Consider the following 124644-nt stretch of genomic DNA (forward strand, 5'->3'; position numbering starts at 1 on the left):
TATAAAGAATGAAAGAAGTAATTGTATTTTTAACATATTCCTTCAGTCTTCCTTGGAAAAAAGTGGATTGTTTCAAAGGCTTTGTTACTTAATATATTGTGTAGTATGGTTACAAGTGGTAACATTGTGAAAAAAATCGTTGGAATGTTTTAATCAGTGCTATTTACAGGGAAGTAATTGTATTCAAGCGAGTATCATGATTTCTTAACCCATTTTTTAGTTGTCTGCAAACGTAGTTTTTGCAGAATTTTCATTTTCTTGCATATGAAGTTAATATTGCTTGTCTCTTAGTGTGTGAAAGAATTATTCCAATATTTTATAAGTAATTAACTTGTATTAATAAATTTTTATTACAACAAAGACAATAGTCAGTTAATGATGGTGAAGTTGGCATCTTTCAGACAAACCTCGTATGTGATTAATCTCAACTTTGTTTTATTATTAAGCGTTTCGTGCACTTTGCTTTATACAAGACTGTTGAGAACCTGAAGTTTAAAAACTAGTCGTAACTTTTACACTTCACATTAATTTTATGTTCGATCTCACTCCAAATTCATGAATGGATAATGTTATTGTATTTTTCGATAGACACACACATATGCTTTAATTAATAGGGACAAGGCTCTCCGGGTTTTGTTATATTGCAACTTAAATACATACAAAGTACTTCTTTGCTGTTAAAACTGTGGAATATTCTCTTGTACCAAGTTCAAGAAGTTGTTAAGCCTGAAAGTTTGAATTATCAAAGAGTGTTTAAAAGTATATGGAGTTGGTAGTCTTATAACCTCAAATAAATTATTTTGCTGAATATGTATAATCGTTTTCGAATAAACATCATTTCTGTTAATGAGTAATATCATTAACGTAACCTGTAGCAGAAAATAAACTACGATTAATCTGGAGTAGAATAAATTTAATTTGTAAAGTTACGATTAGATCGGAAGTTGTTATGGCTTTTTTTGTAATTAATTATGCATTTTTACTAATATCAAGTATTGATTTTAAATATATTTCATTCACGTACAAGGAATTACGTTCATTATGTGACACGTGTGTATGATATACTACAACTCTGTTGAAGTTTAACGCACATTACGAAGTATGGGTGGAAAAATACAGGTAAAATATACATTTCCCTTTTTTTATATCCTTTTATTTGTCTTGCTTTCATCTTATATAATTTAGACCCTTGTCGAGTGTACTAAATCATTCTTTAACTTTCTAAGTTTCTTGTTGTTTTCAACAAACCATGTCTTCCTTTCAGAATAAATAAAACAATTTGATTTATCGTACGCCAAGTGCCTCTAATTAACATAGAACACAGTGATGAATGATAATACGATGAACGCTAGTGTAGCGTTTTGTGTATTTGTACATATGTAGACTCGAATTACGAAGAACGAAAATAAATATTACATTATAAAATGTATTTTTATTTAAGTTTTCAATTACTTCAAAGTTGTATGTGCTTCGTTCCAAGTTTTAATTCGTCGAGTTTTCGTTATCATTACAATTTTAAAAACCGCCCAAAAAACTTAATCTTTTATGAATTAACAAAAAAATGTAACTATATCTGAAGCAAACATTAAACAACTATTACTTCACTTTATTTGTAATTTAAATTGGCCTTTATGCTCAGCTGACTACTTCGGGAGGAAAATGGAGCAAACTATTTGTATTGCCAAATGTATTTAATCACCGGCATACTTGTAATCATATCTCGCTGTTTTTTGCTAACCTTGATAATATTCTCAGCGATATATTTTCTGTTTTAAAATAAATTTTGCGAATAAGTTACTCAAAGTATAGAAAACGGGTTGGTCACGGAAAGGTGTTTCGTGAAAAGTGGAATAAAATTTGACAAATTCTAATGTGTGTATAAAATAACCGTGAATGCGTTTGTATAAGCGATATCGTACATTTAAAATAACGTATACTTTTTGTAAAAATATTGAATGGTTAAAGTAAACTTCTTTCTGTGTAAGTCTAGAAATCCCATTTTTTTTCTGAGTTTGTGTAACTTCATGTATTTGAATACCAGATACGCAAATTGAAGAAACAAATCCATTCATATTAGTTAAACATTATTTCGCTTTTGTTAGTTGATCGTAATTCTGTAATTGTGTTAATATGAAATAAATTTTGTCTCTTTAACTTTCTTTGTATTCAAATAGTTCAACTTTCCTAGTATATTATATGACTGTCTGATGGGCCTGGCATGGCCAAGCGCGTAAGGCGTGCGACTCGTAATCCGAGGGTCGCGGGTTCGCGCCCGCGTCGCACCAAATATGCTTGCCATTTCAGCCGTGGGGGCGTTATAATGAAACGGTCAATCCCACTATTCGTTGGTAAAAGAGTAGCCCAAGAGTTGGCGGTGGGTGGTGATGACTAGCTGCCTTCCCTCTAGTCTTACACTGCTAAATTAGGGACGGCTAGCACAGATAGCCCTCGTGTAGCTTTGTGCGAAATTCCAAAACAAACAAACAAAGACTGTCTGATTATTGAGATTAATATGACACGTGCAACAGCCCTAAGAATCTCTCAGCTTGCCAGTTTAATTATAGCCATGCACGTATTATGGAATTAAAGTTTCGTTTTCTTTTGGGCTCGGCATGGCTAGGTGGTTAAGGCATTCGACTCGTAATCCGAGGGTCGTGGGTTCAAATCCCCGTCACACCAAACATGCTCGCCCTTTCAGCCGTGGGGGCGTTATAATTGCGGTCAATCCCACTATTTGTTGGTAAAAAAGGTAGCCGAAGAGTTCGTAATGACTCACCGTCTCTCCACTGGTCTTACACTCCTAAATTTGGGACTGCTAGCGCTCGTTTAGCTTTAAGCGAAAATTCAAAACAAACCAAACCAATCGTTTTCGTTATCCGTGTAATAAGGCTTGCCAGATGGTGGGCACTACTTAAAGGGAAATCGTACCGTGTTTTTGGTTTAGGCTAGTGTATTTCAACAATATAATTTTGTTAAAAAGTCCAATCTAATCATTTAACCCATGCCTCCGGGAACAAGACGGGAGGGGAGTCGTTTATTCCGAATATGCCATACGCGGAACAGCTGTGGGGTGGGGTGCTCATACCGGTAACTGGTTAAAAAAATAATAATAATAACATCGTTGTTTAACTGGGTAATTTATAAACCAAACTATACTTAAAACAACTGGTAGAATAACAAAAACGGGTAGTTAAATGGCTTAATTGGTTAAAAAATTTTAAAAATGGTTAAAAGAAACAAGAGGTAATCCTCAATATCCGCGCCATGTGAAATTATTTTAGGCAGGATGACATCGAGTTCATCTGTGATCTCTCCCACCCTTTTTTTTTTTTAAACACAAAAATCATTTTATTACTCATCAAGATGTCTACCAGCCTATCCTCAAACTGAAATTTGTTTAGACAGGATTAGAGTAAATTAATATATGAGACATTGGGTATTGTTAGATACATCAGTCGAAAGGATTCGATCTTCTGAATAAAAACTAATTAGTTCTCATATCAGTCAAGAAATGATTGCGGTTTGAGCTAAATGTCTGTACTTGAAAAAAAAAAAAAGTGATTCTCTGAGTCGCTATTCCGTACGGGAAGCTCGAAGGTTTGTTTGCAAAACTCGGCTGTAAATCTTAATCGTGCAGACATCTGAAGAATAGTGTTTAAAAACACGCTTCTGAACAATAGTTCGTTTGCAAATAGTCGAAAACTGCAGTTACTTAATAAAAAGCTTTAAGTAATTCAGACAATCTTTCTTTTTAAGGGAAAGAAAGATCTCCAAAATTAATTTCTTCAATTAAATCATAAGAAACTGTTAATTGGCTCGATTTGAAGTTAGATAACTGTAACAGATTTACCGTAGTACATTTATTTTAGTGCTTACGCTTCTTTCATCACAGTTTTCTTTTTGCTGTGATACATATTCTTAACTGTGTGTTGTAGAAGTCCCGCCTGTTTTCAAAACTTGTAGAGAATGCTTGAGTAAGGATCAACAGTGTACTATTATTGTTCCAAATGGGAATTTACACTCACATTATTATGCTAATTAATTAGATGATTAGAAGTGAATGAAGTATTTCATAAAATATTATTATTGATTGTACTTGGACTGCATATAACATACAATTTTATTATTAATGATAATATTACTGATTTTTTGTTATAAGTAAGCTAACTACTATTTTCAACTTTATTTTTAGATAAATATGCTACCTATAAAAATATAAAGATGGACTATCTAAACCTAGATATTCAGAGAGAAAAGAAATGTTCCACCTAGACCACCCTATTGCCCATTTACCACAAAATAGATAGCTGACTCTAGGTTTTGACATTAGGAGATATTAATGGGTCAATTGTCATTTTCAAAATCTTAAGTACAAGTCAATCAAAGAGAAAATTTTCTGTCCACAAACACGCAATTCAAGTGGTCTGATCTGTCATGACAAAGACGGTCGTTGTGAATCAGCCATAGGCAATTCCAAGTTTTGTCTTGTAAAGGAAACTAATTATTTGGGAGTTGGCAGGCCTTGGAACAGGTTTTACTCTGCCTGAAGTAATCAGAATTAAATTTTAAATCTAATTTTTTTTTTGGAAATGAAAAAGAAGAGCAGGAGGACAGTTTAGGTGAACACCAGCCGAAACATGATAATACTTCTGTCCCACATGATGAAAATAAAAGTACTGGTGAAAGTGGCAGTTCCAATGAAAAATATCATCCTCCTGAAAAAGACAAGGAAAAAATCTAGTAATAATGATTAAAATCATTTTGGAGACTTCTATCAATCAGCTCATGGAATATGTCATCCTGATTATCACTAAGGTTGGAATCGAAGGGTGGCCTACCTTTAAACTCATAGGTACTTTCTCGGAATCCAGTGAAGTTGACATTAATAATGTCAGTCTTTCTCAGCCAAAGGTTCAAAGAAAGAAATGGGAAATTGTATAATTTGAAGCTGCATCAGAGAAAACATATTAAATTAAATTCATGTCGTTAATATTGTTTTTCACCTCGACACACAGGAGAAGAGAAAAAAATACTGTCGGTGTTTAGAGGCTTGCAGCTAGTGCCACTACTCCATTCACAGATCCACTTGATTTCATTATAGGAATCATCCAAATACCTTCTTCAGTAGGTTATGAGCAGGCAGTTAGTCTTTATAACATTCTTGAATATTATGATATCACAGATTTAGTCATGGCAGTTTCTTGCTATATCACTTCATCCAACACAGGTCAGTACAATTGAGCAATTGGCGACATGATAAGAATTTTAGAGAAACCCATACTGTGTCATCACGTTTATGAGGTACATATTTCTCATGTGATAGAAGCTTTGACAGGGCAAAAGACTGAAGGTCCAAGAAAAAAATGTACTAAGTTTTGAAACAAATTTGGCCTGAAATATGCCATGATGTAAATAATATGGAAATTCTTATCACGTTTCCTTGACACTTGAATCAAACTGGTTTGAGCTAGCACAGAAAAGTCCAAGATTTTATACCTATGCACTCAGAGAAGACATATCTCAGAGAGGAGTTTACAAGTATATTTGTCAGGTTGTAAGATGTTTCTTAGGAAGAGATGTGTCCAGTTTTAAATTTCACTAGTCTGGAGCTTATCATGAAACTAGATTTATGGCAGATTTCATATACCTGATTGTAATCTTTATGACACAGAACTTCAACAACTGCTCTTCTTCATATGATAAGAAATGGCTTACAACCATGATACTTAGAGGTTGCGTATCGTTCAAGCTTCAGCTCAAAATCTCTAGGGTTTTAAAATTTGATTTGACCTCAGACATGATCCAGTGTTTGGTGATATTGCAGTAGAAATGCTTGAAAGTTTAAGGCAGAACACATGATACCTGAATCTTCAGCTGGTTGTCTTTTCTCTAAGTGATAAAGGCTTTCTATCTGAAGATAGGTTAGCTATCTTGCAACCCCTTCTTCAATATAAAGTTCCTGATGAAGTTTCTCAGAAGAAACCTAACTCTAAAGAAATTCAAATAGAAACAGACACTAAACTGCCTGATCTGCTTTCACTTGAGTCTTCTTTTCCGTAATTTTGAAATTGAAAGGAGTCAACTAGAAACTTGGGAAGCTGGAGGCAAATCAACATTTGCAGATGAGAGGTGTGAATTTATGAAAAATTCTGCACAGACGTTAAATAGCTTAAAGTGGTAAACGACTCTGCTGAAAGGTTTATTAAGCTAGTTCATGATTATATAATGGCAATCTCTAATGAGAAAAAAGGCAAGATATTTTTCATGTGGCTTACCATCAAAGGCAGCTGCAACAATTACAAAGAATCTTGTCAGAAGAAAAAGATGAAATATATTATTTAAAATTATATTTTTTGGTATTTTTTAATTTATGATATTTTTTGTGTAAAAAATCAATAATTATATTTGTCTGATAAATAATTATAAGTGTTAAACTGCTTATTTCCTTCAATTTTAGCATTATGCGGTACGTTCGATATTTCTGAAAATACTTCATTCTGTTCTTATGGTCCTAAAACCATAACATTTTCTTAATAGTATCTTTATTCCATTATAAATGAGAATCAAAAAGTGCCCCAGCTTAATTAGAATTTTATCTAATTTGAGATACCGTAATGTACTACGTACGTACATGTATATAATAGTGATTGACAGTATCGCGCGCGAAAATATTGGTGAAGGTTCTTGAGACTTGCGTGATTTGTATGACAGTAACGCGCCAACAAAAGAGATTATTGTTCGACAGATACAGTCAGTACACTATTGACCTAAAAAGCTATAATTGTCATTAACGTCAATTAGTCGGAAAACTACAGGATTTGAACAGGAAAGTCATAGATTTTCTACACTATCAACCGTTCAACTTCAGTGAATTACTTAAGGACGTTATTATTTCTACGAGGACATTATTTATCTCCCTCGACGGAAGAAGTTGACTTGTAAAGGTGTGAAACTCGCCAAGAAATACGCTGTTAGGGAGGCCAACCGAACTAGCTACCTTAAGCAAGGTCTATGACAATATTAACTCAGAATTAATTTGCCTGCGTAGATGTGGATCGTCGATAAAATATTCAGTTCTAAAGTAGATATAAGACTCAGTACCACTTGTTTGCAAAACTGTTGTATATAAACTATCATTTGCAATAACTATTAGTAATTGTTATTTTAAATTGTATTGTTTTATGTTTGTATGTTAATTAAAATATAGTTATGTTAAAAAGGAAATTGTATATATTAATATTGTTGGCAAATAATATGTTTGATACATATTAACAGTTAATTATTTAAAATAGTAATACATTAACATACGTAATATAATAAATCGGAGATTAATAATACTTAACATAATACAAGTTGTTACAATGGCTAGCAAATGAGAAGTAAACATTCACAATTTTTAGTTTCCTTTGCAGTGTGTAACTTTGGATTATATTATTTTTTGTTCTTAACATGTGTCTTGAAATGATTTTCCATTAATGGGTGTATTTGTGATATTAGTAGATCTAAATCCCTTTAATACTTGATATATATTATTGTGATGTGCCATTTCTGTTGTTCAGTGGGTTCTTTTAGATTACTTGGTGGAAATAATGCGAAGATCTCTTTCTCTCTCAGCTTTTCTGTCATTATGCTTTTACTTGGATACAAATAATAGGCCTACATGCACAAACAATGTTTCAATATTAACTTCACAGGTAATTTAGGTAAATAGCTCAAACCAGTTATGTAACAATAAAATATGGGTTCCCTTGCATAAAAAGTAATTGGGCCCCCTATATTTATTTCCTAGAACTGTAATTACCATTCTGAGTGATTAATATCATTAAATTAAAAATAGCGCAACTGTCCTTTAGTTCAAACAAATTGTATATTTCTCCCCTTGTCGGCAATTTCTAAATTTCTCTCGAGATTTGGGTAATCATAAGTACCCTGGAGGGTCAGGTGCGCTTTGACCTCTTCCTCCTTCCTTTACTTATATGATCATGCAGTGTTGGTTGGTATGTCTACTGCCTTAGGGTCAGAGTAGGCTGAATTTCTCCGACCCTTTTCAGAGCAATGTACTGGTTTTACACATTTATAGATATTATTTGCCCTATCAGTAGAAAGTCTAGTTTGATGATGGCCTGTTGATCGGGGAAAGATGTTTAGAACCATCTTCATCATATACGAGGTACCTGTCTAGTTCGCATAATAATTCATTTTTCATCCAGTTTTCTAAGTTTGCCAGGCCCTTCGGGCCCCCTTTTCGATTTCCCATCAATTGCAGGGACGTACTACGTCACAGGATCGAATGTTACAGGAGCTACAGCAGCCGGAGGTGAACTGTATAAACTGCTAGAATAAGTGGTAAAGCCTATGTATATAGACAAAATAAATGTAAACTAATACACGTATGTGGGTCACATGCTGTAAGAATATTACATGGAGTAATTCACGAGTATTTTTAAGGTACACTATCAAAAAAAGGATATAGTAATAAATAAGAATAAAGGATTTAACCTTGATGACGTGAAACCCACTTGTAGTAAAAATGTTTTTTAGAATGGCTGGTACAGGTATTATCACTTTTGCTATCAAAGAAGAGAATAACGTTTCGATCTTCCTAGGCCATCTTCAGGTGAACAAAGATTTGACCTTCGTGTTAAGAGCTGATGAATATGAGGTTAATGGTGATGTACAACCTGAGAAGTATCACTGAAAAAGGCGATATACTTGTTACCTTCATTGATACTGAGAAAAAGCTTCATTTCTGATGTTGATATATCCTAAAGGTGGTAACTTTTTTAGTGCAAGAAACAACAGTAATAACAAAACTCAATATAGGTGAGAGACAGTGACAAAAGAGTTTTACCCAGAGCATAGTTTTACTTGGTGTTTCGTATAAGAATAGTGCAGCGATATTTTAACTTGATTAAACTGAAGTATTAGTGAGTGGGTACAACTTTTAAATCACAGAGAACTGCTTACTTATATATCATAACAAATACAGTTAATAATTATAATTGAATATTACAAATCCCTTAACTTTTGCTCTCAGCTGAATCTTTGATAAACTAGAACCCGTGCAATCTTTGAATTTGAATCCAGACTTTCGGTATTTAACAAACAGTCTCTAGTTTACCTGCAAATAGCTTTCCTGTCTTGTTCTGTTTGGAGAAGCTGTTTCATTGCTGATACTGACCCATCAACTTTTTGTAGCTGTGAATGTATCGGGTTCCTACAGGATATACAATAATTTTTCTTGAACGAGGGATCCCGTGACTCTGCTAAAAATGGTGGTCCAAGTTTGATCTGACTTACAAGATGTCTGTATCTGTAGATGAATATGCATTGCTAGTTGAGGTATTTGACATAGAAGAGCTGTACTATCCAAGGGCTATATTACTACCTTCAGTGGCAAACGATCTTACAAGTACTGTAATGAGTAGTGTTCCTGCACCCAAGGATCTAACAATGACAATGCCAGCCACAACTCTGGAAAAAGCTTTTTTGCAACTTCTAACACTGTTAAGGGTAGATGGTGTTTAATTTCTATAGAATTGGAAATCTCCCTGACTTCCAGACGGCGCCTTTATTGATTAAAATACAATATTAATGGATTCTACTTCTATTGTTAACTGCAGAGCTTCCTTTGAGGATGTACACCTGTTTTGGTTCAGCCAAAGTTTTATAACATGTTATGGCATCTATGAATTAATCATACGCCAATGAATCCATCACTTCACAAGGGGGTTTCCAGGTAAGATAATTATATAAGTCTTTCCAAACCTTCTGGAAGCTTGGCTAAGGTTTCTTCTTTCCTCTATACTCGATTTTGGAACTTTAGATACTTCTTTCTGGTACAACACTTCAAAGCTGTTCGATAAGTCAGCTACCAATGCTTGGTAGTTGTTACAGTTGTAAGCAGAAAGGTTATTTAATGTCTGTGTGTTTGTATGTGTGTTTTTCGTATAGCAAAGCCACAAAGGGCTATCTGCTCAGCCCACCGAGGGGAATCGAACCCCTGATTTTAGCGTTGTAAATCCGTAGACATACCGCTGTACTAGCGGGGGGATATTTAATGTCAAACATAGTCCTTTTAAATGAGAAACAGCTATCGATAGATAACTTGTTTATTATTCCACTCATTCACTGTTAATCATTTAAAATTGAGCTTGGTATGACTCCCATGGTAATTTTACACCATAATCTGTTGGTTTCTTTATTGGCTGATGTTGCACTGGCCAGTGTTAAGTATACAAAATTGTTTAGTGTCAGAGTTATTATTTAGTTCATTTAGTGATCTAATATCTAGTAATTGTTGAGTTTTTATAACAAGAGTGTCAAATAATTATTTTAAGGGCTATATTTATGAGAAAATTCGTTACGTAACTCGATGAGAGTCGTACATTGTCCATTACGTAATTCACTTGTAATTTGATGATACATTATTTGAACCTCCTGTACTTTTCTCGTTGACTTAAGTGACTGTTATTACATCATAGCCTTGTAATTTGTAGAAAGCTGTAGGTCTCAGATGGGCAATATGTAAAGGCGTATAAGCGAGCGCAAGTTATGTGGACGGCCCGGCATGGCCAGATGGGTTAAGGCGTTCGACTCCTAATTTGAGGTCGCGGGTTCGAATCACCGTCACACCAAATATGCTCGCCCTTTCGGCCGTGAGGGCGTTATAATGTGACGGTCAATCCCACTATTTGTTGGGAAAAGAGTAGCCCAAGAGTTGGCGGTGGGTGGTGATGACTAGCTGTCTTCCCTCTAGTCTTACACTGCTAAATTAAGGATGGTTAGCGCAGATAGTCCTCGTGTAGCTTTGCGCGAAATTCCAAAAACAAACAAACAGCAAGTTATGTGAAAATAAAAAAAGTTAATTATTGAAATAAAACATGAAGTTAGCCAGAGAGTGATCAACCTTCCTTAAAGAGTGATTTCTATGTTTCACAGCTGTATTGTAGCAACAATTAAGAAAAATAATTTATTCTGCCAGTTGGGTTCTAAAGTAACTGAACAAGCTTGTGTAGACTTTTGAAAGAAAAAGAGAGACAATTATTTAAAGTTCTGGATACAACTACGGCAAGTAGTTAAGTTAGTGAAAGTTACATTGTGATTGTTAGTTTAGTCATAACAGGCGATTTTTAAAGTTAGTTACACAGTTTAACGGAGATAAGGGAACTAATCTGTCTCGTCAAAGGGTGTTATAAAGTAATTGAATCCATGTGTGTGGACTGTGACGAAAATGGGACAATTATTAAAAGTTCTATATACAAAAGCAGCAACCCACAGGTAACGTAAGTGAATATATTGCAGACTGAATAATAAGAAACATAAAAGAAAAAAAATGTCTTGTCAGTTGCGTTCTAAAGTAACTGTACCAGTCTGTGCGGACGTTTGACAAGAAAAGAGGATTATATATAGTTTGGGATACAGTTTTGACATTCTATTGTGTAAACGATATTTGTACACACGTTTGACTTGCTTTGAATACATTATTTTAAAACAAGTGGATTGTGTGTTTTCAGTTTATTATTTGAATTTATCGCTAACAAGTCGCAGACGTCTACTGTAAGGGAATCCTAGCCCATATTTCTGAAACCCTGACACCTAGCTAAGTTCTGGAGGTGGATTTGGCAGTGTTATGGTTCGAGTAGTACAGTAACATATGGCACAACCACAATGGTAATAAGCGTACACTAAATAAGCTCTCTCATTCTATATGTTATAGTGAGGTGGTGTTTTAAGTTGGAGCTAGCTTACTGGAGCTTTTCTTTGACGAATTGGTATTGTTCTGTCAATGATGTCATTTTCTATCCCTCTGATGTCTTTCTTTACTTCATTCATATCATTTTTACTTTGCTTTTAACTTCGTCAATGTCCTCTTCTATTCATCGATCTTGTAGTTACAATCTTTTCACGCTTCTTTAATCTCATTGTATATCTTATTTATAATCTTTGTACATTTCTAATAGCCTCACCCGTCGTTTTAATTTTACCGTAAATAGTATGTCTTTATTTTGACTCCTTTCTTAAATTCTTTTCAAGTTTTTCATGTATTCTTCTGATTTTTTTTTTTTTAAATCACTTCCAATTGCTTCACCAGTGCCACAGTGGTAAACCTGTTAAGAGTATCTGCATTATTTACTCCTTTAATGTTTCTACATTGGTTTGGTTTATTTGAAATTAAGCACAAAGCTACACAATGGGTTATATGTGTTCTGCCCACCACAAACGTTTCTACAAGCTTAAATTACTTGTAAACTGTCATATGCGTACGTTACAGGTAACGTGAACTAACGTAAAATAAATATACACAGTTCTACAAAGCAGGGGCGTAGATCCTGGGGGAATGGGGGTGATACATCCCCCTTCATTTTAGGTGGGGGGTATGGTGCATACAGTTATCCCCCCCTACAGTTTGGTCTGTTGAATTGTTTTATTGCATCACAGGCCTACAAATTGTGTGTTTGTTCTTGTGATTATCGTGTTCTTACCAATCGAATTACATAATTAGGCCTAGATGTAGGCTTTTTCAGTAGCCGAAATGTACATCTTTAATATAGGCGTGCTTCTAAGCTTTTCGATCTAAGCGATAGTTCGTAAGTATCAGTCAGTAGGCCTAAGTATACATGCAAGGCTTGCAAACACTATCAAAGAATCTACCTACGTCTTGTACGTAGTATAAGATTAAGTACATTTTTCATCACAACAGATTGAACAGAGCATGAAATTCGAAAATATTAATCCCAAGTGTAAACTCCTGTGATCTAAATCTGGCAGACCATTTGTAGCTTGTAGCTGCATCAATCTTATGTGTATATTGTGCGGTTTTCCTACGCCATTTATTCTTATGCATGTCTAGCCGGTTTTATTGTCGAACGCCTTACTCTCCTCAGCTGCCGAAGCCGATGACCGTAGTGTATGTTTAGTGTACAGTTAACGACAGGTTCGGGCCGCTCGGATCCAGACGCGCTCTACATCACCCCCCTCCGCTCCCTTTAGTCTGAGCCTCGATTTTACAACAGGACTCATTAGACCTGTGTTTATGGCTCTCATTAATCCATGAAATTTCAGATTATCACCGCCCTCTAATAAAGTGCTGGTGCTTTATGGTAAAAGAACAATATATTCTCTTATCATAGATAGTAAAAATATTGTATTTTCTTGTATAATTAGAAGACAAAAGGAGCTATTTAACGGCCTGAAGCTTCTACTCGAATTGTATTGCTAGTTTTTGTTTAGGTGTTTTTATTTAATAGACGTGCTTATAGACATTATATCACAATGTGTTTGCCTTTTGATGAGCTTTATCAGGAATATAATATATTTGGGATTGTTTAACTATTTTTCGAGAAACTTGCATTTACTTGTGTTGTAACTAGCACACATTATTGTCCCAGCGATGCCCAGGCGGTCAGTCGGCTCGGTAGTCAAGGTGAGGTTCGCGCGTTCGACTTAAATACATTGTACAGTTCAGTCCTACTTCCATTCTGTTTTATCGTCGTTCGTTGTACGTTAGAGTTTTTCAATAAAAACTATTTTAGCCTGTTGAGTCATCTGGGAAACAGATTCCAATTATGACAAGCAAGCGCCTGAAACTTTCCGATATTAGACAGTTCTGCAAGCCAGTTACTAGTACTACAAGTGACAATGCACATGCAGATAATCCAACAACTTCAATAAAAGGAATAGAAACATGCCATACAGAGGAAATATCATGTTCATCAGAGAACGAGTCTGAAAATGCTTGTGCAACTATTGCACATCATGAACCACCAGACAGTTGTGAAACAAGTTTGTGCAGTAATGAAAAGTTTGACACTCCACAGATACAATGTGGAAAGCCATATCATCCAGACACACAACTAATACCACGACAGCAAGCAAAAATCTCAAAATATCAACTTCGATGGCAAGTGGTTTGATGAGTTCCCATGGCTGTACTTCGACAATCAGACTCAAAAAGTCACATGCTTTTATTGTGCAAAGGCGGAAAATAGAGGCCTTTTACAGGGAAATCGGAGAGGCCAGTGGAGTACACCTTCATATCCACCGGTTTTTGCAACTGGAAAAAGGCAAAACAGAAATTCAACAAACACCAATCCTCCTCTCAGCACAGATTCGCTATATCTCCAGAAGGTTCACTTGATGTAACTCCAGTGACTGTCCAGCTACATGATGGAAAAAAGAAGCAGCAGGAAGAATACAAAAGACGTCTAGCCAAAATATTCAGAAGTTTACGTTTCTTACTGCGTCAAGGTTTAGCATTACGTGAACACACTGATACGGAGGGGAACTTCTTGCAGTTAATGAAGCTCCTGGGAGAGGAAGATTCTGAGTTGACGGCCTACTTGTCAAAGAAAACCACATTCACACCACCCCAAGCTCAGAATGGAATAATGGAGATGTTCAGCCATCAAATACTGAGGAACACAGCACACCAAGTGCAGCAAAGTAAAATCTTTCCATTAATGGTTGATGGCAATCAAGATATTACAGGTGCCAAACAGGAAGCAATATGTGTACGATACGTAGATGAGAACTTTGACGTCCATGAGACATTTTTTGGTTTGTACAGTGTTTCCAATACAACTGGTGAAACAATATCCTCGACTATACTTGATGTACTGACTAGACGCAATTTACCACTGTCAGGATTAAAAGCACAAACTTATGATGGAGCCGCTAACATGAGTGGTGCGTACAGTGGATGCCAGGCAAAAATAAAAGAGAAGCAACCGCCAGTTTTGTTTTTTCACTGCAGAGCACACAAGGCTAATTTAATAATGCAACATGCAGTTGAAGCTTGTGAATGTGTTTGAGATTCTATCCAGTGGGTACATGAACCTGGTGTCTTGCTTCAGAGGTCAGGCAAATACAAGACAATCTTTGAAAATATTGTATCGTCAGACAGCCACAATGCACAATGGTCCAGTTAAATACATCCGCCCACTGTGTCCAACACGCTGGTTGTGCAGTCTATCTGCAATTACATATGCTAATTATCACTACAGTGACATTATTGATTCTTTGTCTGAATTAGCAAATGAAAAATCAGATGTAGCAGTGAAAGCACGAGGTCTGCTGGACAAATTTAGCAAAGGAAAGAGTTTTAGGATTGTTGATGGCTCAGCATCCATTAGCTGCATTAGAGGAACTAAACCGTGTATTACAAGCGACAGTATCTGGCATGATTGAAGAATTTGCAATGACAGTAGTTGAGCAATTGCGGGTACTGCGAACAGAAGAAAATTACAACAAAATATTTGCTGAAGCTGAGAAAAAGGTAACTTCCCTAGATCTGGTGCCTATTGAACTATCGCGCATTCGCAGAGACCCCAGAAGGATCACAGGTGATGGCTCAGCACTCGATTCTGCAACAGCTGGAGATTACTACAGAAGCCAATATTTTTAATTTGTGGACACAGTCATAGAACATCTGACCACTAGATTCAATGCAGACAACAATGACTTGAGGCAATATTTGGCACTCGAGAACATGATCACATCTGGCAAGATTGACAACTCGGTTATAAACTTCTATCCAGAAATTTCTGCACAACGACTTGAGTTTCAGTTGCCCATGTTCAAAGGAACAACAAAAGCAGTGTCTCTCAAAGGTGCGAAGGATGCTTACTGTAAAATGCATGAAACAAGGCAGCAGATGTTTTGTGAAGTGATTTTTCTCATAAAAATTTTGGTTGTATGTCCAGTATCCAGCTGCGAATGTGAACGCAGCTTTTCTGCATTAAGACGGTTGAATACATGGTTAAGGTCAACTATGTCTCAGTGCCGCCTCAACCATGTGGCAGTTTGTCACACTCACAAAGATGAGGTCGACAAGATAAATATAGAAGAGCTTATGAAAGAATTCATAAACAGATCATCACAAAGGAGGTCTACGTTTGGGAACATGTAGACTAGAGGACTAAATGAATCTTACTTCAATGAAAAGTATGAATAATTATGTGCTACATTGTATTGATGTGCAATTTTCAAGAGTTCGCAAAGACATTTTAATTATTTTTATCAAACAACATGAACAGTTTTTCAGTAGATATAAACTTATCAAGGGTAAGTACTAATTTTATTAATATTTGAAAACGTAATTCATGCAATGAAAGTTATTAGTAACCTTGTCAAGTATAATGGTCATACTGTGCAGTGTGCAGGAATAAATTCATGTAACAGTTAATTTGTGACACATTTGTCTTTATTCTATTAACATTTTGAAAACTATCCACAACACCTCACTTATACAAATCTACATGGAAACCTTGAAGTATCATGGCAACAAGATTATTCTGTGACTGCATATTTACAGCTTTCAGGTTCACGTAATCAGAGATTACCAATTTGCAAATTGAACAGGTTACATAAGTGGTTGCAAAAATCATCCCCCCCATCGGGTGTAAAAAATCTACGCCCCTGGTGCAAAGTATGTTTGTTTTACAGCAAAGCCACATTGGACTATTGCTATGTCCACTGCAGGGAGTCGAACCTCGTATTTCAGCCTTGTAAATCCTTCAACTTACCACTGACGCACTTGGGAACTCGTACAAAATCACTCGATAAGCACGATAGTAAATACAAATCTAAATACTTTACGGAAACACATTGACTAGTTCAACGTTTTATCTTGGAAAAAGTCATCTTAGTTTAGACGTTAACCATGAATTGCTGTATTTTCTTGATGCTTCATTGACCGTAATATTTATAATCTATACTTGATCTATGTATTTCTAAGACATTCCTGAACTTAACGTCATGCGCTCAGTACTAGCTGACGTCTAAAACTAGTTACAACATTGTAAATATAGCTTTTAACAATAATGTTCCCACCTATTTACTCTGGAGATTTCAAACTGAGCCTAGTGTGACTTCTGTGGTACATTTCTATCATAGTATATTAAAGTTTATAGTTTAGTATGTTAAAACTTTTAATACAGATATTTACAACACACATTTTTATGACACATGATTAAAGCCTCACGATTAACAATATTTACGGAGTTTAACCATCTTCTTGTTAATTCTAAGACTCCTAATGGTTTAGACAGAAAACAAACTTATAAACATACTCTCTCTGTGTTTCTTGGAATTTGGGTGATCTTATGTACCCTGGGGGGTCATGTTCGCTTTGACCTCTTCCTCCACTTTCATCGTCATGCAGCATTTAGGGTCAGAGTTTACTGCGACCCTTTTCAGGACAATGTCCATGTACTAGTTTCGTACATTTATCGATATGATTTGCTCCATCAGTAGGAAGTCCAGTTTGATGGTGGCCTTTTTTACTTCTCCCTTTTTAATATTTTTTTATTTTAATTTACTTTTGTGTTTAAAATATATGTTGATCGGGGAGAGATGTTTAGGACCATTTTCATCATGTATGCGGTACCTGTATAGTTCGTATAATTCATTTTTCATTCAATTTTTATCAAAATACGTTATTGTACTATGTAGGAGTCTATCTGCTATCGTTGGTGTGTTTGAATATTTGTTCTGGGAACCCTGCATGTTGTTGTGAGTGGTGTGTTTTGTATTGTTTGATTTTTATTATCTTGTCACTTACATTAATCCAAGCTGGAGCTGCATAGTTAATTCCTGATCTAATATATGTTTTGTAAATTTTAGTGTATTGTCTGTGGATGCTCCACTGTTCTTATAAACATACATTATAAGGTTTGGTTTGTTTTGAATTTCGTGCAGCTATCTGCGCTAGCCGTCCCTAATTTAGCAGTGTAAACCTAGAGGGAAGGCAGATAGTCATAAACACCCACTGCCAACTCTTTTACCAACGAATAGTGGGATTGATCATTCATTATAACGCACCACAGTTGAAAGAGCGAGCAAGTTTAGTGTGATCGAGATTCGAGTCCACGACCTTAATAAGGATTTATAAAGACTTAAGGTCTTCCCAGTCTTTTTATTTGACGATCGAAAACAAATAATAATGTCAGACGATACTCTTTAGTAGAAAGATGTTTATATTCAATACCACTTTATAAAGTCGTGTAAAGTGACAAAGGCTGTAAGATAAAACTTGTTCCTTCCTATGGCACTAAGATCATTCTACAAGTAAAGACAGTTGCTCTGGTAATGAAACACGTAAGATATTCGAGTTTATAAAAGCGCAACGCTGTGAGTGTATCTAAAGGAAGGTGTCCATCGGTGTAAGTTTTTGCCCAGATATACAAATCATGCAGCCTTATTTTCAAGACTTGGTTAATACAATATTTCTAATTCGGTTTTAATCAGCCCAGCATTGCTTTTAGTAAATTACATTTTTCACAAATTTATAGAATACTTGAAAATATATATATACATATACTTAAAAAAAAACACATTTGGACCATTAAAATAGAGAGAGACATGGAGAAGAAATACTAACAATCCCTGGGTAGGAACATTTTCTCTTCTAACGTTTGTAATTGAAATAATTTGGTAGTTTTGCTTCAATAACCTTTTCTTAGTTTACACCTTACTCAACTGACTTTAAAATTACTGCTGGTTTGGATATGTTTTACAGTGAATTTTAGAATATTAAAGGTGGGCTAGGACAGAGATGTTTGCTGAATTTTATTAACCAAGTGACTGATTCAATCTTGTAGTGTCCAACAGAATAAATGATGTCATTACTCAAATACGAAACTAGTTATACTGTTCGCATACATATAAATTCAAATACACTTTTAATGAAAAGCGAGCCCACAGAACTTCACATCGTGTTTCCAGCTCTAAAATATATGTGAATATCACCAATACCCTTAAATATAAAGCCATACCCGCAATGTCGAGAAACCTACTTGAAGTAAAAATTTTTTTCAGATGGCTGGTATGGCTATTAATACTTTTATAAAGCAGAGAACATTTGAAACTGCAAACTCTCTCTCTGTTAATCTGGTTATAGCCTAAGAAGGTCGAAACGTTCTTTTCTGCTTTATTAGTAAAAGTGTTAATACCAATACCAACCATCCTGAGATACAAAGCCCTACCCAGTTTTCAATGTTATTTTAAAACAAATAGTATCAACTTTTACATATCCTTACTTTGAAAATCACTTGCAAAGAGCAAGAACGAAGTTCCTGTTCCTTTAATGAAGAATTATATCAAATCAGTAGTGTTTCTTGGATTGAAAATATGACTAAATTAACTAATTTAGACTTTGCTCTAAGTATTCAGAAATAGTAATACTACAAACATTACAACATAAATATCCAGAACAGTAATTCTAGATAAAATGTTTTGTTTTATCCAATATCTTTATAATTGTATGGTTAGATTTTTAGGCATACCAATATTTTTCTCCTCGTATCAATTTCAAAAACACATCCATGGATACATAGAACAGTCAACACACTGGTTTTGTGTAATATATATTCTTTTTTCTTTAAATTAAGTAACGAATTTTACAAGACTGGAAAAACTTTTACTTAGATAAAATCACTATTTCGTTTAACACAATGCACATTTTTCATTATTACGTTGGGTTATAGAACAATCAATAGGACTAACATCCAGACTGGTCTAGAGAAATCTACAACCAGCAGTTGTCAACAACTTAGGCATAAGAAAATGTGACCAGATTTTAATGAAAATAATTCAGTTATGTTAAGGTATATATGAAATGTGATGACAAATCTGTGCGTGTAGGATAAAAATGGATATAACTTACAGATTCAGCATAAAGAAATTACTATATGAACACTCACTATAGAGAAATGAGCCGAAACATTAGATGAAGTCTTCCATTTTCTGTGTACAATAGAAAGGAGATTTTAACAATAATTAATGGGATAAATTACAATATTACTGTAGTATTAGTGTTAACATTTTTTGCATGAATTACCTGTATTATTAGAGATCCTTTAATCAGCATAGCCTTGAACCATTAAATATTTGGTGCATATATATTTTAAAAGAATGTATTTAAGTGGTAATTCTAGCTTGGGCACAATTGATACAATGACGTATTTATTTCTTTGTTTCAACATTATACAGTTAAACAAATGAAGCCACAAAACAAATATATCGGTCAAATGATTTTATATAAATTGAGATCATTGTTCTCTTCACTTGAATAACTTGTCATGGAATGGTAACTTTGAGGTTTTACAACACATAAAAATTCCCAAATTTGAGAGTTACTAAGCTTAGTTTATAATGTTATATGTTTAAAAACGGCTGGTATGGGTAGAGAAAGCACTAGAGGAGCGAACAACGTTTTGACCATCTTTGGTCATCGTCATGTTAACCGTTTTTAAATATATAATTTTCTCTACAAGTGGGTTTTCTCATCATCACGGATTATAAATTTATAATGATTTTCATTTGTGAAAGTGTGCATTACAAATTTATGATGTCAAACATTTCTCACAAGATTCTTAAAGTTAAGAAGTAAAAAAAGAAAATGTAATTAAAATACAACACTTACTACAGCAGGACAGTGAGCTTTATTGAGACAAAAGCACTACTGAAGTCTTGTTCATACAAGTTTTAAAACTGTACCAATTATCATTTACAAAAATAAGGCATAATTGGGGGAAAAAAAAAATGCGATACCAAAAAGTCATACTCTACATAAACAACAATAAAACAAAGTTTTTCACAGACAAAATAACAGGCTACAAGTACAGTACTTGAATATGAGAAACAATAACAATGGTGAAACTGAAATTTATTTTAAATGCAAAACAGATAAAATTTTATCAAAAAATACAACCAATCCTGATACTTCAGTTGTTGACACAGAGACGGGTTCCTTTTACAGTAATTTTCAATACCCATATGACAAGACAACATGGTCAGCATACATTTTCAAATGAACAATCTTCATAATGGAAGTTGAGGCGGTGACACTACAAAAATAAAAATGAATATATTGTAAGTCTTTTTTTGACTGACTATATGGTATTATTTAAATTGTTAACAGCATTCATTATCCTTATCATTAATAACATTCAGAATAAGTGACAAAATAAAACTTATTTTATAGTCCAAAATTTTTTTAATATATTATCAGTTAATATGAAATACCTAAAAATAAGACAAATATAACATTAGATAAATAACATAAGAGTTGGAGTTGATACACAAGTGCTGCAGTAAGAAAAATTATCTTCTAGACTTCTCTTTCATTATATTTGCTGTAACTATGAGTGTAAAAACATTTTTTGAACTAGCAATACACAATATTTTCACAACCCATAAGAAAGGTACAAAACAATGATTTAAATTTGTTTATCAAGAACTCTCTACAAAGACACTACACTTTGTGATTTTACACTTTTGCTATTTTAAAATAATACAAAACAACTCCCTGATGACTTATCTATGTAACAGAGGGTGCTTTACTGTACTTGTTTGGAGATGGAGTGATTTAATTGTGTAAAAAAATGATATTGTTTATGTCTTTGCAAAAGTCACACACGGTTGTTTTGAGTTTATAAAGATGACACTAAAGTAACATTTTTAACATCAGGGAACAGTTGCATGCGTCCCTAAATTCTGATGTAACTCAAAACACAAATACGATGAAAAACCATTATGATTCAAATATGAATATTCTTTCAGTACTCTTGTGAAATCCCATGACCTGGTGTGGTTCCACTTCTGTGTAGTACACTTTTGTAATATACTCTTTTTATTGTCCTATACATTTTTGTTAGCTTCATGAAAGGTACACTTTCACATGGAAACCTTTTTACACTTTTTTAATAACTCATGTTAAACTTGTTAATCAAATTCAAAAATCAGTTAATTTAAAACAACAAATCTGATGCACAATAAAATGTGAAACAAACAAGCTCTAACTGATAAGAGTTGTAATTACAATTTTCAAGGTGTGTATTGAGAGTAATAGATCTAACTGAATATTCAGAAGTATTCTAAATTCTAACAAATCTTATTCATTGGTTTGTTGCACATTCAAAGATTTAATCAACAATAATAATGTCAAGTTTCATTGAAAATAAAAGGTCCTTTAGTTAGAAACGTTAAAGTAGTAATGCAAATTAACACCAGAGTAACTGTGTCACCAGATTATACTTCTAAGCAAGATGCAAAATTAGGCTAAAATGACAAAGTTATCTCGAATATGATAATACACAAAAAATGATGTACTAAAAAAGATTAGTTATGTATTTAATTTATAAATTACATTAAGAAGAAATTCAACATTTAAAACAATAACTCTACAAAACTGCAATATATACATTCTTTTCTTATTTGTTCTCAATATTGGTTGCCAATAGTATTCTTTGTGAATCTTCCTTGAAATGTAATATGTCTTTGATACAGAAAATATTAATGTGAACAGCTAATCCTTCTGCTAGGGTAATGTTTTTCAAACTTTAAATCTTGACAATCCAATATCATATCAAAGTTTCTATTGCACCCCCTCTTTCACATACAAGTAATTTTTGCAAGTAATAAAAAGAAATATCAACATTTTCTTTACCCTTTTTTAACTAACTTTTTAAAGTAAAATAATACTTGTAAGGAGTGAATAAATGAAAGATCAAAAAGAAAAAAAAAAGAGAGTAAAGTGATAGTTTTGATAGATTATTATTGTCTCCAACTCTTTTGTTGGCATTTTTGGGCTCCTCTGCCAAAAGGCCATGTCCCCCTCCCCTAAGGGGCACACCCCACAGTTTGGAATCACACAAAGGAATCTGAAATATTCTTTTCAGGTTAACACTTTCACTCCTTTTATTTTTTAACATTTCTTGTTACATCTTCCCTGCAAAGCATAACAGCCCAAAATAATTAAAGTTTAACTATTATTATAATTAGTATATTTTACTGACAACTTTTCTGATATTATCATAATTTTCATTATTAATAAGTACAGAGGTTGAGTAGTTACATAAAAATTATTTTGGAGCCTTACTAAATCCTGTCATAGTCTGACAACTATGCAATAAAAGTATAATATGTACAGTAAACAGCTTCATCATAAGACTGTCATGTTTAAAAGCACACCCCTACTGTCTTCACGTTTTCTCATAAGTCAAGTTGTAATGAACAGTCTCCCAGCATCCATTTTAACAATGATCACGTAGAAATCTGTAGATGCTGTGATTAGTATGTTTTCTTACAGAATAACATAGCTGCTCATTTCATTATCCAGTTGCTTTAAATATGTGAAAGTTGAAGAGATACTTAGTGGAAGCAGCTTGCAATGCTTTTCTATACAGATATTTTTCTTAATTTTGTTGCATACTGTTATCTAAGACATGTGGATGGCTTTTGCCACTGATCTTTATGTCCACAGGTTCTCTAGTGTTACAAAATGCCATGACTGGATATGACTTGTTACAAACTAACTCCTTTGCTAAGAGTTAAAACCCATGTCATTATGTTTGTTGAGTTGCTTTCAAAATTTTATGAATTTATGTCAAGCACTTTGGTATCAAATTGTAGATTACAATTCAACTTTTAGTATTATACATGATTAAGTTTCTTAATTTAAAAAAACAAAACAAAAACACTTAAACACTAATTTTTGTATGTCACATGGCATACCAAATGCAGTATTGGTTCAAATTAGATGCTTGTAATGTCAAAATATAAAATCTATAATTTTGTATGAATTACAAACAAATTACTGATATTAGTAAGTTAGAATATAAAACAAGAACCTGCTATCTTTTCTACTTGGTGAAACGTTGATTATGTACCAAATCAAACACAATGGCTCCCCACCCACCTCTTTCCATTTTTGAAAACAGTCCTTTATATACACTTACTTGTGTATATGACAGGTGAATACCCAATCAAACGCTTAGAATATCCCCCTAGTGGCTTTCTCAGCCATTTTACTGTGTAAGGATGCCATCTCATTCTTTTGAAACAGAATTTCAAGGAGGTAGGTTGTGTCTTTAGCCTGCTTGAAACTTTATATTATTTGAGACCAAAGCACAGTTTAGTTATTAGAGTTGATAAATTATAATGAAATTCTATGGTATCAATATAGCAATTTATAATTTTTTTAGTTATTCAAATATATATTTAAAACCTAAAACAATATTATTTCATTTCACATCCTCGAAGAAGAGATAATTGTTTACTTTACTTCTTTAAAAACTAGTTTGTAAATAGTAATAATGTATATACATATACAAGTTATTATAACTGAAATATGACTCTTATACAAAGTACTAGTCCACTAAAACAGGTCACTTTGTACAGACTAAATATCATTTCTGTCGTATTGGGTGTGGTAACGCGAGTGCACATATGCCATGCCACTGTAACTTCTGTATTCTAAGCCAGGCATGACTGGAAGGTCAATATAATAAAAAAATAATAAATATATACAGATGTATAATGTTACAAGATTTAAGCTATTTAGACCAAACACTTATGTTTTCATTTTATTATCTGTAGTCATACTAGAACAAAAAAAGCATACTTTATATTAATTTCCTTATTTTTTATGGTGGTTACAAGACTGGTCAAATTAACAGACCTTGTATAGTTATGGTAGAAAACATAACAGATAAAATATAAAGTGTTACTGAAAACAAACATTTGAAATGTATTTAGGATGCATCAGAGATTACACAAATAACATCCGAGATCTCTAGGATGAATAATGGTTTTCAATCATAACATGATAAATCACTTTGCACTTAGCCTAGTAACAAAACAGATTTGATAATCTTCACAAACAAACATTTACTAAACATAATTAATTTGAAAACCTGATTTTTTGTGTAAAAGACTTGGAATTATTACTAAAAGTATACTACATTTTGTGAAGATGCACATAGTGTATTAAAAGCTATAGTATAAATATTTAACATGTGCAAATATGTATACAAACTCGTGTATTTTATATCAACCCTGTCACAAAAGGGTTAATACACATTTTTTTCTTCTCCCAATGCCACTGTGTATAAAAGATATTCTTCTCTACAAAACTTCAAACTCTTGATCAAGGTGTGTGTATATTTTGCAATAGAAATGGCTCTTTATACCAAAAACTATCAACTTTTAGTGAAATTACAGTGCTTAAAAAATCCAAACAATGTCAAAGTGTAGTTTTAATAATGCCAATCCAATATTACTTCATAGTGGCTGTCATTATCACGATTTGCTGATATGCATATTCAAGATATATTTAATATAACATACTCAAGCCTGTAGACAGTGTCCTACACATACTCTAACTTAACCTAGTGAAAAAACCTTCATGCTGCAAAATGTAACTGTTTATTTGATGGTTCATATTCTAATCAATTAAGAAAGTGATTCAATATCTTATGGATACACTGTATATATCAACTAGTTGTACAAAACAGTGTTCCTCAAACTTCAAAACACATAACCATTAATTTGGTTATAGAAATATTGTCATACATTACCTTTTTCGCAGTAAATTTTTTCAATATCTTCTCTCACCAAATACTTGAGGAGCTAGAAATAAAAGCAGACTTTTTTTTTTATTTCTAAGTATTTTATGAAACTCCAAGATAAGTCAATTTGTTTTGCTTTATTCTTACTTTTGTTATTTACATCTCTTTAGTAAAAAGATTGAAAAGTAGGCATTTATAAGTTAAGACAGTGAATGCATATAAAAATATGTAGTCAGTGAATAAAACAAATACACACAGTAAAAATTCTTCACTAATGAATCTAAAGTATTAGTAACAAACTGAAGAGGTTCTAAAATTTTACATATGTTTAGAAATTGCTCATACATTCTAGACCACCAATTCTCAATGTGTGAGCTAAGAAAAGGTTAATTACAAAAAAAGCAGTAGCTTACTGTGTATATCTTATTTGATCAGGTGCATTAAACAAAAAACAATTTAGGTGATTGGTGAACAGAAAAGTTTGAGAATAATTGTTCTAAACTATTTAGCTAGTACTTACCTCAAAGTAGTTTGGTAGCATATTCTACAAATGATTTACTTTAAGCTTAAATAATGATTTTTTTATCATATATTTCAATAACAACTCTTATGGATGTACAGGAAAAATAATTAGTGTTAATGCAATAATTTCAACTAGATTCTAAACAAATAATTACTTACACAATTTTTATTTTTCTAATTTAACTTTATGGTTGTACAAAAAATAAAATGTTCATTCAAAGAGGAAATATTTGTTCTTTATTTCTCAGTAACTGAAAATGACTTACTGTCTTAACCCATTCCTACATTTTAACAAATGTTTTAAAGATAACCAATTAAAAATTACTTAATGTAAAAATCTTTAAATTCTTAAAATGATCAACACTTCAACCATTAAAATGGTTTCAATTTAATAATAAAGGGAATAACTGATGGTTAGATTAGCTAACTCATGTGTAAATGTATTGGCCTCTACTCATTAATCTACATAATTATGGTAAGAATAAAACTTTTACCTTTTAATTGTATAGTTTTGCTATAAGTCAAAGGCAACTAAGTTAAACACAAATTTTCACTACTGTACATGGGAACTGCACATCAAAATAGTGTTCAAAATACCAATATAAAAAACTAGTAATTCTGGTAATTGCAGCAATTAAAAAACAGTACACGTATTTTTGATGCATTTCTTAAATTTTTTCAATTTAAAACCACAATCAACCTGTAGGTAGATGAAAACATGGCTGTGGGAGAACGTCTTGAATAAAGATAATCTGATGACACACGGCCATTGTACATATCTTCATCATCGAGAGGTGGAGGAGGTGGTATCCTTCTAGGATATGGATCATCCCTAGGAGGTGGTGGTGGTGGTGGCGGCAGAGATCTTCTGTACGAGCTATCTCGAGATGAAGTCAGTGAAGTCCAATGTGTCTCATCTCTATAGTCTCTATAGGGGTCATCTCTGTATGACATATGAGGTGGTGGCGGGGGCGGTGGTGGTGGACGCCTGTCATACAGAGACGAATAGGGTCGAGATCGGTAGTAAGAATCTTGTCTGTAATCTTCATAGTACCTGTCCATATAATAATCTCTTGGTATGTAACCATTTCTTGATCTTCCATACCTACAAGAAACAAAAAGGAATACATGGCTCTGATACAGAAGTTTAGTTGGCTATTGCCCAGTTGCTGCTGAACTGTAATAAGCATAAACCAAAAACTTTAAAGAAAGAACTATAATAAAATTCTGAGAGGAAATACCAGGAAAGGAAAAGGTTCAAAATTGAATAAATACTGGGAAAGTCATATTAGAATGATGAGTAGAAAATGTAAGAATCTGATGAACACAACTACCACAAAGGAAAGTCTGTAGTTAAGTGTATATCTGATATGATTTTTAGCAGTCTGAAAGAAGAAGTCATCAAGAGTGAGTCTTAAAAATTTATCTCACTTAAACTGATGCTAGGTCACACACAGTATGAACCACATGATAACACAAAATTAGCAGTGATATACATAGGTAATGGAGATACAAAATAAGTGATTTTGATTAAATTAATGAGAAGAATGACAATGATTAATGATGGTGCAGAAAAAGAATGTCTCAAAACAAGACAAACCACAGCATGCTGGGCAGATAGCTGACAATACCTCGTGGAAGGTCTCTCACTCCCAAGGATCAAACTCAGAGAGTCACAACCTTGAGAACATACAGTAGAAGAATATGAAGTGCATTAAAACAGGACTAGTTTTGGAAAGTATCTAACATCAATATCACAAGAATGTGTGAGAAATGAAAACTTAAGGAGCACATCATCTCACATGATACAAGCACTGATAGTTGTAAGAGATACAGATTTAATAGAGAAAATATATAATATGCTTGAGAGAAAGAGAAATAAAACTGGTAAAAATACCATCAAGACTAAGACTAGCACTGCAGCTTACAAATCCAGCTGAACCTGAGAAAAATATCCTTCACTACAAACAAAAGCAAATATTGTTTTGCATATTAAACATCTAAATGATTGTTGTACTTTCCAGGAATATCAGTATTCAATGACACAACTATTTTGAACCTTTAGAGCTGCCAATGCAGCTAGAAATTTATCCTGCATGCTATATAGACGCATGCATAAGTACAGATTCTAACTAATTTACAGAAATAGTTGCTTCAGAAATTACATGTAGAGAAGTTAACAGCATGAGGAAATTTAAATTGTGGTAAGAAAACAAAGTTTATGTAAGATAGTTTATGTATGCTTGCACAAGTTAAATAGACGGTGGGACAGTGGATGATTAAAAGTAACTGATGAAATGTTCTACAAAGCATAAAGGACATTTAGAAACTTTAGTTATGTTTTACTGGCAGTATGAATTGAAACTCAACAAGAAAAAGCTTTTCGGTATTTCTGATGCGAGATTACCAGAGTTGAAATAGCTATTTTAGGCTTTTTAATTAGTGTATGTTTACAGTACAAAAGCCAGCACAATTTTAGAACAATGAAATATAATTTACCCCCTTTTACAATACATAACCATTAAATAACAATTAATCACATTTCTTGACCAAATATGATAAAATGAATTCTCTGGTAACGAAAATACAAAGTTGAACATTGTAAACAGCTTATTTGTATAAAAGTAATAAGATTAAAACTAACACTAACCATGTGGATCCTTCACTCTTGGCTCGTCCAGGGGCACCAGGTTCTAGATGCAGCTTGCTTGTGGAAGGCTTAATGAAAAAAGGTAGAGAGACAAATGTATACACAATGTGAACATAAGATTATTTATTACAATCAAAGATAAAAAAGTAGGTAGTACAAATATATGAAGTTTTAAAACTTATTTGATTCATACAGGATTTAAATCTGCTAAAGTGTCATCTAATTCCATTTCCATTGTTTAATAGGGAATTCAAACAACTATGATACTAATGTTAATAGAAAGTAAGAAATTAGTATATTTTAGTTAGAATGTTAGGCACATTTTCTAAATATTCAGTGATGCATTTCAATTTTTATTACAAATATAGTGCAGACATTTTATGCTCTTAATTGACAGAATTTATAAATACTGAAAAAAGTTAAAAGTAAAAAACTGCAAAAGCAGCTTGTAATTGTAATGAGAAACTGATACTGAAAAAAAAATGAAGGCTAGTAATAAAGAGATAAGAAAATTAACTTTTCATCAATTAGATTTATATATCAGGCTATTGCATATCAAATGTCAGATTTTTAAAAGGGAAATGTGTATCTTTTTGTTGTTTAATTTATTTAATTAAAATAAGCTCCTTTAGATTCAATACACTTCTGCCAACAAGTTGTAAGTTTATAAATGCCATCTTTAAATAATTTGACATCCTTTGATGCAATGAAACCTTCAAAAGGCACTTTCAATTGACCTTTGGTTTGCAAACGTTTTTTCTTTAAAAAAAATCTCCAAATGTTTAAAAAAAAGTGATAATCTATTCAGGAAAGATGTGGTGAATATGGTGGACAAGGTAATGTTTCATACTCAAGTCTGTTTAGTTTTTGGACAGTAACTCATGAGGTATGAGGCTGGGCATTGTCATTAAGCAATATAGATCAACTGTGATTGATTATTACTGGATGTTTTTGTGACAACTTTTGAAGCATAATTTCAAGATCACAATAATATTTCTGACTGTTTCTTCTGGGATTAAGAATGAGTAATGGATCACACCTTCTGACCATTAGCTTCGTAGGGTTGATTGATTGATTGATTTAGTGTTTTATGGCACAAAGCAGCGAGGCTATCTGCGCCAGACATTCGGTAAAAAAGTAAAAAAATAAAATAAAATAAATGTAGTAATAGACACAAATGGAAATGAAGGTAAAACAAAAAAGTAAAAAACCAATGTTGACACCTAGTCTACAATGTTAAGATAGAAGGCAGACTATAAGAAGTTGTAAGGTATTTACTCTAGCAAAAAGGTAATGATCATAACCCGCCAGAAAGACTAACAGGTAAGTTCAAGAACCACCGTCAATCACCTGAAGTTGGCCTTTCCAGTCCTTGTTCCGGGTTATGTGTCATAGCAGCTATTATCAAAATGTAAAAGAATAAAAGTTTTAAAGACACTCCATAAAATCGTAATAATGAGTAGCCAAATGTCCAGTAAAAGATAAAAGTCAAGTAAATGGAGTAAAATTTGTAAAAGTAATTGAAGATAAAAGCAAAACGGCAATTAAAACAGAAAATGGCGTAAAAACCAATGTTGACATCCAGTCAACAAAGTTGTAAAGAACTACCTGTAGCAGAATGGTAATGATCATAACCCACCAGGAAGACTAACAGGTAAGTATAAAAACCACCGTCAGTCACCTGAAGTTGGTCTTTCCAGTCCTGGTTCGGGTTATGAGTCAATATGGCCAGTACTAAAAGTTAAGTAGTAAAAGTGTGAAATGATATGCAGCAAAGTATAATAACAACTCGCCAGGACGACTAGCGAGTAGTTCAAACAGTAGCGTTAGTCACCTGAAGTTGGCCTTTCCAGTCCTGGTGTCGAGTTATTTAATGTTCTGGCCATTGTCCAATGTCAAATTGAAGGAGAGAGATTAAAACTGTAAAAAAGGAACCACAATTAAAAGGTGTAATGAATAAATATGCAACACTTAAATGAGATTAAAAGATTAATGGCCATTAAAAAATTAAAAACATTATCAAGGTGGACAGAGTCACCATCACCAATAACTCTGTCCAATGTTACAGATTGACCCTGGGAAAAAATATGTTTAAAATATTGCCGTCCTTGAGAATTGTAATGATGGCAAGAAAGTAAAACGTGGCTGATAGTGATTTGAGTGTTACACAAACTACACATTGGTGCATCAGTTCCAGATAAAAGAAAATGATGAGTTAAAAACTGTGACCAATGCGTAGCCTAGTGAGAACAAGTTCCTCCTTCGAACTTTACGGAAGCTAGATGGCCAAAGTCCAATTTTGGGTTTGATTTGAAAAAGTTTGTTGTCACGTTGCTCACTCCAAGTGGACTGCCAGCTGGCACGGAGCCGAGCCTTGAAGACAACACCATAGTCCATGTACGGAATAGGCATAGGAGTAATGGTGCTGAAGCAGACATATTTAGCTGCCATGTCTGCAAGCTCGTTGCCGCGAATACCAACATGGCCTGGTATCCAGAAAAACTGGATTCAAGTAGCTGCTAATGAAAAATGGGCCAGTCGGTTTCGAATATCAGTGAGAATAGGATGTGAGCTAACGTGTAGCGATTCCAAGGCAAATATAGAACTAAGCGAATCAGTATAAATAGTGCAATTGGAGTACTGCTCAGCTGCAATATGATCCAGGGCAAGAGATATGACATACAGTTCAGCAGTGAACACAGAAGCTGTAGAAGGGATTCTGCACGCAACTACTGACCCATAGCAAAGCCCACTGAATTACCTGATTTGGAACCATCTGTATAAATGGGAACTGAAGGATTGTTTGAAAGATATTCATTGAATAAAAGACGGTACTTCCAATCTGGAGTATCTGCCTTTTTTAGGTGACTGAAAGAAAGGTCACATTTGGGGGCTGTAATAAGCCATGGTGGGATGGGCCAACCTGTGGAATCTGCAATGTTATCCAAGGACAGACCCAATTCATCCAATTGCCCGGATCACGAAGGCCAAACGGAGCAATGACAGATCGTCTGTTCTGAAAAGTACTGCCCACTGAGGAAAGAAAAACATTTCCAGGTGGGATGCTTTGGTAAGGAATGAAGTTTCAAGTATATTGTAAAGATAGTTGCAAACGGCGAAGGTGTAGAGAAGGTTCATGAGATTCAATGTACATACTTTGAACTGGAGAGGTACGGAAAGCCCCAGTGCAGAGTCGAAGTCCTTGGTGATGAATGGGGTCCAGCATCTTTAAGGCAGAGGGTCTGGCAGAGCCATAGACCATTGATCCATAGTCGAGTTTCGATCGAATAAGAGCACGATATACCTTTAACATTGAACAGTGATCTACCCCCTAACTGGTAGAAGAGAGGACACGGAGGATGTTCAGTGCTCTTGTGCATTTGACCCAAAGCTGCCTTAAGTGTGGTATAAAGGTCAGTTTATGATCAAAGATAAGCCGCAAGAACTTGGTCTCCAGGACCACTAGCAGCAAAACTTCACCGATATGAAGTTCAGGATCAGGGTGAATACCCCGTCGACGGCAAAAGTGCATGCATACGGTTTTAGAGAGAGAGAAATTAAAGCCGTTCGCCAGAGTCCACTTCCATACACGATTGAGGGCAGTTTGTAGTTGCCGCTCAATATATCTCATGTTTGACGACTGACATGAGATGTGAAAGTCGTCGACATACAGCCCATTTGCAACAGGTGACTGAAAGTCACTGCAGCAGGAAGCTAGTTGTGAACTTAATCCAAGATTCCTTCTGGCTTTGACGTCTTACCCACCTAGCATGTGCACGGGCCCGTTGGAAAGCAACCGGTTTGAAAGTGTGGGATATCTCTGAAAAGTATCCCAGGCCCGCTTTGGAGCCTTCCGTGCTAAGTGGCAAGCAGGATTCCACCACAGACGAGGATATCGTGGAAAACGTGTTGAGGTTTTAGGAATACACTGAGCAGCTGCATGTGTAATACAGTCAGTTACCGCTGCTACACAGTCGTCTATTGATGGCTGATTTATGATGGCAGGATCAAGTTCTGCGAGAGCAGTGAAAGTGGACCAGTCTGCCTGATCCAGCATTCACCGGGGCACGCAGGTAGGGTGGCATCGACCACGGCCAGTCTCTCTCAAAAGGATCGGAAAATGATCACTGCCTAATGGATTACTGTCAACCCTCCATGAAAAATGGGAGAATAATGAAGGGGAGCAAACTGAGAGATCAATAGCGGTAAAGATCTGACTAGGTGCATGAAAGTAAGTGGAAGAACCAGTATTGAAAAGAGAAAGATTGTGATCAGAGAGCATCTGCTCTAGAGATCGGGCCCCTCCCATCAATAATAGCACTTCCCCAGAGGGGATGATGTCCATTAAAATCCCCTAGGATTAGAAATGGAGATGGCAATTGTTCAACGAGAGCATCAAGATCTGATTGATCATATGTCTCTCCAGGGGTCAGATACAGAGAACAAACAGTGATGGTATGACCCAAGGAAACACGGATGGCTACAGCCTCCAAGGGTGTGTTGAATGACAAAGACAGGGTGGGCACGTGTTGATCAACCAACAGTGCCACCCCTCCATGTACTCACACAACCTGTCATTTCTGTACAGAGAAAACTGCCGAATGGGGACAGTATCAGCAGTTTTGAGAAATGTTTCTTGTAAAGAAAGACAAATAGGATGGTAGGAAGCAATCAGCGTTTTGATATCATCCAGATTAGAACGTAAACCTCGACAGTTACATTGTATCAAGGTGGCCATTTTTAAGAATGGGTAGGTGAAGTGGCTAGAGAACCCTTCGGTTTACGACCACGTCTTTTTTCTTTACTGTCTTTAGTCGGAGGAGGTCTATCAACCTCCATGGATCCTGCTCTGGGTCGGGTGGGCAGGTTTTTGTTATTGGAAGGGGAATCCAGTGACTGAGGACGCGAACGAATAATTGTTTTGTCTCTTGTGGTGGGAGAAAAAGATGTATCAGAAGAAATGCTTGTATTTGAAACTGAAGGACGTGGATCTTGAGGTTTGTTAGAAGGTACGGGAGGAACAGAGATGGGTGTGGAAGTCGATTCATCAACCTTTTTAACCACGGAGGTCAAAAGGCTTTTCATTTGTTTTGAAAACGATTCTCTTGGAGGCACAGAGAGATCTGTCTGCACTCCCACTGTAGTTGTGGAATGAAGTGCAGCAGCATATGTCCAAGATGGAGTTGTGGACAGCAATTTCCGAGCCTCATTAGCCTCACTAATGTTGTGTGTCGTTTTCAAACGCTGCACCTCTTTTTCCTCCAACCATTTTGGGCAAGAATGAAAGTAAGAGGGGGTGAGAACCATTGCAGTTTACGCAATGTGGGTTCATGTCACAGTCATAGGCATCGTGGTCCTTGCCTCCACAACAAGCACATGTCAGGGAACCACAACAAGATGTCTTTGCGTGGCTGAATCTCTGACATTGGAAACATCGAAGAGGGTTTGGTATGTATGGCCGAACCCTGCAAATGAGATAACCTGCCTTGATGGTGGCAGGTGCACGTGGTGAAGTAAATGTTAAAACGAGGGTATTTGTTGGCATTGTAACTCCATCTTTGCGAGTGGAGATGCACCTCACTGCAGAAACTCCTTGAGTGGAGAGACCAGCGAGAATCTCTAACTCGGGAACGTTCTTCAAATCCCTTTCAACAATAACTCCTAGTGAAGAATTCAAGGTAGCATGGGGTGTAACCTCAATAGGTATATCCCCAATTGCCTTTGATATCAAGAGGAGTTCACTGTGTTGGGATGTGGATGTTTCAACCAATATGTCACCAGATCGAAGTTTCTTTACTGACTTTGGAGAGCCAGCAAGTCCCTCTAGTCCCTTTTGAATAAAAAAAGGGGACATTTGCCCTAAAGGTTTTTCCGAAAGAGAATGTAAGATAAGAAAATGAGGTATGTGTGTTACTGATGTTGAAGATTGCTGTTCTGAGTATTCAAGGCGTGGTCGCTACCCATTGACTGTTTTTTACAATTTTATTTAAATTTTTTAGAGGATCCATAGAAAAAGAAAAATTTCTGTACCCACTGACCCCACCCACCATGGAGCCCTACAAGGGGATGCACTACAAAGTCACGCAAGGACAATGCAGCAACGCCAGGGGTTCGTGAGCACTATACCCAAACACCAGCATCAGGCACAATGTCCACAACATCCATTGAGAACTTCCAACACTGGTACTTGGTTGACTCTAGCCCAAGTGGATCAGTTGATTGACCCAAGGGGGGCCACCCAAAGGGTGCCTGTCTACAGGAATTCGAGGCCAAAGTGGTGTGTTAGGGTTGGACCCCTCAACCACCAGGATCCTCTCCTCCCCTTCATGGGTCGCCACGCACGGAAAACACGTGGGTGGATGTTTAGATCCCAGAGAAGCTAACCAGATAAAACAGAACCTTCCCTGGGAGGTCCCCTCACCACGTACAGGAATCCACACCGAGGGGAGCTTCGTAGGGAGAAGAACTTGTTTTGACAATGTTTTGGTGCTTCTTTATAGTCAAACCCACAATCCGGATCACCATACATTGTTGCAAATCAACCATTTTTCATCACAGGCAACAATTCTGTGGAGAAATATATCATTTTTGTTGTAAGTGAAGAGTGAGGAACAAATTTCAACACGTTGTTTGATGGCTTTCAGTCAATTTGCGAGGTACACATTTACTGAGTTTATCACCTTACCAATTGCTTCAAGATATCAGGAAACTGTTGAATAATGAACATTAAGCTTGTTGGAAAGTTCTTTCATGGTTTGGCAGGTATCTGATTCAGCTAAGGCTTTCAGTTCTTTCTCATTAATGGTTGTCTGAGGGTGGCCCCGAGGATCATTTTCTAGGATTGTGACACCAGAGAAAAATGTCCTAAACCAAAACACTGTACTGTTTGTTCATTAGCTGTACCATTACCACACTGTGACTAAGCTTGATCTTGTATAAAAAAATTACACCCAAATATAAATTTTATCTATCGTGACAAAAATTAATATAAGTGATTTTTTTTCTGAAATAAGAAAAATAAAGTGAACTTGAAATGAAACAGACAATATACTATATTATTTTGACAAATTACTGATAATGCTTCTTTTCCAGACACTATAAATAGATTCAAATCTGCACGAGAAAATTCTGACATTTCTCACGCAACAGCCGGATAGTTTCAGGACTGCACTTAAACAATCATGAAATTGATCTTAATATACTGATGTTATTCTTACTATACATGTCAAAGGTTTTTTTATTATTTCATGATCAGGTATCACAAAAATTTCCAACAGTCATTGAATACCATTGTTTGTTATTACTTTTGGACTATTCATGGTCCTAAACATTTTATTCTAACAGACAACCTTGTACCATAAAGCCAGTTTAAAATGGTGTTCTATGGATGAAAATTGAAACCCAGTCAAACAAACATGTGCCCACTGCCTCCACCTTATCAAAATACTATGCAGATTGTCCTTTTTGTTGAGGCAAGAATGTAATAATTACAATTCTTCATGAAATTTCATCTCACTTCTCAAAAATGACAATTTCAATACCCAACTTTACTACTGAACAACCATAAATAAAATGCAAAAATAGAAGGACAAGACAAAAATCTGAAAATAATGAAAAAGAGAAATCAGATTAATAGAGGTAATATATGTTACTAAATCTATTTCATCTACAATGTTAAAAAAACACTGAATTATTCAGACGAAATCAAGAACAATAAAAAGATAATTAGCATGAACTATAAATAGCTTGAAAGAATCTCAACACATTTTTTAATGAAAGCAACACCTCCATCCAATGGCAAATAAAAACAAATATGAAAAAAATCAGTTATAAGACATTAATACATTACTGGAACTATATTTTTATCCTTCTAAACTGAAAACTAGAAGTTAGGTCATTTCAGACAAAAGGAAAGAGGTCTGTGCCAATAGCTTATTATAATCACTTTTCAACACAGAAAAGTCTTATTAAACATAATAAAACATCCCAAACATGCAGCTAGTAGCCTTAAGATCAAGATTTTCCAGCATTTGGAGAACCTGCACTCAAAATTAAATTCTAGGAAGAAAAAAGAATAACTTCACAACACAGTCTTCAATATTATAGATAATAAATAATAAAGAGTAACCTTGAAATTGCCTTAACATTTAAATTCTTACAAGAAAGGTTGCTTATTACACTTTTTGCACGTTTTCCTTCACAATAAAATATTTAAAAAATATACAAAAAAACCTACTTAAATTATTATATTTGCTTTACCATTAATAATATAATTTACTTAACTTTGATTCACATTTGATATTGAAATGTACTACTACATATTAGCTTCTCTTTTTAAAAACTGTCTGGAAGAAGCATCACTGATTTATAAAGTAACTATGTTACTGCTGATAGTGATATATATCACTATCATTAGAGTACATAATAATTTATTGTAATTCATGAATTATTAATTTCTTCATTTATTAGGTAGTGAGAGGTACTGCATGTTGCTGAAAGAGTAAAAATTCAATTCTGGATCTCCTTGTTAGAATGGCACGTGCTATCCATCCATCTACGTGGTTATAATTTACATCCTCAAGTTACCAACATACTTTCTCATGTTCACTTCTCTAAGTCTTACAAAAAATGGGAGGGGAAGAGGGGGGAGTTCATCACATTTTGTCAGTAGTTAAGTTTGCTACTTAGTACATGTGAAAAATTTCATTACTATAACAGTAATTATATAAGTTAACAATAAAAACTTCAAAGAAACTGTTAGTATTGTGAATCAGAACATAAATATATCAGTTGTTTAAGAACATTATAAAAAAAATACAAAATGATTAGCCAAAAGTTACAATTTTACCATGTAACAAAATGTTTACTTTTTCTTGTTCCTGGGCAGAAAGTGTTATTTCCAAATTGCTTATGTCTAAAGTAAATGGAAAAAGGCCTATTTTTCTCTTCAAACTCTGCTTTTGTGACCTGGGTAATGAAGTTTTCAAATTTACCCATTTTCCAGAACATTCCAGGTAGATGCAGTGCTGAGTAGCTGATAGAGAATTTTCTCGAACTTTCTAGAATTTTGTAGAAGAGGAGGTAGATGTGAAGATCCAGATTACAGAGGAGCAGCTGGTGAGAAACCCATACTACCCCATCCAAAGAGACCTCAATGATTTTATGAGATCTTGATCTAACAAAGTCAAATTCCAAGCTTTTGACATCTAAACTCAAGGAGTAGGATTTGTTAGATGAAAGTGTGCAAGTTGCAAGTCAGAGGAAGCATCACTGACACTTTTCAAGCTTCTTCGCTTGTCAATATGGGCTCTGCTTCTGTCACAATGTATCCGGTCTGTGCGAAGCAGCTGGAATTGCCTGTAACCCAAACAAGTGGTGCCTCTTCACTGATAGCTCATCCAGAAGCTCCAAAGCTGTGCTGCTCCATGATGGGAATAAGTATCTGTCTCTTCCCCTAACTCATTTGGTGCACCTCAAAGAGGAATACAACAGTGTCAAGACCTTGCTAGAAGTCTTGAGGTAGTCTTGAAGCTGGGAGGTTATTGCAGACTTCAAAATGGTGTCATTCCTGATTGATCTCCAAGGAGGCTTTACCAAGTTTCCCTGTTATCTTTGCCTTTGGGACAACAGGAAGCACTGGCCACAATAGACAGAGTTCTCTGTGGAATGCACAATGACAAGTGTGAGCCACTAGTGGACCTTCAGAAGGTGTTGTTCCCACCATTACACAAAAAAATTGGGTCTTACAAAACAATCTGTCACAGCTCTTGATAAGGAGTCTGCATCCTTCAAGTACCTTTGAGACTTTTTCTCTAAGCTGTCTGAGGCAAAGGTCAAAACTGGTGTCTCTGTTGGACCACAAATAAAGAAGATCCTGGAGTGCATAGAATTCCCAAAAAAGCTCAGTAGAAAGGGAAAAAGAATTTGGGACAGCTTTGTTGTAGTGGTTCAGGGCTTCTTGGGCAATCACAAGGCTGAAAATTATGTGGAACTGGTTGAGGCTCTGGTGAAGAACTATGGCGAAATGGGATGCAGGATGTTCCTGAAAGTCCATATGCTTGATGCTCATCTTGAGAAATTCAAGGATGAAATGGGAGCATACTCAGAGGAGCAAGGCAAGTTCATCCACCAAGATATACTGGACTTTGAACTCTGCTACTGAGGAATGTATAACGAAAACATGATGGGAGACTATATTTGGGGGCTGATATGTGAAAGTGATTTACATTACAGTCGCAAATCTCGAAAAACTACTCACTTCTAAACATTTCTGTGTAATATTAGTATAAATACATGTAAACCTTGATTCATATGTTGTTTTATTCAAACCTCATGTAAATGAAAATGTGCAAATTTACCCATTTTTTTCATAGAAAATAGGTTAATTTCTAAATTTCATTATCCAGGTCACAAAAACAAAGTTTGAAGGAAATAATGGCTATTTTCTGTACTTTTACAACATAAGCAATTAAAAAATAACATAATATCCAGGAACAAAATTTGTCACATAGTGTAATTGTATTTTTCTTAGAGATTAGAAATGAACTATGTGTTTCTGCTACAAACTGGAAAGGGGGAATTGTCTTTGTAATAATTATAAAAACCCTCAAAATTCAAACAAACAATTTCTTTTTTCTAAAGCCTGCATTAATTTGCCAGAAAGAACTTACCTCTACACTTATGTTTGATCCTCTTAAATTATAATTATTCAATTCTTTTATGGCTGTTTCAGCTTCTTCTGGTGAGCTCATGTGCTAACGAAAATAATATATGAAATATACTTATGTTTTAATACACATTTATCCATGAGAAATAACCACATGAATGATTTTAATTTGTTCAGTAAATCTATAAAACAATATCAAAAGACCAATTTTAGAACTTCAAGGTTTAAAAGATGACAAAAACTGTCACAATTCTGGTAGTCACTGGTTAAAAGCATTTTTAATGACTCCAAAGTAACAGTTCATAATTTTTTAACATTTACCCTGTACCATACCTTTAGTCTTTTTTTTGTAATGACTAACTTATAAAATATTGTTCAGTGACTTATAACATTAATACCTTTTGCATATTCATTAGAAGCATGTATAAAAAAATTCTGCTTTTATTCATAAAACCACTTTTATAACAATGTGTATACATGAATTTTGTAACCATGATTTTGTGACTAAACTTGTTCAAAATCACTAAAATATGGTGATAAATTTTCACATAATCAAATGTAACAAAATTCATTTTTCACTTTTGACTGCTTTGTTAGGTTTGGTTTGAAAAAGTCCAAAACCTTATATTAAACAAAGCAAGCTTATTAATCACCAACTAAGTCTATCTATATAAATACTATCAACACAAAAATTATGTTAAAAATTGATACAGTAACACTGAAATTAATAATTTATGTTAGTGTATTGTGAATATATATACAACAAGCTCACATCACTTGTTAAGATATATTTCACCATGAATGAACATTCAACACAGTTCCACCCTAAGAGTGAAGAACATGTACAATGGGTAAGAATTAACAAGCAACTTCAAACAAGTCACTTATATGTATTGTTAACTTCTTATTAGCAAAGAACACAGTTTACAGAAACATTTCAATGCAGTTGAATTATCCTGGTTTTCAGGTCCTCCAATTTCATTAAACTGTAAGTAGTATTAATCAAATAATTCTATTTCATATTATTTTAAGCTTTATTAGTCTTTCAAACTGTAGCATTGCAACTGACAGTCCAAAGTTTAACACAAATGAATAATTCTTACTACTGTTTATCATTATGGCATCAAAGAAAATACAAACTGTACATAAATGAATATAGTACTAAATTATCTCGCTTTTCTAGAATGACATACTTATTCAACTTATTAAATTTAATTATTAAATGCCACTGCTAATCTCGTAAATAAGAATGTGAACATGTTTATGCAACAATTAAGACGATTATTACTTTAAAATTTTTTATGGTCTTACATTAATTAATCAACATATTTTGCATATTTCTGCTGAGATAAGACACTATTGTTTAGTTATACAAATAAATAATAATTAAGAGCTGAAGTTTGGTATACCTGTAGACATTTTAAAACTGTAAACTTCTGAAAATAAATGGTCAATAGACTTAAGTAATTTTGCACATACAACATATGCTGTTCACTAAATGAAATCAGTGACCACAAATATGTATTCTTAAATGGTTCTATTAATTATGTACCTAAATTAAGTGTTTTGCAAAATACTATATGCAACTGCCATAAGAAGTAATCACACCCATGTAATAAGAAATGTAACAAGCATGCTCACTCACATTCCTTGTATGCTATAATTCCTGGAATCAATATAAAAAAAAATTACACTTTGCAACATGAAAACATCTAACAATTACTCATGTAATAATCAATACAGAAATATATATTACAAAATGAAATTGCACAACTGTTTAGTAAATAAAGTTATCAATTCAATTAACCCTACTTTGATAGGTCACAGTTCAAAGGTCATTTTATCACATTTGTTAACTTGCATTCAAGATTTTATTGAACTACTATTTTATGAATTAATGTCAATAGGTTTGATATCAAAATTTAGATTATAATACTAATTTTATTATTATACATTAGTTGATTTCTTAAAAGTATTAAAAGAACACACCTACATATTAATTTTTTTTAGTCGCTCGGTATGTTAAATGCAGCACTGATTCAATTTAGACGTTTGCATTGTTAAAATACTAAGTTTATAGTCTTGTATTAATTAGGAACTCAAATTACCATTCTTGGAAAGCTAAAATATAAAATAAGGATTTAATATATTTTCATTTTGCTGAGCTATGGGTTATGTACTTAATCAAACACAGTGGCACCATTCACCTCTTTCCATTTTCAGAAACAGCCCTTATATACACTTACTTCAATGTATGACATGTGAATAACCAAATGACAGCTTAGAATGTCCCCCTGATAGTTTTCTTAGTCATTTCAACCTCTTAGAAGGCCCCCTCATTCTTTCAAACCAAGATTTCAAGGAGGTAGGTTGGATCATTTGCTTGCTTTTTTTTTATTATTAAAAAAAACCAAAAACCAAAACACAGCTTAGTTACTAAGCTTGATAAATTACAGTAGAATTCTATGGTATGAATATAGTAATTTATGATTGTTTTGGCTATTCATCTGTACTATAATACCTAAAAAGAATATTTCATTTCATATCTTCCATGTGCAAAATTTTAAAAGGCTTAGCAATATATGTCAAGCAGCAAATGAGTTCAAATGTCATAGTTTTACTTTGTTTTTTACTGTTCTATATTTTAAGGAAAAAAAGTCTGATAACTTATTTCTAAATAGTAAAAAGCTATATAGATATATAATGTATTACTGAGATGTCACTGTTTGTTACAAAAGATTACTCATCCACTAAACCACTGTCAAGACAGGGTGACTTTGTAAAGATTAATGATCAGTTATATATTATTGGATATGGGAAGATGAATGTACATGCACTGTGTCATTGTAATTTGTATATTGGTAGCCAGGCACAGCTGAAGGTCAATACAATAAAAATAATATATCATTATGAAACTTATGCTAATTGACCCCACAGTTAGGGTACAGAAAATAACATGCAAAATATCATTTTACTGAAAACAAATGCTTGAAATGTATTTAAAGGGTTTTAGAGATTACACAAATAATATTTGAGATTTTTGAAATGAAGAATAGTTTTTAGTCACAGCATGGAATTCATTTTGCACTCAGACTAGTAACTAAACAGACACAATATTTTCACAAACATACTTAGTAAAAAATACTTCATTAAAAGATATGATTTCCAATATACAGACCACTTACAATCTTTACTAAAAGACTAACAAATTCTGCAAAAATATACACACTGCATTGCAAATTATAGTATAACATGTGCAAATGTGTATATAATCATGCATAGGTTATACTGAGCCCACTGCAAAAGGGTTAACTTCTACAACCATGAAGAAGTTTTTAGTAATGTGATTTGGCATCATATTCATAGATTTACTTATCATAATTTAAACAGAAAGTTAAGAGCCAGATTATTATTATTGTTTTGATTAACCAACAAAACTTCTAGTTTATGAGTGTTTTAAAAATGTGGTCTAGGTGGATTGAAGAAAACTTCTAAGGTTAGTCACTCACCACTGACAAATCATTAACTATTATTTGAAAGTACTATTACAAAGATATTCTTCCAATGTTCTCGACATTCTACTGTGACTCTTAAGATATACAATTTAACTAAAAATGTGTACGTTTTACTTAAAACCTTATAAAGAGGACTGTGATATATAAGACTTGCAAGAAGTTTTAAAAACATTCTTCAAAACAAATTTTTTAGAATTAAATTTTCAATGCTTATACTTGCACAGGGTTAAATAATATCTTACTTAGTATTTTTCATGTCTACTTGTTACTATTTTTTGATCAAAAGGTCATGAACAGCAATGTCAGAAGAACTGAAATGAGGGATGACATTTCATTGCATTTTTATGAATCGTGTTTGTTGACATCCAATCAAAGATTTATTGACTGACTATTTTATAAATTTATGTCTGCACATGTAGTATCAAATTGTAGATTATAAAAGTATATATTCAAAAAAACATCTAAATACAACGTGTGTGTGTGTCATGTGATATCTTGAATGCAGCACTTGTTCACATTAGATATTTGTGATGTCCATGTATATAGTTTTGTAGAACATAGGAACTGAAATGATTGGTATAGAGAAACTAGAATATAAAATAAAAACATCCTATCTTTTCTATTTGACAATATATCACAATATTTACTGAATCAAACTCAGTGCCACACTTTCCATTTTTGGTATCACTTTCTTAGGTATACTTGCTTTTCTCTACAATATGTAAATAAACAATTGAAAGTTAAAAATGTCCTCCTAGTACTTTCTCAGCATTGTCAAAGTATTAAGGCTTCAAAGTCATTCTTTTCATACCAGATTTGAAGCTGGTAAGTCTTTAGTAAGCTTGAAATTTCATATTTTTTAAAGACCCAAATACAGTTTAGTTACTATAGTTGATAAATTATAGCAGAATTCTATGGTACTGTCATACTAATTTATGGTTTTGTTTATTTCAAATATATAGAAAAAAACTAAAAAAATTATTTTGTTTTACATCCTTCATGTGTAAAATTTCATAAGGCTTAGCAACTTATGACAAGTGGCAAATAATTAGAGTTTATAACTAGAAGAGATAATTCTTTGCTATACCTCTTTATTTACTCTTCTATGTTTTAACAGAAGAAAGGAAGTCACAAGACTGGAAGGTATATATAATAAATATACATAAATATATAATATTATTACATTCAAGCAACTTAAACTAAACATTTGTGTTTTTGTGTTATAATATGTATCCATTCTAGAACAAAAACAGTATAATTTATATTTCCTAACATTTTATGGTAAAACAAAAGCAGTCAAATCTACAAAACCCATAAAAAGATTTGTGTGGGAAAAACAACAGATATAAATAAATTTTCTTTAAAAAAATATTTGATAACTGTCTGGACATAATACATACTTTGCATGTGAAATTAAAAAAATTCTGATGCATAAAAGTATTTTTAATGTTAAAATGAAATTTACTTTAAGATAGTCAACATACAAAAAGAAGAAATGTTTGCAAAAAATATTACTAAAAAATCTTAAAACTTAATAATAATACTAATAATAAAAAGATATTTTTCATACAAAAGCCTTGTAATGTTTACTGATAATCTGCAAAATTCTGTAAAGCTAAGCTTACTAATTAAAAAGTTATGATAAGAAAACTATAACAAGTGCAAAATGGTTCTGAGGTCAGTGTTAGGGACCTTGCCTATGCTGAAAAAAATTAAGCAAGAAAAAGATTGCACAATTTTTAAAAAGTGAAGACATCACTTATTTTACTCAGATCAGTCTTTATTCAACTCTGTCTGTGCAACAAGTGCTTCTAGCTTCAATTCTGGTTCCAAGTATGAAATTTTATTTGTTCCACACATGCAATAAATCTTAGTTAATTCAAACCAAATCTAAAATTTTATATTGTCTAAAACTAATTGCTCAAATCTAAGTTACGTCATGTCACACTCCATAAAACTGACTCAACCATTTTTATTTTCAATAGACATCGTGAATCTGTGTTTTGAAACTTAAACAGCTAAATATTCCTTACACAATAAATAACTTAAAAAGTGTGAAAAACATACCACAAACCCATATTTCTTTATTACATCACATTCCGTTACATTCCCATATTTTTCAAACAGTAACTGAAGCTCTGATGAGTCACAGTTATCAGGTAAACGTCCAACAAATATTTTTGTTCTCTGAAACATTTTGTATAAAGCATCAGCTATATGAATAGTGCAAAAACCTTAGAAAATATACTGTTTAAAAAATAAAATCATAAGTCAACTTTACATCAGTTATGAAAAAGATGAAAAAGACAAAGAATTTTTCAAAAGTATATGAAAAGGTTACAAATACACATATACTATATCATGAACAGTCACAAATAAAAAGAAAGCTCATTTTAAAAATGTAATTGAAGGTAATGAAATAAATTTAACAAAATTCATAAAAACATGTTCTTTGCAGATATAAATAACATTACATATTAGGATGCAAGACCAAAAAATGAACAAGGAAGGCGAGTGGCTCTTTGTCTAGAAGTCATTTACTGCACAAGATTTTATTGGCTTACATTCAAAATATTACTAAATTATTTTTTATTTATGTTATAACAATTAATGTAGCATAAAATCATAGATAATAATCCATATTTTAATACATATAATTTATAAGTTCTTAACTTTATAAGGCAATATCTGAAAATACCCCAGATCTTTCCTAGTTTGAGAAATGTGACATTTTATTTTCCTCAAGGAATTGTCTCTTCTCTATTTTATTCACAACACCTCCAATAATTACAAACATTTAACATAATGTACCCTATAAAATATTCATTTTTCAGACAAAGCATTGTTATTATAGCCTTGAAAATTTGTCTGAAAACATTTTGTTTGAAATGTATTTAGGAGGTTTCAGAGATTATGCAAATGAAATTTGATAAGAAGTATTTTAAATATTAACATGGAAAATATCTTTGTACTCAGGCGAGTGAAAAAATGCTCTATTTATAGATAAATTTTTTATTGGTTAATGAAAAATACTTTACAAAAAAATATTTTTTTTGTATGTGAAATACTTATAATGTTTACTTAAGGTATGCCTAATTTTGTGAAAATATACATACTATATCAAGAGTTAGTAGTATCAAAACTACAGACACTTTAAACAAGTACAAAGTGGTCAGTCAAATTGACGAAGCTGGTGTTGAGAGAATTAAAGGTCAATTAAAGTAAAGATGAGTGGCTGTACAAATACCATTTGATTTAAGCCAATTATTTTCTCCCTGTTAGTGAAAACTTGTCTCTCAAGTAATATATGAAAATGCTATGATAGGTTTTATGATGACTGTATGATAGTTTTTACTTTACAGTGGTAGCTAAAGTTTCCTGGAAAGCTTATACATATTGCTATAACAATGTCTTGAATTATAAGAATAATATCCTTTCTCTTTTTTTTCCTTAACAAGGAGAATATGAAAGAATGACAGTTAATAATTTCCTAAACTGAAAATGTGTTTCCAACATATTATTATTTCTCTCCCAAAATAGTTTTTTCATTAGTAGTGCTCTCTATCAATGCCAATTTTCAAAGCTTGCTACTAGTCTTTCACCTCCTGTTTTTGCATATCCACATGCAAAATGATTATGAAGTAGCTCTCCACCAACAGGAGCATGACACAATCCATATAGTTTCCAGAGCCCTCCCCACATTTTCACTTGTTAATTATTTTGATATTGGACATAAGACAAACCACATTTCGCTAGAAATGAGGAGGCTGGATGGGAAATGTAAGAAGAGATTATTATCTATTGGTAATGCATTTTCAGTTTAGGAAAATGTTAACTTCCAGTATGATATATTACCTCTCACAGAATAGCTAGAACCTTATAATGAACTGATGGAGGGCCTGTGAAAAAAAAATGATCACCCTTTACGAAGTGTACAAAGATAGACCATGAAGAACAGAACCAAAAATGAAAATATCACACCATAATAGAAGACTGCATCACATTTGATCCAGGTATACTCTTTGCTCTTTTATGATTATGTTGCAAATATAAAGAGGCAAAATAACAAGAAGGAATCCCATAATATGCATTAGCCATTAATGGGACAACTGGGTGTCAATTGGTTAGGGCATGTCAGACCACAGTGAGGCATGTCTGGAGAGGGTTGAGACTGCATGAAACAAAAGAATGGAAATGGATAAATGATGCTTGAAAGGTTGAGGTAAGTGTTGAAGAGTGGAGAGAAATGGCAAAGGAAGAGGAAATAACACCAAAAACCTGCGCAGAAGTGGAAACTATGTCTGAATAGGCCAAAATGGAGTCACTGTAAGTACACAATATGCAGTAGTATAAATCAATGAAATGACTGGAAGGAAGACGAATAGGATAACATACATAAGGGTAACATCCTTTCTAGTATTGGCCGAGAGTATCTACAGCTTGAGTCAAAGGATGAAGAATGAGAGACCAAAACGTTTGTGCATTGAGAATGTGTGGTAAATACATTCACATCCAGAATACCTCAATGAACACACAAGTCCAAAAACATCTTAGAAGGATCTAAGGTATCCTGAAAGAAGGAACAGTTATCAAGCAACACCCACTGAAGGTAACACACATGTGCACAGCCAAGGTGAATGAGGGCTTTCAGAAAAGTCCACATCCCAAAATGAAATAGGGTCTCTCATGTAGTAGGAGAAGAAGAGGCTAGCAGACTGAAAATGACTTGCTATATCCTGTAAATGTAGAGGAGAAGAATGGTCCCAACAGATAAGGAAATAAACACACACAGATGAATCAGATATTGTGTAGGTGTAAAAAACTACTTTTCCACCTTAATGAGCCAACCTACTGTGGCAGCCTCTGGAAGAAGAAAACAAACATGAACAACAGACCTCAGTGAAAGTCAAAAGTAGCTAACTGTCCATGTAATGGTGGAAAATAAGGCCTCTGGCATGAATCAGTTGACCAAACTACCTGATTACTAAGCAGAAGGCATAATGAACTGATGCCAGGCCAAATGATAGAGACCAAAACTAATAAACATGCTTCCTCATAACAAAATGGAAAATATCCCAAGATGTCTCAGAATGGAATGCATAGATATGCATCTGACATGTCGATCTTCATCATCCACAAGCAGGAAATAGTACAGAGACAATAAATCTACAAGTCACCAAACTCCATCTTTTCGGATATGACAACCAATCTGAAGTACAACACCAGCTGAGAATGTTCCCCAAGTTCTATGGCCTACTTCTGAAATAAGTACCTAATTGTCTCTTGCTGGTGAAAAAACATGATGCCTTGGTAGAGGGAAAGCAATGGGAAAGAAGAGACAACAATTAAGGGGAATGGAAATAAAGGGCCATACCCTAAAAAAAAACCCTGCAAGATCCATGTATCTATTTTAAATGGTGTCCACACAAAGCAAAAATAAAAAAGCCTAACTCTCACTGGTCCTGACTCACCAGCTCTATAATTCTCTGAAACAGCTTAAAGTAACAGCTATGAATGGATGAAGAACAAAAAGCCAAGACTGGCAAAGGGTTGAACAAACAACCTGATATTTATCAGAGGTTATCTGGAAGGGTGTATTGGTCATTCAAAAACAAAATTAAAAAAAACAACAGACTATTTAAAAAGATCCAATTACAGCAATATTGATGTACAAAGACTTCAAAATAAGACCAAATTACAATAATTTGATGTTCTTATATCATATTTATTCCTAAAAAGTACAATTAATATTTAGTGGGCAATTTTGCAACTATAATTAACTATTTTTTATGCCTTATTTCCTGGGAGGTTTGATAAATTGGACAAAACAAGCTCAAACCACATTAGTACTACATAATATCTTAAGAAGAAAAAAAAACAAAACTTGTAAAACTTTTAAACAGAACAACGATCTTGGTCAAATGAGCTCACAGTTTTCATTTGGGAATTTGAGCTTTCTCTGCCCTAAAACCCATGTTAAAATGTGAATTACACAACCACGTGAAATGATCATTGTGTGACAACAGTTCTCTATTAATAGGGAGTTGACAAATCTCCATATGCAATAGAAACCCTAATCACTCACACTCTAACTTTTTCTTGAATGAGGCAAGAATAATGTGCAACAGTAGTGGGTAGGAAGGGTAAGAAAGCATACAGAGAGGTATTTATCGAAAATATGTTTTGAGGCAAGGAATATGTTAAGTTACAAAATTAGACATATTTCTCTGCACACAGTAGTTATAATACCAGACTGATGTGGAAGAAGGGCCAATGCAACTGCAAAAACCTAAAAGAGTATCCTTTGAAGAAGGTAATTGAGGAGGAAGCCCATGGAGTGTGATACTCTAAAGTGGAGACTTACTAGAGTGGTAACACTTGCAGGAGACTACATAAATCTCATGCATGGTGTATTCTTCACACAGATGAAAATACGACAGGAAGAAAACAGGATGAGCTCATGTATCACAGCAATGGGTAAAAAAAACAACAAGATCAACTGAGCATTTTCACACAACAGGTTGGTTGGACTCAAGATGTAGTTTGAATAGAGCAATAATCCAACTGTTACATGAGGAGAACACTTTGCTTCCTTAACTCGCCCAACCACTGGGAAAATGCTATATTATATAATAGAGGATGACCTGCATTACACTGTAGTGGACATCTCTGTCCCACTTTCTGCCACATTGTGCTGTCTACTCAAACACTTTCCAGAGGGATAACAGAAGCAGCGAAGAACATTCCAAAATGACCACCCGGCAGCTCGGAGTTGCTATTGGTAAGGATCTTCCATGCAAAAAGACAATAGAAACCTAGAGAGGGCAAATAACTTTCTTGATAGCTTATGTTCTTAAAAAACTTAAGATTTTGTCATAAAACTGCTCATTATTTTGTGTATAGAAGCCACAAATCTTACTCAAACTCTTAAAACAAATATCAAAAGTAATAATTAATATAAACCTCCGTTCTCACTAAAACAAGCGAGAAGCAATACTTTGCTACATCTTTAAGTTTGTTTTAAATTTAATAACTAGAAAAATGTTTTACTTACAGGAGCCATCTGTGAAGGGTATGTTAATACTCGGAAGACCTATTAAAGAAAAAATAAAATAGTAAATTCTTATTTTCATACAATTATATAAACATCAGAAGAAGAACATATAATCAAATTTGATGTGAATAAGTGTCAAGTGTGTATTAGTTAAGTGAAAGACAAACATCTCCAGAATATAAATAAAATTGTTGTCACAGTGATTCAGTTTGTGTATGATTGATGACCATGTGTTGAATGGAAAAAGCAACTATAAAAGATTCATCACAATGCATATCTCTCCCTCTCTTTCTCTTTCACACACACACACACACACACACATTTATTGATAAAAGAACTCTATAAACATCAAGCTCAAAAACTGAAAAATATAAACTAAAATCTGGGAAAGGTAAAACATACACTGCTGGCATTTTTCATTGTTAGACTCAACCACTTATTAGAGTACATCTTCGAAAGATGAAAATAAGAAAATGGAAAATAAAAAAAAACTTTTTTAGCATATAATAGGGAAAATGCAAATACTAAGAAATTAGCCTAAATACTAGTTGGTCAAAAGTTTAAGACCATACTGAAACAAAGCGTTAATCGGTAAATACGCAACAAAATTTAGTTATTTGTCATTTGTGTTCAAGCATTAGCATTGTCAACATCTCCCACTGACATCTCCTGTGTTACATTGGGTAAAAACATGGCAAAGGCTAAAAAGTTGACAGAGGTTGAACGTGGCAGAATTGTCAAGCTGCAAAAGCAAGGTCTCTCTCAACTTACCATCGCTGGTGAGATTGGGTAGAGTAAAACTGCTGTTGCAAATTTTTTACAATACCCTGAGGAATACAGAACTAGAATTTTAAGTGGTTGGCCCAAAAAAATTTTGCCAGCATTGAGCAGGAGGATTCAGCGGGTTGTCCAGCAAGATACCAGTCGATCGTCGAACCAGATTAAGGCCCTTACGGATGCAGAATGCAGCTCAAGAACAATAAGACAGCATCTATGAGAGAAAGGCTTTAAAAACTGTAAACGTCTTCAAAGGTCACGCCTCCTTCCACACCATGAAACAGCTTGGTTAAACTTTGCTGAGAAGCACCAAACATGGGACATAGAAAAGTGGAAGAAGGTTTTGTTCTCTGATGAGAAAAAATTTAACCTGGATGGTCCAGTTGGCTTTCAACGTTATTGGCATGATAAGGATATCCCACCGGAGACATTTTCTATACGACACAGTAGAGGAGGTTCCATCATGATCTGGGGTGCCTTCTCCTTCCATGGAACTATGGAGCTTCAGGTTATACAGGGGCGTCAAACAGCAGCTGGCTACACTGGCATGATGGAGAGAGCATCCTTATTGGCTGAAGGCCCTCGCTTGTGTGGAAGTGACTGGATCTTTCAGTAGGACAATGCTGCAATTCATAATGCTTGCAGGACAAAACTTTTTCATGGCAAATAATGCGATTCTTTTGGATCATCCAGCGTGTTCGCCTGAACTGAACCCCACTGAAAATGTTTAGGGGTGGATGGCAAGGGAAGTCTATAGAAATTAATATCAATTCTAAACAGTGCATTATCTTCATGAAGCTATCTTCACCACTTGGAATAACATTCCAGCCAGCTTTCTGCAAACGTTTATATTGACCATGCCAAAGGGAATGTTTGCAGTTATTCGCAACGACGGCTGTACAACTCACTACTGAAACCTCTTGTTGGGTATTTCCTATCTTGTTTAGGACTTCTTTTTGGTATGTTCTTAAACTTTTGACCAGCTAGTATTTAGGCTAATTTCAGTGTTCACATTTTCCCTATTAAATGCTGAAAAAGTATTTTTAATTTTCCTTTTTTCATTTTTTGAAGCTCTACTCAAATAAGTGGTTGAATCTAACAATGCAAAATGCATATTTTTTCTTTATGTTCATTGGCCTTAAGATTTTAGCTAGCAGTGTACCTTGGTAACATATATAACTGTGGAAAAAAACCTTGCATAATGGTTGAGATATACCATCTGCCAGTTTCAGTCTCTGTTTGCAAGACCCAGATGTTTAAAAACAGAGGATACAGGTGCTTAAGCTCATGATGTTTCACATATAAAACTGCTATTCACTGTCTACAACCATATGTGGGAAGCTAACTACTATAAATGAAACCAAGTTATAAAAATAAAATCAGGTAACAATTGACAAATGAAGGTGACAATATTATATTCGTGGCATGTTAACGTGAGTTGGTAGCGTGCTACAGAAAATTCAGCTTTTCTACAGATTACTTTATAAACAAACATTTACAATAAAATTAATTATAAAAAATTTCAATGTAATGACCAGGTTATAATACAAAAGTAAACATTTTATTTACAACTATCTGGACTTATGTTGTTATGAATGCCACAATTAGTGGTATAGGTGGTATTTTGCTAGTCAATCCTTTGAGGGAAAAAGTCTGGTAGACAGTCTACCAAATAAATGAAAATTGGAATGTAGTCTCTAGATTTAAAAAAAACATAGCAATAAAAACTTACTGAATCACTAACTTTGAACACTGTGCTGTTAAACTACATGATTGAGATGAATGAACCAAAATATCTGTCTGGTACCAAAGCTTTATCTACTCAACAGTATAATCAGCTGAATTATCCAATTTTAAAAATCTATAATAAAAGTCTTCATTAGTTTATTTACAATAAACTACTACTTTTGAACATAATGTTTAAAATTTGAGAAGTTTTCTAAGATTGTTTCATTCCGAACAGCTAATCACACTTAGTAAAGCTAAGAATTAAAACATTTATTGCTCATTCAATGTTTCTAGGGGCATGCATGCCATGGATAAGCACAAGCAAATGGATATAGTTTGATCTAGGTTTCAGATGCATGTCTAATCTATGAAAGTGGCTGCAAAACAGTTGTACAACTAAACTTAGATTTTAAGGGGTAATGTATTTGCAAGCAATATTTTATACGAATCATTAGCAAGGCAATGAACCAGCAAAATTGAGTTGCTAAACATAGTTAACAGTTATCAGTGGTACATACAGCCTCACTGTGTGTCAACGTCCCTCTATCCCAGATACATATATAAGCTCCCTATTATTCCTATTTACTTTGATATGGTTCATTTAGCAGATACAAAACCAGCCATTTCAATGAAGAGCAGGAGAGTGTCAAAAGAGATAAGTACTATATTCTTAGTATAAGAAAACTGTTACTTTCAAAACACACCTCAGAATCCTGAACAGAATAAGCAGAGGGGCCAGTGAGGCAAGATCCATAGAGAAAGAGTCTACATATAAAAGAGGTGTGAGAAAATGAGATATAGTAATAGCACACTAGTGAAGTCGGCACTACTTCTGGAACACGTATGCTCTTCACTCAGACAACCTGAAATCTACTTCCTGGGAGATAAAGGCCAACCAGCCACAGAGACAAAATCCTAACATCATTAGAAAGAACGTGAATTTGTCCAAGCCTCAACCAGGTAGATGACATCTCACATTTCACTATTGTAATTTTGAAGTTGTGAACCCAAATCTGGATTAAAGGTGCAACAGGTAGAGCATGAGAACTGCTTTGCATTTGTTCTTGTTTAGTAACATGTTATTTTTGAAATCCAACCTGAAAGTTACATGATGAGTCACCAGTATTACAAAGAGAAGCAAGAAGTACAAAAAGTGGACAAACCCTCTCCTCAATTTGAAAAAGTGCAAAATGCAACAAATTGAACATGGAATTATGGGACCTGTCATGCTACAATGAGCTTGAACAAACATATCACCCTGCCTGGGATTACAAAAGAAAACCTTAACTTCCCAACCTGAGAAGCAAAGCAACTGATGACCCATGTGCAGTATTATGAAAAGTCAAGGACACTCTTCTGTAATTATTGAAATATAAGGGCCATGCTCAACTCAACAGAATAGCAGAATCATCTCTGAACTTGAATTACAAAGATGTTGCTGCATGGGCTGATCCTGCTTCTATCATATATTTGAGAAAAAAAAAAACATCCACAGTTATTGGTAGAATGGCAACCAGCTTTGTTCTCTTCTTCTTGAGTGGAATAATGAGTTCAATACATCACTCAGGAAGAATAAACCTCTGTGTACACCTCTAGCAACCAGAAACTGAGAGTGGTAAGAACTCCCATGCTCCACTGGGAGAAATGGGAGATTGCTGATATTGGGGAGCCCTAGGAACAATGCTCTGGAAACAATGCAATAGCTGAACTGAGTTTCCTATTTTGAAAAGCAAACCAATCCCAATTTATTTAGTCTATGAGTTAGCAGGAATGGGCAAAATCCCCTTGGGTTTTACTCATGACAGTCCAGTGACATATTTGATTTTCTGTTATAACTGTTTACCACATGGAAAGAACACAAGATGGTCTTAATAAACATCCCATCTCAACAGAGACCATTGTTACCAAACATTTTTATTAGTCAACTAATGAAAATTTGAAAGGAAGCATACTTGACCAGACAACACCTGCCACTGAGTGAAATCCAAATGAAAATGATAATAGATTCCCTGAAAAACAAGAGAAATAAACATAAAATATTATTGAAATCACTTCATAAAACTTTCATTGTTGTTATTTTTTTTAAATAAAGGAAACAGACTACAGACCCAATAATACAGGTCTAATAACAAAAGGAATAATCTAAACCACAGGCATAATTAAAGTGATTCTACACTGAAGAGAAACCCGTAGCAAGCACGTAAAACTATCATCTTCATGTCCTGCTGTCAAAAAGAGTGAACAGAAAGAAATAATAGGAAGCTTATATATGGACCAGAAATAGGAAACACACTGATGCAGTTGAAAGATGGGCAGAGAAAAAAAAAGAAAAAAAAAACTTTCATTGGGAGGTAAGCGTGTTTCAGAATACTGTTTTGTCTGTTTTATCCTATCCAGTTTTATTACCCCAAATATTAAGCAAAGGGCCTTACTGGTACTGGATATAACAGTCTAAATTAGTGTGATTGACATATTATAACATACTATTTACTTTCACTCATGAGTGAAAAGAGAAATTTATCAGACTGTACAAATTTTATTAGTATCAATAGACTCATAAGGAGCCTTGTAGAAAATAACAAGTTACTTTTAATTATCTTGAGAAACCAATACCCAATCACAATGTTCAACAGTCTCATTAGGAGTCTTGTAGAAAATAACAATAAGCTGTTTTTTTATTATTTTGAGAAACCAAAACCCAATCACAATGTTTATGTGAAACTCTGTGATAACACTTCCCTCAAAACAATTGTGTACATTACTTAAGTAAAACATCCCTCATCTTATCACTGCATACAACAGATTGTTAATGCTTGAGAAATGTTTAAAATGGTATTACCTTATAGCTTGTTCGAAGCATTATGACTACACTGGACACTCAAGTAATGATTAACAAATGTAAACCTGGTATTTTAATTTCAAAATTTGGTCATAAAGGTTTATTATTGGTGCCTAAACATCATTTATTATTACCTTTTTTTCATACATGAGGTTTGCACTGTGTAGCTCTATTTCCAGAGACAATCATACCTTTTTTTCTGCAAAGTTGTATGCATTTTAGTTTTGTTTCTATTTTTTCTGTTATTTGAAAAGTTGTTTTAAGACATTATTGAGGATCAAATGAGATGTTTTTTACATTATTTTATTCATATATTAAAATTAATACATCGAAGACAAATGTAAACCTGGTACATTTAATTTCATATTTAGATATTAAAGATTTATTAGTGATGCCTAAACATTCACTATTATTACTGTAACTCAAATAGGAAATTGCAATAGAAAACAATCTTGATCAAACATTTAATGAATGAATACATCTGATGAAAATAATAAAAGATATTTCAACTGTTTTATTCAAGTTTTGTTTATAGATTCAGAGTTGAAAAATCAGGTAATATAAACAATAAAAAACTATTTTTGTCTGCAAGTGATAAACTTTTTAAATGTTAAGTTAAAACCATTTAAAATTCAAAACACCATGTATAGTATACCAGAACATGAGTCAGTTCCATGACAAAAAGTAATAATTAAAAACACAAAAACAGAATCACAGCATGCAGACTTATGGCACCACATGAAAGTAGCTCCCACAAAGCAAATGTCAAAAATACATATAAAAAGTGAAACATGTCAACGAATGTAATGATATTTTAGAGTGAGGGCTAACTTGTACCATAATAACTGAATATTGTCAGGAGTATCATGTGAATTGTAAGTTTTTCAAGGATAATGTTCAATATGCTTTCCATAATATTCATAATGGTCTATTCTGAAATAAAGATCCTGTGAGCAACATTTGTGCTGGATAATGATCACTGATCCTAACAATAACATGCAAACTGGCATAAATTTTATTCAAATCACCAATTTCATATTGTTAAAAAGCAAGAACATAAAAATAAAAACAAAACTAATATGAAAGACATGAGTCTACCATGTTATAAAGATGACTGACTAGTCACACCAATTCAGTTGCCAATAGCATTGTATTGATGGATCTACTACACTTTGAATTTTTTTAAAAAAAAAAGAGCCTACAGACAAAATATTTTGTTCAAAAATGAAATATTTTTGTAAAATTTGAAAAACATAATAAATGTAGAATTATTATATTTTCATACAATAACTAATAATGATTTTATTTAACACTCCTATGAAAAGTGGGGCCTAATAGGCCCCAGAGCAACTGGAAAGGTTATTAATATTAGGCTAATAATTTTGCATTTAAATGAAATTGCCATTTAAATCCATTAATGAATGGATTAATGAGATTCCCACTGTCCCTATCTACTATCTAGCTAAACCACAGCCAGGGAACGGGCTTGGAGAAATCAGGACTAGAAACGTCTTTTCGTAGGAGAAATATCTCAGCTTTGATTTGACAGCATTTGTATGAAAGTTGCAGGAAGGGAAATAAGAGTAAAACTGGATTAGGTTTTGGATAAGTATTTCATATTGTTATTATCTACATATATCAAGTTAAACAATTTAGCTCAGTAAAATTAACATCTCACAAGGGAGAATACACCAAAACAAAAAATGTGCATTTCAGTGTTTCACATCATATAAACTATTCATTTTTTAAAAATGTATAAATTACATCTTATTAAAATAACTTTTAAGAAACACTGCATCTGTATGCAACACTTTTCTGTTGCAACTACAAATTAATGGATTTGATAAAGATATTATAATAAACAAAACACTGCACATTTAAACATACAGAAATTATGCAAAGAAATGAGCTGCCATTGCATTTGTATTTTATTTCCTCAATCCTATACTAGTATTCTAGAATTAAATAACAGCAAAATCCTAAAGTTTTTTTTTTTTTTTTTTTTGTGTGCTTCTTGGGATGGGAGAATGACAAGTAGATTTTTCAAGCATTTTATCCCTCAGCCAAGCAGTTTTTTTTTCCAAATACATCCACTACAACCTTGACTCAAGAAAAAGATCTTGATATAGTGGTGGGTAAGTTACTCAAGCAAAGAAGGGAATGCTCAGTTGCTACAGCTGGAGCTAATAGAATTTTAAGGTGCAGTTATATACATATTAAAAGAAAAATAAGATAGTTATCTCAATAATTAGGCTTCATTTAGAATAATGTGTAAAGTTTAGTCTCCTTTTCTAAGAATGGATATCTTATTGGAGAGTATTCAGAGGAAAGCTGCTTGAATGATGTTGGGTATAGAATGATTACTTCAAATAGATACATTAAAAGATCTATTACCTCCTCTTGAAAAAGACTGATAATAAGTGATCTTAATGAAGTGTAAAATATTATCCACAGATCAATACATCCGATTTTTGTGAAGACAAAAGGATGCGAGAGCAAAACTTCAAGATTTGGAAAAAAATCTACATTGCAAACTAAGACAGTGTTAATTTCTTAACAGGAATATTAGTTTATGGAAACAGCTGCTACCACAAACAGCAGAGACCTGCACTTTATGCGACCTTAAGAGAGGGGGGAAATCAATGATTTTTCTGTCAAATAAAAAGTTTGTTGTCTGAACAATGGATACGTTAGAACAGCCTGGAAGGACCAAATGATCCTTGTTATCACTATATTATAATTTACAAACACATTCAGAGGGTTGGCACAAGTTTATGGAAAATAAATGATCAATTAAAGGATGTTTAGTGTTCCCTGTTCTCCAGTACCTGAAGCTTACTTGTATAAAAATTACTAATCCCAAAAAGATGCATGAATTATAAGGGAGCACCTCATGTCATTTCATTTAATGCCTCAAATGAAGAATACTTTGCTCAACACTGTACCTGTCCCTTTAACAAAATTGTCACAAATAAAATCTAATACTTAATGTCATCCTACTCTGTAGCAAGCCTGAGAAATCCTGAAATGTTATGTATAAAATTTCTTAAAAAGTTAAATTAAGCAAAACAATCACAATATTTATAATCTTCATCATTTACACATTCTACTGAGGAGAAGCACACAGTGTATGGGCTAGTACTGAACTGCAGGTTGTTTCTTTTAGGCTGCTAAAGTATCACTTGCAGATTTCAATAATTTCTGGTCCATGGGTTGAATCAGGACACTAATGTTAAAAGGCATAAACATGGACCCCATGTTCCTCTAAAGAGTGATGGGCAGGAGGAGCACTGTCAAGAAGAAGGATGGCCTTCACACCATTTCTCATAACACACAAGAAATCTAGCTAGTACCTGATCATGGCAGGTACAAAATGGTTGTGAAACCAATGGTGGAACAGCTCTTGAGTAAAATGGAGAGTGTTGTTCCCTTGGTAGATTACTGGTAAGTTACTCATAATGTTATTGAGCACTATTGGTTTCTTTGCCTTGCCCACAATCATTAGTTGCAGTTGGTGGATTAATCCACATTTATTCAGCAGAGAATAGAGATTCAATCCTTTGTCATCTTTCTATCAGGTATATGGGACTTGTGCCTAGCAGTTTGTGTGTTGACAGGCACAACCTTCCAGAAGAGACCCATTTCATCTTTGTTGCATATGTGGGCCATATTTTCCATGGCCTTATCTAGTCACTTTCTAAAGGATCAACTCTTTTGCGATTGTTAATTTCCTTACAACTTTTTTATTCACTAAACAGTGACGAGCGAAAATGTTGAACAGCTAGCCCCTACTTGCTGTGAAAGCCTTCAATGTTTAGGTGCTGTGCAAGATGCACTGCAGCATTTTGAACATCCAAACCTCATATGTTAACACCAGAAGCACTCTCCTGCTTGTCCCATTTACACACTGCTTGATTCAAGTTGGGATATTCAGCAGACTTCATCCTCTTTTGGGTCTTATTTGAGCTGTTTGAATCCTCCAAACTTAAAGTATGTGCATTAACCTTGTCCCTGCTCTTATTATTATAAAATGTACTTGTTTTGATGCCAAACACCCCACACACATTATACATTGATGTATTTGCATCCACCCTATCTAAAAGTTTAATACTTTCTTTACAACTTAGAAATTTTAACTTCAATATCTTTCTACAACTCCTAGATGCCATATTTGTAAGGGTTGAATAGCACTTATAACACAGTAAGTAAAGCAAAATATATAGCAACAGGTAACAAACAATGCAAAGTACACTGACCAAAACTAAGCCGAAAAAGACTGTTTGGATACTGCATGAAATTCTATCACTGTTGAGCCACTTGAAATGTAGCAAGTTATGTTTCTATTGCTTTGGGTATCATTTAATGCAACAAAAACAATATTTTAATGGTTTACATTTAAATTTTTGTTAAAACACTTTTTGTTTATGTTATAACATCTGAGCTAATAATCCATATTTTAATAGTATATACATTTTAAGTTCTTAATTCTATGATGTAAGATTTTAAAAATTTCTGAAATTCCCCTACTCTCTCATTTATATCTATCAGCCCTCTAAAAATATCAAATTTCAATGTAAATTACTTAAAATTGTCATTACTCAGTTGAAGCATAATTTTTTGCTTTAAATTCTGTTTGGTTATAGAGCTATCAAATTAGAAATCAGACCCCTCCAGTCACACCCACCTGTTACATATTCTCTTTCAGGATTCATTAATAGTTCTCTCTTACATTTAATTATACATCATCTATAACTAACAGAAAGTCAACATTTTTGTCTAACAAATCACATGATGTAATCAATTATTCTCTGAAGAATTACATGTATATTTCTCTTATTATGAAAAAAAATTATCCCATGAGAAAACTAGCCATTTTCTTATAAATCTGTAAGGACTATTCTTACATAATTAGAGAGCCTAAATATTTTTCAGGGATGCAAAGTGATATCAAATTTAGAGTTATCAATGAATTGCTATACCATCATTTTGTAGCACAAGTAAATTTGATTGCAATTTTATTTTTTGAAATGTGATTATTTAGCACATGATTATTCTTACAGTGAAGCAATGCCAGCACAAAGTCATTCCCACACTTCAGTGTTAGTAACAACTAAATGCTCACTGAATGGTTGTGGTAAAGAGCTACCTGTTTATGTCTACGCTGATGGGCCCACATAGTCTGTTTACATTGCCATTTCAAGACGGCAGCAAGTTACACGAGAAAAAAATCCATTTTTCATCCCCACCAATCATCTTGGATTCTTCACATAATGTTATAAAGATATAGATTGTTTAACATTTTCTACCTCTGATGCACTTAACATTTCATACAATATTTTGTTCACTGATTTTTTATTACTTATTTAACTATTATTCTTCATAAAAAAATTACATTTTAATAAATACTTGCATATTCTCATCAGTGCAACATGCTAAGCAATAACAAGGAAACTAACTAAGTACTTTAAGTGAAAACAACTCTTACTGAGAAATGGAATCAGTGTATCTTTTGCACCTCTAATTCCATATGTGTATTTTCTTTAAGTTATACTCTGGATTACGACAATTTGTCTTTATTTGTTTACAGTTTAAAATTTTCAATAATTATGAATTAAAATTGCATATAAAAGCATTTATTTTATGCATGATGTCAACATAAACATAAAAAACAAATGGACATCAAGACATTGTAATCAGAATTATTTGCCAACATCGACCCTTATTTATCTAAATTGACATCAAGACAATGAAACACCTTTAACTATAGTAAAGAGAATCAAGAAGCAGAAATTTATAATAGAGTTGACAAAGGTGAGATGTTAACTTAAGTGGATGTCATTGTACTGCACAGAAAGTATTACTAAATGACAGTATTAATCACCATACTTGCAGTGCTTACAAGTATTTGAAATGGTTAAAAAGACACCATTAACGACACAATAACAACATTATGAACTGTTATATAGTGCAGCAGGTTGCTTATTAATATTTAATCATTACAGTTTCTTTCATGTTGAAATGGAACTAGATTAAAATATTATACGAGGTAGCACACACTTTTGTAATAAATAATAAAACATTAAATAAACAGGTATACATGAATACTCACTTTCACAGGTACTAGTAGTAGTACTATGTATACAAAACAGTGTAGTTTTAAAATTTGGTCTCTGTTTTGTGTTGCACAAAAATAAAAAATTAATGTTATCAATCAAGGCCCAAATAAGATATATATTCTGAGTGAAACCAATCATACTTGTTTATGAATAATAAAATTTGTTTCTAAGACAATAACTCATAAGCTAAAAATTATATAAGTAAGACATGTTTACTACTATAAACACAATACTAATCACCATGAAGCCTAGGGCTAAATAATACACACCTAAACTGAACTGGTTTTTACAGATAATATACGTATATCAGTGTTAATATTACGACGTTGAATAACAAAATTTTAAGTTATACAGTGTTAACTTATACTTTATTGTTATAGTACTGAAGACTTTAAGCCTATTAACTTAAAATTTAACTTCCTTAAATTTTACTCTTAGCGCCAAAAACTGGTGAAACCTAATGACAGTAGCTCAAATATGTAATAACAAATATGAATATTACTCTCAGCCTTACGCTCTGTCCGAATATATTTTAATTCAATTATAAACATTTCTTTATGTGTAATACTAACTGGTATCATCACAACATAAAATTACTAATTTTAGAAATTATTGGTATTACTAACTTAGGCCTATCTGCGGTTCACGTTCTGAACAGAAGTACAAGAAAGGATAGCAGAGCTCTAGGGAATCTAAGATAAATAAAACAGATCATGGCTCGAAAACAAATATTTAAGCTACATTGCAAAAATTTAAATTATATAAAGTATTTATCAAATTCATTAAACATTAATAATTCACTTACAGTTACACAATGTTGAGTATACAATAGACAGGCTATCCAAGACAACGGCTGACGCTAGTTAAACTGCCATCTAGTCTTTAAGTATATTTTATTTAGAGTATGTACGTACGTTTTGCAGAAAAAGAAAAAAAGTTCTACCTTTTAGTTAATAATAATAATAAAGTATTACGTTGTCTTTGAATTTTATTGAAGAGGACATATATTAAAACCTTGTGTGTCTAAGACAGGGCAACGTCATCGTTTACCTGCCAATCTTGTTATTAATATTTTACCACACAATATATTTAAAAGCCAGTCAATTAAAACGAGGGAATGTCGTTAATTCCCAAATATCAAATATGCCTGATTTTTATGCTCAATTTTTAAATATATTTTGTGCTAAAGTATTAATTAAAAGTATCTGCCAACAAATGACGACATTGTCCAGCCTTTGTCAACCAATATTTAGATTTAAGTTATCGTTGACAAAAAATAAGAACAAAATAATTGTTAATTCTTGTTGCGTGAAAGAAAACTTTTTTTTTTTCCCGACATAAATTTCTAACCTCGATTAAGCAGAACATGTATCAAAAGTAGTTTCGGTAAACTGAATATAATAATAACTAAAAATTTAGTGAACTCATAAAACCATCTTAATCAGCTCTAAGCTCTAAAACGTGAAATTATTATTAATATTGATAAATGTATTACTCTTTAATATCATCTTGTGTTTTTGTTTGTTTGTTTGGAATTTTGCACAAAGCTACTCGAGGGCTATCTGTGCTAGCTGTCCCTAATTTAGAAGTGTAAGACTAGAAGGAAGGCAGCTAGTCATCACCACCCACCGCCATCTCTTGGGCTACTCTTTTACCAACGAATAGTGAGATTCACCGTAACATTATAGCGCTCCCACGGCTGGGAGGGCGAGCATGTTTGGCGCGACGCGGATGCGAACCCGCGACCCTCAGATTACGAGTCGCACGCCTTAACGCGCTTGGCCTTGCCGGGCCCTTAATATCATCTAGGTATGTACTTATTACTTTTACTAACTTGAAACAAAAAAAAAAAAAAATGCTTTGCACAGCCTTAATGAAAAACCGAAAGGCACTGTTGAAATATATTCTCAGGACTGTGTTCAAACTACTAAATACTAAGTCAATGTAGAATTCACTGGTTAACAAATCATATTTAAATTTTTTCTATAAACATGGATCAATATTGTCATACTAGAAATATGCAGTCGGTAATTATTACAGATATTTTTTTTCCACTCATTACTATGCAACATACTTCTGCCGCACTTAAAGGGCATTAACATTTATTCGCAGTGTGGTATGCAATATTGCAATTCGTTTTCTATCTTCTTATTTCATCATAGATTTTCAAATGATTCCGGTATATGTGCATTTCTCATATAATTAATTTTCAAGATAGTCGTTAAATTGCTTTCGCTCTAAATACCTATGTCATTTGTCACTTCCCTGTGATAACAACCTGGATTGCTTGTGGAGGATATAAATGTAAAGCTCCAAACGGAGAATGTCGACAGTAATTTCTCCAGTGGCAGATCAGATGAAGTCTCGAGGTTATAACAGTTCTCTGGGTAAGTCAGATGTTACCATTTAACTAGGTTATGTAAGATTTAGTCAGTCTGGAAGAGGATCTTAATCAAGTAAATAATAAGAAAAAATAGTTTATGATAGAAGAAACGCGACCTTTCATTGTCCATAAACAAGTACACATTTTGTGTTCATATTTGCAGCTCCCCAGTGGCTCAGCGGTATGTCTGCGGACTTACAACGCTAAAAACCGCGTTGGTTTCGATACTCGTGGTGGGCAGAGCACAGATAGCCCATTGTGGAGCTTTGTGCTTAATTCAAAACAACAGCATCATATTTGCAAGCAATTAAAATTGTTCATGATATCCCTATACGATTGTGCCTAATCTATCTCCTTTTCATTAACTCATTTATTCAGAGAACTCAGTGCTCCGTGAGAACGATCTTGTTTGAATATTCGATGATTCCGCAAACCTATCTTGTTATTCTAAAAAAAATGAGTTAGACCTAAAAATATCACAGCATAACACTTAGATTTGCAAGAACACTTTATAAACTTTTGGCACCTCTTCTCTAACACTTCTTGATATATATGATGGTATTTATCTTCGTGAATTGGCTTCGTGTGATAGATTGAAAACTTTTTTTGTTGTAACGTATGAAAAGGTATTCCTGACGAGCCTCCGATTTATGATATTATGTAGTTACGTATTACGAGCTCAAATGGCCGGAACTTTGAATTTAGAATTTAATTAAATATCGATATGTATTAAATTTATGATATTTGCCAACAACATTGATATACACAATTTTCTTTCTTTACACAAATATATTCTAACATGCATACAACAATAGAATTTATAATAACGGATATTATAAATAATGATTTACATACAAAAAGTTGTGGCCCGGCATGGCCAAGCGTGTTAAGGCGTTCGATTCGTAATCCTAGGGTCGCGGGTTCGAATCCCGGTCACACCCAACATGTTCGCCGTTTCAGCAGTGGAGCGTTATAATGTGACAGTCAATCCCACTATTCGTTGGTAAAAAAGTAACTCAAGAGTTGGCGGTGGGTGGTGATGACTAGCTGCCTTTCCTCTAGTCTTACACTGCTAAATTAGGGATGGCTAGCGCAGATAGCCCTCGAGTAGCTTTGTGCGAAATTCAAAACAAACAAAAGTTGTACAAACTCACAAACAATATTCAATTTTCTATCTGGTCTGGAACAGAGTATTTTATCGACGGTTCGGGTTTACGACTAAGTTTGTTTGGGAATTTCGCACAAAGCTACTCGAGGGCTATCTGTGCTAGCCGTCCCTAATTTAGCAGTGTAAGACTAGAGGGAAGGCAGCTAGTCATCACCACCCACCGCCAACTCTTGGGCTACTCTTTACCAACGAATAGTGGGATTGACCGTCACATTATACACCCCCACGGCTGGGAGGGCGAGCATGTTTAGCGCGACGCGGGCGCGAACCCGCGACCCTCGGATTACGAGTCGCACGCCTTACGCGCTAGGCCATGCCGGGCCAGGGTTTACGACAAAAGAATTAATTCTGAATTAATACACTATATGCTGTCTTGACTGCAAGATAGCTTGAAGCACATGCAAGTTTCTCACCCAAGACAATGTCTAATGATCTCGTAGAAATACTAACGTCAAACATCTGTAGTTTCTTGATTAATAACCGTCTGTCACAGCTATAGCTACTTATTATTAAATTGCCTCATGGAGCGTCGATTTATAAACCTTTAGTTTGTTTGTAATTAAGCGCAAAACTGCACAATGAGCTATTTCTGATCTGTCCATCACTGGTATCGCAACGCGGTGTCTGGTGGTGTGAGTCTGCAGACATACAGCTGTGCTACTGAGGAGCTAAAAACTTTTAGGAGGAGGTTCTCCAAAGCTCGATTGGCAACAGTATTTGAAGATACTCTAGTGCTTTCGTAAAACATATATTATTGATTCTTAAACCCTGCAATTATCTTCAAATTTAGAGAACAGGCGAGACTTTTTTTTAATACACATTTAACAATATAAGTTACATGCATTTCTAAATATATGTTAAACTGAAACAAACATATATATTTCAATATATATATATATATATAACATTAAATCCATTACATTGTTGTTCCAGTTTTGCAGTATTCATTGTGAAATTATTTCATATCCACATCAAGTATGTTGCAAGCTTCTGCTAAATGAACAGTATTATTAACTTCTGGAAGGTTTCCCATAAACAGATTGTTCAATTTTAGCTTGAAGTTCTAGTGTTTCTCTTGTTAATTGTTTGTTTGTTTTTGAATTTCGCGAAAGGTTACAGGAGGACTATCTGTGCTGGCCGTCCCTAGTTTTGCGGTATAAGACTAGAGAAAAGGAAGATAGTCATCATCACCCACCGTTCTGCATATTATAAAAAAAAAAGGCAGCATTTCATATCCTCACACCTAGCTTATGCCTGCTATCTTCAGTTGCAGTAATTCTTTGCACTGTGTTTCAGTGTGGAACCTAATTCCACATTACTGTAGCTGATGTTACAGTTCAAGCAACCCTCCATATTAAGTCCTCCCATCCCCAATTCTTCTAGTGGAGTATGGAAGAACCCTGCTTTCCTCAGCAGTTGGTAATATAGTAAGTTCCTGATATGATAGGTGCAATCCTTTAGGTACAATGCTGAGTGAATGCACTCCTCATTTGGGAAGAAGGAATGTGGAGTTATAAGGTAATGTAGTACAGAATAACCAAGTAAGTTGTGAACAAGGCATTCCCTGTGGTTAGGTTCAGCCAGATGGGTCTTAGGTTTGTCTTGAGACACAGTTTCAAAATATTACTTCCTGCACCTGACTGCAGTAAGTATATCATGCTTTCTCTGATATGGAATGGTCTGACTCCTGGCCCTAGACACACTACACACTCATGTTACTTACTGTAGTAAGTATATCATGCTTTCTCTAATACGGAATGGTCTGACTCCTGGCCCTAGACACACTACACACTCATGTTACTTACTGTAGTAAGTATATCATGCTTTCTCTAATATGGAATGGTCTGACTCCTGGCCCTAGACACACTACACACTCATGCTCAACTGATCCCATGTGAGATAATGACAAGTTGAACAATTTTACACTCCATCAATCTTAGCAACATTCTAGCACCAGGCTAAAGATTGTCACTTCTTTTTGCTGTGTTTCCTCCTCTCCTAAGAATGAGCACTGCATTAAAATTGGGCTCAGAGTATTCCCTGCTTGAGATGAATGCAGTCTCTTATGAGTGCTGCTCCACCAGGTCACCCTCTTCCTTGTAGATGTCATACTCAGTGGTCTTTCCTATCCTGATGTTTTTTGTTTTTCTTTTCTTTTCTGAATGAAGCTCATATTTGCTGTCTGTTTATCTGTTCTAGCCCCTCCTCCATCTGTGATTGTAGTTCTTTGTGGTGAATAGGAGTGAGTAGAATTTCTGAAGTTGACATTTTCCTTTCAGATAGATACTCACCTCTCTATTCCATCTCCCACACTTCATTCTCACTTTTGATGTATTTTGCATCCTTACCTCATCCGGAATGAGCCTTTATTCAAATGCTAATGCACATGGAATGTGTTTCACTCTTCTGTTGGAGGAAGGTGCAAAGAATGATAATTACATCAAAGGCTGGCACAAAACACATTGACATGCATGGTGGTGGAATCTTCGTTTTAGGCTTATGTCACGGCAGTGTGTTTGAAGTAGTAACTCTTTGTGATGCAGAAAGAGAGATGAATATTTTTGTAATGCATTTTCAGGTAAAGATAATGTTAATTTTGTTCAACCCACAAGAAATTCTTCTATCTATGCAGTCGGCTTTTAAGAAATGTCTGTAATTCTCTCCGGCATTACTATTGTACAAGTTTATAATCAATAGACAGAGAAAATTCTAAACTATATAAATCAGATGACTGTCTGTTTTGTTTTAGTGGTCAAAGCCAATAGCTGAAAGGGTTTGATGCATTTAGACTAAAGATGTTGTTTAAAGCAGCATTAGGCCCAGTATGGTTAGGTGGTTAGGGGGCTCTAATCATAAACTGAGGGTTGTGGGTTCAAATCGTTGTCACACCAAATATGCTTGCCCTTTCAGCCATGGGGGCATTATAATTGTGGTCAATCCCACAATTTTCTGGTAAAAGAGTAGCCCAAGATTTGGTGGTGGGTAATGATGACAAGTTGCTTTCCCTCTAGTCTTACACTGCTAAATTAGGGATGGCTGACACAGATAACCCACGTGTAGCTTTGCAAAAAATTAAAATGAAATAAACTTGGAACAGAAGTGAAGTTTCTAAACCTATTCAAAGGTTAGTTAGAAATATAGATAAATTATAGTAGTTCTGGGGCATTCTGTTCCAATGCTTGGTATATTGTTGTGTTCTAAATTATATATTTGAAAACTGAATGGATAATTTTTGAACAACCAATATAATAAGAAAATAAAATAGGCTTACTAAACCACAAAATGCAAAAGGCTGCAAGGCAAAAGTAAATGCCAAATTTGTTTTTATTTTTTATATATTTCCTAATAAAAGTAACTAAAATGAAAAAATTGGTAACCTATTAGTTCCAATAAAGTAATCTTAAACAAAAAAAAATATTGTTAATTCTCTTTTATCAAGGAATGCATGTGAGCTTCCATCAAAAGATATAGCTCCATAGTTTGTTTACAATAAGCTCTGGCTGAGTGATTTATTGCTTTGTTATACTAATTAAACACAGTTCAAAGAGCAATAAAACCATAATATTAAATGAACCATTATGGTCAGTTTAGAGTCTTCGATAAATAATTGTAATTGTCTGTTATAATCTGCAGTCATTCCATAAAAAAATGTAATTATAATTTTTGTTTCATTCTTTTGAACATTTCTTTACACATTCATGAATTTACCACAGTTAATGCTAGGTTAAAGTGTAACCAAAAACAAAACTTTTGATATTTATTTAAGAGGTCTGAAGTTATGCAAAGGAAATATGAAAAACTCAAAGATGAAAAGAATTATCATTCTTAGCATAAACAAATCGTCTTTCATTCAGTTCGTCTCTGTAAAGGCTTCCTACATTTACAAGTAAGTCTTCTGTAAAATATTGTATAAAAAAAATCTTAATTTTGTTTGTGAACAAAATATTTGTAATTTTTGCTAAAAGCTTACCAAATTTTGAGAAGTTATACTTACTATATTCATAGTTACAGTATGTATAGTTTCACAGTTACATGGTAGTTACAAGATCAGTGAATTTGACCAACCCAATGAACCCATATACATACAATTTACTTGTTAAGCTAGTTGTTATGGTTATAAAGCATTTATAAAGGGGAAGCAGATCATGAGCTTCACAAGCATTAGTATTGTTATTTGGTATTAAAAAATCATACATGGTTGTATTAATTCACTTTTGTTAAAAATTTGAATTGTTTACATGAATATGATGTTTCTGTTTCACTGTTTTTAGATATATAAATTACATTACTCTGGATTAGTGATTAATATGTTAAAGATATGTAATGTAAAACATTTATAAATTTCTTTATATACACACTTCTTAATTTCAAATATTTTTGAAAACTGGTATATCATATACTATTATTTCTTGGCTGTGTTTGTTGTACATTGGATAATAATTATGTAACTTGTTATTTAATTTCTGCACGACACAACCTGTTAGTAAGCCTGTTTGTTGATCTTAGTATTTTTGCTTATTTTTTTATAATAGGTTTTATAACAAGTGCTCTGATACTTTGATTAAGGCATATATCAGGTCATTCCTTAAGTAACATCTGATTTTAGGTTTAGAAAAAGTGAAAGGATTTCAAACATTTTTTAGTGTTATTTAATCAGTAGTGTATGTTCCATTATTATTAATTACTTCCTACCAACGATTTACAAGCTTTTGAACGCCACTTCTATAATATTCTTGGGACTCAGAATAAAAAATGTAGAGAGGGTAGTTTTGATATCTAAATGTGTTTCAAGTTCTTTTCCATCAAGATAGTCCTGCAAACTTTGGATTAGATGATAATGAAATGAAACAAGGTCAGAAGGATGTGGAAGTTTTCCCAGTCTAGCTCTTCAATCTTTGCAAATGTTGTCCTTGCTGTATGGGGCCATGCATTATCCTGGTGTAACACAATACCTTTATGATTCATCAAAGCAGGCCTCTTTTCTTTCAGTGGAACACGCTCTAACTGTTGACAATAGAAGTCTGATGTTTATATGCAGAAACGGCTCGTTTGGGTTGAGAAAATATTTTACATTCTCATTTTTTAAATATTTTACATTCGCTCTTCTATGTAAAATATTTTCTCAACCCAAACGAGCCGTTTTTGCATATAAATTTCTCAACAAGTGGGTTTCTCGACATCACTGATTAGAAGTCTGATGTAATCGTCACATTAAGTGGCAGCAACCTAAAGTGGATCACACCAACAATATCCCACCAAACACTTAATAAGACTTTCCTAGGGTGAAGGTCCATTTTGGACTGTGCTTTAGCCAGTTTACTTGCATTGAACCATTGTCTACAGCACTTAACATGTTTATAATATATTTATTTTTCATTTCCAGTCACTAACCTGTCCAAAAAAGGTGAGTTACGCTCACAAGAGTGCAGACAAGTGCAAATGTCCACTCTTGCTTTAATGTTGACATCTGTCAAATCATGAGGGACCCATTTTTCCAAGTTTTGACACCTTTTCAAACTGTTGCAGATGACGGTGAACTGTTGAATGAGTTCAATTAAACTTCATCATGTGCAGCCAGCAGCAAGTCATCATTAAACCCAACAGAACGACCCAAATGTGGCACATCACTTAAGCTGTAGTCACCTGATCTGAACTTCTGAAACCACCTTCAACATTTTCTTTCATTGTGTGTATTTTCTGCTGAACTATTGCCTTTTTAACCTCATAAAGCAGTGTATGCTTAATGTGCTCCTCACACACAACCATCTTCATAAGAGTTTATTTGATTAATGATCTGAAAAAGTGTAGTTTGGTTAGTTTCTTTATTAGTTTGAACATTTTTATACACGTCTTACTACATATTTTAGTCATTAAAGCTTTCTACAAAAACAGAAATGATGATGCACTTTCTGTACTAAATTTTCGGACATTACTTATGGGACGACCTGATAGTTGAAGTACAGTAAAAATTGTAAACTTCACAAAATGTTCAGGAATTATGGTTTTTTATCATTGAAGAACACATACAAAATACTTTGGCTTATCATTGGACAAAATCTGAGGCTTCACAGGTTTAAATAAACCTAATACTTTGAAAAATGAAAATTATACACCTACAAGTAAAACTCAAATAAATATTACACATTTCAGTTTCAGACTTATTTTTAATTTGAGCTGTCAGTCATATTTAGTAGAAGTGCTTTTTGAAGTGCACTGTCAAATGATTTATGTTTGTTTTCTTATTTCTACATTTTATGGAATATCAACAATGTCAATAGGATGCACTAAACACTTTCAGTGTTCACCAAGTAGTAGCTGGAGGTTTTCAAGGCCCAGTTAGGAATGAACACAAAAGATAACTAAATAATTTTCGTGTAACAAATCAAACTGAATGCTTTTGTCAAGTTACAGGAAAATTCTCCCCAGAATAAAGAGCTTATCAGTGGTAAACCTTTTGTTTATTTGAAAGCTCAAGAGAAGGTAACAAGTCAACTTCAAGTCTAGCTTCAAGGTTTAAAGGTAACTTAGTCTTTGCAGAATGCATAAAAAGTTAGTACTTGATATGTATAAGGATTAGGATAAATTAATTTAAATTATTCCTAAAAGAGGTAATTGTTGGAGTTGTGAAGGTTTCAGACTAAGGAAAAAGTTTCGTGATTCTGAAAAGTTTGATAAACTCAGGTTCTATAATATTAATGATCCACTTTTTTTTTCACAAAATTATACATATAATTTTGTTGATCTCCTGTAAGAGGTTTTTAAAATCTTGAATGTATTAGCACGTCTGGATTGAGGGTTTTATTGGCCCTAGGCTTTTCAACTTATAGAGGCTCCTCGCGACAGCACCTCTATGTGTAATCCATTTATAGTCATAGCTTGAGGTCCTTAATTAATGTGAGGCCCTGGGATTCAGCCTGGTAAGCCCGTGCCATAATCTGGGGTTGTGTATGAGTCTGTTGATCTCTTACTAGTGATTATGATGAATTTGTGATGCTGATAACATAATATTACAGAGGTGCAAGCACATTATATTAAAAGTGTTTTGACTTTATAGTAAATATAGTCAATGTGGAATGGTATATATTCGGACTAGGTTTTCACGTATGAAGTTTTTGTTTGGTTTTTGAAAGGATATGAAATAATAAATTTCTGATGGAAAATATTCTTACCCCCATATCATAAAGATCAGAAACTTAGACTTTCCAAAGTGGTGACATCTCTTGTAAATAATGATATTTAAAAAAACAAAAGCAAATATGGATCAATTTAAACTTTAAACTATTTGTACCCCAGCAGTGGTAGGTAAAGTATTATTACACAACAGCATGCAACATAGTCAAGAAAAATCTCTATCCAGAAAAGTGACAAAAGTCACGCGTGTACAAAATGCTTTCATGACATACTTATTCAACCACTGTATACCACAAGCTAGTGAAGAATGAAATGAATATTCATACTATTCTACACAAAGGCATTTATATATTTGTAATTGGACTATTGATACTGGCACTGTTGTCCTTATATATTGGATGGATTATGAAAAGTTAGCAGGACGTATGAATGCTTTTGATATAACAGTCCTGCAACAGAGCCTTTTTTGATTGAAATTATGATGCATAACTATCGTAAAGATGTACAGTTGTTAGGTCAAGTACGAGGATATGTGACCACATGGACTGTAATGATTTGGTATCCCCAAAATCATTTTAATCTAATATAATTAACCTCTCTAGCTTCATAAATTGTACATGTGATTCTAATTACTTATTTCTGTTGTTTTGATTTTCTGTCATCTGTGATTTTAAATTAGTTTCTGTTTGTGATTTTAATCACTTGGTGGTGTTTTTTTTTTATCTTTATACATTAGGTTCCCACTACTGTGAAGACATCACTGTCAACAGAAACATATGTAAATTATAAAGAACTTAGAATTATTAAAAATAAAGGTAAATCACACATTTTGTTTTGTTTCCATCAGTATGTTTATTTAACAACAAAAGGAAAAACTGCCTATTAAACAACAGAATTAACAAAAGAGTTAACACTGAACTCTTTGTTTTATATGTGATACACTTTTAGATTCATTAAAGGTAAGTAAAGTATGTACGATACTAGTAAAGCTTGAATCAAGCATTTTGTGTTCAGGTAGAGAAATGATAGGTACATATATCAAACTTATCAACTTTGCGATTAATTTAATTACATATTTTTTATGAATTTTAAAATATTTGAGTATTAAATAGTGACTATTATCTGTAAAAAAATGGGAAACTGGTATAATGATTCAGCTGTGCAACTGAACTCAACTTTTATTTTCAGCTCACTTAACAAATTGCTGTGTGTATTGAAATAAAAGTTTTCCAAAAAAAAATTACACATAAACATTTGAATCATTCTTTGATAATTTTTGTTCTTCAATAAAAACATAATTATAATAAATTATAAATTTTAATGTGTTGTGTTGACAAAACTTTAACCCTACAAAGCAACTTGAAAAAGTCAGTTCAATTTGTGGTAAGGATCCTATCTTTCATTATAAGTTAATGAACATTAAAGCACATCTTTAACTTGAGGAACTTGTTCCATTTAAATTTGGTTATAAAATACTTGGAAATACATTACAGCTTTATATGAGTTTACTGGTTAACCATCAACAACATGAACCAGAAAAGAAGATAGGATAATCATTAATTCTACCATGACTACTCACATTTGTCTGTGAATGTGTTTAAAATTAAAGTTTTTAAAGTACTTCAGAAAAGTTAAATTAACTACTTACACTAATAGTTGGATCATTGTAACTATATACTGTTTTATTACTGTGTTAAACCTGTTACAAGAACATGATGTCTGGGTGCAAAGAAATATTATTTATGGTAAAAAATAGGAAACTTTTAAAGTCTATACATTCTATATTTAACATTTCTTAACTTTTATTTTACCTACTGTATAAGTAAAATTGTTTTTTTTAATTTATGAAATTAATTTGATATGATTGTCTCTTTTATAATATTTTTGAAATTTGGGAGTAACATTTGATTATTTAGATTATGTAGATGCAGCCAAGTATAAAAATGTTTTGACTGTAGTTGGTGAGAATTTATAGCATTATTACATTTGTTAGGGCTATAGCAAAATGTACCTAATATAAGTTGAAAATTTTGAAATCAAGTTTTAGTATAATATTAGGGTGTTAACATAATTTCTTTAAGTCTTTTTACAATAACAGTTCATGTGCAGTAACTTATAAATGAGGGTGGAAGTTGGGGAACATCTGGGTACAATTAAAGTGATTATTGCTATGTTAGATTCAGTGCTTCAATGCATGTAGAATAATGATAATTTGGGTTCAAGTTTAAAAAACAAATTCTGAAGAAGTATTTGTTGTGAATTGGGTAGTTGAGTTATTTGAAGACTCATCACATATTAACAGTTTTTAGTTACATTTTTAAGTACTAAAGGTAAACATATTCCTTACAAGCTGAAATATGTACCAGTTGATGAATAATGTTTAAACATTATTAAAACAATGTAAGTTTAGCAGCAGTAAGACTTAAACATAAGTTTTTCTCTCAAAATTTTAAAATTATAACAAAGGTCATGCTTTTATTTAGTTACCTTTAATAAAATAATTGGAAGTTGCAAATTTTAATACACATTAGTGATTTTATTTTTATTTATTGCAAATAAATTATTATATTTACATTTGTAATTTATTACAAGGTTAAAAGGTTGATATGAAAATGACTACCTGGGTAAAGAATACTGCTTCATATGTGTTTTTCCAGAATCAGATAATTACGAGTTCGAGATATGCCAGTGTCAGTCTTGAAATTCATCAAAACATAAATCCAGGAAATATAGCACATACACAAAGTAGTAAAAGTAAATTTATAGTTTACAAACTGAAATACCCATTAACTGAAAGAGAATGTTTAAACTTAATTAAACAAAGTTAAGTTTAACAGCAATCACATATTTCAAAGTAATAACATAAACATAAACTTTACTTCAAATTATAGCAAAGCTTCTTTATAAAAAAGAAACATTTACAGTTTGCTTTTCATCTACCAACAATGAGGCCCGGCATGGCCTAGCGCGTAAGGCATGTGACTCGTAATCCGAGGGTCGCGGGTTCACGCCCGCGTCGCGCTAAACATGCTTGCCCTCCCAGCCGTGGGGGTGTATAATGTGACGGTCAATCCCACTATTCGTTGGTAAAGAGTAGCCCAAGAGTTGGCGGTGGGTGGTGATGACTAGCTGCCTTCCCTCTAGTCTTACACTGCTAAATTAGGGACGGCTAGCACAGATAGCCCTCGAGTAGCTTTGTGTGAAATTACAAAACAAACAAACAAACAATCTACCAACAAAGAAATGAGGTGATCCCATCCTTGAACATCATACATATCATTGACCATGAGAAAAAGCAGGGTTGTTTAAGAAATAATCCAGCAGCTCTCTCACTTTGACCTTTAATTTTTTTAGAATATTCAACATTGTCTAAAATATCAATCTGACAAGATTGTTTGAAATTGACTCAACAGGTTGGAAATAATTTATCAACAAGATATATAAAGTAGAAATAAGGTTATGTTCAATTTTGATCTCCTTAGGAAAAATCCCAGTAGTCCATAGTATTTACATGCAGATTTTGGTTGAGATTGGTCATATAGGTTTGGAGGTGTTAGGGTGCAAACAAACACATATTTTGTCTTTATATATACATATATAGAAAAAAAAGGTGTCAACACATGGACAAAATCAGGTTGGTTCACAAAGGACATGAGATAAAATTAAAAAAAACATCACAAATGCAAATACTAAATTTGTCATTTAATAACTAAATTAACAAATATTATGGGAGATTTAAATTGTTATAGAAGATCAAAAAGTTGGTCAAACAAGAAATTAGGACATCAAAAAAAAAAGGTATGAAAAAGGGTATTTAAATATGCTATGAGTAAACAAAAGGTTAGAATTGAGGTAGGACACTTGAAGGATGATAAAGGAAGACTGGTATCAGATGGTTATGGATGCCTGGGTTATGAAATTCTTTTTCTTCAGTTTTTACTTATGAATATTTAAGCAGTATTTCTCATCTTGAATAGTTGATACATGGAAACCAAGGCTCTTGGGTCAGGTTATATTTCTTCAAGAATTTTGAAAAAAGTTAAGAATTTGATACATGAGTGTATGCTACTATTTGTTTGTAAATCCTAGAATAATGGGGAAGTACCAATGGATTGAAAGTTAGTTAATGTCACTCCTGTTTACAAGGAAGGTAATAAAATTTTTTGTCACTTTAATTAAAGGCTATTAACCTTACGTCAGCTGTGGAAAAAATTTTGGAAAGTTTAATAAAAAATGCTTTGCAAGGTCATTTATATAATCTTATTGGTTTGTCAAGATGGTTTCAGTATGTGAAATTCTCTTTATTTTGACATTCTGTGGAAAGGTTACTGCTTATGTAGATAAGGGTAAGGATGTAGATTTTGGTTTATCTGGATTTTTTAAAGCTTTTGACAAGGTGCCTCACAAAAGGTTAATTAGGTAGAAGGTTAGGTAGACAGAAGAAAGCAGAGAGTTGTAATAAATGGAATTCAGTCAAACTGGATTAATGTTACAAATGGGGTACCTCAGGGCTCAGTTCTAGGACCTGTGCTTTTTTTGATTTAAATCAATGACATAAATGAAGGAATGGTCAATAAATTACCCAGATTTGCTGAGAGTATTAAGGTCTTGGGGTTTGCTATTTGTGAAGAGGATGCTGCTAATTTACAAAAGGATTTAGATCATTTAGTGAGTTGGACAGATAAATATCAGATGCATTTTAATTATAATAAATGCAGATTTGGGTTATCACAATTTGAAATATAATTTGAATGAGAATAATTTTAACAGTGCCATGAAAGGAAGGGATTTTGAACTAATAGTTGATCAGTCTCTTAAGCCATCCAAGCAGTGTGCTACTACTAGTGGTAGGTCATATATCATTTGGAGTTGCATCTACAGAAATACTGAATACAAGTATGAAGTGGTTATTCTTTTATTGTAAAAGTTACTTGTTATGCTGCTTTTGGAATACTGTATTCAATCTTTAGCTCTTTATCTTAGGGAGGGCATTGAATTGTTGTAAATGGTTCACAAAAGGGTTACAAGAATGGTGCCTAGGACAGAGGGATTATATAAGGAGATGTTAAGATCTCTGAAATTATATTCTATTAGAGAGGATTTGACTGAGGATGTAAAGAGAATAATTTTCTTTGAATGACTGTTTAGTCACAGCATTCATCACAAATTGTTAGTGCTGATGCATCATTTTTATTTGTACTTTATGGCAAGTATAGTAAGACTGGAGACACAAATATCAATTTTGATATGGTTCGAGTCATCTTCAACTAAGACAATTTTATTTTTGTAACAAGGTGGTTGGCCTTTGGATATTGCACAGGTAATGAATTTAAGTGAGTTTATGAGAAAGCTTGATATCTATATGAATGATAAGAGCTGGTTTTATGATTTTTAAAACAATTATTTATTTGATAGTTTTAGTTTAGATTAGAGAGTAAGACAGCTGAGGTGGGCCAGTGAGTCCCTTGTTGTCCCTATACATTACGTAATGTTGAGATAAACAAGTAGAGAGTATTTTTGCTGTTTCCCCTGATAGCAGGGGCAGTAAACTGGTGATACTTCATTTGTTATTTTCATATGCTTATCCTACATCAGCTAGGAATAACGTTAAAAGCTTCATTGCCTTTTATTTTTTTTAGCATGCATATAAACCTTTATAATCTAGATATACGCACTTAACCAGAATACTGTTGTTGAAAATTTATCGATAAATGTGCAAAATAAAACCAAGTAAAACGTTTTACTTCATTGATTTCGGTTCCTGTAAATGAAGTTAAGGCAAGAATAAAAGAAAGATATCAAAAGTTATGAATTTTAGTTTTCATACACTCTGTTTCAACACTACTGTTACTAACAGTAGTGTTAAAAGTTCTCGCACAATAATAAGAATCCGCTGAAAAAATTAAAAAAGAGATAGCGTTCAAATCTGTCCTACCTCCTATTTGAAATTACGTAAATAGTTGTATGATGTGTATGTATGCACACAGTTATAATCAGCACTCCTATCGCAAACTTTCAAGAGAATCTGCAGATGAAATCGACGATAGATGTCATGAATTTTTTAACATTTATTGACGAATGTTAACGCGTGCGAGCATTCTTCTGATTTCAATAACAGCTTTGAATTTGTCGCCGTAAGTACCAGAGGATTGTATTTGAAAATACAAACAGACCAAAACGTAGTTTCTTAAATGTTTGATTGCTTCATCGAAAAATTAATAGACCTTCCATGTAAGGTCACAGGTTTTAGATTTTACTAATATACAGTTTCATTTCAAGTAGAATTGGATATGTGCTTAGAAAAAATTAAAAAAGCCCTTTTTAAAGCATTTTTAGAAACGTCTAGACTGTTTTATTTGTTTGTAAATTTAAACAAAAGAGTTTTCAAAGAAAAATAAGTTATAATAACAAGTATAATTTTATTAACATAAATAAGTTACATAAGTACAGTTAATAGGTTTATACCTTCCAGTGTAATTGTTCGTAAATCGTACCCTATTCTACCGAAATAAATTTTCATTTTACTTAACAACAGGATGCAGATATAGTATTCCAGAGGCGTACTTATGAAAATGCTCCCTCAGTGGCTCAGCTGTATGTCTGCGGACTTACAACGCTAACATACGGGTTTCGATACCCGTGGTGGGCAGAGCACTGATAGCCCATTGTGTGGCTTTGTGCTTAATTCAAAACAACAACAACAACTTGTGAAACTACTAATAAAAAAATACATATATATATTTTTTACTGTTGTGTAATTTTACTTAAAAACGCATTTAAGGGTAATACAATATTCATGTAATTTTGTAAACCTCGTATTTTCGTTATTAAAGAATGATAGAATTTACACAAAAAATACATTCCTTTCTACTTGTCTTGTTCATTCTTGAAAAAACAAAAGTAACATAAATTCGTAATTTCTATAGTTGTAGTACAAATTCATAATAAACCTTTCAAATACGATAGGTTGTGATCTAACTTAACACAACGTAGGGTTTTAAATATCACCTCAACCAATCAAAATGATTTATAATGTGATATCGGTGGCCCTCATAAACAAATAACATTGGTAATCAACCTAGAAGCCTATAATAATAGGCTCAAAAACAAATAACATTGTTAATCAACTTAGAAGTCTATAATAATAACTTAATCTAAGTTACATTTACGAAAAGTGGATAAATTAACCATTACTTTAATCGATGGACATTCAAGGCACGTCAGTGCACATTTGTTAAAAACAAAATCTCATATTATTGTCTCGTTGAAACTTCAATAAAAATGACAATTTTTATGAAAGATCCATATATAATTGCTTCTAAAATTTTTAATATTAGAAACATGTACACAATAAATAATGCTTATTAAAAAAACTAAAGTGATATGAAAAATGGATATTTCAATTTGATTTGCAATGAAAGTTATATAACGTGTTTGTTGAGTAAAGACTCAAACTGTAGCAAATATTCTTCATGTCGAGGTCTTAAACAAAATATGAAGACGCCCGAAAAAACATGAATATGTTATAATATACATGGTGATAGAGTTAACTTACTGTTCTTGTTTACATCTTGTTTATAAATTTGTTACAGTTACCATTAAGTGTAATATAACTTACAATAGACTGAAGCTCGGATGACTTCAAAGTTGCAGACGAATTTCACGTTATCTGCAATGCGAGAGAATTCTAAAGAAATAATATTCATCTGGTTATACTTTTTGATTAATAAATTAATAAATTTAAATTAACTCTTACATAATTTTCAAGAAGTGGTACCAAATGTTAATCTTGAGCACTTACAGTCCTGAATGTATACTTACTAACAAAATGTTAATTGTTTGTTGAAAAACCAGACACACTATATATACCTTACGATATTTCAATAATCTCTATTTTTCGTGTATAAGAACACCCGTAACTGTCATCTTCACTGCATATCACATGGGTTAAAAGTTTTTAATTTTCCATCTTTTTGTTTTGTACTTCACTACCTCTATATTTTATTTTAAAATATTTCCGGCAGTGTATATGAAAATAGACTCTCACATATTTTTATCATTAAGTTTGGACCAGGTTGACAACATTTTTCATAGACAGCGGAACTCTTGTACAGGGAGGAACAGCTCTCGCACAAGTCGCCCTTGACAGTTCCTGGCATACAAACGTCATGGGACAAAGTATTGTAGCTGGATTTAGCACTTGAACGTTTCCATAACAATTGAGAAGGTGCTGCCATCGCGTGCTGAATCATAGGAATACTCAGTAAATTCCCAACGATAAGTGTGAAGAAGAAAAGTTTTCCAAATAAAGTGAAGTTCATCCTTGTTTCTAAGAAAATTAATACCTGAAGAAAGACACACACTTATATACATTAATTTGTAAATAATAATATTTATACAAATGATAAAAAAGAATCAGTTATACTTTAAATGGAACTATCCACATTAACGTATTATTTTTATATTAATTAATTCTTACTAAACAAATAATCTGCCATCAACAGAAACTTTGGAAAGTTGCCCTCTAAAGATTAAACGAAGCAATTTACTCAAAAACTCTCAACAACCAGCAGTAGGCTGTGTTAATATGATAGCTATGTAAGTAACAATGCTACCTACGAACAACCAATAAGAAAATCGAAATATTATTCATTTGGACTAATTTGTTTAGTTAGTTTGCTTGTTTTTGAATTTCGCGCAAAGCTACTCGAGGGCTATCCGCGCTAGCCGTCCCTAATTTAGCAGTGTAAGATTTGAGAGAAAGCAGCTAGTCATCATTACCCACCGCCAACTCTTGGACTACTCTTTTACCAACGAATAGTGGGATTGACTGTCACATTATAACGCCAACACGGCTGAAAGGGCGAGCATGTTTGGTGTGAAGGGGATTCGAAACCGCGAACCTCAAATTACGACTCGAATGTCTTAACCCACCTGGCCATGCCGGGGCCAACTTGTTTAGTTATGAAGACTAAGATACTATTTCAAATGTCATAACGTAAAATGTGTAAAACTATTTGAAATTCTGGGCTTATTTCAAAATACCAGTTGTTATCAGAAAGCGAAAAGTGGATTTAAGTATTGAGGCCCCTAGGGAGTTTTTTTTCTACGAGTGTCTGAAGAGATTGGATCTCATAAGTTCCTGGTTCCCCCCCCCCCCGAAAAAACCCACAAAAATGATGCAACTGAGGCAAATGTGAAAAAAACAACAATTCACATTAACACTCTGGGGAAGATAAGTGAAAGTACTGAAAGCATCCTCGGTATATTTAGCCGCGGACGAACGACTCATGGAAGAATTCCGAGTTTGTTAGTTGTTTTTTTTTTTAAAGTACAAACTTTTAGCTCATAGACTAAGGAGGTTAAACCCTTTCGATGGATGTATTTGACCACGCCCAAGGTTTGATGTATCAGTTTTCTCTAATCCTGCTTAAAATAATTTCTTTTTGAGAGTAAGCTGTTAGAGATCCTGATGCGTAATAAAATCGAATCAGGTATATGCCTGCCACAAGCTTGATATTTCTGGCGTAAAAATATAGTTAACAAAAAGGAAAGCAAAGGTTTTATACATTAATTTGCTCTAATCCTACCTAAGGGAATGTCAAGTGTCGCGGCTATTGAAAATTCCTTCTTGTTTAGAATTACCAACACTAAGATTTTTTAAACCTCTATTCCCAAGAAAATAATAAAGATAGCTTTCAAAATTGACGTGTCTTCTACTGTTCGTAAATGAAAACATTAAAAACGCCAAAAATATACATTTTCTAGCCTCTCAACATAACTCTCTCTCTCTCTATATATATATATATGACAGCATGAAAATTAATATTTATAAAACTATACTGAGTATACACTTTTTCTAAGTGTTTGCTACACGATTCACAGTCTGTCCCTGAAGAATAAAGGTCCACCTTTCAAAAGCGCTCGGATTATTGGGTTTTTATTATTTTGTATAAATATTTCTTGAACCTACGTGCTTTTCTGACCTCGCACATTAAATGGTCCAATATTTAACATATTATAAAAATTTAAAAATCCATAAACAACAGCGCTACCATTTTGAAGACTTAAAATTTTACGAATGATTCTGATGCCATAAAATAAAATTATCAACAGCCACGCATAATATTTTACGAATACAAATATCACTTTTTATTCAGCGTCAATGAATATAAACCAGTATTTTCCCCCTTTGACAAAAAAGATTATACCATCAACTGTACTTTTTGTATTAATTCTACTATTCTACAGACTGAGTGCAGAAGTTGCCTTTATTTTAAAAAGATTTAGATTTGTTTTTTTAATTTTCGCGCAAAGCTACACAAGTGCTATCCACGCTAACCCTCTCTAACTTAATAATGTAAGACTAGAGGGAAGGCAATTAGTCATCACCACCCACCGCTAACCCTAGGTTACTCTTTTACCAACGAATAGTGAGATTGACCGTAACATTATAACGCCCCCACGGCTGAAAGGGCGAGCATGTTCGGTGCGACGGAGATTCGAATACGCGATCCTCAGATTACAAGTCGGATGCCTTAACCCACCTGGCCGTACCGGGCCTTTAAATAATGTCATCATCAGCCTGTAAAAAGAGTTAGGAAAGGCTTGCATCTTCTATCTCTATATTAATATGTTAATTTTATTTTGAATTTTTCTGTTGCAATTTGTTTGGTTTCTCCTCAATAAGAGGACAAACAAATACGAATGTAAAAAAAAGAAAGCCTATCATAACGTACAGATATCATTCAAACAGGTTTTCGAGCAGGGGACATATATAAATTTATTACCAGGAAATAGTTAAATATTAAAAGAATTACCAATAACACTCAAGAGTATTTCTTGAACAGCGTTTAGAATAGTAGTAATAAAATGATAACTGGAACTACATTATACATTTCAGTTTTGTCTCGAAGTATACTGTAACATCATCACCCCAATGCAACTAGGTTTCAAAAGGGAGATTTAATGAGCTGTTGAAAGAATTACGATTAACATGAAATAAAATACTGAGAAATATATTTACCACTACCCGGTGATGGTACACTGTCGCTTTACTTATGTGTAAAGTAGAGCCCACACAAAATCACACGAATTTAAGCTCACAGCCCGTTTCGTTTGACTACTACTGAATGCAATGCCAGGACAAGGTATGTTTTAAATTTATATGAGCGTAAAGACTGTAATGACAGTAACCTTTGAATTCTTATGAAACACCCCATTTGTAGTACAAAGAAAATTTTGAAAAACACTTGACAGAATATTTAAAAAAATATAATCGTTAGCATCATATTTAATTTAATCTAGTTCGTACCATTGGTGATTGTACTACACGAAAATAATAAATGACGACATCTCTTCATTGGATCATATGTCTACTTATTATCACTATGATCTAATACCAGCTGAAATTTCGGTTTATTATCGTGACTCATTTGTGTTGATTATATTTAAAGCTTTTTTTTTTTTTATGTAAATACCACTGAAACAGAAAAGAATGGGAAAACATGGTGAAAGAACCCGCGAAAAATATTATAAAAGTTATTGGATCACAGGTTATCGGCTACAATATGATCAACTTGTATAGTAATAATATTCATATAGATATAGACAATGTCTATCTAATTTATAGGCCTATCATTTACTAACTATGTAAGGCATCATTCAGAACAAGAAAAGGATAGAAGTTTTAGACCGTGATTGTTTATACCCTGATCAAACTCGTTATTTCTTGTATCGCAACAAGTGTCGATTTCTTATTTAAATTTATAGAGGAATATTATCAAAATGCATGCTAATTTAACAATTCTTTCTAAACACGCATTTTAAAATATAAATCGACATATTTTTCACAACAAATTAGAATCTGAAAATAGAGGATGTTTTCCTGTATTTTATGTTTGTTCTCTCCACTAAATATTTCAATTTAAACCAATTTCTTTCAGCAAGGCCCCGGCATGGTCAGGTGGTTAAGACACTCGACTCGTAACCTGAGGGTCGCGGTTTCGAATCCCCGTAACACCAAACTTGCTCGCCCTTTCAGTCGTGGGGGGTTATAAGTTACGGTTGATCCCATTATTTGTTGGTAAAAGAGTAGTCCAACAGTTGGCGGTGGGTGGTGATGACTAGCTGCCTTCCCTCTAGTCTTACACCGCAAAATTAGGGACGGGTAGCGCAGATGGCCCTCGTGTAGCTTTGCACGAAATTCAAAACAAAACAAACCAAACCAAAAAAATATTTCAGCAAACGAAGCGACGCGACTGTGTTATAAGCATAGCAAAAAAACCCCCAAAAAAAGCGAATTTATCTTAACGCTTCAATAATGTTTTATTGCACAAGAAAAGATAATACTCACTATCGGTGCAAAACTCTTTTTATCACGAAAAAGTTACTGCTAGTTTGGCACAAGAGTTAATTAGGTGCTTAATGTAGTTCTTCCTTCTGAGAGACCCGGCTTGAAGAACAAAAACCTTGGATTTGAAGAACCTCAGCAGTAGTGAATATACTTTCAGTAGTGGAGTTCCTGGAAGCTAATTTCACAGACCCTGTGTCTCAGGTTATATCCGACATTTATAGTGAGCGATTGGTGTCAAAATCTCCAAACCACGTGCTACTAACGTCATAGCATAGAGAAACTATCGACCAATACTTGAGACAAGATATATAATATTACTATAGGCGGAGCTTTGGGTTGAACTCAGTTCATAGAATGATGAGATAATACGAACGATTGTATAGCAGCAAGAACGATATGATAAGCCAATTTGATTTCACTGTCTGCTGTCGTCTTGCAATTGTACTCTTATCGATAGTAGGTTGGACATCAAGCAACGAGGGCTAACATGAGATAGAAAAAGACTATGTTAATATAATAACTACAAGCTATTATTACCTGTTGAATATCTTATGTTGCTTAGCTTTTCCGTTCTTTTTAAATTTAGTTCTATTTTCAAAAGAATTATTCTAAATTATATACATTTTGTGAACGAAATCATATTTCCATATATTACAACACAAATATATACTATTTTAAAATGTTTGTTTACTGTTTTAGGCTAAAAGAGTTGAACTCAAAATCGATCCAGTAATTTAAACTCCGAGCGAAATCCTCGCGTGGAAATTGAAATATTTCGGTAAATAAAACTCACTACGGCATACTATAAACAAAACAAAAATTCAATGTGATTTCCAACGTTTCCTTTGTCAATGCAGAACTCATACGCTATATTAATGAACGATAAGTGAAATGTTAAATATCACAGTTTTGAGGTCATATCATTTCATTTATAGAGTCTGCGGTGCTTTTACGTCCGAAATATCATGTACAACAGAAAGAAGTAATAGGTTTCACTTCTTTGTCTCAGCGTTCAGAAGTTGGAAACAAAAAAATCATTGTGTTTGTTGCCACTAAAGAAATACAATATAGTTCTTTTTACGTACAATTTAATGTATAATACCATTACGTATTACTGAATATTAATTTCTGTTATACGTCTTTAAATGATTGGGTATATACATTTCCATCACAAGAGCCTCTTTTCATAAAAAAAGAAAGAAATCAAATGAAATCGCTTACATCACGAGACTGTTTTAAACTTTTTGTCAATTTAATGTAAGCTGAAAACGTCTGTGCTATCCATCAATTCAAGAAACATCTCATCAACTTAGTCCAATCATTCCAGTTTGGATAAGACTTCCTCATACTAAGCATACGAACCAGACGGGAAAATGGAATGGTTTGTTGATTAGTGGGTGGTCGTGAAATATAGGTGGTTGATAAGATAACTTCATCAATCTCACTTATACGTCAGGATTGTTGACCACGTTTCGATGATCAAGTTACTCTTACTGTGCGTATTTACAGCTGAAGCCAGTTGCATGAACCTCTTCATACTGCATCAAACACATCATCAAAATCTAGTTAAATTGATTTTTAAGGTTTCCGGTGCCCTAACAAATTGCCTGTAACGTATCTTTATAAAGGTACTTCTAATTGCAGTTTCGTCCTTTCACCAAAACAGTTATATCAGTTTAGTTAAAAATGATTCTTTGTTGTTTCGTCGGTATAACTTTAGATAATTTAGATTTAATGACCTTTGTTACTGCTTCGTGCAATATTAATATTTTGACAATATTTTTGTATGTTTAATACAATCCACTGCAAGTACAGCGGTAATTCTACGGACTTACTGTTTTATTTTATTTTTTAATTTTGCGCTAAGCTAACCATCCCCAATTTATCAATGTAAGATTCGAGAGAAAGCAGCTAGTCATCACCACCCACCGCCAACTCTTGGGCTACTCTTTTACCAACGAATAGTGGGATTGACCGTCACATTACAACGCCCCCACGGCTAAAAGGGCGAGCATATTCGGTGCGACAGGGATTCGAGCCCGTGACCCTCAGATTACGAGTCGAACGCCTTAACTCACCTGGCAATGCCGAGCCATCTACGGATTTACAACACTTAAATCAGCGGTTCAATTCTCTCGGTGGTCACAGTAGATAACCCGACGTGGCTATGCTAAAAGAAAAACACGGACATGTTAAATGCACTTCTTTATTACAGAATAAAATTTAGAAAATAAGAAAAGTTATTTATTCGGTTGAACTTTACTGTAAAAATAAATATTAAGTGTTTTTTTTTTTTTAAACTATAGAAGTATAACTATTCTTCAAATAACTGTTCTTAGCCGTCTCACATTGTAAGAAAGGCGTTTATTACCCATTTTATTTTATTTATTTTGTTATTTTAATTTAGCAGCATAATACCCTTAATAACTCTAACAATTAAAAAGTAACTTTTATGAGACACCGCTTTCACATTGAAAGAAAGATAATTTTTTTATGTTTTGTTTAATTATAGTGCAGCAGCCTAATATCACTAATTATTACAAAACGTAAAAATGCAAACTTTTAGAAGGCAGTAATTTCGCATTGGAAGGAATATTCAGTTAGTTGTTTGTTTTTTTAATTACAGTTTGGCAAAGCATCTCGCAAGTACAGCGGTAAGTCTACGGATTTACAACGCTAAAATAAGGAATTCGATTCCCCTCTGTGGGCTCAGCAGATAGCCAGATGTGGCTTTGCTATAGGAAAAACACACACGTACACACAGGTTGGCAACCTAATAGCTAAGAAACCATTGGTCACATCAAACAACCACAGCAGTCTTTTTTTTTTAAGATAATGGATAATTGTCGTCTTCGCAGAAGGGTCAAAATTACAGCATTCAAATATTAAATTCAAGCATGAATCTGTAACCCACATGATAGCATGTTTTTAAATGTTAAATATTTTGTAGATTATGAAGGTGTTCTCATATTTAACTTGAAGTTTTCTGTTTTGTTTGTTTGTTTTTGAATTTCGCGCAAAACTACACTAGGGCTATCTGCGCTAGCCGTCCCTAATTTAGCAGTGTAAGATTTGAGAGAAAGTAGCTAGTCATCACTACCCACCGACAACTCTTAGGCTATTCTTTTACTAACGAATAGTTGAATTGACCGTCACATTATAACGTTCCCATGGCTGAAAGGGCGAACGTGTTTGGTGCGACGGGGATTCGAACCCGCGACCCTCAGATTACGAGTCGAACGCCTTAACGCACCTGGCTATGCCTGGCCAACTTGAAGTATTAAAATTACAAAAAAACAACAAAATGAGCTGTCAATAATGACTTTAAATTTTGTCAAATTCTCTACAAAAGAAGAAAATAACATTTAAAGTTTATGTTAAATGACTATGTAAAACTAAGCTTGTAAAATAATGTAATTGCCATATATTTAGAAAAAAATATTTCTTTTGTTTTAGATTAAGAAATAATTTTGTAACAAGACAAAATAATTTTGTTTGTACGTCTTTTATTAGTTTGGCATGACCAGGTGGTTAAGGCACTCGACTCGTAATCCGAGGGTCATGGGCTCAAATTCCTATCGCACCAAACGTGCTCGCCTTTCAGTCAGGGGGGGTGTTATATGACACGGTCAATCACACTATTCGTTGGCAAAAGAGTAGTCCAACAGTTGGCGGTGGATGGTGATGACTAACTGCCTTCCCTCTAGTCTTACACTGCTAAATTAGGGAGGGCTAGCGCAGATAGCCTTTGTGTAGCTTTGCGCGAAATTCCAAAAAACAAAAACAAACAAACAAAAAACAACGAGTCGAGTGCCTTGACCACCTGGTTATGCCGGTCATCTTATTAGAGATAAAGGAAGAGATGGATAACTTGATAAATCACGACCCGATAACTGCAGTATCAGTACTCTGTACGAATTTGAAACAAACACGATACTTTAATTGCTCGTGGAAGTAAACAACTGGAAAGAAAATTTAATTATTTACAATGGTAATTATGCATAAATTATGATTATTTCTCCATCGTTAGTTTAAATACACATGAACACATTTCTTTTGTTTTTTATTATAAAGTGCACTATTTTTAAGTGAATGCTAAAATGGTTTTGGTATGTTTCTTTCCGCTGAAATACAGATTTCTGCAATGTCATTCAGTGACGTCACCAACCAGGAGTATCGCGTGATGAATGCAGTTCAAGGTAAAAGTTTAAGCAAAGCAGAAACTTAAGTCAAATAATAATATGAAAATTACAGTATAAAGCTATAAATACAACAGGATGAAATTCGGAATGCATGGTTGATGGTAGATTATCACAAAATATCAACCAGCGAGTCTTATGGTTTTGAAGGTATTTTTAGGATATTTATATTTTTGTATTAATGGCAAAACTACTCCGGCTATTTGTTACTATTTACTAGCTCCCAGATACCTTCCATCCAACTTAGGGGGTTGACCCACTCGTATATTTTGTGGTATCGCACCGATTCGAACCCGGATCAGCAGCTTCAAAATATAGAGCACTACCACAGAACTATCTTGCGCCTGATAAAGTAGTCACTTTTATAGGGTGTAAAAAAAGTGAACACGATTTGTTTGAGAAATTGAGGTATTTTTTCTACATTGAGCATATATAAAAAAAGCTTAACTTTTCTATATTTTTAACATCTCATAAAATGTACGTGTTGTTATAAGCTATATTTTTAATGTTGTAATTTATATTATAACTAGAGAGCGCATTAATTAAGATCTTTCAATGTAGGGCTGTAGATCACATTAGTCCAGAATATTAGGCAATATTAATTAAAGAAAAATCTCGAACAAGGAATATTATAAATAAAAAAGTCAACGAAGATTGAGAAGATAGTAAAGGGGTATTTAAGGTGTAGTGAAATAGTAAATAAACAGAGTTATTTCAAGATAGAAAGTTGCTTCAGTCATTGAGTTGTCTTAAAGTATTTGGATATGTGAGCTACCGCGCTTGTTGAGATGCTATATGCAAGTTGACTTTACATTGGTCCTGGTATTGTTTGAAAGTCATATGTGAAGTAGGCCTATAACAAGTTACTACAGTGTACAAGAGTTCAAACTATACAAACGTTAAAGGAGAAAATAAAGTAGTTTATTCAACAGGTAATGTAAAATAACCCGACAACGAAAGAACAACGTTATAATAGTACATTCCCATTGTGATAAATACAATTGTACAATAATCTTATTACTCATTTTATCAGAAGTATTTGTAACATAATTAAAACAAATATCAAAATATTAAAGTACAATACTACCGGTAACTAAGGTTAATAATAACATCTTAATTTTTAGGATAGCGTAATAATGTTATAACAGTATCTTTGATTGACGGTTCCATTAGATCGTTTGATAAAAATAGAATAATACAAAATCCTATTCACTTAATGAAACGAGAAATATTTTATTTTATTTCTTCCATAACAAGTTCTCTGTGACAAATTAACTGCTCGCTGACAGGTTTAAGTTAACAATACACACTATTACAACATTTTAATCTATTTTTTAAATTATCTCGCTCTACACAATAGACAGCGTATCTCTCATTATTTTTCTAGAACCAAAACTTTATATTTTGAAACTGAACTAACTAAGTGACCAATAAATTCGATTAAATAATGACTTGCTGCTGTGGGCTCAACGTGACTTCCTAACGAACTGAAAATCCAATTATAATTTACTTAGGAGCGATATTGACACTCAATACTATTCTAACTGTTCTAAACATTTGGAAAAAATTCAATGTTAAGCCACGTGTTCATCATACAAGCCAGACATCTTCTGTATTAAACAACAATAAAATATCTAAATTAAAAATGCAGCCTACAATGCTGCTCAGTCTCTACATTGCGAATTCCCCTTAACCATGAAGCTACATAAAATAAAACAACTGTACATGAATTTTAAACTTCTATAACTAACAGTAACTCTGTAAAACTATTATATTAATATAAACGCTGCAGCTGTTAAATAACCAATGAAATGTGTAAAACAAAGTACAATAATTGTTTAGACTCACAAACAGATAGTTTTTGTTCTCGTTTAGTGCCCCTAAACTGTTCAGTTACCAAATGTTGCAGGTCATTTTCTTTTTTCTGGCTTATGGTGCCAATATGTGATGATATCTTGCTATTTCAGGGAGACATGGCGTAAAGATGTAATTATCTCTTGATCTTTCAGGTTCCTTTCATTTTCCATGGTTTATGCCTCCATAATGTGATGATTTCTTGCTATTTCAAATCGTTTTCTTTTTCCATGGGTTTTGGTGCCATCATGTAACGATCTTTTGCTCTTTCAGGTCATTTTTTTTCTCCTGGCTAATAACATCAGTGTATGATGATCTCTTGTTTTTTCAGGTCGTTTTAATTTTTATGGCTTATGGTGCCATGGTGTGATGATCTATTACTCTTTCTGGTTATTAACGTTTTCATGGCTTATGGCATCGGTATGCGATTATTTCTTACTATTTCAGGTCATTTTCTTTTTCATGGCCTGTAGCGCCAAGATTTTTGATCTCTTGCTTTGTCAGGTGATTTTATTTCTTCATGGCTTATGGCGCCATAACGTGATGATGTCTTGCTCTATCAAGACGTTTACTTTATCATGGGTTTTGGTGCCAAGACGTGAATATATCTTGTACTTTATCATGGGTTTTGGTGCCAAGACGTGAATATATCTTGTTCTCTCAGGTCGTTTTTTTTCTCATGTTTTAAAACGCCAAAGTGTGATGATTTCTTGTTCTTTCAGGTCGTTTCATTTTTTCTTGACCTGTGGCGCCATGATTTATGATATTTTGCTTTTTTAGATGGTTTTCTTTTTTTTTTCATGGCTTTTGGCGCCATAATATGACGATGTCTTGGTCTCTCAGGACGTCTACTTCTGTCATGGCTTATGTTGTCAAGATAGATGATCTCTTAGTCTTTCAGGTCGTTTTCTTTTGTCATGGCTTAAAGCACCAAAATGTGATGATTATTTGCTCTTTCAAGTCGTTATTTTTTCTAGCTTTTTGTGTCAAGATGTGATCTCTTGTTCTTTAATGTTTTTTTTTTTTTCATTTCTTCTGCCGCCAAGATGAAATGTTCTCTTGGTGTTTCAGGTCCGTTCATTTTTTATTGATGTATGTCGTCAAGACGTGATAATTTCCTGCTCTTTCAGGTCATCTGACTTGTAGTGCCGATATGTGATGGTCTCTCGGTCTTTCAAAGGTTTTTTTATGGATTATGGCAAAATGTTGTGATCATTTCTTGCTCTTTCAAGTCATCTCCTTTTTTTCATAGCTTATGGCGTCAATAAGTAGTGATCTCTTTCTTTTTCGGGTAGTTTTGTATGGTTTATGGCGCCAAGATGCGATGATATTATGCTCTTTCATATCATTGTCTTCTTTTATGACTTATGGCGACAAGATATAATGATTTATTAATCTTTCAGGTCGGTTTGTTTTTTCATGGCTTATGGTGACAATTTGTGATGATCTTTACTCTTTATAACCACTTTCCATCTTGCCATTGAAGAGAGGTAGATTCGTTTGTCGCAAATGGTTGTGGACTACTTCCAATAGTTGTCTTACTTCTAGAAAGTCTTCTCTGAAGCCAATCAGTTTTTTGTTTTTCTGTTTATTTTCCTCCGAAGTTGATCATAGTGTATGACCTTCAGTTGGAATCACATTACTTTTCAAAGTAATTGTCGTGTAGTGGTCATAAACCGTGAAAATGTCTAGAACAAGTCTAATCTCTAATCTTAGTTTCGACATGAAGCCTGTTTAACATGTATCCCTCCTAAATTAAACTATCAACTGATGGATTTCTGTTGTGAACTTTTTTATTTGATTTAAATTTCTTACCAAGCTACATGAGAACTATTTGCGCCAGCCATTCCTAATTTCAAAATGAGCAGTAGATTAGAGGAAAGTCAATTATTTAAACTACACATCATTAACTCTTTTACCAACAAATAGTTGAATTACCTCTCACCTTATAATTCCTCTTCATTGCTGAAAGGGTGATTATGTTTGGTAAAAGGTTCAATTGAGAGTTAAGCGCTATAACCACCAGGCTATCATTAGCCCTATTAAAAATATTCCACACAGAAAGCGATCTTAAACTTTCATTTAGCTGGAACTTTATGACCAATTATTTTTTACATCAATCCATTTTCTTGTTTCTCCTCTGGTGGCGATTTCATGGTTTTCATTATTATGCAAGTCGAACAACAGTTGCTATAAAACAAACCCTTTTCAAAGCCAACCAGATTCTGTAAAATACATGGTGGTATTTCTCCCTCTTTATAGTAATGTTAATAACATTCTTTATAGTAACGCTATATAATATACAATAACAGTTCTTGACATCATCCACATGTACTCTGCACAGCCGTATCGATTATCATTATTTATGCTTATTGCTTAAGATAATGTTTCATAATTATAAACCCTCTTTAATTAGGATAATCTCATAAGATTTATTAAACTTGTGCTGAGACGTTGGCAATAAATAATCAATAATAACCGTTCACTCATGTGATACTTTTGAAAACTTGAGCTAGAAATTGCTAGTATAGTTAGCCCAACCAAGACTTATCTATTTGCACGTCCTATAAAGCTATAGTTTTAATATCTAAAGCAGCCGTCTTTATCTGAATAACGAAAACTAAAAGCGTTCCATTTTTACTTTTAGTTGAAGTTATAGTAAAAAATGTTAGCTATTAAACTTCAGTCCATGAGTGTTATATTGTATTTATTAAATATTAAAGTTTTAAAAAATACTGTGGGTAGTAAGGATGATTTTTAATGTTTAAATTTCCAAAATGTGATTCTTAAACCGAATGACGCCAACTACAACACATGAGTTAAGTGGAAAGGAGAAACCCAAAGTTCACACATAGTCATACCTAATTTAAAGTTACTTACAAGATAGAGAACAACCAGAAAACAGTACCAATGTACATTGCTAGAGACGCTCTAAACTTTTAGCTGTGTGGGCGTTATAATTGGGAATGTAAACCTTTCTAGTTATAACGCCCATACATCTGAAAGTTTAGAGTGTGCCCGCTAATACATATTGGAACGAGTCTGTTTGTTTGTTTTTGAATTTTGCGCAAAGCTACACGAAGGCTATCTGCGTTAGCTCTCCCTAATTTAGCAGTGTAAGACTAGAGGAAAGGCAACTAGTCATCACCATCCACCGCCAACTCTTGGGCTACTCTTTTACCAACGAATAGTGGGATTGACCGTAACATTATAACGCCCACATGGCTGAAAGAGCGAGCGTATTTGGTGTGACGGGGATTCAACCCGCGACCCTCGGATTACGAGTCGAGTGCCTTAACAACCTGGCCATGCCTGGCCTCTTCTTAAGCAATACTCTTTTAAGTTTGTTTTTTGCTAAATCGTGTTTTAAGACGCTCGACTCGTAATCCGAGGGTCGCGGGTTTGAATCCCCGTTACACGAAACTTGCTCGCTCTTTAAGCCGTGGAGCATTATAATGTGATGGTTAATCCCACTATTTGTTGGTAAAAGAGTAGTCCAAGAGTTGGCGGTGGGTGGTGATGAATAGCTGCCTTCCCTCTAGTCTTACACTACAAAATTAGGAACGGCTAGCGCAGATAACCCTAGATTAGCTTTGCGCGAAATTCAAAAGAAATCAAAACTTAAGAAGAAAATTTTTAGTGTGTGATTACTAGACAACAGAGTATGAAAGGGCTCATAGTGTGTTTTATATTGTCTTAACTTTAGTTATTTTGTTTTTATTGGGATTTATTTTGACACAATAATCCCTTCTATAACCTCACAACAATGTATATTTTTAAGAAAGACCTTTTTAATCCAATAAACGTTTTCGATTTCCATTAAGACATTTCTTTATGTAATCTTTCAAAATGTTATTGATTCACACGGCTGGTAACTTTATGTGGTTGGTGATAGGTAACCTGAAGAAATATTCGAGAACTCAGCTTGAACACTCCTCATTTAATGAAATTTAGTCTGACAGCGTTTTATGTTGTTAACTTGGAGATGGCTCATTACTTCAAACTCTGTATGTTCTTTTCGCTGCCGTTTGTTATTAAGTATAAATAAGGGGCTGCCTGTGTTCTGCCCACTACGGGTGTAGAAAATCGATTTCTAGCGGTATAAATCCGCACACATGCCGCTCTGCCAGTAGAGGGAGGGGCCATGGGTTGTTGCAATTAATCCTTGATGAAATAAGATTTTTTTAACGGGTAGTTTTTGTGGATGAAGAAATAATTAGTCATCTGTTGAGATGATTCCAAAAACACGTGTTTTATTTCCCTACGTCAATTGCAGATACTGTTACATCCAGACCACCTGCAGATATAACTGTCTGTCACCACATATCATCAGGGTGCTCAAATTGTGTCCATAAACAACTTAAATGTTTCCACGTTCATTATTTTTAAAATTTTCCTCATTTATATCCTGTGTGGTGTTCATGCCTACATACATCGTAAAATATTCTTTTAAGTTTCAATTACATTTTGTTAAATTATAGAAACTAAAACACTCGGAAAGTAAGCAAATATAACCGTCAAGAATGCAATGTACTGATGCAAAAAATGTATATAAATATATGCATTCTACATTCATGACGATTCTAGGGCCTGCGTGACGTGTTTTTTTTTTTTTTTTCCCTCTGCGAACGCTTACAGTGCACGTCCCTATCCTAGCTTCCCATTCTTGCATAATCATATAAGTTCTACACAGTTATGCCCCAACAAACCTGTCGCCTTGTGCACATGTAGGTCCTGCATCCTCCACCTTGTTGGCCATGATGTTAACATTAAACAAAAATGAATAAAACTTAAGTCATAAATTAATTTCATCTCAACCTCTTCAAAAGCAACACATATTAGTTAAAAGTGTCTTTTGTGTTAGATTTTATATACATAGTCTCTAATTTTACGTATTTACGTATTTAAAAATCTGCATGACTAAATAGATAAAAGTGACCCCGCAAGGGACTTGAACATACAACCCTCAAAACTCACGCTGGTTCAATAAGTGACGTAACCAGCTCAGAAGGTATTATTTATCTATTAAATGCTTTCGAATAAAATAAAATAACAACTTCTGTAATTTTTCGAATTTTCCAGGAATATTTTTACTGTGGGATAAATGATCAAATAATATGGCGGCATTTTTAGCAGTCTTTGACGTTTCGAGAGGTAATTTAATACCTTCGCTTCAGTAACGATAAATTTCGGGTAAATACTCACAAAAATCACGGTAATTTTGTACTTTCTTTGGTAAAGTTTTAGTGTTTTCAAAGTGACATTTATGCGTGCGATTATCGCTCTCAGCCATACATATAGTATAACATATTTATCAAATTAACTTCTTGATTTTTTGTAGTGTCATAACGTAAAGAAATTAAATATATATATATTTTATATGTAACAAGTCTAAAACTTCATCGGTGTATTTTGAAATTGTAAATAAACGTGTTTTATTTACTGGCAATACGAAGAGATTAAATGCCTTTAGTTAAAAGGAAAGGTATTTAGTTTGGTTTGTTTTGAATTTCGCGCAAAGCTACATGAAGGCTACCCGTCCCTAATTTAGCAGTGTAAGACTAGAGGGAAGGCAACTAGTCATCACCACCCAACGCCAACTGTTGGATTACTCTTTTACTAACGAATAGCAGGATTGATTGTCTCATACAACGCCCAACCTCCGGCTGAAAGGGCGAGCAAGTTTGGTGCGACGGGAATTCGAACCCACGACCCTTAGATTACGAGTCGAATGCCTTAACCACCTGGCCATGCCGGGCGGGTGAGGTATTACAGATGTCAGTCTGAAAGATTGGTTTGTTTTGAATTTTGCGCAAAGCTACACGAGGGCTATCTGCGCTAGCCGTCCCTAATTTAGCTATATAAGACTGGAGCGAAGGCAGCTACTCTTTTACCAACGAATAGTAAGATTGTTCGTTACATTATAACGCCACCATGGCTGAAAGGGCGAACATGTTTGATGCGACGGGGAATCAAACTCACGATCATAAAATTGCGAGTCGAGCGCCTTAGCCACATGGCCATGCCAGGCAGTCTGGAAGATGTAATTCTATTGTTTTACCTAATTTATTATATTTTTTCTTATCAAGATATAAAAGTATCATGAGAACCAGTAACCGAAACGTTGAAAAGAATGTTAGTTTGCACTACCAACAAGAATTGAATATTGTAAGTCTTTATTTATTGTCAGTTTTCAGTTAACATAATATTTGCACACTACTCAAAAATTGAAGGGTAATAAGATTTGTTTAAATTTTTATATTTTTAGGCTATCAAAAATTTTTACTTTAGCATGCTTATTGTAGAGAGTTAGATTAATTCTACCTAGGGTTTGTAAGTTTATGCACCAATAATTTCTTATGTAATAGGTCTTAATGGAGAATGACCAAAATTCTGTAAAGCGAAAGTTTAGATTGATTGATTAGTAAAAATATTTGCTGTTGAGGTAATGCTAAGTTTGGATTTTTTGTTGGTTTTTAATTTTGAAAGAATTGTGAAAACTGTTAAAAACCATTTAACTGAAACTAAAAGTTCCAGATTCGCACACTGTTTGAAGAGGGCCATACTCCAAATGAAGTGGCACAGGTCACAGGGGTGTGACAAACTGTGGTCAGTAGATGATGATACAGATATCAGGCCACAGGAAAATACACCAAGAAAACAGGCCAAAGTTGAAGCAGGACTATCGATATCTGTGGAATTTAGCCCTTAGAAACCGTACCAGTAGAGCGAATAGGGGCCTCAAGAATAAGCTCTACCACCTCAGTGGAGTGTGTGTGTATTTTGCTCAAAGGTCGTGAACAGAATTCATGAGGCTGGGCTCAGGTCCAGGATACTAGTTATATCCTCAGTACAAATTCCAAAGACACCAAACAACATAGCTGGAGCTTGCTCAGCAACATGCCATTTGGTCTCTTCATCAAGAGACCAGCCTCTGTTATCTTCACAGATAAGAGCAGGTTTTATACATCTTCAAGTTGTAGATAGTTGAAGAGTCTGTAAACGTGAAGGAAGCGATATTTGTCCTGTAACCTTGTCAACTGTGATACCTTTGGATGACAGTGATACCAGTCACTGTCTGGGATGATATCAGCATGCAGGATGGTACAGAACTTTATATGATAGATGGATGATCCACGACAGCAAAACGCTACGTGTATGAGGGCCTGCTACCCATTGCTCTTTTTTTTGCTGGCGCTGTCGAAGATAAGTTCTTCTATCAGCAGGATAACATCTGTCCTCATACCACCAGGATCACGCAGCAATTTATTTTTTTCAAGATGAAGGAATATAGTTACAGGACTGGCCTGCTATTTTATCGGACCTAAATCCGACTGAATATGTCTGGGACTTGTTATAGAGAACAATTAGACACAGGAACCTTTCTCCTACAACCTTTCAGGAGCTCAGAACTGTCCTCATTCAAGACAGAACTTTGCTGTTCCAGAAGCCATTTTTCGTTACTTTTTTGTCGTTGTTATTTTAAAGTAACTTTTTTGACTTGATTGGTGCTGTTTACCTGTAAAATTTGCATTTTTATTCTTCAAATTTTGATAAAAACATCAGAATCTCATTATCCCTTAATTTCTTTGACTAACGAAGAAGTGATTGTTTCTCTATTATCTTATGAATTGCTCACTTCAGTTTAATAATATGTTTACATTTAACTCTACTATTTCTAGATTTGACTAGGAACGGTGGCAGAAAGCCTTAGTAGTTTTACCACAAATAATTTTTTTTTCAGTTAATACGTGCAACTGTTTTAAACTTAGTATCTGATATCCGATATACTGAAAGAAAAGACTCCACTGCATCAGACGCCAGTTTTTGAAAACTTTCAAAAATTATGCAGAGAGTATCACATGGATTTATGACAAGGCTACAGGAGATCAAAGGGCCAAATAGAGGATATTTTCGAATTGATGAAGAAAAAGGTAACTCTTCATTCGAACAAGCTACAAGAACACAAGCAAAACGGGCAAGTCTCAATGAGGCAGGGATGGCATTTAACAAGCATAGCATTTAATAGGGAGCTGACACGTGGTTGCAAATGCCATTTACACTGGATGAATTGAAGATAATTCTTCTATCAACAATGAATGATGCTGCATCATGTTCAGATAGTGTGACACTCTATAAAGCAGGACTCTCTTCATGGAAGGGAAAACAGAACTATCTAAAATAATCAATTTGTAAATGATAGGTGAGAAAATGAAGGACCACAGAGAATGATGAATGCCAATGTTGCCAAAATTCTTCAAAGATTACAACATACTGAAAGGATATAAACTAACAACAGTGTCAAAAATATTAGTAAAGTCTATGGAAGAAGTAGCGGTGAAAAACTGGTGAGAGCACCAGGGAGAGATAATTTTCTTCCCATGAGAGGGAAAGATCTATAATCTGAAATGTAGAGGTAATCACACACAACATCAAGTTGTGTATACAACAACAAAAGCACAGTACTGTTGGGTGATGAGGTTTTCAGGATGTCAACAGTTGAGTGGATATTGTCAATTTGGAAAAATCATGCATAACAGTGAAAGTGATGGAGAATGCAAAAGAAGCTAGCAAAAAGCCTATGCTAATCGACAGTAGATTACAAAATGTTTTATCTAATCAGATAAAGCCTGTTGAATGTTGACTATCAGAAATCTTATAGATGCATATCTCTACACACTGACATATGTCGACAGAACAGTTCCACATAAGAGTTTTTTCGTTTTACCTGGTGTTGTCATGGCTATATTTTGGCAATGTTTGCAGATGGTGGCCACCTCAATGAGAAATAACTGAAGAGACTGGCCCTTTTCAAATATGCTAACGCCCAGAAAATGCAGCAAAGGAACTTCATAAGTATAACAAGAGCAGCAGTCATTACCAGAATTGAGAATGTAAGCTACTTGTTTGCGTAATTGCTAATGTCAGCAATGATCAAGTTACAAAGAGTGCAGAATTCATCCATGAGAATAGTAATTAGAGCAGCCAAACAAATATACTGTAATTTTGGCTTGGTTTGAGTAATATTACTGCAAGATAAAGGATTCTAGCTAGCCAAGTGCAACTTTGAGCAATTATAACTACAACTCATCAATTATATCAGCAGTTGAGAGAGAAGGTAGGTAAACAGTAATACAGAGGTTTAAATTGGTTAAACCATTGGTCAGTGAGACAAACAAAGGTGTAAAGGAAACATGTCTAGTAGAAAACATAAAAACTATTGGGTCCAGGCAGCTGGTAATAAGTTAAACAGAGTGAAGACTGGCAACAGAATGGGAAAGGAAAGGTTATGATAGATCAACACAGCTGAGGTCATGCAATGCGTATACACGCAAAGATTGATACCGATCGTGGCAATGAATGAATTTTAGTCAGAAAATGTTCAGTGACAAAACCTGGCCAATTATGTTTATTCAGAACAGAATATGGCGCATACGAGGATGCACTTGTCTGGTTGCCCAGTAAAATTGAAGGCAATAAAAAAAATTGTAATCCTGACAGACTGTTTAAACCTTATCACGAAACTGGAGACAGGTTTTGTCCAAAGAACATTGAAATACCTTTTGAGAGACATATGCATGCCCCATTTCACTATCATGCCCTAAGTCGAATGAAGAACGTAGTCTGGCTAACTACTGAATGAATATTTGCGGTAAACGTCTCGTCAATAACATAAGTGTAATTATCAGTTTGGCCGCCAGTTTTGATTTCATTCCCTTGAGTCGCACCCTCAATCCTTTTTTGGCCGTACATTCTTTTCACACCTAAAGTGTTTTTTATTAGATAAGTAATAACAATATAATAAGATATAAAGTAAAAGTTGTTACTGCCGACCGATGGCTTTTCCTTTGTTGTTGATTTTGAATTAGAGAGGGCGCAAGAGTACTTGAATTGCGCACTGACAAACGCGCTACAACAGAACTCCACAACTGGGAGGAAGCAGGTAATGTTATCTGGTGCTAGCCTCCTATAGCGTGTAAATAAATCATGTAAATAGCATAACTTTTAAATATAATCTGTAGGTTTACAATGTTACAAGTCGAGTTTCGATACTATGGTGAGCACTGCATAGATAACTCATTATGAAGCATTGTGTTTAACAACCAAACCAAACTGAAGCCTGAGCTAATGTATATAAGGCGAGTAAGGCCTAGGTTGTAGTTCGAAAGGTTCTAGCTTCGACCTGATACCATTGAAGTTGATCAACACTATCGGCAGTGTGTTCATATCGCTACTTATTTATAAAAAAACAGCATAGGCGGCGTGTTAACAGTTATAAATTAGGCCCATGAATCGCTTAGGATGCCGTTCGGGTTGAAAGTAACAGATACAAGATTTTACAAGAATTAATACATAAATTCTATAATAATTTATTATTTAAATCATTTGAAGCTCTCCACTGTCAGTTACTGTTTGCGTTTTAATGGAACATTTTGGAAAAAGCCGTAAAGCGAAGCTTTGAATGTCCAGTTGAATAAAAATAGATTTGGTGTTATGAGGTTGTTTATTACTGATATTAAAACATCTTTTATACACAAACATGGACCTACTGAAATCAAATATGCATGATTCCACTATGTCATCGTTTATATGTACGTATATAAAAATGTGTGTAGCTGTAAAGTGGGTGCATTTAAATACCTAATTGTAAATTTATTTTACCAGTTTTAGAATTACCAGACTCTCTGTCGATGTGGAAGTTGCTATGGTTTTACCAATATGTTGTTTTGTCACTTTTTATTTTTAAATGGATATGAAGCAAAGAAAACCTGAAGATCATATATTTATTTTTCTCATATTTGCAATCTTATAAAAACTTTTTTTTAACTATAGCCCTCATCCCGGTATCTCAGAAGTAAGCCTGAAGACTTCTAATGTTGAAATTCATGGTTCGATTTCCGCGGTGGGCACAGCGTACATCGTACATTGTTTCACAAATCCTTAAAGATCCAATGGGTTTACAATAATCCAATAAATGAAACGATATTTTAATTTGTATACATTTCATTCTTGTCTGGAAATTCGTAGTCAGGTGTCCCTTTTAAGACTGATTTTGATTCCACTTATTTCTATAATATCTTTGATACAACAAATCTGATAAGCATCAAACATCACAAGCTAAGTCTCATTAAGATATTATAAAATAGGAATTGAGTAACATTCAGACATATATACGTCTTTAAACAAAATGTTGAAATGTATAAATATGTACGATAAAGTTTATAATTATAGTTTCGTGTTATATATATTTTGTCTTTACAATGCGATATCTCCTCGATGTGGATTCTGTACATGGTGAGGAGACCTTTCAGGGAAGATTCTGTACTTTCAGTTTACCTCCTCTGGAATCTAAACATCCACCCACGTGTTTGCCGTGCGTGGCGACCCATGAAGGGGAGCAGAGGATCCTGGTGGCTGAGGGATACAACCCTAACACACCACTTTGTTCTTGAATTTCTGTATACGGGTGGCCTTGGGGTGCCCCCCATGGTCAATCTGTTGGTCCACTTGAACTAGGGTCAACCAAGTACTCAATGAACGTACTCAATGGGTGTTGTGGACATTGTGTTTGGTTATAGTACTCACGAAACCCTAGTGTTGCTGCAGTGTACTTTTCTGGCATTGTGGTGCTTCCCCTCGTAGGACTCCATGATGGATGTGGTCAGTGGGCACCGAAACATTCTTTCTTTACTATGGATCCCCCAATCAAAATCTAAATAAAATAGTGAAAAACAGACCAATGGTAAACGACCACATCTCGAAGATTCTGAATAGCAATGTTGAACTTTCTCAACACCTGTACCTTATTTGCCGATATTGCATTCTTTATCAGATAAATATTGAGGGCAAATGCCTCCCTTTTTTATTCAGAAGGGACTAGAGGGGCTTGTTGGCTCCCCTTTGCATTCGAAGGCAATTAGGAACATGCCCATTGAGGTTACTCCCTATGCTACTTTGAATTTGTTGCGAGGAGTTATTGCTGTAAGGGACTTGAAGAATATCTCCGAGTCAGAGATCCTCGCTGGTTTCTCCACCTGAGGACGTTCTGCAGTATCTCCGCTCGCAAAGTAGGAATTAGGATGTCAATGTCATAATTTTGACGTTTATGTCACCACGTCCACCTGCTAACAATAAAGCAGGTTATCTAAATTACAAAGTACGGCCATATATTCCAAACGCTCTCTGAAGTTTCCAAAGTCAGTGGTTTGGTCACTCAAACACATCATGTTGTGGTTCCTTGACGTGTGCTCCTTGTGGTGGCAAGAACTATGATGCTTACGAGGGTGAAGTAGACCCTCATTATGTTAATTGTAGTGGCTCTCACCCGTCTAACTTTCGTTCATACCTAGGTGGGCGAAACAAAAAGAGGTACAGTGTTTGAAAATGATTCATAACATTTCTTACCCCGTGGTTCTAAAGTTACTGTCCACCACTCCATCTCGGACGTATGCTGCTGCACTCCATTCAACTACTACAATGGGAGTGCAGATAGATCTTCTGTGCGTCCAAAATAATTATTTTCAAACCACGTGAAAGTCTTTTGCCCTCCATGGTTAAGAAAGTTGACGAGTCAACATCCATCTCTGTGCTTACCATTTCTTCCAGCAGATCCCCGAATGCACTTCCTTTGGTTTTGGGTTTGGGCTTTTTCTCGAGATGCAGAACGATTATTCATTCACGCTCTCAGTTACTGGAGCCTTCTTCTAATGAAAGAGACCTACCATCTCAACCTAGGGCAGGATCCATGGAGATCGATAGGCCTCCTTGTAATACCTTGTAATAAACAGAAGAGACGTAGATGAAAACAAAGGGCTCTCCGCCCAATTTTCCTCCACGTAAATAAAAATGTCTCTACTCTATTTTAGATTATATCAAGGTGCTGGTTGATTCCTATCATCCTATGTGTTTTCATACAGGAAACATTTCTGAAACCTGCTGATACAGTCACCCTTCGGCAGTTTTCTCTGTACAGAAATGACAGGTTGTGTGATGGACAAACGTATGGAGAGGTGGCACTTCTGGTCGATCACCATGTGCCCGCCCTGTCTTTGCCACTTGATAACCCCTGGAGCCCGTAGCCATCTGTGTTTCCTTCGGTCATATTATCACTGTTTGTTATCTCTACCTCTCTCCTGGAGAATCCTATGATCAATCAGATCTTAATGCTCTAAGTTGGGCCCGGCATGGCCAAGCGTGTTAAGGCGTGCGACACATAATCTGAGGGTCGCGGGTTCGCATCCCTGTCGCGCCAAACATGCTCGCCCTTCCAGCCGTGAGGGCGTTATAATGCGACGGTCAATCCCACTGTTCGTTGGTAAAAGAGTAGCCCAAGAGTTGGTGGTGGGTGGTGATGACTAGCTGCCTTCCCTCTAGTCTTACACTGCAAAATTAGGGACGGCTAGCACAGATAGCCCTCGAGTAGCTTTGTGCGAAATTCAAACAAACAAACAAAACAAACAAACAAGCTCTAAGTTGCCATCTCCCTTTTTAACACCGGGTGACTTTAATGGACATAATCCCCTCTGGAGGGGTGTGATATGGATGGAAGAGGTCGCTCTATAAAGCGTATGCTCTCAGATCATAACCTTTCTCTCATCAATACTTGTGTTTATGATTATTTTCATGCACCTAATCAGTCCTTTACTGCTATTGATCTCTCGGTCTGTTCCCCTTCACTTTTTCTCACTTTTCTTGGAGAGTTGACAGCAACCCACGAGGCAGTGATAATTTTCCTATCATTTTGAGAGAGATTAGCCGTGGTCAATGCCACCCGATCCACGATCCCCGGTGTAGCTGGACCAAACCAACTAGCCCTCTTTCACTGCTCTCTCATAAATTGATCCTGCCATCGCCTGTATGCTATTAATAGATGATTGTGTGGCAGCAATGGCTGACTCTATTATCCAGGTAGCTGCTCAAAGTATTCTTAAAACTTTGACACGTTTTCCATGACGGAATCCTGCCTGTCATATGGCATGAATGGCTCAAAAATAGGCCTGGGATACCTTTCGTAGGTATCCTACACTTTCAAACTGCATTACGTTTCAGCAGGCCCATGCACATGCTCGGCGGGTAAGACATCAAAGTAAGAAGGAATCTTGGATTAAATTCACTACCAGCATCTCTTCCACCATCAGTTCCAAAGTGTTATGGGACAAGATTCGAAAGGTCAGTGAGCAGTATACTTCTGTACCCCTTTCAATCTTGCTTTCCAATGGCCAGGAAGTTGCTGATGCCCAGAGCATCGCTAATACTCTCGGCAAAACTTTTGCCAGGTATATAGCACTTGTGCTTCATCCCCTACGTTTTAGCTATCCAAACTCGGGCAGAGCAATTGCCTCTTTCTTTTCTGGCTAATCGTCTCCATGACTACAATAACCCCTTTATACTAGTAGAACTCTAGTTTGCTTTTCATCCGTCTAGCAGTGCATTAATTAAACCTGATAATATATACTACGAGATGCTGCACCATCTCTCTCCTGCTTCTCTTGCTATTCTTCTGGTTGTTTTCAACCAGATATGGTAGGAGAATGTTTTTTCCTGATGCCTGGCACCAGGCTATGTCCTACCTTTCTCTAAGCCAGGGAAGGATCCAAAGATTACTTCAAACTACCGTCCAACTGCTTTGACGAGCTGTCTCTGTAAGACCTTAGAGAGGATGGTTAATGCTTGTTTTGTTTGATTCCTCGAATCAAACAACCTCACCTCGCCCACCCAGTGTGGGTTCTGACGACAGTGCTCTACCATGGACCACTTGATTCGACTTGAAACGTCAATCAGAGAAGCCTTTCTCAAACAACAACATCTTGTGTCAATGTTCTTTGACATTGAGAAGGCTTAAGATACTACATAGAGGTATGGTATTTTGCAAGACTTCCACTCACATGGGTTGCATGGCAATTTGTCCATTTTTATTAAAATATTTTAATGGGTCGCTGATTCCAAGTTCGTATAGGGTTGACACTTTTCCGTTTTTTAGCACAGGAACTTAGCATCCCTCAGGGCTGTGTCTTGAGTGTCCCATTTTTCGGTACAAAGATTAATGCCATCACTGGACAACTCCCTCTTACGGTTGCAAACAGGCTTTATATCAATGACTATCACATCTTGTGCCATTCGTTGAACATGAAGTTTATTGGACTGCATCTACAGACTGCCCTCAATCATTTACTGAAGTGAACCACAGCAAATGGTTTTACCTTTTCTCTCTCTCTTAAACCGTTTGCATGCACTTTTGCTGCCAAAGAAGTATTCACCCTGATCCTGAATTCTTGTTGGTGAAGTTATGATCCCGTGATCTCTGAGGCAAAGTTCTTGGGAATTATCTTTGACCGGAAGCTGACCTTTATACCATACATCAAGCAGCTACGAGTGAAGTGTACAAGGGCACTGAACATCTTCCATGTCCTCTCTTCTACCTCTTGAGGAGTGGACAGATGTCCTATGCTAAAGATCTATCATGCCATCATTTGACAAAAACTGCACTATGGGTCTCTGGTCTATGGCTCTGCCAGGACCTCGGCATTGAGGATGCTAGACCCTGATCATCATCAGGGGTTTCCTGCACTTCCCCAGTACAGAGATTGTACATTGAGTCTCATAAACCTCTTTTACACCTCTGCTGTGTGCAACTGTCTTTACTGTATGCCTCAAAACTTTGATTCTTTCCACAGCATCTAACCTGGGGTTGTGTTTTCCTTCCTCAGTGGGCCATGCTTTTTCAGAACAGACAGTCTGCCATTGTTCCCTTTGGCCTTCGTATCCAGTCATATTTCAATGAACTGAGTCTTTCCTTGAATGATATTGGTGTAGCCACTGGTCAGCCTATCTCGCCCTGGCTTATTACCATCTCTATATGTGATCTTTCTTTGAGTCACCTGAGAAAGGCAGATACTCCCGATTGGAAATATTGTCTTCTATTTGCCGACATCTTTTGAACCATCCCTCCATTCTCATTTATACAGATGGTTCGAAATCAGGTGACACTGTAGGCTCTGTCATGATTTGCTGTTGTTTGGTGGTTGCGCATAGGATTTCCTCTATAGTTTCTGTGTTCACTGCCGAATTGTGTGCCATTTTTCTTGCCCTGGATTACAGAAGCTATGCAGTACATAAACTGTACTATTTATATTGACTCGCTTAGCTCTCTACTGGCCGTGGGATCGCTTCTCTTTAGTTCACACCCTGTTCTCGACGATATTAAAAACCGACTGGCTCATTTCTCTTTAACATCTACTTCCTTCCAGTTCTTCTGGATACCAGGCCACGTTTTTATTCGCGGGAACGAGCTCACTGACATCGCAGCTAAGTATGCCTGCTCTGGTGCTATCACTGCCATGCCTGTTCCATACATGAACTATGTTCCTGTTCTCAAGACTCAACTCCACACCAGTTGGTAGTTGACTTGGAGTGAGCAATGTGATAACAAGCTTTTTCAGATAAAACCTTCTATTGAATTTTGGCTGTCTTGTTTGCATAATAATTGGAATGAGAGAGTTGTCCTAACTAGACTACGTATTGGCCACAGTTTTTTAACTCATCGTTTTCTTTTATCTAGGACTAATGCACCAATGTGTTGTCTGTGTAACACTCATGTCACAATAACCCACATTTTACTGTTTTGCCATCGTTATGACTCTGAACGACAGCACCATTTTAGACATGTTTTGTTCACAGGTTTACCTCTGACGTTGGACAGTGTCATTTGTGGGAATGACATTGTCTACCTTACAAATGTTTTAAATTGTTTTCGGGCCATTGATCTTTTTAAGGCTATTTAAATTTTGAATTCAAAAATTGGACTTTGTTTATTCTGTTTTTCTTAACAGGATTTTTTTTTTACAAATTTTAATAGCATTACTTTATTTTATTTTTTTTTTACCGTTTGTTAACCTAGTTGCTTTGCGCATTAAAATACCAAATAACCAGCAAACCAACAACACGATATTTCAGGCAGCCCTGGTTTCCGGTCAGTTATGTTATTACAGTTTTCTTCCATTATAGTTTCGAAATTTTATTCAATTTTAAGTAACATGTTTTCATGCTGCAAAACTGATTCATTTTTCATTTATTTCTTTGGAGATTTTTCTCCCACAAATTAGTGTTATGAAGATGCTCGCTAAATATTATAAAATTCCCAAGACTAAGAAAAACCCCTGCGCATGTCTTACGTTATTTGTTAATGTGAAGTGAAATGTGTGCGTTCAAAATGTCCCCTGGAAACTAGTGGCTCAACGGTAAATATAAAGGCATATAAGAGGCGGCATGACCAGGTGGGTTAAGGCACTCGACTCGTAATGCGAAGGTGGCGAATTCGAATCCCAGTCACACGAAAGATGCTCGCCCTTTTAGCCATGGGGGGGGGGGTTATAACGTGACGGTCAAGAGTTGACGGAGGGTGATGATGACTAGCTGCCTTCCATGTTTATTACTGCTAAATTAGGTATGGCTAGCTCTCGAATAACTTTGCGTGAAACTCTAAATAAACCCATTTTCTTTATATCAATTTGCCCTTAGGATGATGAAAGCTTTTCGCGCAAGTTTGGGAAATATATTTTCAGGACTCGGTAATACTGGTATTATTTTTTAATTTTTTTCGGTAGTAGAAAAAATTAACGTATTTTGTAGGCTCATTTTAATTGAAAGTTTCTGTCTCTAAAGCTATTGCGAACTCATTTTAAATTGCACCCATCTATAACATACAAAACATAATTAAAAGGCGTAAGAAATAATCTTATGAGATACCTTGAAAATACATCATTTTCGACATAAATCAGATTATATTTATTTTGAATACGTACGCTCCAGATACATCAGTGTAGCTTTGTTGTTCATTCCATTTCTTTTTTCTTTTTCCAAAAGCAGACCCTATTACAGATTTCTGCCTAAGATAAATATATCTATACAATTCCCTTAGATACAATCGCTGTAGCCCTGTCCACAGTGCTGATTGTTTAATGTTGATTATCTGTCCTCGTCAACACTAAAGTAAAAGTAAGGTCATCAACTAGAAACGACTCACAGCTTTACACTTAATAAAGACCATCCTATTTCTATAAATAAGTCTATAAATAGACTTTACAGCTAACACATGTATAAGGAATATCTTCAGACTGTGTGTGTACTCGCAGCGTTTACCGAGAGGAATCGAATCCCTGATCTTAGCATTGTACATCCGTTGACTTACAGCTATCTCACCGAGGAACCTTGAAAAATTTTGTTTTTTGTTTTGTTTTTGAATTTCGCGCAAAGCTACTCGAGGGCTATCTGAGCTAGCCGTCCCTAATTTTGCAGTATAAGACTAGAGGGAAGACAGCTAGTCATCACCACCCACCGCCAACTCTTGCGCTACTCTTTTACCAACGAATAGTGGGATTGATCGTCACATTATAACGCCCCCTCGACTGAAAGGGCGAGCAGTACTTTGAGAATTCCGTTTGCGAGAGAGTAAGATAGTAGAAGAATTCGTTTAGGTATTTGACTCAGATACATATGAGTCATCAGATACAAAAAACTATGTTGGGTGGCTTTCAACTGCGGTTTAAAGTTTGAAATTTAATCAGTCGTTTACCCACTTAGAACTACATAAGGAGTTTGAACATATCACCTGACAAAGCACGCAAGTGCTTTAGTGAACAGTAAATTGCGTAAGTTAAGTTTGATTGTTTATACAACTTCTTGATTGTTTTTTTTTTATCTTTTTCAATCTGGAAAACTGCTATACTTGTGAATTTATGTTACATAGATTTTAGCAATGACGCTAGATTATTTTCTTGTCGGTAAAGAAGATAATTTTTATTATTTGCTTGCAAAACATCAGCCATGAGGCTGATATTTCGAAAGATAAAATATTGAAATGTAATTTAAATATTCTTCGACAGTTCGTAGACTCAGATAAACGCCATTAAGCGTAAACTTTAAATAATTATAATGAATATACCTTAATCATTGCAGGCCTGGCATTGCCAAGTGGTTAGGGATTGTTCGACTCGTAATATGCGGGTCCTGGGTTCGGTTCCCTTTTCACCAAACATGCTCGCCGTTTTAGCTCTGGGGCGTTATAACGTGACGATCAATTCCACTATTTATTGGTAAAAGAGTAGTCCAACAGTAGTGATGGGGTGGTGATGGCTAACTGTGTTTCTTCTAGTCTTTCCTTGTTAAATTAGGAGCGGATAGTGCAGATAGCCCTCGGATAGCGACCAAACGTGTGGGTCTAGAGGTTGTGACCACAATCAAATACATTCCCTTTCACGTGTGTGACATGCAGCTAAGCTACCTGAAAGCACCACTTCAAGAAGAAATTGAGTGATACAGCAAGTTTAGCTTTGTAGATTTGTTTGTATAATTATATGTTTACTTGTGTGCGTGATATACATTAACGATAGATTTAGTCACAACTGAAAAAAGTAATAGGGCCTAATTTTAAGGACCACAGGTCAAATATATTATAAGCTCTTGACTTAGCCAGTCTACCCAAAGAGAGAAACAAATATTACACATTTCTCATGATTTTTGTAGGACTATAGTATTATTTTAGGGTGCCAAACTTTTACGTTTTGTTTACAACATACACATACGTATTGTGGTCAAAGGAATAAGATTTGATAGAACACCCCGGATGGCAGTCTTCTGGTCAACATATTTTATTGTGCGTTACTTACAGACCAAACTGACCAATTTGTCAAATGGAACATACTGACACTAGGCAATTAAAGAAAAACATAGTGTACTTATCGTTTCAATCAGCTATGAGACTTGATCAAAGGAATTATAGATATATTTTTAACTTCATTAAAGATGGCTTTAAACACACTCTCTGCCGGAAGTTAACTGGAAAATTAACACATGTGTCTAAAATGGTATTTGAATGTGTTTATTTAATTAATTTATCTTACTTCTCATTAGTTTGGTTTAATTTTGTTTGAATTTAGCGTAAGCCAACTCGAGGGCTATCTGCTCTAGCCATCCCTAATTTAACAATGATAAACTAGAGGGAAGGTAGCTAGTTAATAAAATCGATCACTAACTCTGGGGTTACTCTTTTACCAATGAATAGTGGAATTGACCATCAAGTAAAGTGCCCCACAGCTGCAAGGATAAACATGTTTAGTGAGAGGGATTCTTTCTAACCCCGATCTGCAGATGACAATCCGAGCGCTTCACCTACGAGGATTGACTCATTAGATGCTGTGTTGGAAAATGAAATTTTCTGATTTAGAAATGGTTTGTTCTTGTTTGATCAATCAGTGAGATACCAGTACTAACAGAACTGCTCCGTACGACTTATATTCAATGAAGAGAAAATAATCTAAACTTGCAAACTAAATGGTCAGGTTAAACATCTTTATAGTTTCAGGTATAATTTTTTAAGATTTTGAACCACTGGCCACAACGCAGTCAACAAAACAGAGGATTACCATGAACCTAATAAGGGGGTTGACTGTCACTTTTATATCGCATTTACAGCCGAAATCGCGAGACATATTAATCGACATGTTTCTAAAGCAGTGGTGCAGAAAGTCCGGCGCGTGGGCCAAATCCGGCCCGCGACGAGTCGCCGAGTGGCCTGCGATGTCAAACGGGAAAGTCAAACATAGAGAGTTTGCGTGCTTAGATTTTGCGCCTGCGCGAAGATTAAGCGCTATAGAAGAATATGCATTAGATTAGATACTGGATGGTTCCATATTTGTGTCGAGCAATAAAATTTTAATAAGCAAATCTCGTTAATGCATAGGCATTTAATCATTGGCGCAATGACGTAATATTTCCGTAATTACGAAATCTCACGCGTTCCACTTGTTCTTCGAGATTTACTTACGAGCCCTATTTTCATATTATTTTCGTAAAAGAAAAGTTGACGACGAAATTCGGCAGTTTCATGATAATTGGACTGCGCAATACTGTTTAGTTCAACAATAGAAGAACGTGATTTGTCTGCTGTGTCATTCGACAGTAGCAGTGGCGAAGATATCCAATATGAAGCGTCATTATGAGTCGAAGCATAAAGATTTCCACAACTTTGTCGGTGATGAACGAACAGCTCGAATTGAATCTCTTCGGCGGTCGCTGAATCACCAGCAGAACGTTTTCTCAAAGCAATCAATGCATCATGTGAGGTCAGTTACGATATTTCGTTGATGATAGTGAAATCTGGCCGACCGTTCACTGATGGTGATTTTGTCAAGCAATGTATGATTACTGCATCGGAAAAGTTGTGTCCAGAGGCAGTTCGCAAACTACAGACGGTGGCTTTGAATCGACTGACATCAGTTCAACAGCACAGCTAGTTTTTGTTCGTGGCGTGTCGTCATCGTTTGATATCACAGAAGAACTAATCGGCATGGGTTCCATGAATGGTCAGACAACCGAGTCTGCTCTATTTAAGGAGACAGTACGACTGTGTAGTAGTGTTTCATTGGATTTCACGAAACTGGTAAGTGTAACAACTGATGGAGCACCAGCCATGACCGGAGAAGGTAGCGGGCTGGTAGCATTGTTGATGAAGCATCGAGGAAAGCAGAACAGACAGTTGGTGAAGTTGCACTGTATTATTCACCGACAGAACCTGTGCAGTAAAGAACTTGGTTTTTAGACACTGATGGCATTAGTGACGAAAACCATTAATTTCATCAAATCACGAGGGCTCAATCACTGTCAGTTTCAAAGTCTTCTTGAAGAAATTGATTCAGACTATGGTAACCTTGTGTATCACTGTGAAGTACGGTGGCTGAGTCGAGAGAAGATGCTCAGAAGATTCTGGGAGTTGATTGATGAGGTGATAGAATTCCTCAAAAGCAAGAACAAAGACACAGAAGTGATTTCCATGACTGATCCAGCATAGCAAGCTGATTTGACCTTTCTGGTCGACATGACACCACACTTAAATGATCTGAATTTGAAGTTGCAAGGCAAAAATCAGCTTGTCTGTCATCTTGCAAATCACGTCTCAGCTTTCAGGACAAAGTTGCAGTTGTTCCGGCAGCAAGCAGCATCAGGCAACTTCGTGCACTTTCCCACTTTTCAGTCACAGCTACAGAAGAATCAGGACATTGACACACAAGTTTATGTTGGGAAGCTAGATACCTTGATTCAGTCCAGTCCTTCAACTCACGGTTTCATGACTTTGACCAATGCAGATTGTTGATGAAACTTTTTTCTGATCCGTTCAGAGTGTCAGTGGATGACTTGTCAGCAGAATATCAGCTCAAACTTACTGATCTCCAGGCATCTGATGAACTGCATGTTATCTACCGAGAAATCAGTTTGCTTGACTTCCACAAAACATTGCCTGATACATTTGCTAATCTGAAAGAGAACGCATTTGTCCACCCCAGCATGTTTGGCAGCACGTACTGCTGCGAACAGGCTTTCTCGCATATGAAACTGAACAAAAACAACACTCGCAATTAGCTGACTGATGATCATCTGGAAGCAGTCTTGCGTCTTTCAACGTCAAACATCAAGTCGGACATTTCTAAGCTCGTAGATGACATGCAGCACCATCCATTGCACTGATTTTGTGATAGTTGACGTATCATAACATTTCTTAGAATAATGTGCAAACTCTTTGATATAATCGTTATTTGTGTGTTCTTAAATGTGATGCCCATCTTGTGTGAAACAACGTTGGGACAATTTTAATCTTCACTTTTTTGTGGCCCCCAACGGTTACGAGAAGTCTGTTTGTGGTCCTTGATTTAAAAAGTTTGTGCACCACTGTTCTTAAGCCTCGACCCTTTAACTTTCATTTTTTACTTATTGTTGTTACAAAGCCTGATACGCTAAGCGTTATATCATACCAAGTCCGAAAATCAAAGCAAACTCAAGAGAGTTTGGTTTAAACACAAAAAGCACTAACGTCCCGCATAGCCAAATGGTTAAGGCATTCGATTCGTAATCAGATGATCGCGGGTTTGAATCCCCGTCACACCAAACATGCTCGCCCTTTCAGCCGTGGGAGCGTTATAACGTCACGATCAATCCCATTATTCGTTGGTAAATGAGTAGCCCAAGAGTTGGCAGTGGGTGATGATGACTAGCTGCTGTACCTCCAGTCTTACACTGCTAAATTAGGGACGGCTGGCGTAGATAGCCCTCGTGTAGCTTTGCGCGAAATTCAAAAACAAACAAACGGATTGCTTAGGGGCTTGCAGTTCAGTTTTTGTTATGCTAGGCTTAGTACCTTTAGGTTTAATTTTCTCAAACAATTCACCAAGAACGTTCTAAATAAAGAAATCGAAACCTTAGATAAATAAAACACAAAGAGTAGTTAATATTTATGTTAAACTCAAGGCTATATTTATAACTTCACTAACTGGGTGTATTTAACTTTCGTTTGAGATTATATTAAATACCTGATGATATTAACAGTTGCGAAACGTTGTTTTGAAATGAAATATTTTTCTATTCTGTTTTAGCTGTTTTCTAAGTTTTAAAATGTTGTAGAGTATGAGATACCTCCGACATTTATAAAAATATTAACTTGTTAAAATTTATCATGGTTTTTTGTAAGTTTTATAGAATATTAAATTAAGCTAATTCTAATAGTTGTAATGAACTCCATAAAAGATTAACGTGTGATGCTTGTAGTATGTGTTTTATAAAATGTTAACTTGTTAAGGTAATTGTAATGGTTCTATTACATTTTATAAAATATAATTTGTTAAACTGGTAATGGATATAGTAAGTTTTGTAAAAACAAAACAAAACTTGTTAAGCTATCTGTAATGGTTGTCTCTTGTTTTATGCAAGACTAATTCCTGCAATTATTCTAGTGAGTTTTCTAAAATATTAACTTGTTAAGCTAATTGTAATGGTTGTAGCAGGATTTATACGATATTAATCGCGTATGTGGTAATTACAAATTCCTTTAAAATGTGAAAAGGACTTAACAGCTTATTCGTTGTGTCCCTGAACAACAAAAAATAAATCATATATATACCCTCATCGATGAAGAAGTCTTTGTTGCTACTAGGCGATAGCAATGATCTCAGATATACGACCTTGACACCTGACGAGAGAAACAGCTTATGTTTGTTGCTAACCGAAAACATTTTGCTCTCTGAAAAAAGTAATTTAATTAGATAATTCTTCAGTAAAACATTTTGCTCTCCTATTTATTTTAACAGTCTAAATTTGTTTTACATTATTTAGTCTAAGTAGTTCGTAAAACCTTCGTTTACTTGGTATAAAATTTGAGAAAGCCCTGTTAACTTTAGAAATGGATGTTTGACAGTTTTTCAACAATTTGTACTCAAATAGTATCAAATAAAAATAGTAAATAATTAATCACAGTATAGTTTTAGCTTACGGTCCACAGCTATTTCTCACACTGGGGCATTTCAAATGACGGACCTTAAAACAAAAGACCGAGCCTGAGAGTTCATCAATCCACAAATACAGTTTTGTTTCTTTTGCAGTGAATACCGTACTGTATACGGGCGATGAATCATACACTCGAGGGACTGATGTGGCCTTTGGGCCGCCTATTTGTCTTGGCAAGTGCGAAACCTTGACTAGTAGTACGATCAAGTTACTAATATGTTTTACGATAACAAAGTGTATGTGTGCGTTTTTCTTACAGCAAAGCCATCGACATCGAGCTATCTACTGTGTTCACATTGGGGATCGAACGCTTGATTTAGCGCTATAAATCTGAAGACGTCTGCTGTTCCAGTAACAAAGTACTTAGGTGACGTTGCATGTTTTAAAATTTAGTTCACATTAGATGGCTAAGTCACAAGTGTTTTGCAGATGAATTTGTTTTTGAGGAGCATAGTTAGGAAGAAAATGTTTATACATGGATTTGGGGTTACTGAAACAGTTTCTGGAAATTCTTTGAAGAGGGTTGTACCCGCCCGTGACCTATGAGCACGACGCCACCTCATATGTATTGTTTTGACGTATTAAACGACTGTAATTGAAAATATTAAAACGTATGTATGTCCGCTTTTTAGAATAGCACGAAGCCGCAAGTTTGTCGGTCCCTTGCTTTGTTTGTGCGTAAAGCCGGAATTGTCAGTGTGGCAGTTGTAGTTCACGAAGGTGTTTCATTTATCAGGAGTACTTCTAATGTGCTTCATGCGATTTGTCTTTTCTACAGTATTCATTGTATCTGCACTGGAGTTTGCATCTTAAATGCTGGATGTATTTTCCGCAGTGTTCATGAAAGTGTTCTGTTTCAAGAAAAAGTAAAATTTAAATTAACAGTAACAAAATTTTTTTTTCTTGCTTTGGAAGTTCATATGTCATGTTGTGTTGTAGCCTACAGAATGCATAATTCTCCTCGGGATTCATGGCATGCACACGTTTTACTGATGTCACGACAGTACAACTTGCAACGTAAGCGTCCCTTATGTGACGTCATTTCCGTGTCTACTGAATGACAACACACTACTGTATAGTAGTGTAAGTAGTCAAATTAAGCAGTCTTCGGTCCCTGTCAAGGAAACTACTAATTAATAAACCAGTGTATAATAAAACATTATTAAGCATTTCAGAATTTAAAAAATACTATTTCATAGCTATAAATCGACTGATATTCAGAGCAAATGATAAACGGGACAAATAAAGTTCATTTGAATACCATTTTTACTGTACAATTCCAGTAATGTATGGTGTAATGTCCACCCATTTCTAATTCATGCGTTTTTTCGTAACTATTATTATTTAATTATTTAAACTATATGAAAGGTGTATATAACTAAATAGCTTTATTGTACAAGTATAAATACACGTGTATATTATTAAATTACATGTCTCTAACGAAATACGTGATATCATAAGAGGGTGTTCAGTATCAGAAGCGAAACAGGAAGCTCTAGTTGTCAAACTTTGCTTGTGGAAGACATAATAGCTACCTGACTGTAAAAGGTGAGCCAAAGTAATAGTATTACAAATCTGAAGAGTACTCAAAATGGATTGTTACTAATAACAGTTAATTCAAGTCTACAATTCAGTAAAAGTTCAAAGTAAAATATGAAGCAGGAATGAAGAGAACGATGACCACACCCATTTTCAGATTGTACCAATTAAAAACTGATAAGTGCTGCAATGCAACCAGCTCATTATTACCTTGTTTTCTTAAGTTTTGAACCCCACTTCTACTTCCTAATTTCTTATTTAAAAATATTTACACGTATACTTGTCTCATATTTTTTTTTTTTTTTTGGTAGTAAATCTCGAGAGTGGCTGTGTTCTAGATATATTGTTTTCTAGCTTTTCTTAGAGTTACTTCTTGATATTTCCTGGCTTTTGCTGATATCCTTGTTATAGTTTCTCTTCCAACTAGCTAGGGTGGAAGCCTTTTCTACGGCTGGAATAACGGTTTGTTTCGCATATTCAGTGCTACTCTTTCTAACCTTATCTGTATTACTGTAGTGATGCTCTCTTCGCTGGGACAAAGACTCTTCAAAGTTCTAAGCATAAGATTTTTCCTGTTTTTTTTTTTTTTGTTTCATTTAAAGGCATATTTTAAAAATCGCATTCTGTCAAGTACAATCTTAGATGTTCATAGGCCATTCTCAGTTTGAAAACAGTGCAAAGGTAAATTAGACAACTTATCGTTCTTGTTTTCAGTACAGAGCATTCGAATCGAGCCGTACCAGACTTAGGCAGTGATAGCGTTCTCCCTCACATAGGAGACTCACGCCTTAGGTACCAACAGCTGTGATAGAATTGCTTTGTTCAACAGAAAACCCTCGAGTCAGATGTACAGAACTGAAAACTTCGCTTTCAAAGATTAAGTCATAGTTACTACCAAGATCTAGATATTTTATGTAGTTCACTTCTCTTTTCTCTAGCTCATACAGCTGCAACCTGTTTACGTAGCGCGTGCACATAAGTAATCGTGTTCCCACACGTGATTTAAGTGCGATTTGTTACTTGAAAACTCACAGAGCATGATCTTAATTATAGAATATGGTTACTAGTGTATTGTTATCTCATTAGTAATGTTACAAAATGGTTATTGTTAATACTCAAAACCAACGTTATAAGTGAAACTAAGAAAATTATTTTAGATAATATAGCGTAATTCAATAATGTCTTTTAGATTTGCATAAAGTCTTTCAACAATTTTAGACAGCCTTTCAGATTGACAACTTTGTGGTTTTGTTTTTTATTTTTTTTCTACCGATTTTCTCAAGTATTTTGGTGGCTTGTTACTGAGTAACAACTCAGTAGTTGGTTTGTGTACTACTCAACAGTGGATGTACAGTTCTTGTAAAGTTTTGTTTAACTACCGTTTGTAGTGTGTTTTAGATTTTAACTTGTATTACATATCTGGCCTATTCTTACCGTAGGTACTACCGTACTTATAATACAATCTCTTCTGTGTATAACTTACTTAGCAAACGTTATTTTCAAATGACTATAAATTTAAAGAAGCCAAATTAATGACGAATACTACTTGATGAATATTGGTTTATTAAATTACAGACATATATGAGAATATTAAAATCAATATTAAAACCACTCGTTTCATAGTCATCTTTTGTAACTTTGACGTCAGCAGTTTACGTAAATATTTGATTTGAACACAAAATCAGAAGTTACATCCATAACGACAGTAACTGCTCCTTTAATCACTTAAATATCACGATTACTACACAATACTGTTATTGGTAACTGTTATAATTATTTGATTTAGCAATGCCACGATATATTGCTCTGTATCTATTTTTAAGAATGAGTTGCTTGGATGATGCAGTTATGAGAAATTGAAAACATGTTCAACATTTTGACCAGTTTCTCTGAAATTATTACACAGTTATATTACAGCCACAATGTATGCAATTCCTGTTATTACTGCTTATTGATTAGGATATTAATAATTATAACCAAGCAAAAGCTTTGAATAATTATTATTACTGTATTGCTGATTAATTTGTTGTTGTTTTTTTTGCTATTTTTGTTGGTAGCGTCTTTAATGAAGATCAAGTCACACATTGTGTCGTTCATCCAAACTAACCTGCAGCACACATTGTACGTTATTAACATAAATTATAATTTAGCGATTTTCCATCTTCTGTGTGTGTTTTCTTATAGCAAAGCCACAACGGGCTATCTGCTGAGTCCATCCACCTTCTGTATCTTTGACTGTGGTAATACAAACTAACACATATTCTTAGTGGATGAGCTCTACTGGACTCATATTACTCGTACCAAAGTTTAAAGTATTCCATTAAGAAAATGTCTGAGATACAACAACTCCAGTTTTGATTGCGTTTTTCCGTAATTTTTGTCTCTTCAATCAAAGGTATGAAGTTTTTATTTGATTGAAAAACATATTTAATGTTTAAAGATTTTTTTATTTGGTACGCTTTTATACCCTTTCAACATAGAGTTAGGAGCTTCATTTCGTGTAAATATAAGCCACGTGTGCAAAGCTATTCAATAAAAAAGCGCTCAAATTTAACGAAAATGTTTTCGCACGCGTACGCAAAAAGTCATATGAACTCTCTGAAATGTTTACTTCAGTCTTCTCTAGGGGTAAAAGGAGCCTGTTTTATAGTTTTTGTCGTTACCATTAAAGACGTCTGATTTATAACATCAAAACTATATGATGAAAGGACATGCAGATACATATGTATTAGTTAAGTCAAGTAAACTAGATTAGCAGTTTCTAACTTAAGTTTTCGAAGTAATCATACGGTTGTTATTAATTATTCATCGCCAACGTTTCAGCACAAAGTTACACAAATTGTTAAGAAATTATCATACCTAATGAGCATTTAGCGTCATGTGACAGTAGCTTAAGCAATTAGCATAAACAATGATGCTTGATAGGCTATACCAATTGCATAGAGGTGATGACAAAAAACTATTAATCTAAATTCCATAGCGTTACTATAAAGGAAGCAATTCGCACTGTTTTATAGAAGATAAGCTAATACTATATATTTTGAATAACCTGGTTGGTTTTGTAAAGTAAAGGTATATTGCAACTAACAGGTTTGCAATTCTAAAGTTAATTTAGGTTACTATCGAGTTTAACTTTCTTATTTGGGAAGGATTAATGTACGAGCCTCTGATAATGCATGTGTACATGATTTGCTGTTTTAAGCGTTTGTTGGCGAAAGTTTCATTCACTTTAGTAGAATAGAATCATTTGGAGGAAATGGCTAGCAGCACGATGCAGAGCGTTGCATCTGTGAAACACACTGATATTATTAGCCCACAACTTTGAGCGATCGACCTATAACTACCAATATGCTTGCGTCCGCAGATGGTTAGGGTAATATTCCAAGTTATATTTTCAAAACCTTAAATGCGTTTATACAATGGATTAAAGAAGATTTGGAGTCCTCATATTCTGGTCCTACCGTCATACGGTGTTATGTTGCAAAATACATTTTTACATGCAATTTAAAAGTCGATTTCATTTGTTTGTTGTAAAGCAAAGCCACATTGGAGTATTGGTTGTGTCCACAGTGGGGAATCGAACACTAAATTCTAGCGTTGTAATTCTGTAAGGCTGTCCCATCGAGGAGACAGATGTAAATGAGGATGCAATGTGGTTTAAATCTGAAAATATATCAATAGTTTATTCCATGGTAGTACAGCGGACTTACACAGGATTTGTGTAGCTTTGTACTTAACTACAAACAAACAAAAAATCACAGTTTAAGCTTTTATAAAGGAATCTGATTGTACTAACTTTCATTTTGAGATAAAATGTCCATTTCTTTGCTTTTGTGAGTATGTAATCTGTATTTTTAATAATTTTTCTGTACCGGTTTAGGTAGATGTGTAAAGATCCTCTAATATTAAAATAATTTCAGTAAAATGTACAATATGCCTTTATCGTCCGTGGCCTAGTGGCAAACCTAACCAAAATATGAATCTGTGGATTCATGATTCGCGTTTGGTTGTTATACAGGGTGTTCGGAAAGTCACTGTGCACCTATATATTTATTAACAGACAAAACTGCACAGCGACTTTCCGAACACCCTGTATAAACACGCCAGTCGTTTTGGTACATAGTAAAAATGGTGATAAAATCGCACCATCCAGTTAGCCAAAATTAATCGAACAGTTAGCGACGAGTGCTGTTGACTAACAGCCATCTTTCTAGTCTAGCAGTTTAAAATTAAGGACGGCTATTCGCAGAAAGCTCTTGAAGGTGGACTAAAAATTCTAAAAAACAATACATACATTTAAATTCCTTTATTAATACTTTATAAATTCGTTGCACTACTATACTTACGTGGATTTTATCCGGAACGTGACGTATACAAATGAAAGAAGACATAAATGTGTAAGTATTTATGTAACTTACACTATTACATTCTCCATGTATTTTGGTTATTTATAATATGGGATTTGACACACAAAATTAAAGTTCTTAAATAGAAAAACTACATCGGCCAAATGTGATAGGCATGGTACATAAAGCTTCACCCATGAAACTTTTACTTCTGTGCATTTGGTTTGTTTTGAATTTCGCGCAAAGCTACTCGAGGGTTATCTGCACTAGCCGTCCCTAATTTAGCAGTGTAAGGCTAGAGGGAAGGCAGATAGTCATCACCACCCACTGTCGACTCTTGGGCTACTCTTTTACTAACGAATAGTGGGATTGACCGTAACATTATAACGTTCTCACGGCTGAAAGGGCGAGTATGTTTGGTGCGACGGAGATTCAAACCCGCGACCCTCGGACTACGAGTTGAACGCTTTAACCCACCTGGCCATACTGGGCCTACTTCTGTGCAAGCCCAGTTGTCAGGTGTTATTGGAATAAGGGCCAAAATCACCATCAAAGGTGAGTGTTCTTAACTGATAATCTAAGGTATAGCTGTGGTTCGCCTGCCGTGCATAATTAACACTGATTATTATTAAATGTAATTATTGTTGATGATTTTTAGCGATTTTTATGGTTGACGTTAATACTTGTTTTGGTAACCTGTTTTTGTATAAACAACTATGTTTATCATAAATATAATTTTCTGAAACATTTTATTATGATAAAGCTTTTCGTAAGGACTTTTTGAAACAAATATATAAAATTCTTTTGTAAGAACTAAAGGTAATATCACACATTATTATTTATTCTGTAGGTTAGTTTCACATACTAATTTGGGTATTTTTTTGTCTGATTTTCAGTTCGAAACACTTTTGAAGAAAAACAAACTATTGACTTTGGTTTGAAAACACCAGTTCTTTCACAAATAATTTATGTTTACTCATGCAAAACATATTTCTTTAGTTAAGATTTTCATGCAAGGCTACGTATATCTATGCTAGTTGTCCCTAATTTTGAGTTGGTTGCCCAAAGGGAAGGTATATAGTGAACACCACCTGCCGGCCGTTACTGAAATCTAACAGTGGAAATTGACCGACACACTTGAAACATTCTCAAAAGCTCAAAATGTGGAGTACGATATTGAAATGCGATATTATTGGGTGATAATATACACACACACACACACACACACACATTTACAATTGATTTACCTTGAAATTCATGGATGTTATCATTATATTCATAGAATCCCTTTAGTGATAAATTAAATATTTTAATTACCACTCACGTGTTTAATTAAACAAAGCATTATTATTCAGTTACAGAAAATGAAACAAACAAACAAACTGTTATAAGTAAAACATGGAAAAACCCATGTTAAAATAATTTTTCAGGCTTTAAAATAAAAACAAACAAACATTCCTTCAAAAGAGAGGTAACGCTAAAAATATATATGCATGATTTTTAAATGCTAGAAACCGAGACATTGTAACTCATACTATGTTGTATTCAGCTATGTGAATGTCAGAATGGTCTGTGATGCCTCATCGATTTTCTTAGTGAATTTGCACATGAACAGTATTTATATGTCAGCAATTAAATCACTAAATCAAACAGTATTTATATGTCAGTAAGCAAATCACTAAATCAAACAGTATTTATATGTCAGGAATTAAATTACTACATCAAACAGTTTTTATATGTCAGGAATTAAATCACTAAATCAAACAGGATTTACATGTCAGGAATGAAATCATTAAATCAAACAGTATTTATATGTCAGAAATTAAATCACTAAATCAGAGAGTATTTACATATCAGGAATTAAATCACGAAAATCAAACAATATTTATATGTAGGAATTAAATTACTAAATCAAACAATATTTATATGTCAGGAATTAAAATACTAAATCAAACAGTATTTATATGTCAATAATTAAATCACTAAATCAAACAGTATTTATTTGTCAGGAATTAAACCACTAAATCAAGCAGTTGTTATATGTCAGGAATTAAATCATTAAATAAAATACGATTTATATGTGAGGAATTAAATAACTAAATCAATCAGTATTTATATGCCAATAATTAAAACACTAAATTAAACAGTATTTATATGTCAGGAATTAAATCACTGAATCAAACTATATTTGTATGTCAGGAATCAAATCACTAAATCAAACAGTATTTATATGTCATTTAGTAAATCACTATATGAAACAGTATTTTTATGTCAGGAATTAAATCACTAAATCAAAGAGTATGTATATGTCAGGAATTAAATGACTAAATCAAACAGTATTTATATGTCAGGAAGTAAATCACTAAATCCAACAGTATTTATATGTCAGGAATTAAATCACGAAAATCAAACAATATTTATGTGTCAGGATTTAAATCACTAAATCAAACAGTATTTATGTGTCAGGAATTAAATCACTAAATCAATCAGTATTTATGTGTCAACAAATAAATCCCTAAACAAACAGGATTTATATGTCAAGAATTAAATCAATAAATCAAACAGTATTTATATATCAGGAAGTGAATAACTAAATCAAACAGAATTTTTTGCCAATATTTAAAACACTAAATTAAAAAGTATTTATATGTCAGGAATTAAATCACTGAATCAAACTATATTTGTATGTCAGGAATTAAATCACAAAATCAACCTGTATTTATATGTCAGGAATTAAATTACTAAATCAAACGGTATTTATATATAATTAATTAAATGACTAAATCAAAAGTATTTATATGTCAGGAATTAAATCACTAAATGAAAGAGTATTTATATGCCATCAATTAAAACACTAAATTAAACAGTTTTTATATGTCAGGAATTAAATCACACCCTCAAACAGTATTTTTATGTCAGGAATTAAATCAATAAATCAAACAGTATATATATGTCAGGAATTAAATCACTAAATCAAACAGTATTTGTATGTGAGGAATCAAATCACTAAATCAAACAGTATTTATATGTCAGGAAGAAAATTACTAAATCAAACGGCATTTATTTATCAATAATTAAATGACTAAATCAAAAGGTATTTATATGTCAGGATATAAATTACTAAATCAAACAGTATTTATATGCCAGGAATTAAATGACTAAATCAAACAGTATTTATATGTCAGGAATTAAATCACTAAATCAAACAGTATTTATATGTCAGAAATTAAATCACTAAATCAAACAGTATTTATATGTCAGGAAGTAAATTACTAAATCAAACGACATTTATATGTCAATAATTAAATGACTAAATCAAACAGTATTTATATGTCAGGATTTAAATCACTAAATAAAACAGTATTTATATGTCATAATGTCAAAAAACAGGATTAAATCCAGAAATAAATCAAACAGTATTTATATGTCAGGAATTAAATGACTAAATCAAACAGTATTTATATGTCAGGAATTAAATCACTAAATCAAACAGTATTTATATGTCAGGAATTAAATCACTAAATCAATCAGTATTTATGTGTCAATAAATAAATCCCTAAACAAACAGGATTTATATGTCAGAAATTAAATCAATAAATCAAACAGTATTTATATGTCAGGAATTAAATCACTAAATCAAACAGTATTTATATGCGAATAATTAAACACTAAATTAAACAGTATTTATATGTCAGGATTTAAATCACTAAATCAAACAGTATTTATATGTCAGGAATTAAATCACTAAATCAAACAGTATTTATATGTCATTTAAATAAATCACTATATCAAACAGTATTTATATGTCAGGAATTAAATCACTAAATCAAACAGTATTTATATGTCAGGAATTAAATCAATAAATCAAACAGTATTTATATGTCAGGAATTAAATCACTAATCAAACAGTATTTATATGTCAGAAAGTAAATTACTAAATCAAACGGTATTTATATGTCAATAATTAAATGACTAAATCAAAAGTATTTATATGTCAGGAATTAAATACTAAATTAAACAGTATTTATATGTCAGGAATTAAATTACTAAATCAAACAGTATTTATATGTCAGGAATTAAATCACTAAATCAAACAGTATTTATATGTCAGGAATTAAATCAC

General features: G+C 34.2%; 1 protein-coding gene and 3 long non-coding RNA genes across 7 annotated transcripts; 2 read left to right on the plus strand and 2 right to left on the minus strand.

The window, feature by feature from the left end:
- Nucleotides 1–20425: 20425 nt before the first annotated feature.
- On the minus strand, nt 20426–62148 carry LOC143229819 (uncharacterized). 4 transcript variants are annotated; one of them, XM_076462626.1, is made up of 8 exons: nt 62025–62142; nt 49760–49798; nt 44773–44892; nt 39195–39278; nt 28525–28592; nt 26575–26979; nt 25362–25413; nt 20426–20849 (listed from the first exon to the last, which is right to left on the minus strand). In XM_076462626.1, exons 2-7 carry the CDS (start codon nt 49766–49768, stop codon nt 25395–25397), a joined length of 705 nt encoding a protein of 234 aa, XP_076318741.1. In that variant the 5' UTR covers nt 49769–49798; nt 62025–62142; the 3' UTR covers nt 20426–20849; nt 25362–25394. The 4 variants fall into 4 exon arrangements, with proteins under 4 accessions (XP_076318741.1, XP_076318740.1, XP_076318743.1 ...); XM_076462625.1 differs by lacking the exon at nt 62025–62142 and adding an exon at nt 60250–60294; XM_076462628.1 differs by lacking the exon at nt 39195–39278 and having other exon boundaries at nt 62025–62148.
- A 1203-nt stretch (nt 62149–63351) lies between these two features.
- On the plus strand, nt 63352–72733 carry LOC143229820 (uncharacterized). The gene is made up of 3 exons (XR_013016083.1): nt 63352–63606; nt 68537–68656; nt 72638–72733. It is a non-coding gene; the product is annotated as an uncharacterized LOC143229820 (long non-coding RNA).
- Nucleotides 72734–78300: 5567 nt separating this feature from the next.
- LOC143229821 (uncharacterized) lies at nt 78301–84584 on the minus strand. Its single transcript, XR_013016084.1, has 2 exons — nt 84257–84584; nt 78301–80246 (listed from the first exon to the last, which is right to left on the minus strand). It is a non-coding gene; the product is annotated as an uncharacterized LOC143229821 (long non-coding RNA).
- Nucleotides 82931–118535, plus strand: LOC143229822 (uncharacterized). Its single transcript, XR_013016085.1, has 3 exons — nt 82931–83051; nt 88392–88455; nt 118360–118535. It is a non-coding gene; the product is annotated as an uncharacterized LOC143229822 (long non-coding RNA).
- Nucleotides 118536–124644: the final 6109 nt, after the last annotated feature.

This window comes from Tachypleus tridentatus, chromosome 10 (genome assembly GCF_004210375.1).
Source record: "Tachypleus tridentatus isolate NWPU-2018 chromosome 10, ASM421037v1, whole genome shotgun sequence".
Lineage (NCBI taxonomy): Eukaryota > Metazoa > Arthropoda > Merostomata > Xiphosura > Limulidae > Tachypleus > Tachypleus tridentatus.

Coding starts and splice junctions, on each gene's coding strand:
- LOC143229819 (XM_076462625.1), bottom strand. CDS start 60,279: ATGTGGGCCCATCAGCGTAGACATAAACAG. Junction 44,893..49,759: donor ACCCTTCACAGATGGCTCCT/GTAAGTAAAACA, acceptor AAAATGTTTCAG/AGAACAAAAATATTTGTTGG. Junction 26,980..28,524: donor AAGAGTGAAGGATCCACATG/GTTAGTGTTAGT, acceptor TGTTTCTTGTAG/GTATGGAAGATCAAGAAATG.